Source organism: Cricetulus griseus, chromosome 2 (genome assembly GCF_003668045.3).
Source record: "Cricetulus griseus strain 17A/GY chromosome 2, alternate assembly CriGri-PICRH-1.0, whole genome shotgun sequence".
Taxonomy (NCBI): Eukaryota; Metazoa; Chordata; class Mammalia; order Rodentia; family Cricetidae; genus Cricetulus; species Cricetulus griseus.
This window is the reverse complement of record NC_048595.1, coordinates 283,903,668-284,040,539: the sequence shown is the minus strand read 5'-3', so window position 1 is coordinate 284,040,539 and position 136,872 is coordinate 283,903,668. Positions and strand designations below refer to the sequence as shown.

The following is a 136,872-nucleotide window of genomic DNA, read 5'->3' as shown; positions in this document are numbered from 1 at the left end:
CACTAGATTTTATTGTGGTCTCTGTGAAATGGGTGGAGGAGGGGATGTTCCATTCACAGAAATCCAAGTGATTCAGCCACACCATGCCACATTAAAATGGATTGTGCATTAAAAAAAGTTTCCCATATCTCCTGTTGTAAAGAAACTTAATTGCTTTGTACTGATGTCTCTTTAGCTTTAGTCCAAAGGGAAGCATACCCCATGGGGACATTTAACATCCTGTAATAAAAACCATGGTTTACGTCACCACATGTTGTGATATTTGCATGGTGGGGATGGGGTTAAACAGTGCATGGTATTGGGGAAAGATGTTAATGTGGGGTTGATATCTTAACTGTCATTGTGCTTTTGGTCTTTGTCATCTATCTGTCTTGACTAAACTGAAAACACGAGGCATGCCTCATTTCTCCTGTCCCCTGTTCCCTGGATAACATGTAAGATAACGATTAAAGCAAACTGTCTAGTAAAATGCTATGAAAAAAATAATCAAAATACACTACTGGTGTTCATTTTCTGCCTTGTATTATTTCTTCCTTTTTGAAGACTGAAATAAAAAAACTCAAATCAAGTAGACTAACAACAATGCAAAATATGCTACTCTGTAGCTAGATTTTGAGCTTCAACAAAGGTTATTGTGCCCTCTGGTGGCCAAAATAAAGATAACGGATTTCCAGAGTTGATGTGATTTAAAATGAAAATAATGTTATGTTGGGAACCTTATTTCTACACACACCTTTGCGGTCTTTGTCAATGTCTTTCATTTTACAGGTCTATGAGTACAATTATTTAAAAAGTTGTCATTGGTCCATGACATCTGACTTGTCTATTCGATCACATAACATTATTGACCATCTACATTGTCTAGAGAAAGTTTAAAATGCAGATCTAAAAGAGTTACAAGCTTATTAAAATATAAACAAAGAATATATCAAAAATAGAAGAATAGATTGCTTTCTACTTGACTCAACCGACAACAGGAAGCTGGCCTGCATTTAGACCTGTTTCACAATCCTGGGTTGTGGTGTCCACAGATGGTGTAGTTTCCTGTTTCCCTTCCACTCCTGCAGTTCTCTCCTTTTCAGTGCCATTCTCCTTCAGCTCCATCCTGTCTTCGAGTATTTCTAAGCACCCCCCCTCCCCGGCGCCCCCATTCAACCAGAAACAGTAACATTATTTTAGGTTGAAAGGATCGAGGCTGGGGATGGAGTTGAAAAGTAGATTGCTTGCCCGGCATGCACGAGGGCCTGGGTTTGATTCCTTGTGCTACATAAAGTCTGCATGGAGATGTACACACATGGTGATGGGAGGACCAGAAGTTCAATGTTACCCTCTGTGTTGGATCGCAGCCTGGACTACACAAGACCCTGTCACCACAAAAAGAAATAAAAAGGTATTAGCAAAAGGATTAGCAAATGGCATAAGTACACTGCTTCTTCTAGAACAACCTCTGGGTTTCCAAGTGCTGCTGTAGCAGATTATTAACATCAGCAAATTACACACATTTGTTACTTCACAGTTCTGAGGTTGGGAAGCTACATCGGGGGTTCCCTGTCTAAGGTCAGGCATGTTTTGTGGAGTTTGGGAGGAGTTATTCCCTACAGCCTTCAGAAGTCACCCATGTCTCTTGCCTCCTCGTCTGCTTTCCCTGTCTTCCTAGTCAACAGTGTCCTATTTCTTTGTGCCTTTTAAACGTTGTCTTCTTCCTCAGGCTGATTTTTCTCAGTAGCCTTGTGGTCCTAATGGATCTTTAGGAATAACCCAGGCCAACCTCTCTTAAGATCATTTGATCTACACTTTTAAGATTCATTTGTCTTCAGTTCTCCTGCACAGCCTGCTCACAGGTTCCAGATTTTGGTGTTTACCACAAATGTCCATTTCAAATATCCCGTGGAGTGCCCCCATAGACCATGAATACCTTCCAGAAAGTCTGAGCTTTCAAAGCCGTAGCAAGCTTGAAAGTCCATCAAAGTGTGTTCCTGGCTGGGAATATCCCTTCCTTTTTTACCATCACAGGTATACAGATACAAAGGCAACAGCAGATGCTGAGTAACCGCATCAGATGTTCAGTGTCTGCCTGCAAGGACAGGAAGGCTGGCATTGTTGGAGTTTGACACGTGAGTGGTGAGTAGTGGCTAAGTGCAGTTAGGTTGTTTGGCAGCCTTCAAAGAAACAGTTGGAGGGAAGAAAGAGTTGAAAGCCAGACTCAGGACTAAATTGGAAACATGACAGAACTTCAAAGAAGACAAAATCTTCTGAGAGAAAGAACAAGAGCCTACAACTTGAGGTAGGGATGCCTGAGGTTTTCAGAAGCAGCAGACTCTGTAAAATGTGCCTGCCCCCTTGGTGGTAGGTAGAACTCCCCAGCTCCTCAGATCTGAAGACTTTCTAGATTATATTTTTACATGAGGCAGGTGCTATGTAAGGCAATGCAGTCCTCTCCAGGGACAAGACAGCAAGGGAACTACTTACTACACCCTTAGAAAAGCTTCTTGGCTGTTGCTGGAGGTTGGAGCTGTCACCAGAGGTTGCCACAGAGCATATATATGCACTGTTTAGAAGCAATATGGATGATAGGATCTTAGAATAGTAAAGGAGGCCAGAAGCAATGAGTCAGAATTACTGTAATGGGAACTAGGTTGGAAACAATGGTCAGGGTCAAGGTTGTCATCAATTGTGGTCTTGGGAAATTGCCGGTACAATAGGGTATGGAAATATACAAGTAGCTCTAGCCATCAGCTTGATAATGTAGAGACTAAGATTAGATACCTAACTTTAGAGAATGAGAAGTGAGTGCTGTGAAGATTCAGGGGCCCATTAATTATGGGAAACATCTGGGTCCAGTGAGATGGGGTGAGTCAGGATCTATTACTCAAAGGGCAAATTACTGCACCTAGCATTTCCCCAGTAAAAATGAAGCACAATGCTTGGTGAAACCTGTCCAAGCTTTCAAGGGAGCATATTCTACACTGGAGAGCTTTCTGACTTCCTGAAGCGGAATGAAAAGATTCTACTTCTGAACAAGAACGAACTGTGTGGCAGGAACAAGCTGTGCATGTCTTAGAGCATCTAGTAGAAGAGACACGCATAGTATAGAAAGCCACAGTGCAGATTCCCTGGAAATCAGTCTTAAAAGGAGAGCCGCAACACAGATAGCAAAAGTTCTGGAGTGAGGTGACATCATCAAGAAAGTAAGGGCACCTACTAAAACATGTCCCTGGTGTGTTACTTAGCACTGGTAGAGTGTCCAGGAAGGGGTGTAGGTAAATTTGCAGCCAGAAATCTCAAGATCTAGGCACTATTGGACAGCAGTTTGAGGTAGGCCCAGATGCAATCCATTATAAAGTGGAAATGGTCCATTCAGTATTGGTTTAAAGTACCTAAGGGGGCACAAGAAAAATGGATGAACAGGTGGCCCAGGCACCTCTGTCACTTACCACTCCTGCACACTTACTTACAACCCAGTTTACATGTTTGACCTCATAGGGCATTTCTCTGTAGGAGTACGTTCTGGTCAGGACTGTCAGCCCACAAACAATGACATGGGGTCTTCTGATTAATTATGAAAGCTTGATATCTAGCTTAGACTTATTTCCAACTAGCTCTTATAACCCAATGAACCCATGTTTTTTAATTGGCTCAGTTTGCCATCACCCTATAGAAATCACTTAAGGATTTATGGTTTCTGTCCCCGAAAATTTAATCTCTGTGTACTCAGCTCCTGCTTCTACCAAAGGATACAGTGAGAATCTTGATTAATCTAGAGTGAAGTCTACTATCTGGGCATTTGGGTTCTTCAAACTAGGAAAACAGGAGGCACCAAAATTGTGTGCTGTATGGATGACACTGATGATAATGGTAGTAAGGAGAGAGGCTGGCTGCTTCCTCGCAGAAAAGTGGCGGATGTGACTGATTTGCTGGGGCATTTCTTGGTACTCCCTGGCCCCATTATAACTACCTATGTAGTTAAAGAGAAGCACAGCCACCAGGCTTGTAGGTTAATGATAACCAGGGGCTTAGTTGTCCCAGGGTGAAGGTCTGAGACCCGAAGGGAATCCAGCATGTGTAGAAGTAGAGGGGGACTATGTGTCTTAAACACCTTAAGAGAGGTGAAACACAAGGGCATACTGTTCACCACCCCTCACTTGCCTCTTGCTGTTATTCAGAGGTTGTGATTGCAGGCAAACAGTTTGCACTTATACAGCAAACTTGATATGAAAAGGTAAGAGGTTACCAACAGCACGTGAGGTAGTTCCACTGGACATGAGTGTCTTGTTTGGGTCTCTTTATTCAGGCAGATGGGCCAAATGGCCAGATAATGGTGCCTACAAACAGCCCACCCCTTTCTCTTTGTCTAAAGCTTTGGCAATGGCTGAGGAACAGTTGTCTCTCTGGAGATGGTGCCCTTCATCTCTTCTTGCCCATCCCACCCCCAGCAGTAAGAGATCAGAAACTGATTTCTGTAGGGGGTTTCCTTTGTCTTAGGGGTGGACCAGCTCTGAGGCTAAGTGCCCACTATGAACTCCAGATCTTCCTGGAGATTAATTTGAAGCTGTTTTCTATCTAGCTCACCTTGTCAGTCACTTTCTTCCTCTGCCACTTCCTCTGTCCCTTCCTCAAATCACCACGTCAACAGAGTTCTCTGTGATTGACTCTATTTTAGTGACACCTAACCTAGGGCAGTTAAGTGACTCTGAATGGCTCTTCCATGAAGGGAGTCCTTCTGTCCCACGTTTCATAAAGGTGCCTTGGGAGTCATAGCACAATGAAGATGACATTGTATCCTTTTTCGTTCTGTAGTTTTTCAGCCCTGAGAATGAAATCACAGTGCAGACTCTCCTTTTACACATCCTATCCTGTGAATGAGCTATGAGTGAATTTCAGAGTCTCTGGCCAGCAATTATATGCACACTACAATATTTATTTTAGATATTATGCACAAAATGCTTTATTATGCACTCAGAGGCTTTTGTTGGAATTGAAGACACTCAAGTGAAGCAAACACCTCTCCAAAGAGTCGCTGCCTTGCAGAAATGCTGATTGCATAGTTAACTCGTCGCAAGTGAGAGTTATCTGGGGAGAAGGAACCTTAATGGAGGGATTGCATCCATCTATTTGACCTGTAGGTAAGTCTGTGGAGGCATTAGTGATTGATGGGGGAGGTTCCAGCCCATGATGGGCGGTACCACTCCTCAGAAGGTGGTCCTGGGTGGTGTGAGAAGGCAGGCTGAGCAGGTCATGTGAAGCAAGCCAGTGAGTGGTGTTTCTCAGCAGTCTCTGCTTCAGTTCCTGCCTCCAGGTTCCTGGTTCTGGGTTCCTGCCTTGAGCTGCTCTCCTGACTCCCCTCAGTGATGGACTGGAATGTGTAAGTCAAATGAACGCTTCCTTCCACTAAGTTGGTTTTGGTCAGAGCTTATTCCAGCAACAGAGAAGCAAACTAGGACACCCAAGAAGAGGGGATTTCATTTGAGGAAAATAATTGAGCAAGCTGGAGGAAGTGAGCCAGTAAACAACATTTCTCCATGCCCTCTGCTTCAGTTCCTGTCTTGGCTTCCCTCCATGATTGACTATAACCAGGAAGATGAAAAAAAAGTATCCCCTCTCCTGCCTAAGTTGCTTCTGGTCAATGCTTTTTAATAGCGGCAGAGAAACAAGCTAGAGCAAGCACCTGTCCTATGAGTGCCTTGGAATAGGTGATTTTTCCAAGGAAAGTGCAATGGATTTAGGTAAGGGGCAATGCTCTTGGCCTTATGAGTCATGGTTCTTGTTCTTGTGTATATGAATGTCCAATTACTCCAACTCCATTTGTTGACAATGCTCACCTTTCTCACTGAGTCACCTTCGAGCCTTTGTCAGAAACGAGGCTGGCAAGCTAGTGAGTTTATTTCTGGTTTTTATTCTATTCATTTGATCTGCAACTCTATTTGTCACTACCAGAATCTTTGATGGTTGAAGCTATCTATATAAATAACTATCATAATAGGCCAATTGCTTCTTCTCACTTTCTTCTTCCTTTACAAAATGGCTTAGCTATTTTACTCCCTTCCGTTTAAATGTAAAGTTTAGAATAATCTCCTCTATATCTATTTATAAAGCAGACCTTGTGGAGAGTTTGATGGGAACTATATAATAACCATTTTAAGGAGATCTGACACCTTTAATATATTGGTTCTCTCAATCCATAAACAAATATGTCTTTCAAGTTATTTAGAGCTCTGATTTTTGTCATCAATGATTTATATTTTAAGCATAAATAGCCTATGTATTTTTGGCAGATTAATGCCCAAACATATTTTGAGCTGCTAAAATAGAATTGTATATTTAATTTTGGTATCTACATGTCTATTGCAAATATCTAGAAATATAGTCATCTGGGGAATATTTTATCTTGAGTCATTTGATTTTTTTAGAAGTCTCTTATCAATGATAGGACATAATTTTTTTTAATAGTTCTAAGAATTTTCTAGACAACTATGTAATTTACAAACAGGGGAATTTGTTTTTCCTTATCTAAACCATATGCCTTTTAGACCTATTCACTTATTTTGTCTTGCTGCATTGACTATTATTTCCAAAGTCATGTTTAGTCAGTGTGATTAAAGTGCATATCTCCTATTTCCAGTCTTAGGAATAAAACATTCAGCTTTTCATCAGCAAGTGAAATGGCAGAGATGGGCATTTGGTGGATATTTCTTATCAAGTTGAATAATTTTCTTCTTTCTACTTTTCTTCTTATGCATGTCCTAGTCATGAACAGATACTGAATTTGGTGAAATGAAATTTCAGCATCAAGAGATATAATCATGATTTTTTTTTGGCTACTGATATGATAGAACTTTTTTTAAAATTTGTTTTGGAATAACAGACTAACTTTGGTCTTGGTGTAATGATTGTTTTATGTATTGCTTATCTAATTGGCTGATATATTGGTAAGAATTTCACTTCTATATTCATGAGAGATGTTGTTCTTTATTTTTATTTTATACTATGCTTGCCCATTTTTTTCCAGTGGTATAATAGTCACTTTAGAAAATGAATTATAAAGGTCTCGCCTCTTTTCTTGGAAAGACTGTGTAGAATTGATTTAATTCCTTAACTATGTGGTAGAATTCCATAGCAAAAAATTTGGCATGATAAAACCTGTTTTTGAGAAAATTTAAGAAATCTTATTTATTTAGGATACTTGTATTATCTATTTCATGTTTCCTAATTTGTGTTACTTTGTGATTTTGAAGGAGTTACCCAACTCACTGAAGTTGCCACATTTAATTTTATTGTTTTATGTAATTATTATATTTTTATGTCTGTGGGGTCTGTACTGATAACCCTTGTTTTAATCACAGATTTCAGTAATCTGTGTCTTTACTCTCCTTTTCAGTCTTGCTAGAGACTTGCAAATTACTGTTCATACTATAATCCTTTTAAGTGATTTTATGTATTGTGTTTGTGCTCAACTTTTAGTAAATTTTTTAGGAGAAGTAGGGAAAAGTAGCGTATCTATGCCATCTTCCTGGAAATAGAGTTTTCTGAGACTTTATTTGGCTGAAATAACTTTATGGTGTTCAACTCTTCCTGCTTTCAAGGAGTCTAAATGGTGGCTGTAACTATCTAGAAAGGAAATGTTTAATTTATTATGCCAAGTGTCGTGATAAGAAAAAGTACAGGGTACTTTGGGGAACACCAAGCAGGATGTGGTATTGTAGAGTGCTATCTAGAGGTGGTAACACCATATACGAGAAAACAAAAGCAACTGATTCAATGAATGGAAAGGGAAGGAGGACACTAATGAGCAAATAGTCTGTGTTTTAGGTGGGATGATAAGGAGTGAGGCTATGGCTTTAATCAGGGACCAGACTATAAAAAACATCACAGGTCATGTGAAAGAGTCTGAATTCAAGGGCCAAACTGGGAGCCAGTGAGCTGAAGAACAACAGATTTGATTACCACAAGCCTTGAAGCAGGGAATGCAGGTTAGGCCCTTGGCAATTGTCTAGTGGACATAGTCATAGGCATGTGGTGGAGACGATGGCATAGACAGTATTGGGTAGATTTAAAGCACCTCAAAATCATGGAAGCTGTACTGGGTGGTTTTGTATGTCAACTTGACACAAGCTGTAGAGTCATCAGAGGAAGGAGCCTCAGCTGAGGAAATGCCTCCTTGAGATCCAGCTGGAAGGCATTTTCTCATTTAGCAATCAATGTAGGAGGACCCAGTCCATGGAGGGTGGTGCCATTCCTGGGATGCTGGTCCTGGGTTCTATAATAAAGCAGGCTGAACAAGCCATAAAAAGCAAGCCAGTAAGCAACTCCCCTCCATAGCCTCTGCATCAGCTCCTGCCTCCAGGATGCTGCACTGTTTCAAATCCTGTCCTGACTTTCCTCAGTGATGAACAGCAATGCTGAAGTGTAAGCCAAATAAACCCTTTCCTCCTCAAGTTGCTCTTTGGTTATGATGTTTTGTTGCAGCAATAGAAACCCTAACTAAGGCAGAAACCATAGAACCTGGAGACTACTATATAGAAAGGGGAGAAGTCAAGAGCTTTGTGGGTATTCTATGCAACAAGATGAGTGGAATTGTCAATTATGAAAACAAACAGAAGAGGAAGTTTTAAGTAGAGTTTGGTTTAGGAAAATACACACTGAAGAGGCAGTGTGTGTAATTATTTAGACCACAGGCTGTGAGTCAGCCTTTCTGAGTCAAATTCTACTCTTCCACTTTAATGCTAGATATTCTAAAAAAAATCATTTAACTTTGCTGTGTGTAAGATTCGACATAAAAATGGCTATTGACTTGTTGGGGAAAATAAGTTGGCATCTACTTCAGAGAGAAGGGGGAGGTAGATGATGGTTATTTTGACTGTTCTATAGGTGATCTAGGTTGTATTATCAGATAAATAAGATGGGGACTAAAGACTGTGAGACTTTAAATCCAATGTAAGATCTACTTGGTCTAACCTTTTTAGTTTAGAGATTGTAACAAGAATGTTTTCCTTAAAGTCACCCTGTAGTAGAGTAAAACCACGAATGCCTGACTTCTAATTATCATCTCATTTATTGGTTTTACACTCAGACTACGGACACTGTGGCTGTATGGTAGACTGAATCTGAGGCCCTAATCTTTTCTCTACCCCACTGCAATTGCTTCACTGTAAGAGGAATGTGTTCAGCACTTTGGTATAGGCATTGGCCATATGGCTTGCTTTGATGTATGACAGTGATACCATGCCTCATGTTCTTTCTTCCTCTGGAGGGTTGGTTTGCAGGCACAAGTTATTGCCATGGAGCAGAAGTGCTGCAGGAGATATGTAGACCTGAAGCAAAAAGCAGAACCAATCAGCTGAACAGAATCCCAGTCTACCTGCACCTCTGTGGATGCATGAATAGAACTACTCATGCTACTGAGATCCTTTGTATTTGTCACACAGCAGTATTTTGGAAATAACTGATACAAACATCTGATAGGGCATGCTTATTTTAATGAAAAGCTTGCCTCTCCAAGATGCTCAGAATCTACTGGTAGTCCTCTGGAAGATGGAAACCACTGTTACACACACACACACACACACACACACACACACACACACACACACAGAGAGAGAGAGAGAGAGAGAGAGAGAGAGAGAGAGAGAGAGAGAGAGAGCTCATTATGCTAGGTTCTCTCAGACTCAACTGTCAATCATCTATCTGTGGGGGTTCAGAGTGAGAGAAGTAACAGAGTGTGGGACTGTAAGACCCGAAGTCTCTAGTGAGGGCTACAGGTTGAAAGAGACAGATCAAAGGGCCAGAATGACAGCAGGTAGGGAGGAACGCTAGCATTTTTTCCCTGTGTTTTAAGTACCCAAACATGCAACAAAGAACAGAATTTTAGTATTTCAGATGCCACTGTTTGCATGGGATCCTTTATGGAAAAATAGGTCCTGGCAGGGGTGAGAGAAGTAGCAAGAGGATTTAGAAAACTGTGTGGTTCTCTGGAAGGACACCAGATCTCAGGGTTGCTGGAGTTCCACTTTCATGGAGGCCCACAGAAAGGCAATTATTCAGGTGTGAATGAATTGAAAGGACCGGGATTTTGTATACTAAGGGTTTGGGGACAGAGTACTAAGACTTGATGGTAAGGATATTTTACTCCTGGCTCACAAAGAGTAGGCTGAGCTCTTACCTTTAACACCTGTATGTGTTGCTTATGGGTCATCATGTGCATAGGAGCACATTTTCTGAACATGGTCTCGATTTCATGTGAGGTAGATTTGATGATTTTGTCAAATAAGAAAGCAGAACTGAGTCTCAGATTAAATGCTTTTTGCTGGTGGCCATGCCAGAGGAGCAGTGAGTTGCAATTGAAGTTTCACGTGTCAGCCCACCAGAAAGAAATCCTCTGAGAGGTCAATCTCATTTAGGCAAGGCCACAGGACTGCAGACCCTTGCAATGTCTTCTGCTTCTGCTGTGCCTTTACATGTTTGCCACAGCTCTCTTTCTCTGGTGTCTAGCATGGTGTGAGTCGACTTGGGGAGGTCTCCACACCTGTAATATAGTGTGCTTATCTCTTGGAAACATTCCATTCTATTGGGCATTTTTGCCTGTGGGTTGTCAAGAAGATGACACTTCCCTAATTTGCATTGTCTAATTTGACAATAATAATGATAGTTTATACAGAGTTTTGATGAAATAAATACAAGGATATGTTTCACAGCCAGGGTCTGTGAGTTTCACCTAAGGAGCTGCATGGATTGTAGCTCAAGTTAAAGATTAACAATTGAGTCCCAGTAGCCCAGCTAGTTTAAATTTTTTTAACCTTAATGTCAGGGGATGTGTTAACAGGTCTTGGAGAGCATCACAGCTGAAACAAAGCTTTGAAAATAGCAAAGTTAGAATAAGATGTTTTTTGTTAAATAACTTTGAGGTGAAAAAAAAAAAACCCAAGAAGACAATCTAAAGTTTTAGGAAGGCATATAGTTGAATGTGAAACTCTTTAGGGTCAGGGAACAAGAACAAAGCAACCCAATTATTACTGGCTGACATACTCTCCTTGCTAGGTTTGGTTGATGATTAATTCATTATACCCATTTTTGCCCTCAATCTCCTGATATAAAAAACTATTAATGAATGGATACGTACTCTAAAGATTTAAAGTAGAGCTGGTTGATTCTTTTTCATATATGAAAGTTTAGGTTTGTGATTCCTTTAAGATTCCTTATAAGATTACCTTTCAAGATAAGAAATAAAAGTAATTGGTCCTTTGAAGCTGCAAAATGCAGCCTGCCAGTAAAAGACCTGACAAGAACACCTTGCTTGCCTACACAGTTAATCTATAACAAGTCGCTTAGGTATGAATGTATGTAGGTTCTTGGGATAATTTGTTTTTCTCCTATAATACATAAAATGTTTAATCATGTGAGGGAGATGAAAAACATATTTTTATCTCTAATCGTCCACTTGAGAAATGAAATGCAACTGTTTTGACTCTTGTACTGCCTGGAAGATTCTATTGGGGTGTAAGAGCTGTGAAAAAACATGTGAGGAAAGAGAGAGAGAATAAAGGAAATCAAGAGAGTTTGTGAGTGCCTTTTTCCCTATACCCCTCCCCAACTGGTAGAAAAGTTTAGCCTTGCGACTCTGTGAATTGATTCCTGTCAAAGCCCTGTGCTGCTGGAGGCTGCCCCCCCAGACAGTGATAGCTTTTCTCTAAATTATGCTCCCACCGGCACTGGAGTTAGACCTGACTGTGGTCAGATGGTTCTGGATCTTAACCTAGTCAGGAGACTAACTGCCTTTGGCTGCCTTCCTCAGTTTCTGGTCAAACTGAAAATCTATGGCTGAAGAGAGCCAGGTCCATGGGTAGATGACCCATTCATTCTGGCTTCTCTGAGTATCTAGTACTGACTCATGACTGGCACATGATAAGCAATTCTCATGCTTGTTCTGATCACATAGAAACATAGGCATAGTGAGGGAAGGAAGCTTGCAGGCAGGGTGCCATGATGGTTAGCTTACATTGTCAACTTGACACAAATTAGAAGCATTTCTGAAGAGGATCTCAGTGGAGAATTGGGTGTGCCCATGAGCATATCTGTGGGTCATTATCTAATTAGGTTATTAATGTGTGATGACTCAGTCCACTGTGGGCAGCATTATTCCGTAGTCAGGGGACCTGAACTATATGGGTGGAGAACTCAGGCAGGACATGGCAAGCAAGGCAGCTTGCAAGCAAGTATGCCTGCGTGCATTAACTTTTCCCTCTTCTCTTGATTGTGGAAATAGTGTGAAATTGTGGAAAAAGTTCCTGCTTTGACTTTTCCTCAGTGATGGGCTGTCACCCTTCCTCTCTCTCTCTCTCTCTCTCTCTCTCTCTCTCTCTCTCTCTCTTTTGGTTTTTGAGACAGGGTTTCTCTGTGTAGCTTTAGAGCCTATCCTGGCACTCGCTCTGGAGACCAGGCTGGCCTTGAACTCACAGAGATCCACCTGCCTCTGACTCCCGAGTGCTGGGATTAAAGGCGCGTGCCACCAACGCCCGGCTTTAACCCTTCCTCTTCTAGGTTGCTTTTTCTCAGAGTATATTTTTAAACCTCAGCAATAGAAATGAAACTAGAAAGGGTGCCTTTCCTAGGAATGAGCCAGTGTGAGGGGTGTAGCCTGGCACCCTCTGTGGGTTGTTGACTTAGTGCCTCCATACTCCCCAGTCTCTGTGAGCTCCATGGGAACATTGGGAAGTGCACCTGCAAGCAGCTCCTCAAATAGAAATGGCTGAACTTTACATTATTTTTAAGGTTGGTGATGCAATAAATCATAGGTCTGGGGAGTGTTTGAGCCTGAAAGTTGAAGAGTTCTTAAAGTCTTCCTTCCTCAGAGAGGATAAAAGCTGCAGTTCTTTTGTGCAATAATGACAGACTGTCAGCATCTGTCTGTTTGCCTGACTCCCATTCACTGAATAAATGCTGGTAATTGCTAATTGCCTGGAGAAAACTGACTCACAACCCCAAAGTGCCTTGCATCTTGATGTTGCAGGCTCTCTGAGCTGGTTTCATGTCTAAATCAAGGGATGTCTTGTTGGAGTCTTGCCTTCTCAACTGTTCTGGGGTTCGATTAATTCAAGTGAGATTTCTCTCAATGACACCTCCCTGGGAACCTTGGGGAGGCCTATGCATTGTATCTTTCCTTACATACACAATAAAGAAGCAATATACATTTGATAAAATTTCTCAAAAGTTGGATGTTTGCTAGAGGTTGATTGAAGTGGTTACTCACACTTGCCAGAATCCCTAAGTGTTTTTCTCTCTGATTTCTTCTCTGAAAATATATTAGCTATCATGGATTTATGGTTGCATAAGCAGCAGCCACAGAAATTCCTTTTTTACTTAAAGATAATTGTGAACTTGATACAGAACCCTCAGGGCCCACACATGAGAGGGTTTTCTGGCATGTTGGTCACATGAGTGAAGATGGGAGTGTGACCAAGGCACCACTCAATAGGCCACTGATATTGATTATCTAGTTCCTGTGACATGGCACTAGGGGAGTTTTCTTTTGGTGGAGGTGGGTGGATACTTACTTTTTGCTTGGTTTCCTCTTCTACCCTTCCACCACAGACAACATGTTGGAATCCTTTCTAATCAACAACACCCCATCCACACTTTATGATGTAGTATAGAAGGCAGCCTCAGATGCTGCCTCTGTCCAGTATGTTTATATTCACTGCTCTAGAGAATATTTCATATCACATTCTTTTAATTTTCATTCTCTGTCTTGAAGTGTTAGCATACTTCCTTTGAGTTTTCTCTTATAAAACATGCACTTCTTTTCAACAAGAATAGCCATAAATTACAGGCTCTCTTGGGGAAATTTTGAATGGTGTCCCCAGCTACCGACTTCATTCTTTGGGGGCTCCAGGTCTCTGCAAGGTTTGGGAAAGGCCTATACTTCAGGACCTCTGTCTCAAGTAGACCAGAGAGGCCAGTATTGCAATTGTTCAGCTCTGGCCATGGATTCTGTCACTAGGGAGAAGACAGAAGTAATAGCAGCTAAAGTTGCTCTTATGTAGACAGAAATCAAATGTATCAGGCATGGGTACATAGCCTTACTAACAGGAGGGAAAATATGGCTCTCTTATACATCCTGTTATCATAACTTATTTTGTCTTCGCAAATGATATCTCCAATTAATTGTATGCAATGAAAAAGGAAACAGTAAAAAAAAAAAAAAACTTTTATCAAGACATGGGAAATGGTCCAAGATTTGCCTGTCCACAGGTCTGCCCCTGGGAGGCCTATGACCCCATTACAAATGCTGGATAAATAAAGGCCGAAGTTTTCTCTTCCCAACATGAACTCTTGTTTCAACAAGCCATTTCTATCACCTATTTTTGACAACTGGGTTAGCTCTTCTTCTCATTTTCACTTCTTGAATAGTGTTTCTCTTTGACTCTACCCTGAAAATGCACATGAATTTTTAAATAATCTCCTTTAGCTGGCCAGTTTCCGGAAAAATGTTTCTTCAGGGTGACCTGATTATTCCTGCTATCTGGGTCAGCAGTTTGGGGAGGGAGCTTCTGAGTCATGGCTAATATCTTTTAACATGTTGTTGTCTTGAATATGATTTGTAATTCTTGGTATGTCACTGGGTGTGTTACATCTCCAGCGTTTTCAATGCCTAGAATGCCACCTTTCTCAGCTATTCCTTGAGAGAGTAGGAATGTTCCAGCAGCTGAGGGTGGGTTATTCAGGGACGTTGTAACTGCTGCAATCATCAGGTATACCATGTAGGTTTGAGCTCTTTTGTTCTGGATAACACTCACACACAAAGACTTGGATTGAATGTTGGTACATTAGAAGGGACACCATGTTAACAAAGTCGACTATCCCATGAGGCTATTTCCCAATCCTTTGCATGAAACAACTCTGCTTCAGAATTTTGTAAAGGGTAGCTCATTCCTAGTCTTGGGGTAACAACATAACTCTGTTTTCAGTATGTATCTGAGCAGAATTAAGTGATGTATCTCTATTCTACATCTATACATGCACACAGTTATATATACACATGTGTATCTATGTATATCTCCAGTGAGAAAATATAAAGAACTATAAGCCAGTTGAGCATGATACACAACCTAGTAAAGATTAGATAAAATATTTATATAGGCATGTTATATAAAGGAAGTATTTAAATGTTTTTAAGGAAATGATAAGTATCTTATCATAATTTCTTTCAACCATGACTTTCCCAGATTGCAGGTGGAAAAGGAAATTAGCACAATGACTTTAAGGAACCATTGGGAATTATATACCAAATTGTTTTGTGCTGAAATACACACCTATGATCTCTGGGGAAAGTAGGGCATTCATTGCTATGTCCTTGAAATGCCCTTCTCCATACCCAAGATCCTTGTCAAGTAAAGGACTATGAGAACAGGTCAAGACCGGAATATGCAGATAAACTCAACCTACTCTCCATACATACCAGAAATCAAGGCATCAGTGTTGTCTGCAAGGGCAATATGCTTTTCGGCACCTATGCTAGGTCATTGGCTCTTTGGAAGCTGGTAGTGAAAGGGCGAAATGAGCTGATGATGGACTGTTTAGGCAGTTTAGCTTACAAAACTCCTTCCTCTATAGGAAACAGTCCAGGACTGAGCACTGTGGGGAGAATAGGTGCTGTTTGTTCAACTAGCCACCACTGGGGAACTTTCTGAGGTGTGCCATTGGCCACATACAGTTTCATGGACCTTCTGAATAGCAGTAGTGTTACTACATGCGTGTGCCTCATGGATTTTCCTTATTAGCTTTTCTTCTTTTAAACCGTGTCTCAGCATGTTGTTTTTAGTCTTCTACAACCTGTTTTAATGCCCTATTACGCTATGGACATACCAATACTCAGGGAAATGGTTGTCTCATGTGAACCAGATGTGTACATATGAGGGTTGCTTATGGTCTAAGACTGGGAGCAGCTTAGGTGTCTATTGTGATATATTTTCTATAAGTATGAAGGCTGCTGGAGGTAATGGGAAGAATGGGTCCCTAACTGTTAGGGAATGGACATCATTAAAGCTTTGTCTGGGCAGTAGAAGAGTAATGAAAGCCTGTGTCAGGAAGCTGCATCTGGTGGTGGTCTATAGAATTCACACAGGAACAGCTAACAGTCTCTGTAAATAAAAAAATGAAGTTATTCAGATATTAAAGTAGTTTATTTTCTCACTAAATGTACAGGCATGGCGAGATCCTTCCCACTCAAAATAACACCTAACCAGTAAATGTGCCCTCCGCTTCACCTATTGAAATCCTTATTTCTTACAAAGAACTTCATTGCTTAATGTCTATCAATAGCATGCTTATTTTTGGAAAGCATGTTAGAAATGACTTTAGTGATTCATATTTCCAACTCTGTAGTTTACAACAGAGAAATTTTGTTGCTGTTTTGCTATTTGACTTGATTGATAATTTCATCTAATAAAACTATACTTGTTGAGGTTTGGGGCTAGTCTGATTCTAAAATAAGAAGCTGTGACGATAACATCCTACTTCTGTCATTTCTTTGAGTACCAAAGTTAATATTGTTTAATTTTTTTGGTTATTTTATTAATTAATATACAATTAGTATAATCCTTTAGCTTAAGCCTACTTTACAACATTTATCTGGAGAATATACAATACATTATTTGTGTGTGTGTGTGTGTGTGTGTGTGTGTGTGTGTGTGTGTGTGCACATTTCTTGTATGTGGGAACCTGTGTGTACATAGACATGTATGCATGTGGAGGTCAGAAACCAACTTGGTTATAATTCCTCAGGTGATGTCTACCTTATTTTTCAAGACAAGGTCTTTTACTAGGACCTAGATCTCATGATTAGGGTAGGAAGACTGGTTAGTGTTCTGTGGGGATCTGCAAATCTTCACCTCCCTAACTCAGGAATTGCAAGTGCATGCCATCATACTTGGCTTTTATTTATTTATTTATTTATTTATTTATTTACATGGGTGCTGGAGATTGAACTCAGGTTATCATAAGACAAATAACTTCAAACATGCCTGTTATCATGTGAGAACAAAAAAAGACAAATTATATTAGCTTTACTAGTAGGTTTTCTTTATTAGTCATAGATAATCATACATTACATGCAAGAAAAGTCACAATACAGCCCAAAATGTTTATGGATTCTGGCACATCAAGAGTAACACTGTGCAAGAGTTTGCATGTTGTTTTGCACACAACTTCCATTAAACAGTCAAATAGGAATGCTGCAAAAAGAATTCGGCAATGTTCTTAATGCTTGATATACTAGTCAATACTTTGATCTGTATAGGAGTCACTGTGATGTCTCAGATAATTTTTGGAAAAGCTACATTTGATCATCTTTTCCTACCTGGAAATACACACGAAGTACGGAATGATAGCTTAGTCTTTTCTGCAGGTGAGGGTGTTTATTTTGTAATAACAACATTATTGTAGGTCCAGCATAACAATGTAAACAAATAAGCAAACATTAAAGGAAGGACTCTCAGGAAAGAATGCTGCATGCCTTTGACCATTCCTCTGTAAACCATCACAGCAAACCGTGTGTGTGTGGGGGTGGGTGGGGGGTGGGTGGGTGCACACATGTATGTGTGTGTGTGTGTTTGCAGGGAGGGAGATTGTTAAAAAGAACCCAGCTAGACAGCATGCTGTGTTCATTGCTGTGCCCATGGATTTCACACACAGTTTTGGAAGATATGATTGTGGTTTCATTTACATGGATATAAAAATCTGCAAAGCATGAACTCTATCACACTTCTGTTTGTGTGTGTGTGTGTGCTACTTGCTGGCGTTTCTCCATAAATTAAAATGTTCTATTATTATAGAATCTGACCTCATATGCTGGGATTCCAGATTCATTTCACCTCTGAATTTGAGGAAAGGAGTCAGTTCCAGTCTTCTTTCATACCCCAGAGAGCAAGGAAGAGATGAATGGGTGGGAGGCTCGATGCTCTAATTAGAGTAGACTCAATGCTATGGTCCAAAGAAGGGTACTCTGCCTCCATTTCTGCAGCTGGAGAGAAATGCAGCTCCCAGGTGATGATCTACTTAAAATATTTGAACTTAACTACATGAGAATCTAACCAGATTCATTACTATATTTTGATGCTTTTTTTTTTCTCCTCTGAAGCATTATGGGTTATCTTTAAACACTGCCATTGGTTACCAGAATTTCAAATGTAATTAAAACTAGGAAATACAACTTTTTTCTTTTTTCTAGCAGAAATTGTCTTTGAATATCAAGATTGCACTGTGGTTGTTATTAAAAATTTAATGACAAGCAACACACCTGGTGTTTAGACTTAAGCTTTTCCTCAAAAAAGAAAACTTGTTTATTTGTTGCATTTTATAGCTGTTGTTCAATGCATTTTTAGAAGATCCATTTGCAAACTTATTTACTTATATTCCATGTGACATAATGAGATGAAAACAAGACCATTGCACATTTCAAATTGTAACTACTAATTAGGTGAAAAGCTCAGGGAATGTGTTGCTGAGTGGAAATCGTCATTTCATCTTTTGACTCTAATTAAATTAAAATATTACTACCTGTTCATATATTTCTTTTATTTTAATAGATATGTTCCTAAAGACATGTAGAGTTCCTTATAATGGCATTGCTAGCATTATAATCCTTATATAATTGCCATGTAATAGGGATATATATGTATATACACATATATTAATATTTCTAACAGTTCTGGTTAGTTTTTGTGATTGATTTTCTCAGTGTGCAGTAAAATGCAAATTGTATTTCTCTGTGTGGGAATCTTCAGCATTACATGATGCTGACATGAAGTTGTTATGCTTTAAAATATTATAAAAGGCAGAACTAGGTCTAAGCTCCTCTGTTCTTTTAACATGACAGAGCCATGCTGACTTTTGTATAGAGAGCCGATCTAACATTATTTTCCTAACTTTCTCTACAGAGATGTCCAAATACCAAGCAAATGTGAGCCAGAAAGATCACTTCTGACTTAAAATTTATGTCAGAGATAGCCCAACCACTCCCTGGCAGTTGCCACTCACTGGCCTCTTTTCTCTTCTTTAGTTCTGCAAGTAGCTCTTCTCTTCATGGTGTCTGTGGTTGCTGGCTTCCGGCTGACTCTGAGAAGCCAGGCTAGTCAGAAAATAGCCAACAGGATATTTCCTCTGTCTTTAGAATCAATAAGAGAACAGTAACTTAATTGATCTCTCAATTGTTTACTTGAAGCTACAGTCTTGCCATTAGAACATCAGTGCTCCACAAGAGAGACACCCATTTCTATAAACACACCCATGCTGTCTTTTTGTACAGATTGGAATGATGTGTGGTCCCAGTGGCTAGATTTCACTGGGATTTGTTGTATTGAACATTGTAGGGATGGAACATCCACTACTGGGAATTATTTTGTATAATTTGGTTTACAGATTATTGAAAATATTTGATTGGGAGGAAGGCATTCATTATAAAGGTGACTAGGCATGTGTCATTGGGATTAATGCCATTTTCATTTGGTTCCTTCAATAAGTGGATAGATTTTATAAAACAAACAAACAAAAAAACAAAACAAAAAAGTCCCAACTAGAAACAACCTGGTAGCTCTTGCCAGTAACCCTGGAACTCAGGAGACTGCGGCAGAAAGATTGCCAAGAGTTCAAGGTTAGCTTAGGATATAGAGTGAGCATCAGAATGATGTGGAATATAGAGTGAGACCCTATCTCAAAAAAACAGACAGAATAAAATAACAACAACAACGACAAACAAAAGCTCTCCCTAACAAACAACAAACAAAACCCAACAAACAAAATCTAAAGCCACTGACAGTTCTTCAGGTTAATTCAGAATTTTCTTATTTTGCTCCAGTTCATGTCTAAGTTGAGTGATTGAGTCACAGACAAAGGGGACTCTGAGAACACTTGTCAGGTTACTATCAGCAGTGCTGAGATTATAAATCCCTAAAATAACCTGTCACTTGAATTTAATTTGTATAGATTCAGTAGCTTGCATGGAAAGAACCAGCTGGGTAGGAGGCATGTTGAGTTTCTCTATTCCCCTGAGAAATAAAGGCCCAGAATTTCCATAGACAAATGAGTTGTGAGTTAATACAGCCCAATCAGCAGCAGCTCCCCACCGAGTAAGAACAGGGGTGAGCCTGGGGGCAGCAGGGAACAAATTGTATCATAGCTCTAGAGAGTAACAAGAGGCCTTGTTATTTTCAGGTTTTCTGTATGGACCCCTGCAGAAGGAGGAGCCAGCAATGGGAATCAATTTTGCCACCTGCAGAGATTCAGGAGAACAAGAACCAGCTGATTGGGTTCTGGGTTGGGAGGATGGACATCGGACATTAAATGCTAAATGGTTCTATATTTAACATGATAGAGCCCAGCAAGCCATTAATAGACTCAGTGAAAGGGAGTGGCCAGCCAAGAAGTCAGGCTGGGAGCTCAAGACTGTCAGTAGGAAGTGCTGATAGGGGGCATTACAAAAGGAAACCCACCTAGGACGGAAGGCAGAGGGGGAGATGGTGGGTGATGTTCTATGGAGAATGCATCTGGGTAATAACATATGTTTCAGGCAGAAATGAAAGATGCTGAACACAACAAAAGATGAACTATAATGACAAGCAACATATCCCCCAGTCAGAAAATAAGCAATCAAATAACAACAACCTAAATGTCTTAGAAAGTGAGCCAAGGAGGACCCAGGTTTCACAAACACTTGTGGGACATTTTGGGCACATTTGTCCTCAACAGGACCTTCTGTCTTTTGAATGCGTCTGGTAGAATCCTAAGAGGATAAATCCACTCATTTTAAAGTATGAATGCATTTTATCCACAGCAAAGGAAAAGTCACAAGCTATTCTAAAAGAAAGAACAGAATCCAACACTCCATCTCAACACTGTACTCTAGAAAGAAAACCAATGCAAATGGCACATTCTTGTTCCAGGACCCTAAGAATTCCAGTGTCACTCAAGATCCAGCAGGATCTATGGGCTCACCTCTTCCTGGAAATCTTTGGTGGGTGTACTGAGGACTGGCCACCTGCACTGAGCTTTCCTGAGGATGCTGGCAGCCAAACTGAACCTATCTAGGCACCTGTAACCTAGAGGAGATAGGCACTGAATTTGAGACTTGGTTGTTTGGTGGGTGGTCACACCAAAGTGTCTCTGCAGACTAGGTGCTCATCTCCAGATGGAGCCCGGGCACAGAAAGCATCACACACTGGATTCAAGCATTGTGAGGTATCACAGTGTTTCTGCTCTCTTTGAAATGGAGAAAATCCCAGAGTCCTCTGCTTTGACATGTTTGAGAAATCATATCCTCAAAGTCAAGCAAACATAACCTCTGCCTTCTCTCTGGTATGCGTTTGTTAAAATGTGCTTAGATCACCCAGCTTACTGCTGCTGTTTTGTGTATGTGATTCTGTTCAGTTCCGAACAGATTCTTAGGGAAATCACTACGGCCTTCATTTCTTCCCTTTCTCTTTTTGCGGCTTCCTCAGCATACACTACTTCTCTCTGAGTTTCCATTTGGCATTTGGTAACTTTGTATTCATGGAAAATTTCCCGACATTAGTTGATAATGCCAATTAAATAAAACATGTTCATGTTTGAAGCCAAACAACAGAAGTTTCTTTCAAGAGGTTTGAAAGGAAATGGAATATCACAGCCTGCTTTGGAGACTAAGATTTTTTGTTTTTGTTTTTCTAAATCAAGTCGAGAGGTAGGAAGAAGGAACTCATAGACAGCCGTTAAGCACACTCTTCCTGAAAGATATTTTTGGCTGCTAAATACTCCTATTATGGAACATGTGACAATGTTGGGATAAAAATGTGCTCCCTCTCTCCAAAAGGGCTTCTGTTCTACCTCTGTGAAATCACAAAAGAGACATGCATTTTTGACATAAGAGATGCATGGACTGCTGAAAGCCTAATGTCATTAGGGGGATTTTGAGTCCATCTTAGATTTCATGAGTGTGCCATGAAAAACACTGTTCGCCACAGCTCTGGATGGCAGCTGCTCATTGAGAGAAGCAAACCACTTCCTGTGAGATAGAATCCATGTTGCTATTCTTTTAGAACCAAAAATGATAAAGTGTCATTTGATCATTAGAAATATATCTGTATTTATGTTGGAACAGATAGGAGCATTCTGGCTAACACTGGGTGGTTTAGATGAATGAAAGAGTGGCATTATGTTTGTAGTGTACCAACACAGTTTGTTTTTGGTTCTTCTTCTTCCATGTGTGTGTACCCATAGGCTGAAGCAGGAGGATCCTAAGTTGAAGGCCAGCTGGGGTTACACTGTGAGGTGGAGGACAACTTAGCCTATGAGCCTGTCTTGGGAAGAAGTGAGTAATAAGAAAGGAAAAGAAAGAGGGTGGGTGTGGGTGGGCTGACGCTGTATCCTGTCAGATAACATCCAATGAACACTGGGTAAGTCAGAAAACATTGAAAGGAAATATACCTATTATGTGTGAGATGCTTCTAGACGCTGGGTACATTTTCTGAGGAAGAGCCATTTTTTTTTCAGGATTCTTCTCATTGCACACTTAATATAGGTTTAATAACAGACTTTATGAGATCACTTTGTGCTTCCTCTAAGCTGGTACTGATAAGTTTAATAAGTCTGTACTTGTGGCTGCACTTCTATGTCACACAGAGGAAGGCAGGGGGTTACTGCTTTCTCCTGCTGTGTCCCACCAAGGGTCCAGCCACCACACCCACTTTTTATAGTTCCAGTTTTAAGATTCAGGCATCTGCTGTTTGCAATGTAGAGTGCCTAAGACACAGTCATGCTGGTTAGATGAAACAGGACTCCTGCTTCCACTACGAAATGCCATGACCATCTTCACACACTGTACACAAGAAGTTGTTGGCACCTGCACTTGCTCACTCCCTGAATGGTGGGCCATCCCATAATTTCTGGAACTTTTTATGACAGTGTGGAATATATGACTGTAGGATGAAACTATTTGAGTTTCATCTCCAGTATAGATATCGCAAACTTGGATCATCTTCATGTGCTCCTACCCTAAGTTTTAGTCCAGAGGCCTTAGATACAGTCTGTATACCTATTCTCCGAGTCATATCTAAGCAGGGAAAAAAGATGTGTTCGTGTTATCCCAAAGGTGGATATGTGCAGTGAAGCTCCTACACTTCCCACAGTCACTGTTTTGTTTGTTTCAATATTGATAGTTTTCATTTATAATAGAAAACATTTAATATAGGACAGGCCAATTTTTTTTAAAAAACATCGTATAATTTAATCCTGATATTTCTTTTTGTTTATCATTTTCTTAACTTTAGATCACAATAGAAAATTAACTCCGCCAGACTGAGGGTTCTCACTTCTCTGTGTGAGTTGCAAGTTAGTTCTAGCATACAGGCACTGAAAGTGGCTTTCCATAAAAACTCCTGGCTTTAGAATGCATTTTTAAAATGAACCTTTCATTGTGTGTTTTTTGGAGAATCTAAGAGATGACATGGAAGAGCCATGTGCACACATATATGATGTCTGTAGAAAAAAAAATCATGGATCAAGTCCAAATTGCTCTCAGCCACATGCCAGATAACTCACACCAAGAGTGACTCATTATACAGAAACAATGACAACTGAAAAGCCCTGTGAGCAGAGACAACACTGTGTCACCCCTTGAGAGAACTTGTGTCAACTAGCATACTGGAAGCAAGAATGTTCTTCCTCAGTACTTACACAGAGATGTTTCATTCTCCCTAATGAGTCTCACTTGCATTACCCATTTTAAAATTCCGAATCTTTTTAAGATTTTGGTTTTAATTACTTTTACCAGAAAATGTAAAAACTGCAGCACAGTACCCATGTAGCATCTGAGAAATGGATGTTACTAGAGGCATCATTGGAAGGAAACATTTTTTCCTCCTCTAATGGATAGATACATGGCTGGGTCCATGTAATTATAGCCAATCAGATCTGAGACAGTAAATCAGGTGTTCTGATCTCTGACAGTTGTCTTCCAGAAACTGTGGGGAATATTTGTGTCTTATTGGACAGATGAAGGGATGCATATTTTACAGTGTATCTGCCAGCTGCATGCACAGTCTGGAACCCTGTGGTGGGTGGGAGAACCAGGGCTCTTGTTTTCTACTTCTATCTCCATAGAAGATGACAAAAGACTCAATTTGTTTAACCAGTGCTGACAAGTTCAAAGTAGAGAACTCACTTGCATGGGCCATCTGACTTAGCCATTCTTCCAGATCTAAAAATAGGAGATTGCCAAATCTCAACTGCATGTCATGTCCATGAAAACTAGTCAGACAGGGCTTTTCTTAGAGATGCTACATCGAAGAGTGACATCTTATCAAGGAAATCTTGATATTTATCCAAGAGCAAAAAAGATGAATATAATGATTATGACATTGCAATAAATGCAAATCTTTAGGGAAAGTGGTTTGGGATATTGCTAACATTTCATGTTTGAGTAACTACATAGAATTGATAAACAGATCACATATTTTTCTATATGGTTGTTTGAGTCTGTCTTGTAATTATGTTTATTGGGTTCATATTTTTAAAAAATGCTTACACTTTCCTGGCACCCAGTGTTAACATCTGTTGTTTTATCATGCTGATTTAGAGGGCATCCAAGAAAATAACATAGAACAGAGCATGCAGTGGAGAAATTACAGAGAAATGAAGACAGCAAAACTCTTGGCTTCCTGCTTGGATGGCATGATTTCACTGGGTAACTTTGTGAACACTTGGAGGACAGCAAGGGAGTTAGGAAGGACCATCACCATATTATAACTCCCAGGAAGTCCTTTTAGTGTGAGATCAACCATTCTGCCATTCTGGGCTTCACATCCCTTCCATTTTCATTATGGAGCCAGGGGAGATGTCCTTTCAAACAACACAAAACCACGAAATGCAGGTGCCATCTATGTCTTAACCAGACAATGATTTCAAGGTGAACACTATAGGTCAAACATAATGTATTCCCTCACAGAAGACTAGAAAGACTGGGACTTTCCATAGAAGGTGACTGGGTCAGAGGTCAGAGGTAGCATTTACTTTATGGGTTACTGCAATGAATTTAACAACTGATGTTTTTTCTTCGATAAGGTCATAAGTATTTTCTTGAAAATAGAAATTCTACATATAGAAGGGTCATCTTTTATGATGACTCCAATAGAAATTCTACATATAGAAGAGTCATCTTCTATGGTGACCCCAATTCACATACCACAGAGTATTGTGGTTTACTGCATGTGTTTCTGGTGGTTCTGTACACGAGCTGGATTCAGTAGTATCATATAATCTCTTCTTCCGAGTGCTTGTTACAGTATGAGTGTCTCTCATGTGCAGAGTGAAGTAGCTAGAGAGGACAGACTTTGAATGATGCAGGATCAGGTGGTTTCCTAGGAAACCAGAGCCTCCTACACACCCCAACAGCAACCTGATTCCAAGAAGATGGTGGCTTCTAAGCTCAGCGAGATTCTGGATGGCCTGGGACCCAGTTAGGGCAATGGAGCTGTTTCTGCTTCCAGATTGTCTAGCTGAAAGAAGAGAAAGAACAAAGGCAGTGAGTACTTGGGGACTGGTCAGAGAACACATTTATGGTTATCTTCTGGTCAGAAGAACTGTGCTGAACACTGTCATGTGTATCTTCATCTGCAACCCATCTTTGTTAAGTGCTCAGACATTGATTAATATTTTAGTTATTATAAATGTCTCTTGGGTGATTATAAATGTTGGTATGTACATTGCTCATTATAAAGCTGTAACTGATGGTTTTTCTTGAAAATTTTTATTTATGTTTCTTTAGCTAGAATTTTACTCAGTACCCAGGCTGAGCTTAAATTCGAGATCCTCCTGCCTCAGCTTCTTGTGTGCTAGGATTGTAGAAATGTGCCATTAGGATAGACCTTAGAAAATGCATTTGAAATAAAACTTTCTTTTGCTACATTTACATTATCCTTTCCTATTGTGCCATTAATGACTGGACCAAAATATCAAAAAGAAATTGAATCACTTTCTTTTACAATTTATTTCTAGATGAAAACATTTTTCATTTTGGAACAGATTCTTAAAATATCTTTTTGTTTTCCTTTCAAGTAGTGGGTGTGGAGGACATCGCCATTCAACTCCCACCATGAAGCATGTCCATTGAGCAGCAACATGAATTCCTCTGGGTATGTGAGAATGTTGTGTGGCATTTTCAAATAAGCTAAGAGGATGATGAGACTGGAATGCCTTGCAATGAAGCAAGCTATTGTTTCTACTGTTGTAGCTGGTGAGGTATGAAGGTATCTGCATGGTAAGTATAAAGGGTTTCAAGGGATTTTACAAAAATTAGTGTGTTTGAGTAAGTTTCAAGCTTCAGGAAAGGTGCAGCAGTTGAATGGTACAAAAGATGTTTATTCACTGGTTTTACAGATGCATCTGCTAACAATCATCTCACAGGCTTTCTCCCCTTTTGTCTATGTGTGCACACGCATTCATACATAAGATTTTTTTAACCATTTAATGCCATGACAGTATGCATTTCCTAAGAATGAAGACCACTTCAGATTGATGTCATCATCAGGTGGCACAGCCCCTCATGGGCCAGAAGTCAATGAACACTGTTGCTGCATGTGTCAGAAGCCAGCCTTCCCTGTGATGACCATTTCTGTGACTTGTCACATAGGCAGCTGAGATGGTACAGGCATCTGACCACTGTGTTGGTGCTTCCTCTTGGTTATTGCTCCCTCATGTGCTGAGACTTCGGCTTTGGGTCTGCCAACTGTGACAGAGCCCACAGTGTGTGTAGTTGCCATCTGGCCTCTTTGCATTACTCTGTGGGATTCGTGGATACAGGAAGTGGTACCAACTTGCTCACGGTCTGTTGTTTGCTGCACTGTAATGAACTGAGTCGTATTATCTTCCTGCTGCAATCTGTAGAGAGACTGTGGCGAAGCCACCTGCTTGCTTAGTCATCTCCTTTGGAGTCTCGTTACTTTTTTGCCATCTTCTCAGAAGTTGGGATTCAGCCCCCAAAGTGATATAAGATTCAGGATGTCAAGGTAAGTAAAGAAAAGACAAAGGTTTGTGGTCTGTGTTCAGGCACATTTGGAAATTTTTTGTGGCTGGTAGAAATGTGGTACAGGAGGGAACAATGACTGGTACACCTCCGTCCTACTTCTAGATAAAAGCAAGTTGGGATAATAGATGGAGGCTGATGAGAGAGGGGTAAAATTTAACATGTGTTTATAGTTTCCACCTGGGGGTACATACTATGAATCCTATTGGGGATATGGAAACCTAAGTTGCAAGCAGAAACATCTGAAGGGCAGTATGTTTCCAGAGAGAGTGCTATGATACAAACCAGTATAGGGAAAGCCAGTATTGATAGGGAGACTAGGAATGCTTTGATTAATTGGATATGCACTGTGAGTTGTTGGCTTTCCATCATTGTGAAGACGAGTGGGCAAAGATTACACTTTAACAAGCCACAAGGAGCACACAGACTACCTCACACGAGACCCGATATTTAAGGAGTGTGACTATTATCAAGACAGATTCACTTCCTACAGTGAGGATGACTCTTGATGTCTACTCTGAATTTCTGTTTTAAACACTACCTATGACCAACATGAGATGACTTCTCCATATGATTCCATGGAGAAGATATTCAAAATGTCAAGTCTGGTAACACTCTCAACTCACTCAGTGCTGAATGGACAGACCCTCCCTTCCCAGGCATATAACTATTGAGTTTATAAAACTGCTCTTCCCTCTGAAAAGTCAAGTCCTCCACACAACTGTTCTTGCTAGATCTTACAATGATAATATGCTCCCTTAGGGCCATAAGCTGCCTAGGAGAAAGGTACCACTTTAAGTCATGGGACACCCCTGAAGTCCAAAAACAGCCCAGAATGGGAACATCCAATGCATCCACAAACACCCAAGGCCAGTTGGGTGTGCCCATGAAGACTGAGATAACTAAATAAGAGTCAATTTGGACAAGCACCAGAGAGAAGCACAGTCCAATCATCGCACCATGACCCCCATTCTCTGAAAAAAAAGGAAGATGGCTGTCACAGGTTAAAGCCTTGCTTCTATGGGACACGATTCCCTTGTGGAGATCATCAGAAGAGCTAGGGAAGCATTTGTGGCTGTTTTAGAGCAATTGCTTCTTTATAGCCCTTTTTTTGATGACCTCGGGACACCAGAGGACTCATTCAGTGAAATGTACAATGGAGACAGGCAAGAGGGGTTGGAGTGAGGATGAACCTCTATCTCTTTTTGAAATAAACCTGATCACTAAGCACTTGTGGGGCTAGTGTCATACATTTCATCAGACAGTCTTTAAATAGTGTGATAGGACATGGAGTAATTGTGAACATGAATGAGGCTGATTGGACCCCTTGCTTGGCACCACAATCTATTTCTACTGATAATGGACATGCTTGTCTCATGAATGCTTGCAATGTTCAAGCAGAGAGACTTTTCTCTTCTGTAAGAACCATTTGTAGAGAGCTGACCATGGGAGATGTGTGAGGAAGTCATAGCTCATCTTCTGGTTCTCTTCTATGTTCTAAAAGGAAACAATTTAGAATCTCTAGGAAGAGAATAGGAAACCACAGCCTTGATGAAAGAATGCTAACCCGACAAGACTAAGGAAAAATGCAAATCTCCATATAATCACTCTGTGTGGCCAGTGACAAAAGTTAATGGGATCTGGAGGTTTAGAGTGGATGGTCCCCAACTGAATTCAGTTAATGCGATAGCACTGGCTGCCATAGCCCTGGGCACTGTGATTGTAAATGAATCAACTGGCTGTGACAGCACATGCTATGCCACATTGGATGTCTGTCTTAGTTACTTTTCTAGTGCCACGAAGAGACCATGGCAACTTATAAAAGGAAGCATTTATTGGGAGTTTGGTTATAGTTTCAGAGGGTTAGTTCATGACCATCATGGCAGGAAGCATGGCAATAGGCAGTTAGGCATGCCACTGGAGCAGTATCCGAGAGCTTAATTTGGTCTACAAGCAGGAGGCAGAGAGAGACAGAGACATAGACACACAGAGAGACAGAGACAGAGAGAAACAGAGACAGAGAGAGACAGGGCTTTTGTAGCCTCAAAGTCCACATCAGGGAGATACCTCTTCCAAGGCAACATCTTATAATCCTTCCTCTAAAACAACTCTATCAACCAGGGACCAAGCATTCAAATATATGGGGGCTGTTCTTATTCAAACCAACACAACTTCCATCTTGTATTTTTCTCAATCCTATTAACCACCAAAGATGATTCTTTTCCTACCCAAGACTCCAAATCATGTTATTGTGCAGTCAAAGCACTAGAGTTACAGACAATTGTGAGTCACTCCATGTGCGTGCTTGGAACTGAGAGCAGTGAGTACCTGGTCTTAGTCATTCAGCCATCTCTCCAGCCCCTGAAGTACAGTTTGGATTCTCCTGCTATTTGCCACCTTATTGGAGAATCAAAACACAGGCCAATCCCATTTACCAAAACCTGAGCTGGAACCATTACATTGACGATTTTGTGTTCATAGGCTGCTGATAAATGGTCTTGGGAAGCTCATTAGCCTTGATAAGACACAACAATCAACCATTTATGTCAGAGACCTTAGAATAAATATGGTCCAATCCTAGAGACATCAATGAAATCATTCCTAACCTTGGCTTGCCACTATCAGAAGGGAAGCCTGGCACTGAAAGGGACTGTTCAGGTGTTATCTGTGTATCCATTCTGTTGAATTAAATGGGAGTTTGATCAAATTTGGCTGGAAACTTAAGTAGCAGCTGGCACTGGAAGCTATCCCAATAGATCAGCCAGAAGCCTCTTTTGAATTTCAGGTCTCTGGGAATGGAGTCAGCCTCTAGCCAACAATACCCCTTGGGATTGTAAACCAATATGCCCTGACTCCTGACTCTAACTACTTCATCTCTGGAAGGAACACCTTAGACCCTGGAGGTACAGGGAGGACATAATAACATTCCTGTTATCTCACAGCTTCAGGCCGGCCGAACAAACTCATGACTCACCAGAAATAAGCAGTGGCCTGCCAAGTGTGCTGTCACTGCTTTTACCACCTCTGTCCACCTGCTGTGGGAGCAGAAGAACTGCTGTTGGCAGACTTGGCCCTAAATGATCCTGCTGTGTCTGATGTTATTAGAGGCAGCTCTAGACAGTGAGTCCCTCTTGTATGTGAACTCACAGAGAGTTATATTTGTTATGCTCAGGACCATTCTTACGCCTCTCTTGACAACTGAGTATATATATGTATATATATTCCCTGGATATATAAATATATATATATATATATATATATATATATATATATTGTATAGTGCCTAGACTACAGCCACTGGGTGACTGTGGCCATCTGGCTCAACCAAACAAATACAATGACCATCAAAATCAAGTTTATCAGTGGAGCCTGAGAAGGGTAACCCCACCCCATTCTGTTGTATGTTTATACAAAAGGCAGAGAAATCCATATGGTTTCTCTCTCAGGGCAAGATTGCTCTTGGGCTCATTAATTTTTGTGTATATGTCCTTGCATGTAGAAGGCAAGTCAACATGTGTTAGCTTCCTCTGTTGTTCTCGGCCTTATTTTTGAGACATTGAATCCTCAAATTGAATCCTAAGTTCAATGATTTGATTAAACTGGCCGGCTGGCTGTTCCCTATCCCCAGTGCTAGGGTTGCAGATGTTCCCTGCTGGGCCTGGCTTTTATAGGGGTGCTGGGATCCAAACTCATGTCCTCATGTTTGTCTAGCAAGCACTTTATGTATTAAACTGTCTCCTCAGACCCAAGCTCATTTTTAATGATCAGTGGTGATGTTACACTCTGTGGATTTTTTTCTGAGACCCTAGGTAGAGAATACCTATCATTGTGAGGACTGTCCCATTCTAGAGACAACTCAGAAATCTATCTTTCATGCTACAGACTGTAGACAATGAGAAAGAAAGAACCACAGAAATGAATAGTTGCAGCCCAGTCAGCAGGCTCTGATGGTAGATGGGTCTCTTATTGGCCTTAACCCATAGTCTGGCTGAACAGGGTGGAGAGCTGATACGGCTTCCAAATGCTTTTTTGTTTGTTTGTTTGCTTTTTGGATTAGTACCCACAGCATGTTGGCACAATGTATACAAACTGTTATTCTTTTGCTTAAATTAGAAATGAAGAAGAGGCGAAAGATGAGACATGAGACTATTAACCAGTTTATTATAGGCCCGGCAGAGTAGAGAGAGTAAGAGAGAAGAGAAACAAAGTTAATGGCTGACTGCCATGTGCCACAGAGAGGAGTGAAGGGAGGAAGAAAGAAGAGGCAGAGAGAAGAGAGGAGCAAAGCAGGGAAGTTGGAACTTTTAAAGGGAAGGCTGTGCATGTGCACTGAGGTTCCACACATGTGTAGAGTCCTCATGCAGGTCGTAATGCATGACAGGTGACATAGCATGTCCCTGTGAGTGCCCCGACTGTTGTCAGAGGTCAGTGTCTGTCTCTTAAAGAGGTAGAGCGGATCAGCATTAAAGCCTGAACCTTTGACAAACTATGAGTAAGGAAGCTAAGTGACTATCTGAAATTAAGCCTATTCGTCTTCTCTGGGATGTAGCTCAATCTGCCTAGTGTGCTGTATAGTACACAGTTAAGTTCATTACCACCCATAAACCTCATCCTGTGGATGACATTCTGTTGGCAGTAATTCTGATCAAGTGTTGATTGAAATAAATGGGGACAGACCTGTCTGAGCATTTACAACTATCCAATCTCAGTTGTTGATGGAGTCATATGATCAAGTGAGCATGTCAGCCTTAGAAGATGGCAGATTGTCAGGTGGATTTGGGGGAGGTGCAGTGTTGGGAGCTGCAGAGTACCGCGCCTAAAAGATGGCGCCGGTTTCCGACGTCCGCCAGCCCGACAGCGAGTGCTCTCTGTGGTAAACTCCTTATTAGGAGAGAGGCCACGTATCCTTCTAAATATGCTTGGTGACAACCTATCCTAGCGTGCCACCTGGGCGTAGATGATTGGTAGTTGCTGGATATATTAAGCCCCACCTTCCTGGGTTTGGGGCCACTCCCTGTAAAGCAAGGTTCCCGAGTAAAACTGTGAGAAGAAGATTCCTCGGTGTTGCTTCATTCTTGCTGGTCAAGGGTGGTCGAGACAGTGCAGTACCCTAAGCATCTCTGGAAGTCTTTGCTTACTGTGTGAGGCTGCAAATCCTGGTGATTCTGAGTGGTGACAGCTAGTCACATAGTTTAGAACCATCACTGCCAAACAACACGAGGATTACAACAGGATAGATTTGTGATGCTTGTTCTCGGGGAAGGAAGATCAGGCTATTTTTTACTTGCTACAAAATATGTAGATCCTGATGCTCTGGGATCCCAAGCTGCGGTGCAGCTCACCATGTGTGCCAGTGGTCTGGTCTTACTGTGTTATATAGTGAGACACAGGGAAAGGGGACTGCTCTACCATGCTGGTGGCTCTGTTGTCTTCTCTGTATCTATTCTTATCCTTGGATCTGTGGAAAGCTCTTGCTGAGACATCACCATCAGAACTCTATAGCTGAGCTTCTTTCTGACAAGAAGGACCTTGCAGTCACACACGCCCATGGAACTGGCAGTTGGTGTAAAATACCATCCTTAGATCCACACATTAGTGGCATAGATATAATTCTCTCTAACTTTTCCAGGAAGTCAACTAGAAAATCCCATTCAGCTCTGTTTCACTCTATTTAAAAAATAAAATGTTTGAAAAGCTTTTAGGCTTCAAGGTGAAGCTTATCTAAGGAAGTTTAGTTCCTCTCTATATAAAGGTTGATGCATTTCCCATAGTTTTAGGGCTGGAGAAAATGTGAGAGATTGTTTCTCAGATTTGTCAATGTACACAAAGAAATACACTCTTGAGAAGGGAAAGGATGTACCCATATGCATTGGATAAAAACGTTGATCTGATATTTGATTTTGCAGCCGTCTTCTGCTCTTCACTTACTCTTCACTATTTGCAAAGCCGTCTAAAGTTGCAACCAAAGCCAGTAACCAAGTCAGTTACTTTGGAAGCTGATCAGTGTTTGCCCGTAATAGACTTCTAAAACTCCATTCATTAGAGAAATCATAAAAACAGAGTCACACAAAAACCATTTGGAGTGGATGACTCATAGGCAAAGATCTCAGTGTTCCTAAGTAACAGGAGCCCATCCTTTTTTCGAGGCTCATTGCCTGAGTCAGGCATAGTGGGATTTCAGCTTATTTCTGATTGTACAGTATAGGTTTCTATCAGATATGGGGACAAGAAGCTTCACATTGTATTTCAAAAGCACATTGATGCAGATAGGCTATGCACAGAACATTCCACTCCATGAAAAGTTTATATGTGATGCATCTTTCCTCTAAATTCCCTAGATTCACTTTCACTACCACTCATTCCCCGCTGGGTTTAATGCAGCATGGGGCAAGAAAATTGTTTAAGCACCTCTGTCTGTCTGTCTGTCTGTCTGTCTGTCTGTCTGTCTGTCTGTCTGTCTTTGTCTGTGTATGTGGAGCTCAGAGGACAACTTTCGGTGTCATTCCTCAGGTGCTGTCCATTGTTCCTTGAGGCAGAGTCTCCCAGGGAATCTCAAGTCTACCTATTAGGTCAGCATGGATGGCTAGCAATTCCCAGGGACCCATCTGGCCACTTTTCCAGAATGCACATCTTCATGTCCAGCCTTTTTGCCTGGGTTCTGGGGTCTGAACTTGGGTCTTCATGCTTGCAAGGTAAGCACATTGCCAACTGCATGGTTTTCCCAATATTTGTTATGAAATTTCTAATAGTCACTGATACAGAGGGGTAAAAAAATCCAGTAGCATTTTTAACCAAATGTGGTAAAGCAGTGGAGGAGAATCTAGGAGGTCAGTGGATCCACACATGATATTCTAGATGCTTCCTCCTGTTTTTAATGTGGAGTAAATTTTGTCCTGTACGGTGCACCTTTTCGGCGGTGGGAAAAAGCTTAAGTGATGGCTTTTGTTCACTGAGAGAAGCTGGCCCCAGACTCTGAATGATGACATCAACTAATGATGACATCAACTAGGGCAAATGAGGTCAGTGACATTCTGGTCACAAAGAGGTTCCTTCAACAGCCACCAGCACACAATGTACTCAGACTAGGGGTTGTCAGTGGGGTTGGCACTAGAAGCATGGCACCTGGTTTCCATGCTTGCCTTTGCCATAAGGAGACATAACATCTTTGGCATGCTTCTCCAAGCTCTGTGTACATGTCTTTTCAAAATAAACCTATTTTCCACAAAGATATTGTATCCAAAACAAAAGAATGTGTCACTTATAAGGGTTACTCTTAGCAACATGCAATTTAATTAGATAAAAACATATCCTAAAGCTACACAGACTGTTTCCCTCATAATTATAGCCAGAGAGTGGTAAACTTCAAAACAAAGCAAAACAAAAATGAAAACCCAAACAAAGCACAACCTGCCCCACTTTCAGAGAAATAAAGTTTTAGCATTTTGTTTGTATATGGATGGATTCAGGACATTTATTCAAATGCATGGGAATGAGAGTTTCAACAATCAATTTTAGAATTCTGGTGAATGTCTGGAATTCGGAGACACTGCTATTTATTTGCATGAAACTTTGAACTGTGAGTCGATTCACAGCTTCAGGCCTGAGGACCTATGGTGGGCTTGTCAAGCCTGACAGTGCAAAGTGCTTTCCTGACAATGGGTTGTGCACAAGTATTACTTCTACATAAAAAAATAAGTTATACACCCAGACATTTGTCTGTTGAGCTTTTATTTTCCTCTTATTTTTTTCTTAAAGATGGTACTAACAGTTTACCATAATAGTGTTCCACAAGAACCTGACACACCAGAAAAACACACTATCCTAATTAGATTGTCATTCCATTCCCTTTGCTGCTCTAATTCTCAAGTCTCAACATGAAGAGTCTACCAGTGTCTCTTGAATGCACACCTCTCACCATTTGAAACTTCCAGGAACGAGGACATAGCAAAGTCTCAAGGCTTGGAAATGTTTTGTTTTTTTTTTCTAAACTCAACAAATTGCACATATGAATTAGTTGCAGCTTTTTGTCTCTCAATAACATGGCAATAAAAGTCTTTTTTTTTGAAATTCTTTGTTTGGTTATGTTGAAATACCTCCCCTGTAGCTTTCTTCTTGGCTTTGTTAGTGGATAAGGCCAGTTCACTGCTCACATTGCTCTAAGTGTATGGTAATCACCAGGTCCTTTGCAGTCATATCTTTTCCTGGTGTGCGTATTCCAGGTGACAACATGAAGATATTTCAGGTAACTACCTGAAGATATTTTGGGTCCCTCCACCATTTTGCTTGCATATCTAATTTGCTGTTCCATTACTGAAGTGTGAGGTCTGTCTGTGTGAGGCTAACACTTCTTTACTATCAGATGCTAGAATTGTCTTTCTAGTCTAGTCACCATAGTTCAGGTGCCTTGGTTCATGTTGCTTATCATGAAACAAAACCTCTATGTGGTCTTAAACTCTCTACTCTCACACTCGTTTTGTTTCTGTAATTGAATTTTTGGATTACAAATTTTCTCTAGTAACCTCTATATTTCTTGTTTTGTATTCTAATATTCTTGGAACCTTGTCTAATCAGTTGTATTATTCACAGGATTTCTCTACTGATTGAGGCTCGTAAGAATACAATGAGATAAAATTTTATAAAGCTATGCCATGACATCATTAAATTCAGATCAGAAATAAACACAGTATAGGGCTTATAGAGATTTGTAGAGGTTTTCATATCGTAAAATACTGGATGTTGAGTTCACCCAACTTTGCCATCTGGTAGTTAATTTCATTTTCTTTAACTTTGTTATAGGCAATCTTGCTTCTCAGAGGCACCTGCTTCTCTCTCAGTGCTCTAGGTCTGGGACAAGCTTACAATGCTAGATATTTTGTGAGCATTTAGTTCTTTCCCACTAATCTTGGAACTCTAATTTCCTTGATATGTCAGAGATTATATTCTCATTCTTGGGTTATAATTTATATTTTATGAGTTGTATTTCATCAAGTCCTTCAAGGTTTTGCTATCACCAGGAAGTTTGGCCTCATTGAAACCTTGCCAACTTTAAAAACACACCTTGCTTGGCCCTTAATTCTTTCTGAATAGTGGTTAAAGCTGTCGGCCATTTTCTCTGAAAGAGAAACTCAAAGTAATATTACACCTATGGGACCTGAATGAGACTGTATTTAGTTATATATAGGATATTTTAAATATGACAGCATTCTAGCTGAAATCACAAGGCAGAAAATGCAGCAGTATATTCTTAGCTGTAAGCTGATTTATTGTCAAATTCATACGTCATATCCAGTTCCATATTTATTAATTCTGTAATTTATTAATTGGATTTTCTTGTCAAAAAATTTTAAAAAAGGCCTTTTCTTGATTAAGATATTTTTCTTCAAATTATCTCCTATAAATTCTGTTTGCCTGTCACCTATCTTTTATTTATTTTTTTTGAGACAGGGTTTCTCTGTGTAGCTTTGGAGCCTATCCTGGCAGTCGCTCTGAAGACCAGGCTAGCCTCGAACTCACAGAGATTCACCTGCCTCTGCCTCCTGAGTGCTGGGATTAAAGGCGTGGGCCACCGACACCCAGCCAACCGGTCACCTATCTTGAGGGCACCTATTTCAGCACAATGAGAAGTCATCTCCAGAAGGTCTGATGCCATCTTCTCGCCTTGGCATGCATAGCACTCACATACAATAACACACACACACACACACACACACACACACACACACACACACACACACACACACACACCACACACTTAAAAAATTTCAAAATAGTAAATTTCATAAATGAGATATTTCCATTAAAGATGATTACAAATTAAGAATTTACCATATAAGTTTAGCCAAGTATGATAACATCTAATTCAAGAATAGTTTTAAAAAGAGAAATAGTTGCTACATTTTAAGAGTTATGGGCAAAGTAAGCACAAGGAAATTAGATGTTATTAATATCAGTTCATCTAATCTTTAAAATTCTCTCCACCAAAAGAAAAAAACACATCAAAATCACCACAAAACAAAACCTAGAGAACCAGGAGGTTGATTGATTGACATTGATCTACATTGATTGACAGCCTGGGTCATAAAATTAGTTGTAATTTAGTTAATTTTCAGTCACTGCATTTTAATTATGACACTGGCTAAATTCTTCCATAAACATTGCTTTCCACAATTATAGAGGTCATAGTCTGTATTGCATATGATTAAATAATATATACTTACCTAGCTACAAATATATCTGTAAATGTTATTAAAGCCAAGTTTGTAAATAGGCCTATTTCTAATTAAACAATATTTTACCATTATTATAGTTAAATGATGGAACATACTAGCTGATTCTGTTATCTGTGTTATACCTTCATATAAGCCCAGATAATTCTAATTTCAGACATACATAAAGATGCTCATTCATCTCTCTCTCTCTCTCTTTCTCTCTCTCTCTCACACACATACACACAAGATGATTGAACCATTTTCCTTTTGAACCAAAGAACTAAAAGAAAAAAACATTTTGGTTTCATTCACAAAGAATGCATTAATGTGGTCCAGTACCATAATTTTGTGAGCTATTCTCATTTGGCACTTTTGTCATGGAATTGAAATCATTTCCTACCCAAATTAGCTCTCCATAGTTGTCTTACAAAAAAACACACGAATCTAGTTTTTGAGAGTGATGTAGTTCATTTTAAAGATCTGGCTTTTGTGTTTCCTTCTCTGGGAAGACTATAGTTTTATAGTTTATTCAAATGTAAGTAACTGCTGATACTTGGCCTGCTCTTTGGATTGAGATACTAAGAAAATGCTTTCAGAATGGTAATCAGAGGGTTTAGGAATGTCCTTAACATGCCAATGAGAAGAAATTCACGTTGTGTTAGCTTTTCTGCTGTTACAGGATTTAACCCTGTAAGGCTCATTGCTAAAAGTGACTGCTTGTTTTCAAAGGTAACTATATTATTTCCTAACTCTTATGCTTTCCTTTGGTGAGAAAAAATATAACAATGGCTCATCAAATATGGTAGTAATTGAGGGTAAAGGTACAATTTATTTACTGTGTGTGCATGTGTGTGTATGTTCTATGAGTGCGTGTGTGCGTGCGTGTGTGTGTGTGTGTGTGTGTGTGTGTGTGTGTGTGTTCTATGAATGCATGTGCATGCTATGTTGACACATATGTGTGTGTGTGTGTGGAGGCCAGTTGTTAAATTCAGGGGTCTTCCTCTTTTCCTCTGTTCCTCTTCATCTTTTGGGACAGGGCTTCCCATTGAACTGGGAGCATGCTATTTCAGCTCCACTCCAGGGATCTACCAGCCTCTCTAGCCCTAGTGCTGAGTTTATAGATTCATACCACATGACCTGGAGATTAATGATATGTGCTGCATGACCTGGAGTTTTATGTGGGTGCTAAAGATGCAGACTCAGATCTTTGTGCTCATGTAGCAAGCATCTTGCCTACTGTTAAAATCAGAAATTTTGGTATTGTCTTTTATTTAAAATGCAGATTCTTGGACCCACACAATGAGCTACAGTTCCTTCAAAGATATCTTATGACTCTGCATTGTCTGGAGGTCACCATGAAGACTGAGAATCTCTGGCTATGGTCACACTCACAGAAAGAGGCATAACATTGGAATTAGGGGTCAGAAGAGAACAGCTCTCACTTATTCTTAAAGCCAGTGGTGCTTGTTTGGAATGTGCCTGTTACTAATCATTGGAAGTTGTATAATCATTTAATCTCCATGAATATTTGTGCTCTCATGATTATCTGTCAGAGTTGTTACTGGAAAGAGATGTGCTGGACCACATGTAATCACGTTTTAATTTATATGATGGTATAGGAAAGTATCATAGCATTCTACTATGGTTATAGTTACTGTATTTAAGTAATAGCCAGGCTGACTTAACAGAGTCACCCCTTTTCTTTTATGATGTTAAACATTTTCAAAAGCATCCAGGTATCAATAGAAAGTGCTTTAAAGGGTAAGGTTGGGGTAAAAAAACCAGGCATTGAATTGACAGTGACATTTCAGGTCTAAATGAGACTCATGTTGCTTGGAGTCCATAGTGGGAAGTGTTCTGAAGCAAAGTCCAGTTCAACAGGACAGCAGGATGCTAAGTGGGTGGGGAAACTCAATTGTAACAGGAACAGATGGAACACAATGCTTTTGCTGGACTCCACCTAAGCAAGTTAAAAAAGCTGTGAAGAGGACACAATGAACATAAAGCCACCATGGGCATTGCAGAGGGGACGGAAACCTGAGCCTGGGAAGAACAAAATCCAGAGGAGAACGTTACCCTTGCCTCATTGTCAGTGATGATAAGACTTCTTCAGGGTAGTGAGTTCAGGTCTTGGTCTTTTTAAGCATCTTGTTAAAAATCAATTAGAGGACAAGTTGCAAAGTATAACTTCTGATCAGAATATCACAGTCTGGGGTGGAGAAAGCCAACTCTTCATTGTTTCTGAGTGGTGGGCTTCAAATTTCAGTGTTATGGGGACATTTGAGTTGTCAGTCAGTTACAAAAGAAAGAAAATATTAATGTTATGGGGTCATGAGTTGTCAGTCAGTTATACTAGAAAGAGGTCTTTTATATACATCTATATCTAAAATACCACAGCTCTTCCCTTAGTCAGCCATTCTGTAGATATCTGTGGAGTGCTTTCCAATGTGTCAGGGACTGGGCTAGGTAGATACTAGAGGCACAAGAAGAAGCAAGATGGATGTGTTCCTACTATCAGGAAGCAAATGGGGTAGCTGTTTACTGCAGCATGAGTGACTGTGACAATAGTGACTTTTGCATTCCTCTTGCTCCATCTCTTCACAAGGTGACCATAGCTACTGTCATCAGGAGGTAGAGTCTTTCTCTCCCACCATTCAAACCTAGGTTGATGGGTTGTTTGAGCCATAGTAAGCATTGATATAACTTTGTCATTTACTTTAAGAATTATGTATGAGTTGGTGGGTACATGTGCATGCAGAGACATGATAATGATATTGGGAGTTTTTCTTGATCACTTTCCACCTTATTAATTGAGGTAGGGTCTCTCAATTGAGCCCAGGGCTCACAAACATGGTTGGTTTATCTAGCCAGCTTTCTCTTATATTTTTGGTTGTGAGCCTAGCCTTTAACAGCTGAGCCATGCCTCCAGCCCGTCTAGCCAGCTTTCTCTAGGGATACCCTGTCTCATGTTTTCCTATTGTTTCAGTCACAGCAGACTGTCGCCCCTGCCCCTCAGCATCCATATGGGCTCTGGAGATCTGAACTCTGGTTCTCATGCCTGTGTAGTCACTGAGTCCTCTCCCCAGGACCCTTTGTCTATTTCTGTCACCAGGCCCGAAGAGGCCTGTTCTCTCTTCTCTTTCTCAGAACCTATGGCTAGGATAAAGACAAGCCTGAGATGATATTCTAGAGGATGGCTTGAGTGAAAACAGCCAAAACTCAAAGCACAGCAAGCCTGGCCCAAATTACTAATGCACTATGCAGTTGTAGTTTGTATAGATGGCTGCTTCAGGACTCTCGGCATTGGAATTTTGTTTCACATGGAAAGCTTAACTAGATGCCTGTAGCTAGAACATGTGACCCCAAAGTTATGCCAGGCATAGAACTTTCTTGTATGGCTTATCAAATTACCTTGGTAACTGCCACACCATCACTTCACTTTGCGCTGTGTGGACATGGCTTCAGTGCTCAGCTGTCACAATACAGACACCCTGGGGAGGTTTGACATTGGGTCTCTGGTCTGCAGAATAGGAAGTTGACTAATGTGCTTGACGTGTGACACGTGGCATATAATTTATATATATTTTGGAGAAAACACAAATAGACAGAACGTAAACATTGATCACCATGACAAACTTCTCATACTTCTAACCAAAAAGTTCCCGCCAATCCAATTAGCATTGTTTCCTAACAGGATGGCTATTTTAAACAAATAAACCAGCAAACAGGAAAACCCACAGTCACACCACACCTGCTCATCAATAATTTACATCGTCACAGCCACATGGTCAGACCTCCTTCAGATCTGGTTGGAATGTCTGCTTGGAAATAACCATCATAGGATTTCCCATCATTCCAGACATCTTCCCCTGACTGCCTTACTCCTAAGAAAGGCACCCCTATAGAGATGGGTGTTAATTTTTAAATGTGTCAGGGCATCTTTTCTGCTTTGTTCAGCTTCTCTTCTGGGTCCAGCTCTCCCAGCTGGGCCTCTGGGAAGCAGCCAGTTCCAGGCTAATGTGCTTCTATGTTATCTGATGCTGCTACACAGGGAGTGATAACGATAAGTGCTAATTGGATGTATTTTTAAAGCAAACCTTTTAGTTGCTTAGGACAGAACTTCTCCAATTAGCTCCCCATCTACTCTCTGGCTGTGCAGAAACCACACTGATGTGCAAACACTGGGTTTGAAGGGAGTCGAAGGCAGCCTTGGGGAAGCTGACTAGCAATCATGTTAAATCGGGGATGGACTGAACTGGAGAGGTGGGGGGCTGTGCTTAGAGGAGGGGACAGGGTGGGTCAGGCAGGGTCGAAGGGCTCAACAGTGTCCTCGAGTAAAGCTTCCAAGTAGCCACACCCCTGTGAGTCTGGGAGGGAAGACACAGCATGACACTTAGGGAGGGAAGGAAGAGCCCAAGTTTCCTTATTCCCATCCTTTTCTGTAATGAAAGTAAAATATATCAGTGCATAGAATTTGAAGTCCAGCTTGGGACAGGTAGTTTTAAATTGTGTTTTCTAATAGGTTACCTTGGGTTTGAGGGAAAAATATCAACTTTAAATCCTTACCCTTTTAAAGTGACCTGTAAGAGTTTGAAAGCCACTAAAAATGAAGGGCTTAGAAAAAGGGACAGGTTATCTGTCAATGTAGATAACAATGAGGGGGGGGTGCAAAGTAGAAATCCTTTTCTTTCTAGCTTTGATTTCTGAACTGGAAGCAGGGAGATACATTTGCTGATATTTGTCTTTGAGATGCCACCTGCATGCTCTCCAGGGGAACTGGCTCACATGTTTTGTGTTAGCTATGTGTCTCATTTAGGTATGAGGACTAATGTCTCCTGTGGTAGACTCATCATGGCTGTATTACATGACTATGAGGTCAGTTAGAAAGACTGAGCCCTGGCTGGGCTGGGTAGCCAAAGTTGGGGTAAAAATGGACAGCAAGAGATGGGTGGGTGATGGGGGAAGTCCTTCTGTGTATATGTTTGTCTTATTGGTTGATAAATAAAGCACTGTTTAGCCAATAGGGAAGCAAAATAAGTGGGGCCAAGAGTTGAGGAGGATTCTGGGTAATGCAGTAGAGAGAGGAGTTGCCATGTGATCACCAGGAAGAGAGGACGCATAAGGCTGGCATCCTCGATAAGATAAGTCCTTATAAAATATATAGATTAGTAGTTTATGGTTGATAATTAAGACTGAGATATCATAGAAGAAATCCTAGTCATTGTCCAGAAGCATTGTAACTAACATAAGACTCTGTATGTTGTTTGGGGGTCCTAAAGTTTCAGAGGAACTCAGGCAGTTGGTGGAAAGACTTATCCTTACAAAATGGTGCCCTCAACGTGTGGCACAGATTTCCATTAAAAATTGACAAAAGCTTAAAAAGGGATTTTAGAAGCAAAAGAACAGAGAAAAGCACAACTTCTTGGTAGCAGCATTTTCATAGGTGATCTCTGTTTTGCTAGAGACAAGTAGAGACTTGAGCAGCTCCCTTAAGGGAGGCTTCTTGACTTAGTATAAGCAGAAAAAACTGAAGGGTTCTTTTAAGAGGCCCTGCTAACAATTGAATGGTGTGTATGAGCAGATGGCAGTGGCAGTGACCACATCTCCAAGTCAGCAGCATGCTCCCTGATGGCAACATAGACTGAGGCAGTGAACACAGCCATGGCTTTAGTTTTAGCAATGTTTTTTTAGGAGATAAAAGGCTCATGGTCAGAAAAAGATAAAGATATACAGTAAAGACAGATTCAGAGGGAAAAAGTAAAACCTCTAAAGGTTTACAATGTGTTTAAAAATATATGTAGGCTTGTGAGAGAAAAGAAACAGGACAAAGTAATTTAAAGAAAGAGAGTAGCCGGGCAGTGGTGGCACATGCCTTTAATCCTAGCACTCCAGAAGCAGAGGCAGGCAGATTTCCACATAGAAACCCTTTCTCAGAAAAAAGAAAGTAAAAGAAATAGAATAATAAAAAGCCAGGTAAAGATGGAAAATACTCACAGAATCTGGATACTATATGCTATATTGTTGTCTTTAAATTGTTTCATTGCCAAAGAAAGAACCACAGCTGCCAAAAGACATTTGATTATAGGTGCTACTAAATTTATACAACTTATATATTTTAAATGTGCTTTGACTTCTAAATTTAAGTATAAGGACAGGTTACTTGGGAAAAGAGTTTTTGCTTATGTTCACAGAAAATGTAACACTATGGATTCCTTCCAGACTAATATGGTTTGATGAAGCAAGACCCCCCTGAAACAGTGTCCCAGGTGATCCAACAACTAAAACAGCCCTACAGACTACAAAAACAAGGATCTGGCCAGGTTTCTGTGTTTTATTATAATCCCATGGTATGGGCGTCACCCCCAAAAAGCAGGAAGAAATTTGGAATGAACAATGACCAAATTCCCAAATATTATTTATAAATGTTTGGTTTCATTTAAATGGGGTTGGTTATAAATGGTAATGATCACAGTCAATCTCTTTTTAAAGGGCAAAATGGGGAATAGGATATAGGAATGAATACTTTGCATTGGTATGGATTTTCATTTATTGATACAACTTTGAGGTCAATTTGTTGATAATTAAGACTGAGCTATCATACAAGAAATCCTAGTCATTGTCCAGAAGCATTGTAACTAAAATAAGACTCTGTGTGTTGTTTGGGGGCCCTAAAGTTGCAGAGGAACTCAGGCAGTTGGTGGAAAGACTTATTGTTACAGATGGGCATGATGCAGAGTCAGCAAGTGGGAGTGGCTACCACTGTGGTGGCTAAGACCTTCCTCTGGCTGCTGCTCTGCTGGCCTCTGTAGTCTTTGTGTGTGAAGCTGCTGTCCTCATAGCCCCGCTCCTTGAGAATAGGAACTTGACCCAAAGTTTGGACCCACGTGTTTACTTCACGTGTTTCTGTGTGAGACAAGGCTTGAATTCCAACTCTGTATTATAAAATTATATATGCCAATTTTTAGGTGTGGGAATACTTATTTATTTAAATTTTATTAATAATTAAGTCATATGTATACTGCTATTTTAGTTTAGATGTCAAATTATTGCAAAGTGGTGAATATTTAGGAAGTTTTGAGAGTATTGGAGATAGGATTAGGATTCCCCAACCCTCCTTGATTACTTCTTGTATGGTTACAATATCATCAATAAATCCTGGATATTCCTGTGTCTCTCCTGGACATAGGAACATAGGTCCAAACATCTAATCACTCTTAAGTCATTTCCAAATAGCACAGAGTGTTTAAAATTGATTTTAACATAGTAGTTAGGTAACATGCTGGCATTTGCTCTAGTGTTCAGACACCAGACTCTATAAACCAAAGCCTTAACAAACATAGAGATGGCTATACTTTATTGTTTTTGTCTTTTTTCTTTTGCCATGACACTGATTTTTTGGGAATCTTTTGTTCCTATGACCACAGCAGACCAGGCTCTTTAACCACAGAATTGGAGTTGAGTTCACTTTTAAGTGGCAGAGACATTAGGGTGATATTGTTGGGATGCAGAAAGTTTCTGTGTGAGACAAGGACTCCACAGTAGGATTATATCCACTATGTACTAAAACCATTAATTTTGGAAAGCAGCCAAGGCTATGAGGACAGTAACTTTTAGCAACTTGATATATTGTCAGTCATCCTATCTTTATACCTAAATGAACATATACAAATTTATCGAGCACGTTTATGTGACACATCTTTCAGACAACACGAGGAGAATTTGGTCCCCTCCTCCCTCTACTCGTTGGCGTGGCCTCACTTCCCCAGTAACTGATCTCCTAAAGGATTTAAATCTTGTACGGGTACCAGGTACATTATATTTTATGAACTACGCGTAGTTATAGAAAGCAAGTACCTGATGGTTAGTTCGGTCCACTGTATTAGCCGTGGAGGGGTGGTCTCTAGTGTTCTGACGGATTCGAGTGGAGTTCTGCTGTTCAATCGTGGAGGGGGTCGGGATGCAGAATTCTCTGAAGCATCGTTTGAAGTTTTCATCGAGGAACGCATACAGAACTGGGTTCAGGCAGCTGTTGGTGTAACCCAAGGCAATGCAGAAGTGCCAGGAAACCGTCTGAAAGGTGGTTTCTGGGATCGTGATCAGGGCTTTGATGATGACGTAGATGTGGATGGGGGTCCAGCAGACGATAAACACAGCCACGACCACCAGCACCATCCTTGTAATCCTGCGCAGGTTCCTGTCCTTTTCTTTGGAGCCCGACAGCATGCGGACACTCTTGAGTCGCAGGATCATCAGTCCATAACACACGGTGATGATGAGGACCGGCATGATGAAGGCGAAGATGAAGACACAGATTTTGAGCAGGTTCTCCCAGTACCAGGTGGGGTGTGAGAACGTGAGGGTGCAATCTATGGACCCTGGAAGAAAAAGAATTTTCAAGAAAAATTAGCAGTGACATTTTGTTATGCTACTAGGTACTGGAGTTGCCTTTGACCTGAGCTAAGTGAAGGTTGTTGCTTATACAGACCAGCAAGGAAAGAATGAAAGAAATTAAAGAAGAAACTCATCAACTGGTTACAGAGAATTTACTTCCTTTCCCCCCTTCCTACATTTCCCGTTTTTCGGCCCACTTGGATCACATTAAGATTTTATGAAGTGAGAAGTTATGTGCATTTCACAATGAATCAGACACTTGTGGGGTTTATGCTGTTATAAAAGCTATAACCATTATCCAAGATGCCCAGGAATTTACTGCTAATGGATGTTTCCCCTCCATGTCAGGATGGAAGCTGCTGTTAAGTCAGGATGGGTAAATTTGTTCAGTAGTCAACTACTTGAAAATTTAGAGCAAGCCTCAGTGATGCAGTCTTTGGGCTTCAGCTTTAGCTACTTTTAGAGAAGCTATATTCCGATTTATTCGGTATTTTGATGAAGTTCAGCAATGCGTAGACTTTGTTCTTATTAAAATACCCAGAAGGTTTGTAATTATAGAGAAATCTTCCTGTTTCAGTATATTTAAAGGCATTTTCTTATTTCTTAATTAACTAATTAATTTCCTAATTCAGTGTACAGTTTGACAAAGGTACTGTACCATGAATTCTGCTTGGCTCAGGACATGACCAATATATCAGACTATAAATACCCCCATCCCTGACTCAGGCCCATGTTCACCCTTACCATGTCTGTATTTTGTGGTTGCCATGAACATTACAGGCAGACCAATGGCAGAAGAGATGATCCAGTTGCAGACATTGACAATTTTGGCATTTCTGGGGGTACGGAAATCCAGGGCCTTGACTGGGTGGCAGACAGCAATGTAGCGGTCCACGCTCATGGTGCAGAGGGTAAAGATGCTGGTGAACATGTTGTAGTAATCTATTGAGATCACAATCTTGCAGAGGATGGTTCCGAAGGGCCACGTCCCCATCAGGTAGTTGACACTCTGAAAGGGCAGTGTACTGGTCGCTAAGGCATCTGCCAGGGCAAGATTGAAAATGTAGATGTTGGTGGCTGTCTTCATCTTGGTGTATCTAGGAAACAGGTGAATAGTGGAGGGATTATTAGAAACACTACCTGAAAGACGGGTGTCATCCCCTGAAGAAAACATCAGTGGTTAATGGAAGATCCTGAGAGTAGACCCAGGACTCTTTCAAAGTTAGTAGTCAATTGTTTACAACTGTTGCCCATGAGATAAATAGTAATTTCCATAATTAAATTTTTTCCTTCCTATAAAATAGTTATCACAATAGAAAACATGGCAATTTTTGCTATTGTTTATTTACTCGAGACAGTCCCATCTATCTCAGACTGGCCTTGAACCTGCTATAACAGAGTGGCTAGTCTTGAACTCATGATCTTCCTACTTATAACTCCCAAGTTCTGGGATCGTAAGTGTGCAGTGCCACAATTAGCTTGTTTCCTTGTTTTTTAAAATGTGGCAATCACTGTGACTGGTGCAATTGTCATGGGGAACTACCAGAGAGAGGGTTATGATTCTAAACATATAAGAGAATGTTTAGATGTATGAGTAGATTGTAAATTATTGAACGCTATTATAGTGTAAGGATATGTGTTTCTCTACATGCACATAGATGCACATCCATATACTGGCTGCTATGGAGCACTGAAATGATCATTGGTACTGAATGGAACAGGTGAGGGACTGGTAAGGTAGAAGGCATTCCAGAAGCACACATTTTCTCTTAATGCTCAGGTTAGAACATGATGGCATGAGTAGACCATTCTAGAAGAACTCCATTCTAGAAGAACTCCAGCCAAGGGGTAGAGTTGAAATGGTGCAGTGAACATATTTGGCATGCCAAAGCATGAAATTCTACCAGGAAATGGCAGTGAGGATGTGGGTGGGAGTAATACAGAGGCCAGGGAGTAGGGGGAAGTGTTATGTTGTAATGAATAAGCCCTCATGTAGTGGTGATAGAAATTTAAGATTTTTGCTTTATGTTTAAGATCTTTATTGAATTGTTATTGACATGGAAGACAGTGTACATAGTATGTGCAAATTTGGTAAGTTTTAACATACATATATCTGTGAAATCGCTGTCAGCAAAACCAGTGTTTGGTTGCATGCATAAAAACCCATGTCATATTGCTAAGGAGTCTTTCATTGCATGACTATACCCCAACTTCTTCAATCATTTATCAACAGGAAGTGATGGGCATAAACAGCTTTCAGCTATAGTATATTAATGTACTATGAACATCCAAGTAAAAACAACATGTGTTTTCCCCTCCTGACTAAATAGCTAGGAGTGTTGTTTGTCTTTCAAGCCTACAGACAGCTGAATGATGAGGTCGGAATGCTACACAGAAGCATTTATAATAATAAACTAGATTGATGGTAGAACACATCCTGTACATAGTTACCACCGATTGTTTTTCCCATTTAGTATTTATGTAGTCAGATTCATTAATATCATCCCAGCTTTACTCTGGAGAAAGACTCCTTCCCATTCTCTATCTGTGAGCTGTGTTGTTAGTTCAGGGCATGAAGACATTAAAAAATGGGGCTCATAGGAAATAGAGATGGCCTCAGGTTTCAGTGGAACCATGATGGTTAGATTTTTTTTTTTCACATGGTTCACATATTCAGTTTGGCCTCCATTGTGATGACATTTAATAGTGAGGAGTCTTTTAAGAGACAAGAGTAGCAGGAGATCTTTAGGCTGTTTGTTCAGGTTTTGTTCTCAAAATGAATTGACCTAGTAATTCTATCCCTGGTTGGTACTTAAGAGAGGAATGTTATAAAAGGGCAGGAATGACCCCTGCCCAGCATCTTTCTGGGCTTCCTCTGGCCATGCCATACCTTCCTCTAACATGAATGCCTGTCATGACATCGGCTGTGATATGATACAATGAAGGGCTCTCATCAGAGCTGGTGCCATGTTATTTAGAATTTTGGCTTCTAACGTTATGATCTGTATAAACCTCCTTCTTTTATATCTTATCCAGCCTAGGTTATTTTTCCTCAAATATGTGAAATGAGCTAATTCAATACCTAGAATTTTTCCTCCCACTAGGGGAGGCTTAAAAAATCAGGGAATCAAACCTGAGAGATTTTATAGTCAATAGTTGTTGGGAAAATTCATTTGAAAATGGTGTTCAAAGGCCCCATCTGAGGATTTTAATGAACACAAGAGAATGCAATCTTTGAAAAAGGGCTTCCTTGAACTTTTTTTTTTTTTTTTTTTTTTTTTTTTTTTTTACGGGAGATAGTAAGCTCCTTTTGAATTTCAGTTTGTGCTTAGGGGTTTTCTGTCAGGTGAGGTTAAAAATCTAACTCATTCAGCCCCAAACAGTTGATTTCTGTGGGATATGGTATTATAGAACCTGTGGTAGAGGGCCTTAATTCAATGTTCCAAGACTGTTTTAGTCTCCATGAACAGTAGGAAACTGAAACTTTAGATGATTTCACAGACATCACCAGGACCAAACAGCTGAGACCGTTTCCTGAGTTCTACTTCAGACACCTGGTTCATGCTGCAGAACTTGCAGAATAACTGGGGGATTTCAGATACAAGGCTACCCTGAGTTGTTTTAGAACCATCACTTCCTGAAAAGATTTTAATATGGGAGGGTAGAGACAGCTGGTTAACTTGAGATAAGTCAGTGTGATTCAGTAAAGACCACATACCTGACAAAGTAGATAATTTTAACGGAAGCAAATGTTATGGAAATCAAATTATAATAACTATTCTAAGCTTTTAAAACCACTCACTTTGATGTTCAAGAAATTGAAACAGTTTTGATGTTTTGATAAATGGAAAGATTTTTCCCAAGGCAGAAAATGATTTTTTTTAAGATAAGCTATTGATGATAGGCCTATGATTCAAAGGCATACCTTATGACATTAGTCACAATCTAGAGAGAGGACCTTAAGGCAGTTTCCTGACTCATTACACTCTTAGCATTTTCTTTAAACTTATTTTGCTCACCAGCTACTTAGAATGCATAGTTTATTTCAGTTAAAAAATCATTTCCTCCCTTGGAATGAGGTGTTTGCAAAACAAAATTTGATTAGCATTTATCATGAAAGGAGAAGCGACAGGAGGACATATTAATTTTTCCATTCTACAGTGCATATGCATATCAAAATATCAAATGATATGTGGTTAATACCTGCAATATGACCTGTCAATTAATTCAAACAAAGCAAATATTATAAAGATCTCTCCATTGGCATTTTATGGGGGCACTGATATTTAATTTTTTTATTACATCTGTAGATCCTTCCTCTGAAGTGACCTGAATTTTTGATGCCAGTTACTTGTGCTTAGAGTCCTGTCACTAGCTTTCTAAATGGATGAAAGAGGATGATGATAGAGCCTGGAGGTTTGGTGATGCCCTCAGCGTACTTCACAGTCTTTCATCTGAAGAGATGGTTTGTTTGGGGAAGGAAGGTATTGCTACTCAGCAAAGGAGTAGAATGAATGTCGTCCTAAGAAACTCAAAGGAACTATCAGAGACACACTAGATGGCATGAGGAGTAAACAAACCAGATTTAGCAAGTAGACAAAGAAGCAAGCTAAAGTAAGGACTGTCTTTGCCATTGCCTTTGCTTGAACGGGTCTTGGCAGAACCCATGGGTATTGGATACAATCCCTTCTCCAGCCTTTAATGTTTCTTCTTCCTACTGTGCAAAGTGAATGGGAGTGAAGTGAAGCAAATGAGCAGATATATACTCAAAGTGATCGAGCGAGGCATATTGCCTGGGAGACTGTCTTCTGGAGTCTCAGGCCCTTCCTGGTGTTGGCTGCACCCTTTTCTACTAAGCAGTGACCTAAATCTAGTTATCTCTCTAGTTATCTCATTAAACGTTTCATAATAAATATTTAAAACACGTATTATAAATGATTGATTGTCTATGTTCTGTAAACTTAAAGGCATTACTATGCAAAATTGCTTCAAATACTGTGTTCATCTTAGGACCATCAATGTTTGACTACCGGGGTATCCATCTGTACCAGCCAGGTACTAGGCTGTGATGAGGCATTTCAAAGTCTCTTTCATTGGTACCTCTCTATTCGCACATGACATATGTATATCTTCTGTTTATAAATGTGGTTATAAAGCAGCTACTATCTGTCGCTACACGTATTCTTTATGCCATTTCCCCAATTATTGCTGCTTTCTAAGACCTCACTGATTTCAGTTCAATAAGGGCAAAAGAAACTTCGGCAATTCAACTACTTGTGTGGTGATTTACCAAGTGGCCTTGGCCAATCTTCTGCTTTTGTTTTTGAGTTAATTCTTCAAATTGTGATGACTCTTAGTTCAGAACTAGAACTGACAGGGGAAATCTGAAAACAGGGAGAATATATTTTCCAGTTTGGTTTGATGGCTTTATGCCATTTTTCTTATATATCCTTCACATAGCTCACCCCTTCCCTCATCATACTTTAGGTATTTGCAGTAAAGCCCATGGGATTTGTAGAAGAAAAGTCTCCTTGCCTTGGGCTCCTTCTAACCTTTTGGATTTTACCAATTTGAGCAAGGAAGGAAGAGGTTTAATTCAACAAGGCTTGGTGAGTTTCTTTTATAAATTTGGCATGGAATTGGAAATGTCTTCTTGTTTTGTTGTGACCTTTGTGTCCACATCCCCACACAGAAATCCATATTTTTAATGGAGGAGGAAACACTCCTCTGAGTATTACCCTTTCGATCTCATAATGAATGAGGTAAACCAAATGAAATAAAAGTGCTTGTCCTACATTGTAGGTAATCATGCAAGTGGAGACATTGTCAAGTGAACACCTGCCTAAATTTCCCCATTATTATTCAGACTGGGGTGTGTATGAGTGGATGGGGCTGAGAAGAAGCAGGAAATGAGGTGGGGGAGAGGAATTCTATAACAAGTCACAAAGGAAAACTATAGTTTTCCATGACTATAGAAAGAGGTCATATGTTAGTTTGCTATTTTCTGTTATAGATTCTACTGCCTTGGTTAAGGAGGAAACAGAGATCTCTCTGTAAAATGCTTAAGCATTTAATTTGTGTGTCTTCTAAAGTCATGCTACATGGCCATTGATCCCGTTTCCCACAAGTCAGTATTAGCAGAGTATAGTTGAATGACCTTGGAAGTGGATCTTCCTCTATAGGTAAAAGGTGATTTATTTGTCACTTTGACCCCAAGAGAAGACAGATGGAAGTTTCCAGAAAATTAAACAAAGAAGCATAACCTTCAGCAGTGAATTAGCAGCTCTCCATGTGTCCCTAGAATAAGGGACCATAGGAGCCCTTGCCTGAGCTCACCCTCTGTTTACCCACGTGCTCTGTACCTGTTTTCTCTTTGTCTACTTTTTTCAACCTCCAATTCCCCCAGTGATGTCACGAGAAAAGAATCATCTGGACAGAGTTACATAAAGTTTTACTTTCTTGGAGCATTGGTGAGCTTTATGCATAGAAAATTTAGGATGAATAACTGATATTAATTTTACTTTTGCATCTGGGGCTAGTAAAAGTCAGAGTTAAGTGCATATCTCCCATTGCTTGAAGTCTAATGGGGATGCATTTTATTGTTCTAAGTTTCTTACTAATACTAGTCTTCATTTTATTTAATTTTACTTTTTGTTTGGTTGTTTGCAATTTTCTATTACTTTCCTGAGCACATTTTTATTAATTTTAAAATTACATGTGTATAGTGTAAACTGACTACATTCAGTGCCCTCACCCTTTTACCACTCTTGGGTAATCTCCTCTTCCCCACAATCTGTCTGTCTGTCTGTCTGTCTGTCTGTCTGTCTGTCTGTCTGTCTGCCTGTCTCATATTCATGTTTCTTTGTTTTATTTTGTGACATACCAAGATTAACCAGGGCCATTGGTGTGACTGTCATGTCCTAAATTTACAAGAAAAAAACCATGGTTTGCCTTAAAGAAGCTTTTGATTCTATGATAAATGTATATTTTTGAGAAACATTACTTTGTTGCATTGTATGATGTAAATAGGCAGCTAGAATTGAATAAAAATTTCTTATCTGTAACCTAGAACTTTTGTTTGCTAATAAACAGAACATACATTCAACACCCCATCACCCCCACCACACACACACCTTGAAAACATCATCAGAGCATCCTTTTCAGAGCTACAGCTTTTTGGTTCATGAATAGTAATGTTGTATGGCTTTCAAATTCAGAGATTCAGAGAGAAAGAAAATGTGTTTTATTCACCCACAATGCATAAAATCTAACAACTTCAAATAATGGTGTGTCTATATACATTTTCTTAATATTGAAGTTACTATGAAGAGCACTCTGAAATATGGTAAAACAGTGTCAACATTATGAATGAACTTTGGAAACAAATGTCAGTTTCACAATTAGATAACTACATTGTAGAAACATGTAAAGCCCTGTAGGTAAAGTTTTATGTAGGTAAAGTTTTACAGAAAACATAGGCTATTGGTAAATAATTTTCTTTTGAAATTAGCTAAATAGGTTTAATGTCTCATATGCACTTTGGGTGATGTTTACTGATCTTATTTTTGGTGGTAATTTGGTGATGTTGTAATCAACCAGTATGAGTAGGAGATGGAACAGTGACACAGAGAAGGAAAAATAGCAATAGAAACAGATACAAAAATTATCTACCCTTTAAAAAAACACAAGATGGGTACTGTCAGATGCTTGTTAAAAGGGGCTGAATAAAGGAACAGGAGTACAGCAGTTTAATTCATTGTGATATGAGCAAAGTTTTCTTAGCAATGCAGAAAGTTTGAAATAAAATGAATAGAGAGTATTTATTTTTGTCTGGCTAATTCATCATCAAAGTTTATAAAGACATCAACTGAATTTGTCACAGAAGCTTGTGGATAAGTCTGAGATAGAATATCTCAAGACCACAGTGTTGAATAGCCTATGTTATGGGAAATGACCCAAGGCACAGAGAGCTGTGAGTGTGAGAGTGTCCTCTCTGCTCCATTTCTCCAGACTGCATTGGGAACTGAAATGTCCTCACTATACTGCCTAGCAAGCCTTGCATATTTATGAGTGCTTTGCCAGCAAGGTTATAAAACACTTTGCCCCTGAATATCTCTGCTCATGGTCCAGTAAAATCAGGGTAACTGTGGAAAACATTTATTTTCTTTGCAAAGGTATATCTGCTTAGAGTATCATTGAAATCAGTTTTCTATGATTTTGTGTGTGTGTGTGTGTGTGTGTGTGTGTGTGTGTGTGTGTGTGTGTGTGTGTGTATGTGTATTCATGTGTGCATTCATGTTTGCATGTGTGTGAATTCATGTGCGCATTCGTAATTGCATGTGTGTGCATGCATGCATGTGCATCTGTGTATGTATGTGAGTACATGCATGTTATTCATACTTTCCTTATTCTGAGGTCATTAAAATGATCTAAATAGTAACATCAATAAATCATAGAATGGGATTTCACTGGGTCTGCTTGCAGTTCCCCTCTGCCCACCTCTAACAGAGAGGAAACCAAAGCAGGGTTGAGTCTTATAGTTCTTTAGTACATAGCAGACACTCAAAATCTTATGTCAGTGCTATAAAAATAAGATTGGGGCTGCAGGAATGGCTCAACAGTTGAGAGTTCTCATTGATCTTGCCAAGGCCCTATGCTCAGTTCCCAGCTAACCTGGTGGTTAGCACCAATCCATAATGCCAGTTCTAAGGGATCGGACACCCTCTTCTGATCTCTGGGGGCACCAAGCAAAACATTCATGAGCAGAAAATAAATAAAATAAAAATGAGAGCGTCCTTGTGACAAAACATCAGCGCCATTTTCTCCACTTCATTTTTGTATCTCAAAGACCATTTTGTACTGAAGGTGGTGGCGTTCACTTAATATGACTAATAAAACACCCAGCACATGTTGAGGATGCAGTCTCGAAGCTGTCCAGTTGACTTCGTACTCACTGTAGTTTTCATTTAGTTTGCCTGTAGTATTCTATTCACTGTTTTCTTTTTCTCCAATCATATTCAAATGAACTCATCTAATTATCCTAAGAAATACAGCTTTCATAGTTTCCTTTTTTATAGTATTTTAAATTTTCTTTTCTTTATGTAAAATGTATGTTTATTTGAAAAAACTGCATTGTATGTGGTGCCTGGTGGCCTGCCCGGTTCAGGATGTGTGGGCAGTTGTTTCAACAAATACTGCCTTTCCTCCAGCCTTTTGGTATCTACTCATGTCCAGTTTCATGTGACTCTTCCTGTTTCATGGAAACATTGATTTTATTCATTTGAAAGTATTGAGTGTAATATTTTAAAGTCACTGTATAATTGCTTTTTGTGGCTTTTTTTTTGGTTCTGTCCTCACTTGTCTCCTTCTTGGTATAACACTACCATGCATAAGCAGTACAATGACTACAGATTTGAGAGAGATCTTTGCAGTCAATATCATTGCAGCCTGTCTGGAGTCATGGCTGGAATTATCCAGGTTTTAGTAAGTATAGTGGATGGGGTGGGCTTTATTAATATCTGATATGCTCAGGACTACTAATCTGACTTTAAGTGCCTTCTAATCCTCCAGAGAATTGCTAATCTCCCAGATGCAGCCTAACATTTCTGCCCCAACCACTTCACTATTGCTTTTGTCCAGTTTGAAAACTAGAAGACACAGTGTCAACTGACACAGTTACTGCCACTATGTGGAACTCCTTTTTAATGTAATGACATTGGTTTTTCCTCTACAGCCTTGGGTCTTAGATGGTAACTCCTAGTCCTAACTATTCATACAAGCTATCTGTTTGTCTGGCTAGGAGAACGTTCTTTCTTCAAACTCCATGGCTCTGACAATTTCAGTTTTCTCAGTTCTCTTATTCGACCCTTTAAAAAGAAGGATAAAAACACCTATCTTATAGTATAAGGTAAAGAAAATTGTATGGGTGTAGCTTTCCTTTATCTTCCTTTCTGTGGGATTTGACTTCCTAATGGAAATTCACTTTTTATCCCAGAGCTTTGTTTTGTAAGATTTAAATGACTCTTCCTCTTGTAAAGAGGTCACCAGTTTAGGGTTGTGACAAGGCAGGCTGGTGTTTCAATCTGGATTGGAAACAGAAAGACAGCAGGATATAACTGAATCACATCCATCACAATTGTATTGATCAGTAGCAAGGACAATGATACTACCTCTTCACTTGCTAATTCATTTTATATTCCCACAATGGAAAAACAGTAACACTTAACTGGACTCCTCAAACGGATACATTATCCAATACAAATTTTATTGTTTTCATAAATTTATGTGTGGACATCCATTGATATGTTATTTACTTACATTCTTTCAGGTACAATTTCTAAGGTAGTCTGGATATAGGGGCAGAAAATAAATTTTTTGGTCATTCTTAGTGGACCATATTGAAAATAAAGATTGACTTTACCTCAAACAGTACAGAAAATCAAAGGCAAATCTTGTGTTATCCGTGGACTTGAGAATCCATTTCAAATTCCTTATGCTTACACATGAAACCACTGAAAATGAGTAATGTTCATCAGAATGTCGGCTGCTCTGTCTGTTGGTGTTTGCTATGCTCCAGAGCTGTCTGCAGTCTGCAGTGTCCTAACTATTGTGCTTTGCTTAACCTCAGTAGCCTGTGAGGTTTCCTGGCTCTGATGTTCACATATATAGCTATCATCAGTTATGACAGTTTTGGTCATCATATGGAGTCATAAAAGCTTTAAAAGACTTGACTCCTATGGGAACAAAATATATTTGCTACATCACCTTATCATTCCCACATCAGTACTCATGCTTAAGTTCCCTCATTGCTGCTGGAGGAGTGCGAGTGGCATACAATAGTGGTGAAGCTGAGGAATAGGGAAAGTGATAAAGGGCCTCAGACAGGGTTCAAAGAAGTAGTTTAGTTGTAATCACTGGGATTCTCTGTGTGGGACAGAGTTCCACTGGGTATCAACATCATAGGAAGATTCTCCATGATGCAACAAACAAACAAACCACCACCAATGAAAACCCCAACCATCAAAAATAAGTGACTTTATAAGCTTGTTTACAACAGAGATAAAGTAGAATCTACCCACAACCAGAAAAACACAAAACATCTCCAGATCAACATCAACACTGTTTCTCAAGCAGACAACCTCATCCTTACTTCTTAAATACACTTCCTACATACAAAGTTATCGATGCCTTTTTATCTAGTTGCCTTGGTGTGTGCTTTCAGATGAACTTCTCCTGATTCTTTGAATTCTCTTGCAATGACCAACCTCAAATTTTTGTGATGTTTTCTTTTTCTTGGTGTAGCAAGCTTATTAAATCTCTTATTTTTAAAATCACAGACATATCCCTGCTGTTTTGGGGCTCATGTACATTGATTATGGAGTGTACTTGTTCATAGTAACATAAATTAGGAGGTTGTACCATCACCAGGAGGCCAAAGAAAATCAGTCATGGAGAGAGGCATTAGAAATTCTCCAGTGATGCGAACAGATGAGAACAGGCCATTTGGGGGCAGGGGGCTCCTATAACTATGGCAGCTGCTGTACCACTAATGTTTTGGCATGTGCACTCAGCAGTGTCTGTAGAATAGGAAATATCTATTCCGGATGGAGCTAGGCAATTATGGAGGCAAGTGTTTTGTTCCATCTCACCATGTTGTCAGCACTGTCTCCCTTTTTCAGAACCTCTGGCCATGCACTGTGCCTGTAGCTAGACCTTTACCACACTTTAGGTTATCTTTACTTGAGGTCATGAGGAAGCAGAAAGGTTGAGTCAGGTGTAGATTAGAAGAACGGACATATGATAGGTAGGATTTTTGTTGGGGGGGTGGTAGGGGAGGAAGGGAGGGAGAAGGAAACTGGGATTGTCATGTAATTCAATCTTGTTTGTAATTCAAATATATAAAAACTAAAAAAGAGATACCTCTCACTTCTTTAAATCGTAGCCCAGACAAACATACACACAACCACCACCAACAAAACCCTGAACCAAACTTTAATTCTAGATGCCTTCAAAGCAGAGAGCTATTTACTTCCAATCAACTGATTTATATCTATAGTGGGTACTTTCATATCTCCTAGGTATAATTTATATTTTACAAAGAGTGTGTAGTATTCTCTGAGTTAAAATCTTAGGTGTAGCCACACCTTGAATGCCTGAACAACTGTCCTAAGAGCAAGCTTAACCCCGTTCAAGAGCTATGGACCTACAGACCAGTGAGTAAGAGAAACTGTCTTGATTCTGTTAATTTCCTTTAATTTTCATGCTTTATCAAGTAAGAAGTAAACATTCAGGCATAGCCTTATAGGGACATTGTGCTGAGAATTAGGACCCCATAGGTCTGAGAACCTTGTCTGTGGCCTTAATCGTGTGACTGAACCTTGATTGCCACATCATAAAGAATTGATTCTATTATGAATAAAGATGGCTGCTGAACCAAATAAAAAGAAGGCGGAGCTACACACTGCTTCTGCACATTGCAGTGACAGCCAGCAGGTATGACCTGCTCACCCTCTGCCCTATAGGAGTCATTATAAGAAGGTTCTTCTGATTTTTCTCAATCTTCATAACAAACTTACACAATACAAATCATTATTTCTTGGTAGATGGATAATCTAGGATTCATGGAGGCTGAATAACTCACTCAGGAATAACCGAGGCAAAGAATCAAAGCAGATGGCTGAGTAGGAAGCTCTAAGAGTCTCTCTCCCCACTGGGCTATGATTGCACTGGCAGAATTTGTCTGATGTAAATATTTTGGCACTTTGGAGTACATTGAACTCTTACAACTTCCATAGGAACATTTGGGCAGTTAACATCAGTTAATTTTGGTCAGTTCTCACTTGTTTACTGGCCATCCCCCATGCTCAGCTCAGTAGCAAGACATACACAAGCTGCAAGAGCAACTTGCACATAGTGTGCAAGGTAAGCAGCAAAAGCCCCACCTGGAAGTATCAATGTGTGTGTGTGTGTTCTGGTCATACTAATACAGATACAGGGGCATGGAACATTGGTGAAATCCCTTCAATTGTGCAAATCCCTCCTCCTATAGCTGAAGGGACTTCAGGGAAATATAAAGGTCCTGGGATTTTCCATCTCCCTTCATTTTTTAAAACCACCTTCCTTTTGGAAGACAGACATGAAAGATTAAGACAGCCAACAGAAAGTGCACATATAAAGAAAATGAGAAAGTGACTATTTATGGCCAGTGAAAAGTACAGACTCAGAAAAGGTAGGAAAGACCATAAATTTGGAACAGATGATGATCTAAGTGATTTAAATCCCAAAGCCAAACAAATACCTATGGACCTCAGAGAAAGGAGAGAATCTGGTTCCCAGATTCAAGATGTTATTGTATTTAAGCTAGATTTCTGCCAAAAATACCATAAGGCACAGACATAGGAAAATGTTGACTATTTAGAAGGAGGAGAAAAAGGCAGGTGGAAAAATTGAGCAAAAGCTGTCACTGAAAGAGGGAGGTTGTCAGACCAAGTAGGGAAAACAACAACCTTTAAAACAAGTCTTAATCATGATCCACAAAGTGATGGGCCATTGTGGAAAAGTCAGGAAAAGAATGAGTGAGCAAGATAGAAATATTGGGTAGAAGTGAAACCCATAAAGTAAACCAGAAATCCTAGAGCTGGAGATTATGGTAACTAAAATGGAAATTAGCAACAGGGATATCTGGGCAGATTTAAATGAGCAGAAGTTTCAGAGCTGAGGGCCATCCAAGTTGGAAGTGTTCAAGCTGAAGAACAGAAAAAATGAAGAACAAAGCCTAAGGGATAATGGGGAAATACAAAGAGGACTAAGACACACAATAGAAAGAGAAAAAGAAGAGATGGTGTTTGAAGCAATGCCAGGCACTCCTTACAGCTGGATGGATGATGTGAACAGTCAAGCATCCAGGAAGATGATGACCCTAGGTAGGATGGAATCAGAGGCTTATTTTGAGATGTACAGGGAACCTGCCCAAAGACAAAGCAAAGCTTAAAAGCATCAAGCTTTAATCACATGTAAAGATTTGCTGTAACAGATTTCTCATCAGAAACACTGGAAGCTAGAAGACAGTCATAGGGTTAGCAGATTTAAACTGTCAAATGAAAAACATTATCAAGAACACATTGACCAAATTTCTCCAAATGTGAGGGAGAAATTAAGACATTTCTAGGTAAATACAACTTGGTGAAATTTGTTAACCTTGCATTTCAAGACATTCTAAAGGCGGTCTTGTAGGCTAAAATGAAAACATAGTTGACAAATAACTTGAGGCCATATGAAGATAAGCTCTCACTAGCAGAAAACTAACAGGCAATTATAAAAGCTAGCATGATTACACTAGCGGTTTGTAGCTGCACACTTCTGTTTTCTTCATGAGTTACATACTAAGATGGTGAAAATGTTATTCTAAAAGCTAGTATTTCTCCAACCTTGTTTCAGAAGCCCACTTTTTTTTCTACACAAGATACTAAAACCTTAAAAAAACACCAACAGGAAGCAGGAATTATGAGTAGATTGATAAACAATAAGAGAACAAGCCAATAACCATCAAAGTCTTCCAATAAATAAAACCTTTGAATTTCAGACATCTAGACAGACCTGCTACCAATCATCAAAAAATGTGTTTAAAGTCTTGAAGAAGGGAAAGTAAACACTTCATCCTTTTCGGAGGCTAGGACTAATTTGACATTATTTGAAAAATCACTACCAGCAAAGAAATTACAATCCATGTACAAATAAACTCATGAAAAACTGATGCAAAAGTTCTAAACAGAATGTTGTCAAACAGGATTTGCAGCATATTTATACATTTTGCTAGTCCAGGGGACCTGATGCCCTCTTCTGGCATCTGTGGGCACCTGCACACAAGTGCACATACATGCACACAACGACTAATAAAATAAATCTATAAAAACAATTAAAATAGGCTTGGCTATGGATGCATGGATCAAGATTCACAGGACTAGGCTCAATATAGGTTAATATAATTTTAATTGGGGAGAAGGCACTTACACAAGAAACAGATGACCACTGCAAGTTCCCAACTCCAAGGATCCAACCAGGCTACTCTCTGTGACCCGACCTGAAGGTTGGGACCCCAGACCTAGTCCTACCTTCTGTCACATTTGCACCTATGACCATATATAAATGGGCGTGGTCAGTGCTACAGGTGCAAGTGGGGTGGGTGGGATGGGGAGTGGGGTAGGGGTGGATATCTCACTACACTGGGAAAAAATGACTCAGTAGGTAAAGCACTTGCTGTTCAAGTTCAAGGACATGAGTTTGATTCTCATGATGTTTGGCAGAGGGAGGGAGAGAGTTAACTCCAGAAAATTGTATTCAAGTGCTGTGACACACAATTAGAAAATAATAAAAATGATAAATTTCTATACTGTGTCAGTATTACTTCAAAGAAAAAATGAATCAGAGTAAAAGGAATAATCAAGGCAGAAATTATAGCTGTTATCATCTGTTTGTTGTGAAGTCTGGCCTTCTTAGCACTACACGTCACTAATACAATATACACACCCAAAACATGAACTATCTGCATGACAATCGGTTTCACCAAGGTTATAAAGGCTCAAAAACATCTCAACCCATGTTTGTGCAAATAGTTGCTCACAAAATCCCTGGTAGCCCATATCTTAAATACCACTGAGATTCCTGACACATTTCAGACAGGAAACTATTTAAGACTGTAGTTAGAAATATGTTGATGTTCCTTGTTATGCCAGTAGAAGATGTGGATAATTAGGATTTATTTTATTTGTTGTCTGGACTTTATATTGTGAAATCTGACATTTTTTGGAATTATAACAACACATAGTGTTAAATAGAATAAAACATTAGAACTATATAGCAGGCTTCAGAATGAGAGGAATTAAATGTGGAAAAAGAAAGCTTTTCTGACAGTTGATAAATTTTTAAAAGTAATTTGATTAACGCTCATGGCAATTTAATTTGAACACCCATTTGTCAAAACTGCAGCTAGGCATTCCTTTCTTACCCTTTCAGTGTGCCCAGATACCTGCTGCTACCTAAGTAGCCGAGCATTTCATCAGTACCCGCAATAGTAGCTTTCAGGGCCAATTGAAAGAAAAATAAAGGTAATGCAATTTAGCTCCCTGGGATCCTGATTTACATAAAATTGCATATTTATGACCACTGTTTTCCATCCAATAATTACATAATTTTCTCGAATTTAAATATCATGCCGACCTCGACTTTTTCTAGGAAAAGCAGAAAGCAGCTTATTGAGCTTGTTTTTCTTCTAAGTATTTTCAGGCAGAGATTTTTTGGAAGGTATTTTCCTTCTCCTGTGGAGAATTCAATAGCATTTGTTAGGGGAAAATATGATTCATGAATAAACCAGTAATTTGGCAAAGCAAGGAAGTCCCATTAGTTTTTAGAGGCTGGAAGTTTAGTCTTACAGTGTGACAGGGTTATTAAACCAATGCAGGGTTGGCTTCCAACTTGGAATGGACTCCCTTGGCACTAACAATGTTTCAGTCACAAATAAGGAATGCAAGTGTGGTTTTAATAGGAAAACACCAAGCACAAAGATGATTTACTCCTTCCCATGAAAACTCTCTATGCAGTATTGTATTGCTTTTGGGGTCATCTACTATTTTTGAAATTTCTCCTTTTAGTTTTGTATTAGTAACTGTTTTTGTCCCAACCATATGATTTATTTAAAAAATAAATATGCATTTATTTAAAAATTTATTTAAAAAATAAACTCTGATGAGTTTGGAAATATGTATGTATATGTATATGTATATGTTATAATATAAATCACTATCAGTGTAGATATGCACCTCTGAGAACAGTTTGGTGTATTTAATATCCTTACTTTGTGATTAAAATGACATATTTCACAACTTCTCCTAGCTAAAAAGAAAAATCTCATTAGGCTTTATGTACAGATAATGTGGGACTTTGCTTTATAGCATCTTGACACCCAAATTTGTATTTTAAATTTTCAAAAAATATACATTTCCATGATTACTTTGTTCCCTCAGCAGTATCTCCTGAGTGGTCGACACTGTAGCATGCAATCACACAAGGCATTCTCACATTCCTTTTTGGTAAATATGGAGTCCCATGAGATCCATCTGCCTTGGAGTGACCTTCAAGAACCACATTGTTTAAAATGGAAAGGTAGATACGATGTCAGTGTGTGTGTGTGTGTGTGTGTGTGTGTGTGTGTGTGTGTGTGTGTGAGCTGTGTCAATGTTGAGAAGATAATGATTTAGCATTTAAGTGGCTAGGATATGGCAGTTATTAAAAATGTCTTTGAGTAGATGAGAACACCCAAGAAAATGATAGCTGTGTATCTGGGTTTATCTTCTTAGCTTCAGCTTGCCAAGTGTTTTGTCTCTGATGGTAACAGAAAGCCATTAGTTTAGGGTGAGACTAAATGTTAGTCTAGTTTCTATAGCAGACTGCTTTTACACTTTCTGAAGTCAAACATAAACTTCTGTTAAAAGCATTGGGATTCACAAATTTTATTACTCAACTTTACAGATAGGGAAATTTTAGTAATTTTGTGGCCTTTGCGTTTTCTGCTCTATGAAGTAGCACTTCCTTTACTGCCCTAAGCGTCTCCCATCAGATATTTGTGAAGTGCTGGTTATACAGTAGAAATGGGACATCTGACATCACCTCCCAGAAACTCCTGTGTGAGGCATCTCTCATCCCAGTGCACATGCCTCATTCATGCATTTCCTTGTAATATCTTCCTACTTCCCGAGGAAGAGGTTCTCTCCTGTTCACCTTTGCCTCTTCAACTTCTTTGTTCCATTGAGGCAAATCTGCATTTCGTTTTATAGGTGAAAAACTCACAGCTAAGAACTCTTCTTTCAATGTTAGCTTGTAGTCTACCACCAACAAAGCAGAATCTCACTTACTGAAGATTTCTTTCGATACCTTGTTTTTCCAATCTGCTTCTAAGTAATGGAATGTGGGATGAAAAGGAATCTGTATAGGATATGAGGAAATTCTGTTTTCATACTATTCTTGAATAACTCCACCAGTCAAAGAAGAAGTAGAAGGAGGATGAGGATGAGGAGGAGGAGGAGGAGGAGGAGGAGGAGGAGGAGGAGGATGAGGAGAGGGGGAGAGTCCTAGATAGAGCAAGAGTGAATGGGGGATCTTATTAGTCTTGCCATCTGCTTACTGACTCGGGATCTCTGGACCCACACAGGCAATGTCTGTGACCTGGAATTAGTGGTGATGGCAGATAACCTGCCCAGAGTCTCTCCATTGGTGTTTCAGTAGGGAGACACAGACATAGAATAGAAAGGTTTGTCTTTTTATTTAATTGGGTGGATGCTTTAGCAAAATCCTTGAGTGTTCCTCTTCATCCTGATGGTTTTCTTTTAAAATGTACTTTCAGATTTGATTCTTCCAGATTCAACTTCTGTTAGTCACTATTAGCTTTTACAGACTCTCTTCATGGGTCTTTGAACAATGAAGTGGAGCATCAAAAAGGCAAATAGATACTCCATAGGTCAGCATCCTCATTTCAATCTAAATGTGGAAAATACCTTTCCAAACCAAGCCGTGGCAACTCCTTTTGTAAGAACTTTACCTTTAAAATATTGATTTTATTAGTTTTGATTATGTGTATGCATGTATGCCTGTGAGTGTGGGAGGAGGCCCAAAGACGCCAAATACATCAGATATTCGAGAAATGGAGTTACAGGTAGTTATAAGCTGACCAACATGGATGCCGGGATCCCAATTTGGGTCCTCAGAATGTACTCTTAACCCCTGAGCCCCTTCTCCAGCCCCAAGAATTTACCTTAGCGGATTCTAAGTTTCTTTTAGTAATTTAGCTGTTTAGAAGCATCCGTCTAAACACTGTTCTGATTCTTTCTTTCTTTCTTTCTTTCTTTCTTTCTTTCTTTCTTTCTTGATAGTGCTGTGAATTGAACCCAGGGCCTCATAGTTGCCTGCCAGGCTTCCTATCATTGAACTGTATCCTCAACCCAGCACTGTTGTTTTCACAAAACAGGACACTGAAAAGCAAAGGGTTAAAAAATTATTGCAACATTAACATAATATAATCTGGCCTATATATATACATATATATATGTATAAATGTAGTGAATATACATACATGTGGGTATACTATGACATGAATAAAAAGAATGGCTAAATATTAAATATAAAGGGATGAGGAAGGAGTTAATGCAGGTAATGGACCTGAGTTATTAAAGAGGAGATGAAGTTAATTGGTCCTCTAGTTCTAGTTCTTTTTTGGAGGCAGGAGGTGATAGATAAGTGAATAAAATACATTTGACAGTAAAATGTAAAATCCAACATGAAGCTATACAGCTTCCATTTAAAATGCCAATTCTAACTGTATAGAAGTTATTTAATTGTGTAGACTTCAGATCTGGTTGATATTGGTATGTGATTTTTTTGTTATTGTTTTTGTTTTTTGAGACAGGGTTTCTCTGTGTAGCTTTGGAGCCCTATCCAGGCTGGCCTCGAACTCACAGAGTTCTGCCTGCCTCTGCCTCCGGAGTGCTGGGATTAAAGGTGTGCGCGACCAACGCCTGGCGGTATGTGATGTTTTTGTTTACAAGTTTTTTATTTTAAAATAATAAATGTTATAAAATTAACTAAAATATTGTAATAGATTAGTGTACTGAAACAGTTCAGCTGCTTTACATCCCATGACCTGCTGGGTTTTAAATATAAGAGAAGAAAGCTAAGAAAGGAGTCTTTGTCTTTCAGAAACTTGTTTTCACCAAGTGTGTGTATGTGTGTGTGTGTGTGTGTGTGTGTGTGTGTGTTAGCTAGTGGCAGGATCCACCCTCCTATCTTCAGACACACTTTGTACAAACAAGATGTTATCATGTGTGTTTGTGTGTGTATTACATTGGAATAATGGAAAAATCCATGGCTCTTGCTGAATATTATATCTATTCAGCACAGTGACTGTCTCCTGATCATTTATTGACATGAGTATCAGCTTTGCTGGTCACAGATATGAAATACTGGCAGTGATAATGCATGGAAATATCTTCAGATCATATTGGGCTTTTGCAAGTAAAAGTCCACAAATTATTAATGGAGTCTTTTTTTCCCAAGCTGAAAGAAAACAGACTCAGAAAACTAGGCTAGACCCACTTGGCCTGAGAAAAAAGGCTAAGTGAAAATGTCATAGGATGATATAAAGAAAACCCTGCAGATCCAGACTTGTAAGGGGCCAGATCACCTACTTTCTTGGTTTCTTACTTCTGTGAGGCTGGGTCTACCAGAAACAGAATAGTCACCAACAGGTTATTACTTAGGGAATATTCTGGGAAGACAGAAATGAGGAGACTATACCAGGCAGGCATCCAAAGGAGCCCTCAATGGCTGGTTCGCACATCCATCTTCAATGCAGTCGAATGCAGCAGCTTTAAAGACTGAAAAGTTAAGTGTCATATAGAATTTCACTCAAATATTAGGTCTAATTTTTTAGCCAGATAGATTTGGACTTAATAAGTTTATCACCTGTGAAGGTTGGAAAGTGTTACTACTTTCCTTGATCTGTTTATATAAGTCTGGGATTGTTTAAAATAGTACTGTAGTTTAGGACAGCTAGTAGGGAATCAAGGACATTGTAACATCCAGAAAATGCTAATAATGGAGACAATGCTAATGATGATGGTACCCATGGCATTCAGTTTTAATAATATGGATACTATTCTGTAGGACAGATTTCTAGGGACCACATGTTCTGTTTTGTTTATGCTTATTATTCTGGGCTTATGTTTATGATTTACTAAAGGACTACTTTTGCTTGTCCTTACATGGGTTCTAGATGCTACTCATATATAATAAAGATAATATGCATCCTGATTCATAATTTTTCTAAAAACACGACCATTTCAAAGGGTTTGTTTGAGCAACTATTGTTCCAAAATGTTTTAGTTCTTCAATTCTATGACTTTGTCTATTCCAAGTAGAATGCTAATCAATACATTGTATTTTGTGTATCAACTTAGAATAAAAAAAATCTATGTGGGGGAAAATTTAACAAGCGCACTGGAACATATTGGTTTTGTTCTTGCTCCATAGTCAGAGTGATTTTAATACCTTAGGAGACATGTCTTTATGTCAAATGCAAATTGAAGGTCTTCAAAAACAAAGGCATGTAGAGGGTATGTTCATTCTTTGCTTCATCTGCTATTATTCGTAACTTTTAAGTTGCTGAGAAAGCAGTGCTGGTAAAATGGTTCTTCTGTGGATTGCACTTTTGGCAAGAAGGATGCCATATAAGGGCCACCCTGAGCTAAATCTGGTAAATAAAAGATAATGCTTGTTCATAATTAGTGCTCAATAAACATACCAACTATGTTTAATCTTCTTTACATCACTCTGTGTCTTAGTTTCTTTTTTGTGATAAAACACTATAACCAAGGCAACTTATAGAAGGAAAAGTTTATTGGAGGCTTACGGTTCCAGAGAGACCATTGTGGGGAAGTAGCAGGCATAGAAGCCGGTGCAGGATGCTGAGAGCTCACATATCAAGCCACAAGGATACAGCAAAGAGAGAGAGAGAGAGAGAGAGAGAGAGAGAGAGAGAGAGAGAGAGAGAGAGAGAGAGAGACACAGACACAGACACAGACACAGACACAGACACAGACACAGACACAGACACAGACACAGACACAGACACAGACACAGACACAGACACAGACACAGACCACAGAGAGAATGGAATGGTTCAAGGCAACCCTCAGTAACATGGTTCCTTCAGCAAAACTGAACCTTTTGAACATGCATGAAGATTTCCATCAACCAGGGGCAAAGTATTCAAACATCTGAGTCTGTGGGAGAGAGTCTTATTTAAACCACTATGGTCTGGTAAAAAATTTCTACCTGGTGTGGCCACACAAATTCGTAATACCAGTATGTGGGGAAGGAGGGGGAGAGGAGCAGGAGGATGAGGAGTTCAAGGTCATCCTTGAATTACAAAGAAAATTTGATGCTAGCCTGGGCTACATGAGAGCCCGTCTCAAGCAACTCCTCCTGATTATAATTACATTGTGGGAGAATTCCATTATTCAATATAATGAGGACTTTAAAATCCACACAATTTAAAGGTACCAACTTTAATCCTTAGATATATGTTTTATAGTACAAAGGAGTTAATCTTTTTTCATCAGAAGGAAAAAATATCTTAGAAGGCTCTTTAAAAGTGCCATCTGCTTTTAATACAGTCACTTATTTTAGCAACCTTAGCCCATCATAGGAAAAAAAAAACCCTTGCATTTAATTTCACTCAATCCATGTGCTTTTCTTTCCACAGATGATGGGGGATGAATAAAAATGAAATACTGCCAGTAATAATTTCCTTTATTCTTCTTGGCAAGCACAATTAGGTGCTGATGTTCAGGTTGTACTGCTGGCAACATTTTTCAATTAACATTTAATCTTCCCACAGAAAGTTCAGCCTTACACTGGCATGGAACCCAGCGTTTCAATGGAGGAATGTCGAGAAACAAAGAAAGCTGTCCCTTCCATCTTTCTGCTGTTCCTCACAGTCTTCAATCTGAGAGGGCACCGTGTGCTTCAAGAGTATTATTCCATACCACATTCAGTGCTTTCTTTATTTGTAGGGGTTTCTGCCTTGATTTTGGCAGGTGATAGACACTGTTTTCAAGTCTTGGAAAAATCCATTATCAGGCATTTGGAATAAAAAGACAGGTAGAGTCACAGAGCCTCCTCTACCTCATGGAAGCACTTCATCTTTTGACCTATTTCACTTTGATTATACAAAAGTCAGGGTGACTCTTCACTGGGATGAAGCTGTAAGTGCCTAAACTTCCACAGCTTACATGTGGACGGAACTGTGGGTATAAGTAATTTCTTCTGACTCAGATGAACAAGTCTTAGGTAAATGAGAGTCAGGACTCACCTTTCATTACCATACAAATCTAAAAGTAAAATATTTAACTATCAAATTATCTAATCTTGGCTTGATATTTTTGGAGACAGTTTCTCCATCTGGCCTGGAACTCATCATGCATCCCAAGCTGTCTTTGAATTCATGGACATATTTTGTTCAAAGATTTTGTTTTTATTACCCCCTTCTAAATGTATTAGGCAATATGAAAAGATTCATCAACAGGGAACCAAATGAAGAACTTCTTCACTCCAACAAGGTGGGTTTGAAGTCACCCAATGCCTTGAGGAAGAGTTAGTGTGAAGGACAAGAAGATTGACCACAATGACACCCATGTGACACTTCGCTTTGTTTCTATAGGCTAAAAAGGTAATCAACAGCTAAACACATTTTAACGGATAAAACTTGTGATCTAGTGCAAGTAAAGGCTCTGGGTGTACATCACTGTACTGGTAATGATGGCCTGTGTCATGTGGGGGTGAAGACATTTGGAAGCAATCAACAAATCTGGTAGTCATCTGACTAAGCTAAAGAACTGTGGTACCCACAAGGAGGTGTTGACTGGGCAAGACTGATTAGAAGATCAATCATTTAGATGTAGGTGGATGAAACTTTATCAAGGTACAGAATGAGGTAGGAAGGGGATTTCAAACAATGTACACAAAGCCATTGAAAAAGCTGTGGACAGAAGTCAGGGATCTCCCATAGCTTCAGGACCCCTGGGATTCCTCTAACGGTCCCTCTCAGTCAGCTGGAAAGATGGAAGTGACAGTATTCAAAACAACTTTTGAGAACTATAGTAATCAAACTTTAAAATGCAACTGTGTTACATAAGCCAGAAAGAAAAAAATAGTTTTTGTATTTCAAATGTCATAAAGATGTTGATAGGCTCATGGGGCCCCACCCTTCCTAGAGGAACTAAAAGCAGTTATTGGTTGATGAGGGAGGGGGAAACATTTTCTTCAGTGGGGTAGCCACTAAAATATTGTCAATTCTGTGAGCAACACAAATGACACCAAATGGTTCACTATAAAACAAACATGAAAATGGTAGCAGGCAGGAAGAAGGTGATCAGTGGGTGGGGAAAGGAACAGAAGAGGGTAAGGGGCATACGATTGACATGCATTATAAAAAGTGTCATAATGAACCCATCTTATGTATGAACAATATATATAAAAAATCTTGGGGGAGCAGGGCTTAAATATTTATTAATAATGAAATAAATCAATTTTTAGAAACCAGGGTGACACCCAGAAGCTGTCAATCACCATTAGGCTGTGCAAGGTGGGTTTAGCATGGCTGGTATGCAGGCATACATGGCTTTGAGGATAGATTTCATCTGCGCTAAGAAATGAATATGAATTCACCCATGGCAATTTCAGTTAGTCCCAAAGTCCTCCAAGTGTTTGAAGGTGAAAATGCTGTGCAAAAGCCTAGAAAATTGCCTGGAATCAAGATGAGCACAAAGAATTTTTAAGAGATAGTATCTTTCAGAAATATCTTTTCTTAGCACTCACCCTTAATCACTGGTGAAGGGTGGTCAGGAATGTTGGTAATCATTTGGAACAATGGAGAGATGGAAGTCTGGGGAGAAATAGAGGCAATCCTGTGTGTCTACTACTAGAACCCAACATTAGCATCAATTTGGGAAAGGCAATGCCACCACCATCTGTGCCAGTTTTGCTGTGGGTATTGACTTCTTACTTCTACTATATTCTGAGCTTAAAATATGTTATTTTGGCAAAATTCTTTATATCTATTATGAATATGGTCATTGCCTGAATATAAAATTTTGTACCTTCTCAACAGCCTTTGACTAATGAGATCTTGTGGACCAAATCTAACTTACCACTTCTTTCTGTGATTTGTTAACAAAGAGTGATTTTGTTGATTTCTAAGTGGTTGAAAAATAAATCAAAAGAAAAAATTAAATACATGAATCCAATACAGAAGTTCAAACTTCAGTGTGCATATGAAGTTTTATTCAGACAGAATTGTTTCCACTTATTTGCAAAACGATGTCTATGGCTTTTTCTAAGCTATGATCACAGAGCTCAGTCATTAGAACAGGGATCATTTGGTTGGACAAAGCATTTACTTCCTAGCCTTTTATAAGAAATGCTCAAAAAAAAAGGTGGCTATCCACTCTTCATACCATGGGCAGAAGTCCTGTGTGCATCTGAGTGCTCCGAAGTGAGGTGGACCATGCTTGGAGTAGTTTAAACTCAAATTTTACTTTAGCTAATGAAAACATTCAGGGTATCAAAATATGTCTTAACGTTCCAGATTGAATCTGTAGCTGATTGTACATTCCTACCATCTTCAGTATTGGAGAGAACAGACAGATTTACAGATCTGGAGTTATTAAGTTGTAGGCAGAGCCCTGATAAGTGGACCATTAAAAACTAGAATAAAGATTTTGTTGCTTAAAATGGCTTCTGAAATTTTCTAAATGTAGGTATCAAATCATTGTGATGGTGTAGCTATAGACCAGTTACTATTTATTAGGTAATTGCCCCCTTTATTTTAGAACTGCTTTGGAAATGAAAGGTGAGAATTTAGACAATGGAACTGAATCCTAAATTATGTTCTCTAGACATTCTATGTTTCCACCACCCAATCCTAATTTTACTTAACCCACTGTCTTTAGAAATATATGGAAATCAATTTAAGTTTGACAGTTTAACTCCAATATAAAATAAAATATGCCATGTCTGTTTTTGAGTGTGTGTGGTGCACCTAGATATCTGGTACTGAAGTGATGAGGGAACTATGGGTATTCACCTTGCTGTCATGCTGTTCCATTTGATGGTAGTGTATGCTCAGAGTGTGGAACTCATCTTTATGTGGTGAGCTTGCCTCTTCTTATTTGAGTCACTTCCGAATACCAGAGAATCCAGCATCTGTAGACTTAAGCAACTGCAGTTCAAAAGTGTTTGGGAGATTTTGTGCTCAACAGGCACAGATTTCTTTTCTTGTTGTTATTCCCTGAAAAGTGCAGCATGCTATCAATTTGCACAGCATTTCCATTATGTTAAGATGATAAGCAATCAAGATATGATTTCAGAAATCAAAGTTGAAGGCAAATAATGGACCATTTAACACAAAGACTTGGAGCTTCTGCACTTGGTATTTACGGGAGTCCTAGGGCCAAATCCCCTTTGGATACCAAGAGTTGGCACTATTTCTTTGAAGATTGCTGTTTGTCATCAATCCTTATTCCAGGAGGAAACTGTAGAGGAGATGTAACTGAAATTATTTGGCCTTACAAAACGTACTTGTGGGCTTTTGCATCCACTCACTCTAGGGCTTGTGTGGGTTTGTATAGAACTGTGCATTACTTGAAGGGCCCTGTTTATAAATTCCCATGTGACTCTAAAGAAGGTGATGCTCTGCCTCTGGGTTCTCATACTGTGAGCCAGTGTCCCTTCTGAAGGGCAGGCTTTGCCTCATTTGTTTCTTAGGAGGTTTTGTTTATGAGTCTGAAGTAAGCTAGCTAGGTAGAGGGAACAGAGAGGCATACTGCATGGTGGCTGGAGGCAAAGCAACCACAGAGCTGCGTGATAGAGCTGGGTGTGATGGGCTTGCTCAAACAGTAAAAACAGACTATCCAAACTGGCTGCGACCAACACAACTGGCCAAGTCGCCCACTAACTGGGCTACGCTTCAGTATGGTACTTTATTGGTAGCCTTCCAGAATTGGATGTTCCAATTATGCATCTGATGCTATAATGACACACCCCCAAACTCCATATAAGGATAGAAAAGTGTTCCAGGAAAATCCCACCCCTTTTCTGGAATCCCTCACCTTATTTCATGAATAATTCTCTCCTCTATAAATGTTTTCTATAAGACTGAGTGGTGCTGCTACAGTCTCCCAAGAAGCTCTTCCTTCCTCTTGGGGGTTTACTTTTGCTCTGTAAGGAAATTTCCTCCTTACTCTAAGTCTTTGCTTTTTTTCCTCTGTGAATTATTTCTCTGATCATGACAGGAAGTGGGAGGCACTAGATAGAGGCACCGGTTTGTTCTCTGAGACCTTCCTAGTCTTCACCAGCCATCACAACGTTGCTGTTTGAAATGTCCTCCTGTATAGGTACAAAATGCTGTCTAGGATTCAAACACAGGGAAAGTATTAAGTGCCTTCTATAGAAAGCATGCATGTTAGACTTCATGTAAACATGACTTCATACATGCACAATGGACTGTGAGTTCAGTGGAAACTGATTGGTAATGTATATTAAACAGGACACCCTTAAATAGAAACACACATGAAACAGGTTTATGTATTGATTTGTTGATGAACTTTCTCAACTAGAGCTCACAACAATACTATGGTAGTCATGGAAATTTTGCAGAATACACCATGATGAAAGATGAAAACCTCTGTACTCATTTCCTCTTTACTTTTTTATTCCCATAGTGACAGTAGCAATCTAGCCTCAATTCAAAGATGATGGAGTTGTATGTATATATTTATGTGTATGTGTATATTTATGCACATATATGCACATCTCTGTGTGTATGTGAACTGTGAATTGCTGGTATCAATCCACAATACTGATTCCTCTTTGGAGAAAATTATATATATGAACAAAGCAGTTTTGCCCATCTTAAAGCCAAAAGTCTTCTTAGGTGATGGTTACCTATGATATTTCTACGGAGTCATGCTTGTGTTTCACATCTTTGATCTAGGACAGAATTCTTATTTATTTCTTACAATCCTTAGAACAGAACCTTATCAGAATCCTACTTAAGGTTTGCTCATTTATGCTGTTGTGGAAGGGATAATGGGGCTGGTCCTGAGAAAAGAGACGTTAATCATATCATTGGGATTACAGTTATTTTTTCTTGCTGTTTTTGTTATAGCTATCAATGGTTCCCTCAACATACTATGCTATTCTCGAAGATACTACCTTCATCCCTCTAGCAGCTGTAGTTATTTGACTACTTAATTGTGTTTGTTGTTTCAAACAGGTGGATATTAGTGAGGCCCTCTCACTACTTCAAGGACTCATCATTGTACTTTTGTAACAGAGTGACAAAGTCCCTGAGATTATCTGGGACACTACAACCTCCAGACAGCCAGTTAAATATGCTCAGCCAACTAGGCACAGTTTCTTCAACTCACAGATGCTTCACCAGCACTTCATCTGTCAATGAACTGCCTATTTTTCTGTTTCACATTCTTATTCCCAGAGGCTATCTGCCCTTGGAATTAAGCACCTGTTCTGCCACAGGTGGGTGTTTGGGTTGACCTTTCAAATTGAACTGCTTTTGTCAGAACTTTCAGTACAAAGAATAAAGCATAATGCCATGTTCTCAGTGAAAGACAGAGTCACCATGTGTCTCCAAGTGAACAAGTGAGAGGTAATGCCTTTGAAATGAATCTACCCAGCCAGCAGCCTCCTCAGTCCTGGGAAAAGACCAAACTGTCTGCCTTGGCTGGCTCCTGTGCTACTGGATCTCTTTATAGAAAATAGAAATCAGAGGGGATAAAAAAGAGGAAGATGATGTGGACTAATAAGGAGAAAAGATTCTTGGATGCTTTGGCAATTGTTTCACTCATTTTAAACCCAGGAACCCACCCATAAATTTGGGGTATTTTGTTATTTCAGTATTACTACTGTAAACCATGATTTCTCTGATGATCTAGCAACAGAATTAACTCAAGTAATCAATTTCTATCCTAATAAGCAGAAAATTATGTGAGCTAGGTGACATGCAGGGGTGTTGAACTAATGAATATCTTTTCTTGGATAAACAATTGATTTTGTTTGTATTGCTTCACTTGTCCTAGCATAGATAACCCCCAGTCCATTCTTGTTCTTCCATTTTATGATTCTGTGATTCTTTTTTTCTCCAGGAACAATGAACAACGTATCTTCCTTATTGAAAGCCATATTTAAATTTCAGCCTTACCTGTGGAACGAGTCTGATTTTACTCTTTCATTTGAGTCTATCTCTGTGCTGAAATACAGCAATTAAATGCTTTAAAGCATATATTTCCTATTGATCTCCTTCCTGTATTTTTCCTTCTGCTGTTAGCCTTTCTCTCAATAGATGGTGCTCTTTTCTCAGAGACATATTCCTCACCCAAAGAACAGAGAAATCAGTTTTATTTTAAACAATCATTAATTAAAGAAATCAGACAAGCAATTTGCAGTACCTTGGGAACAAAGGCATAATGAGGGAAATGATCTTTCAATGACTTGGAAGCTGTGACATGTGTGCTGAATAGGTGAAGCAAATATTGTAACTAAACCTGAACAGTGCCATGCTCATGATGCCACATAACCCCACTGAGAAGAAGGACTCAAATCAGGAGCCATCTTTAACATGCTGAGGTGTCTATCTACTTTACCAAAAGTGCATTAATGAGTATTCCACACTAACAGGCAGAATCTGAACATGTGACTCAATGACACCACACTCAACATCACTCTCAGTACTGAGACCCTGCTCAGTCTTTGCCAAATTCATCCAGAACACCCCAACCAACAGAAAGTCGACCTCAAACTCTTTTGGAAGTAAGGTAGAGACACTTTCCCCTCCAGACCATCCTGAACAACTCCCAATAATACACAATGTTGCTGATATTATAATCCCTAATTGACTCTCACGTTTGCAAGCACTGAAAAATGGTTATGCCTTGTAGATGCCCTGAGCTACCCAGATGCCACCTGGGATCCCTGAGCAGATCTGCAGGAAGAAAGTGCAAACTGGGTTAAACATCACAACAGTAGACATGCTACATCCAAGCCACCCTGCCCTGGAAAGATGCCATGAAAGCTCCTTCATGGGGCAGCCTCAGGATGGAAGAAGAGTAAGTTAAGGACTCCCCAAGCACAGAGAATGGTTGGGGCTGTGGTCCAGCCTAAACCTGCTAAGAAAGTTAGTGAGTTCATTTCTTTAACCTACTAAGAAGCCTCTGCCCTTCAGTTATGGAAAGCTAACCAGATTTTTCCTCTCGCTTTTCACAGCTCACTCTTCTTATAGCTCATGCAGAGGGATGACTGACTGTTAAGACATGCTTCAAAGACCCTCTTAGCTTAGAATAAGAAGGGAATCTAAAATGCAGCCCCCCTCACCCACACCCATATCTTAAAAGCTCTGCCCAAAGAAACTTCTTCGTTTTGGGATTTTGAACACTGCTTTATCAAGGGAGGGAGAAAAACCCAGAACAGTAAAATTTCACACACAAACAGAAAGTGCTCTATCCAAGTCACCCCCTCTTTGTATCCTGCTTTCTTTTCTGTAACAGACTTTGTCTACTTCTCACCCCCTCCCCTTTGCGGAGCTTGGGCGCTCAGGGCATTCCTTACCTGACAATCACATACATGACCAGGAAGTTTCCGAAGAGGCCCACTACGCACACGATAGAATAAAGGGCCATGATGGTTATTGCAGTGATCATGGAAGGACTGCCAGCCGAAGAGCACAGGCTGTCGCTCCCGCCAAGCCCGGTGCGGTTCAGACCGCATAGGTCGGACTGGTTGCCATCTACATGGGACAAGTTGAGCCAGGAGGCAGGTGCTGGGGAGCAACTTGCGGGAGCCAAGGGGTCAGAACAGTCGCTGGTGTTTCCAGGACCGCTGCGGCTGTCCATGGTGCTGAAGGCCTGTGGCGGGCTCGATGTGGGTAGTAACTGAGAGCTCCAAGACTTTTTGGGTTTCAGGATCCCCAGCCTCTTCCTCTCCCGGCTGCCTCAGCTCCGTCAGTTTCTTACACAGACAAGCCCTGGCGGAACCAGAGAAGAGCGTCAGCCAGAAGGGAACGCCTGAGCGTCTGATATTCTCCTCTGCTTGTAGCCCCCTCCCACCTCAGAAGTAGAAGAAGCAGTCTTTAGCATCCCAAAGCACTGCTCACTGGGTGGAAGGGAGGGAGCACACTGTGAGGGATCCAGAGGCTGGAGAGGAGGGAGGAGAGAGAAAGGGTGGATTTTGCGCAAAGCAACTCAGAGTCAGTCTCCTTGTCTCCACGCACTTCCAAGCAAAACGAGTGTAAAGTGGGGTAGGAGGGGTAAAAACGGACGTGGCAGAGAAGGGTGGGAAGAGAGACGGTTAAGTTTTTTTGCAACAAGAATACATAAGGTAGAGGGTTTCAATGACTATTTTTTCAGCGCTGTTTTTCTTCTCTAATCAGTCAGGAAAGTCATTGATCAGTTATGATCTCAGTGACTCTTAAACCCCAATATTCTCCCCCACTCAACTCCCCAGAGCAATAATTTGGGGCTGAAGACCCAAATTATTTGTTGTTGTTGTTCTTCTTTACTTAGATCCCCATATCTGAAGCAAAAAAATATAACTTCAACTTTTCAACCAGACAAATTCATTCAAATCAACAATGGTTTTCCTCTGAAAAAGAAAAAAAAATTGTAAAGGAAGCCTATTTCTTGTTCTCCCATTCTCTAAATGTATCTTGGACTAGATGGTCCATTTGCATCTGAATTTGTCCCAGTAAAGAGGAAGCACAAGAAAACATTACAGAAATGAGAGAGGAGGGGCACTATCCAGTAAAATACACTAAAGATCACACTGCCTCTCCTAGTTCCACTCTCATGGACCTGCTTAGAAAGAGTAATCCTTTAGCTTTTACACTTAATTCCTGGTCACGAACTTCTGGGGTGCAGGCTATTGAGTCAGGCAGAAATTGCACAATTTTATTCTTCTTACTGTAGAGATTCCAAAAAGATCCATACGGCTCCTTTGAGAGTGACATAGCCCAAACAAGACTCTTGAGGAACAAGAATGCATTAAAACAAAATTCAATCTTATGTCTAAGTTCACAAGTGCTTCCAAACCAATACAATTTTAAAGTTAACAGTAGTGTGCTTTCTTCTTCTTTTTATCTCTGTGCATGCATATGCTTGTGCATACCCACAGTTTTAACTTATAAACTTTGATTAATTGTGGAAAGTTTAACAGTATTCTCACAGACTGTGGAAAGCAAGCTTAGAAGGAACACGTAATTCCAATTTTACTTTTAGACATTCATCTTGAAAACAGATAACTCACAGCTCAAGTATTAATCATAGACTTTTGGCCAATGTTCAGTATTATTTTTACCCTTTTCCATTAAAGGGTGTAATTTCAGCAATAATGTAGATAAGGGTTCCCAGTGGCTGCTAAAATGCCTTTAAATACATTCTCCTAGGAATAAATGTGTCAGTTCACTTGGCTGAGCTGAAATCTGTGTGCTGCTCATTCATCAGTCTCCCGAGGATGCACAGAATCAACCTCACTCCCTTCATGGGAAAGACGAGTCAGCACATGGCAGTTATTGCTGCCTTTGCTGTCAGATTGTTTTGTGATATAGTCCTGTCATCTCTAGCAGTATGAATTTGAATATGTTTCTTTACCTAATTGAGTCATAGTTTTCTTTTCAGTGTAAGAGCCTGAACTTTATTTCTAGGGCTGGAGAGATGGCTCAGAGGTTAAGAGTACTGGCTGTTCTTCCAGAGGTCCTGAGTTCAATTACCAGCAATCATACAGTTCCTCACAACCACCTATAATAAGATCTGGTACCCTCTTATGGCCTGCAGGCATACCTGGAGGCAGAATGATATATATATATATATATATATATATATATATATATATATCAAGTAAATCTAAATATATTATATATATATATATATATATATATATATATATATATATATCAAGTAAATCTAGGAAAAATGAACCTGAACTTTATTCAACCATATGTTCTCATCTGAGATCAAAATTTTCCTTCTAGTTTTGTTTCTCATGCTTCACAGAGAGTAATTATCATCTTTAGATTACTCCAAATGCAACATTTCCTGAACACTATTTCATATCTTCATCTATCTATCTATCTATCTATCTATCTATCTATCTATCTATCTATCTATCTTCCTATCCATTTCCTGTATGTCCTATTCATTCAACACAAACTTTGAGAAAACACAGACAAATGAAATTTATGTCAAAATACAAGCATTAAATTAGCCTTGAAAGGTCTATTGAAAAGTTATACAGAATTAATAATTTCATACCACTCAATAGACTATGGAAGGACCCCAAGCTCAATTCCCACTATTTCTTTGTTATTTCTTAGTTATTGCTCATTTTCTTACTGAGTGATTTGAAGGTCTTCATGGAAGCTTAAATCTCCCATAAACAGAGGCAGATAATTCAAAATGACTCAGCAAACTGAAATCCTCATTATTTTATAAAAGCCAGATTACCCATGAGTCCTTTAATTTCCTAGAGCTGTAGTATATTGTCTGTGGGAATATCTGCCTTTTCACTGATGTTTCTTGCTGAATCTTGATTTTCCATTTGAATCAAGGATAATTTAATACCTACTGGTCTAGATTTAATTTACATAATAAAACTCATATAAAAATACTACTTTTCATGAAATTGTTTGCTTCAAAGAACTGCATTTAATCACCATATGGATGGATCTGGCAATGAGCTAAGAGTTGTTTCTCTTTCTTTGATTTCAGTGTCTATTGGCTTTAGGCATTCATATGATGGCCATCAATGTACACTCATTTTAACAGTTTAGTCATGATTGTTTTTGAGAGTGGTTGTTAATGGAACACATGATTAAGAGCTGTTAATGAAAGCCAAAATCATAAATTCTACATATAGACTAATTACAGTGGTTAGAAGCTCAGAAAAGGAAGCTCATATAGGGCTTCATCAGGAGAACCGTAATGTGCTTTGTAGCTGTTTCTTACAACTAACATTTAAATGTGTGCACTTAATAAGAAGGCAGTTGAGTTTTGTTACAATATTATTTTAGACTACTGGAATACTGTATGACCCTTCAATCAAACAGAGTAAGATGCCTTGGTTTAGAGTTTAAAAAATAAAAAGGTAAATTAAAAATAAAAACTCCTCACCAATTTCCATGTGATAAATCTAAGAGGATACTTGAAGCAGAATTAGTAAAATCCCTGAACTCTAAAATTTAAAAAGTAGCCCCAAATGCAGACTCTACTGTCCATTTTCTTGAGACTTACATTCTTTATGCTTCCTGTTAATTGGTTCCTCTTGTGTAAGATGAAAGAGTGAGAATCAACTACAAAGCAGTTTTCCAAGATTCCATGTATTTAAAAGGGCATGCCCTTTGTCTTCAAGTTCATTGTCAAGAAGAATTCTTGGAGATATCACAGGATACTTAATGGCACAAATTTATCCTTAAGAGTTTTTATCTTTTAAGGGGCCTGGATGTTCTAATAACAGTTTAGCTGACAGCCTTTCAAATCATTATTGTAAACAACTAGCTTAAGTAATTAATTCACAGGTCTATGTGCCTTTTTTCAAGTCTGGAAGCTCATTTTTTTTTTTTAAATTAGGTTTTAGTTTTCAGTTTCTGCCTATGGGGGGTTATAGTATCTTATTTTATTCTGAAACTGTAGTTATTCTTTTTTACAGATATTTATTTTATTATAAACATATTAGGTACAAAGTCAATGTAAAATATAAATTTATATAGACTACACTTTAAAATTGTGCTTCATTCCTATTAGCAAATTGAAGAAGCTAACCTATTTTAAAACCAATAAACAAACTAGTGAAGTTCACTGTATTGTACATAGGTGCAGGGACAATGTCAGACCTACATAAAGTTGTACATGACAAACCACCACAGGAATAATATAACACCCCTCCTTTCTCAGCAGCACTATTTCTCTTCCACTGTGTCAGTCTCATCGAACAGAGGGCACAGTGCTGCATTAGGACGGCAAACAAAAGCATCCTCTCCCAACTCAGACAACTGTCCCAGTGAAGATACACAAGGGTCCTGGTCTTTTAACATATCCAGCAGTTGTAAAGTCTTTTCTTGAATGCGCCGAGAAGGCCTCACTGGTGTGAGAAACTTTAGCTCTTTAACTGTAGAATTATTACCATGTTGCATCTTCTTTTTCATACTTTGAAAGCATGGAGTAGAAGATACATTATATCTAATTAGGCAACCTGCTTCAGTTTTTGAATCAGGGGTTATAAAATCTCCGGCTGGATCTTTTGTTTCTTTGTCTTGGTTGTTTTCATAAACTTTACCATTCCTCTGATCCTCATGCTCCTCTCCTGAATTTACTGGTTCTAGATTGACACTTGTTTCTTCAATTTTGACTTCCTGGGTATGTCCCTTGGTTGCATGACCCTCCTCAATATTTTCTCCCAAATTAACTTTTTCTTGACTCTTCATTGTTAGAATATCTATGATTATATGTTGCATCTCTTCAATAGGCTGAGCCCCTGCCAGAATGGCCTTCTCATAGACTGAGATAATATTTTCATTAGGACTTGTGACTGGTTCAGTACGAACAAGACATATCCAATACTTAACAAATTTTTGGCATCTGGAATATTACGAATCAGGTCATTCAATGTGTCTACAATTTCTTCTTTTGGGCATCCCTTCTTATTGATCAGGTTCAGGCATTCAGAAATTGTCTTGTTTACTTTTTCAGTAAATAATCTCTGTTCGTCTTCTTCTGCCATGGTAGTCCAAAAGGACCCAACTGGGTTTTACTTTTGTCCCCTTGTCTCAGACTGATTAGCTATTAAGTTAGGAGGCCTTTTTAGTCCTTTTCCTTTGCCAGTTCTCCGCTCAGTCACTGGAGCTTTTTTCTCTTCTGTGGTTTTGTTGGGCTGAACTATCTAGGAATAGTTGCTCCTGCTACTGTGTATCTGCATCGGTCCATATTTTCTGACTTTTCTATCAGCCTGGTATTAGACAAATGAGTCCTGGATGCACTTTCAGATGTTATACTTCTTGATGGTGCCTTATCTCTTTTTGTGTTCGGAGAAGGTCGGGTATTGACAAAAGTTCTGACCCTTGTAATTCTTTTCCAAGAGGTGCTTTTCTGATGGTATTATTGTGGAGGCTTCTAATAGGTGGTCGCACAAGTGTGTTCTTGGACGCAGTGCTCACAGACTTAGTGTTTACAAACTTGGTGGTAGCAGTCACACTTGAGGCTCTTATACCGATGGTGTTTACAGGTGCAGACTTAGCCTTTGTGGCTTTAGACACAGTAGGGGGAAGTTTCTTGGTTGCTGAAGGACTCTCACCTTTGATATTCGGAACCTTTCTAAATGAATTAATCTTAGACTGAACAACCTGGCCACAATAATAACCAAGCACTCATTTTTTAGGTATGTTGTCATCCTGTTTGGGCTTTTCTGCAGTTGCTTGCATCTTTTTATTGTCTTTAAGGTGACATGCCTGGTCTGATGTCATAGTCTGACCTTGGAAATCATCTCTAGTTGATAATAACTGCACAGCTTGAATATTATCCTTCAAGTAGTGTATTTTTGAACTGGTTGCTTCATCAGCTTTTAATGGAATGCCGTTTTTTTTCAATCATGTTTCCAATATTTTCTTTATCAGGCATTTCTGTTTTGAGTTTCAGAACTTTCTTCTGTTCTTGGGCCTGATCTTCAGATATCATCACTTTCTGTTCTCTATTAGTTTAAAAAATTAATTAGTCTGGATATCTGATTTTCTTGTTTGTATAAAAACATTGTTTTTCGTATTAACAGATATTCCTTGAGTTTTTGTTTTCTTTGTTCTCTGAAGGCCGGCTGGTCTCTCTTGGTCGGGGGCAGCTGCAGGTCCGGTGGCACCGGCAAAGTGTTCCTCCCAGCCTGGCCTGCAGAGCATTTCCCGGACTCTGCCATCTCGTAATGTGCGCGCCTAGGCGCCGTTGTGAATTGAATGCCGTAGTTATTCTTATCAGTCTCACTTAAAAATTATTGAGCACTCAAGAAACTTCTGTTTGCAGGGAGGTGGTGGCGCACGCCTTTAATCCTAGCACTCGGGAGGCAGAGGCGGGCAGATCCCTGTGAGTTCGAGTCTAGCCTGATCTACAAGAGCTAGTTCCAGGACAGCCTCCTCAGTCATAGAGAAACCCTGTCTCGAAAAAACCAAACCAAACCCAACCCAACCCAACCCAACCCAACCCAACCCAACCAAACCAAACCGAACATAACAAAACAAAAACAAACAAACAAAAACACTTCTGTTTATGCAGGTGTTATGGCTTGAATGTTAAATATATCATATCAGCCCAGGTGTTAGAACCCCGGGTTGCTGATATTGTAGACCCTGTATCAGGTGGAGTTTCGCTGAAGGAAATGGGTCACTGGGGAGTGGTCCCTGAGGTTTTATAGCCCAGCCTGACTTCCTGTTCACTCACTGCTGTTTCATTGCAATTGCAATGTGACTAACTGCCTTACTCTTTATTACCACACCTTCCCTGTCATGTAGAACTGTATCCCCTCATACTGCAAGTCAAAATAAACACTTCCTTTTAAAATTGACATCTTACCAGGTACTTGGTTGCAACAATGAGAAAAGTGCTTAATGCAGTAGATTGTCTTTATCAGAATTCATCCCGTTAGAAGTTACAACTGAAAAATTTAGAACACCACATTTCTTTATTAATTTAGTAAAATTAACAATACAAATATTATACAGAAACAGAAGTAATTTTATTTTAAGGAATATCTTCCCCAATTCTTCTCCAGGATCAGCCAAAAAAATATTTAGTAGCAAGAGTGGCTCTATGGCTGGGCCATTCTTTTAAATGTATGGCTTAGAAATAGATAGTTAGGTTCTTATTCCTGATTCTGTCTCAATAATGGGTGGTTGAAGTTTATAAAAAAAACTGAAGAATGTTTGCTTTTACTGTGGTATGTGAGAGGAAAGAGGAGAAAATGTTAGTAGTCTTTATAAATAATTGTGGCTATTTTACTTTGACACTGAATTCCATTAGTACTATGTCTTCATGTTTTAAAGGGAAGTTGGGTTATGGGATTTGAAGCAACATTAATGATTCCTAGATCCTGTAGTACTTGCAGATTCATTAGCTGCTCTCCTATTTTGAGTGAATATTCTACTTGATCATGACTTTGTAATATTGCCCACAGGGTCATTTAGTTCATGGCATCCTATCATGTTCCAAATGTCAAAGGACTCCATTCTGCTAACAGCTATGCATGCTTGTTAATACCTCTGGCTGTATAGGAAGAATTCTCAAAATTGTGATGCTATCAATCTCTTTTTATTTTATTTTATTTTATGTATTTTTTTTAGTTTCTAGTTTTGTTGGGAAGCCAGAATTTTCTCATGGATAATCAATGCTTTCAATCGTACCAGAGGTGATAGACTCACTGTCTTCATTTAAAATAAAATATTGGCCAAACATATGATTCTGAATCAGTGTGGAAATCTGTGTTTCAGTCATTCTTCAAATAAAAATACTGTCCTGTGGAAAAAAGTCACATAGTTCCCACTACAACTGTGACAACCACACAAGGGCTTTTCCTTGTGAGAGGCAACCCTCTGTGGCTTGTGGCCTGCAACATGTTCTATGTGTATTCCCTATTTCCTCACACAGGACATCAAAGGTCAGGATCTCTGTGTGTTTGTGTATCTGCAATGTATATACATGTAGTCCATATGTACATGGTGTATGTGTAAGTGTGAATATGCAGAGATCAGAGGAGGATGTTGAGTGTCCTCTTCTATAACTCTCTGCTTTATTGTCTTGAGACAGAGTCTTTCACTGAATCCGGAGCTATGCTGGAGGCCAGAATGTTCCAGCAATCCTTCTATATCTGCTCTCCACAGTGCTTGGGTTACAGTACTGGACTGGCCACACCCAGCTTTTTAGGTGGGTTCTAAGGATTTGAACTCAGGTCCTCATGCTTGCATGGCAAGCGTTTCTACTTGCTGAGCCTCCCATGGTTGAAATTTTATAAACTTAACTTTTATTCATGCTGCACTGGTACTATGTTTCCCTTGCAGGTGATGGTGCAGAGATGGTAAGAGACTCCTCAAACAATACACACTATTGTCATCACTGTTGGTTGCCCACCACGACTCAATGACAAGACCCCATTTGCTGAAGATACTGCATCATAGGACTTCTTGGTCATAGGACTCACAAAAAATCAAGCTGATACTGTTCTGGAAGCTTCTTTTCTGCTGGCTAACTTTTACAACACCAGAAGGTGCTATTAGGTCACTATGGGGAGAAGAGTGATCACCAGGTTTCCCCAGCTATGACTCCTGCCAACTACAATAATGACCACCCTATCAAGATATGTATCACAAATGTTATGGAAATAAAAAGCACTCTCTGATTAGATTTAAGGCCATATTCATAGGAAGAAACTCATTCCTGGTCTTGTAAATCTGGCCAAGAACTCGCAGGTTCAAGGAGTGAACCTACTACTGTTATTTTGTTAGTAGAAATAGTGTCAACTGCTTTCTAAAAATGTAACTCTATACAGGACAGCTTTCAGACCTCATCAGAGAAACATCTTTGTGCATTGGAGTGCAGTTCATATATAGGCCCACAACTTGTCAAAGTGCTGAGATGTATCTGTGGAGTGATCAGCCAGGGGGTGGGGCTTCTTTCTTTTTTATTGCCCTGTGAATGTGTGTCTGTGAGGAATACAGTGTTGAGTAGAAGCACAGAGTAGATTCACAGGTCTGGCTGTTTCATCAACCACTCTTTCCATGTTATCTCCAACTTAATCTAGTAAAAGCCACGTGATTTTATAGAATTTTTAAAACAAATTTTTACCTTGTTGCTTTCATGACTCTTAGAGATCTCCAGGGTCTGTAAACCATACCTTCATGCTTATTGATTTACGCCATCGTGAAAATGCTCTGACTTCTCTGCTTTTGTTTCCCAACAATCCCCAGAGCAGAGATGCATGGATGCGCATGCTAGGCAGAATCCAGTACTCTCTCCTTGAGCACCAGCTTCTGCAATCCACAGCCTTCCATGGCTTTCTTCCATTTCCACTAAAACCTCATTAACTACATTATTATTGTTTGTTTGTTTGTTTTGAGACAGGGTTTCTCTGTATAAAAGCCCTAGACGTCCTAGAACTCTATAGACAAGGCTGGCCTGTAACTCACAGAGATCTTCCTGCCTTGGGCGGAGGGCTGAGGTTAAAGCCATGTGCCACTACCACCCACCTTTAACCTGCATTCTTATGTGTCCATTTCATAGGACTCCCCTCTTGTCTATTCTTCCCCCCTCTCTCTTCGCTCTGAACTTTCAGGCTCCACAGATCACAAGGAAATCAATAGGGACAGCATTTCTTCTAGCATTCAACTCTGCTTTCAAGGCATCCTGCAAGCTCCTATGCACGGAAGAGCTTGTAACTTTGCCTTGGATACCGCAAGGCTGCCCAGATTTTGAAGACTGGCTATTTTATTTAGGTTTCTGTTTCTAAGTCAAGTTCTGCCTACTGTCTCTCTGTTTTCTCACAACCCTACTTACTCTTCCATACCTTAATATCAAGGCCTTTTGTTTCAGAGGCTGTCACAGACTTTAATAAGGCTAAACTTACAGGCATTTCAATCTTCATTTCTTTTCTTGTTTTCTCTTCCTCTCCCTCTTCATTTATTATATTTCTCATTTTCCAATTCTGTTTTTGTTTATACTAAGGTTTATTTTTTCCTTTGCTTGTATCTCATATTCTTTGCACTCATCTTCTCAGCATGCCCTTCATAGTGATCTCAAATCATGCTCATCTATACTTTCGGGTATGTGGCGATGAATTCAGTCTACATCTCCAGCTCAGTCTTTGCCCTAGAGAGTAAGGCTTTTAAGTGTGTCAGTTTGGTGAACATGTTCACTGAAGATACAATGTGTCAACTACTCTCATGTTCCTGGCTCAGCATAGTTCTCTTAATCCTTGTATCCTCTCTTCATCCTTGGTATCTTGCAGTTATTTAAGAATCGGCTATTGACCGTCCAGTACTTTTTCTACTGACAGTGTGGGCTAGCAGCAGAGCCTCCATCATCTCTGCAGCTGCCACAGGAAGGGAGGCAGTCTTAATGGGAGATCACTAGCATTATAGAAACGCAAGAAGGAGGATCTCAGAGTTCAACGCTCTTGTTCCATTTTTTCCCTTTATAGTAAAATCAGAAATTTCCTGACTGCCAATAATTTTTGACATTAAGAGACTCTATTAGAAATAATATTTAAAGAAATAAAAATCCTACTTAGAACTTTTGATAGGATTAAAGTATCATTGAAGTTTCTATCATCTTTTTTCTTGTGGTTTGTGGTACAAAGATAGAATAAATTTGATGACCCTAGAATTAATGGGCATTTTCTCAGTGGCTGAGAGACCTGCTTCTTACTGAGGGGGTGTCACATATTGTAGCTTTGTCTGTAGCTGTCTGCAAGTAGACCACTATTCCAAATGTGCCCCTACTGTCAATCTAAAGCCTGTTCTTCTAGAAGCAATGAGAGCAGTAAATCTATTTTAATGCTATATTTTTATTCTGAACCATTCTTAGCTCTATAAAATCTTTCTTCTTCAGTGAAGACATTATGCAAACCAAACCCCTCTCACCCAAATCTCTATATTTTATAAATTCAGGAAATAGAATATCCATAAACTACTTTTTGCTTGTTTGTTTTTTTTAAATAAATTTGTTGAGGCAGAGACTGACATATATTTAGATAATATGGGTTCACCCTTTTAAAAGCATATGGCTACACAATCTCCTCCTTTCTAGCAAATAATAGGACTTTGGATTAAAGGAACCAAACCAAGCTTGTCCCAAACAATACTCGAATATTCACAATTTAAATTCTTGGAAAGACAGACACGTGTCTTTTAAGAATCTTTTATATATTTTTTTCTGAGCTGAACAAAAGTGTTCTAAAACTCCTTTATCCCCAGACAGCTTGCCTTTTTTTTTTTTACTTCCTTAATCAACTTAAGTACCTTAAGAGCAAAGACTATGCTTTACAATTCTTTGAAGTACATTAAGATGTCTTTTTCTTGGATGAAATTTATACAAAGAGGAGAGCATCGGGAATGGGCAAGTATGGGCTAAATGCAATCTATCAGATATTTCCTAAATGGAGGCCACAGAAATACAGGAATACCCTACATCTCTTTGGGCAGCTTTGAGGTGGGGACTTTTCTACTTGGCACTATTGACATGTCATTAACTAAGCTACAGCTGGTTAAATCTTCATTTTTTTTTGACAGCAGAGAGTTGATTTTCTGAAATTATAAAGAACTACTTTAGGCCAAGTTTGTATGTTATGCTCAGATAAGTTTTGTCTTGAAGTTTAAAAACTACATTCAGCTTTAAAGTGTAGGGATTGATCTATTTCTAATTGGCATATATTTTTTAAAAGATTTTATTTTATTTATTATGCATACAACATTCTGCTTCCATGTATATCTGCACATCAGAATAGGGCACCAGATCTCATAGAGAATAGTTGTGAGCCATCATGTGGTTGCTGGGACTTGAACTCAGCACCTTTGGAAGAGCAGTCAATGCTCTTAACCTCTGAGCCATCTCTCCAGCCCCTAATTGGCATATATTTTTAAAGGCAATTTTAAGATTAGCTTTTGAAGAAGCAAGTATTTCTAGAAATATAGAATGGTACAAAATGATTGATTTGATAGACTATCCATATATTAGAATAAGTAGCCCTCATAAAAAGAAAGATTAATTTGTTGTGTCAGTATGCATGCAATACATGAGAAAGTACTTCCTTATACTCACTCAAATATTTTAAGGGCAGATCAATGCTTGTTCTTTCTTCTTTCCTTCCTCCCCCTCTCCCTCTTTCCTTGTCCCCTTGCCCCTCCTTCCATTTCTCTCTCTCTCTCTCTCTCTCTCTCTCTCTCCATATATATATATATATAATATATATATATATATATATATGGAAAGATTTGCCTTAAATCCCAGGCTGTTCTTACACTCCCAATAGAATCCTCCTTCACCTAACCTCCCTGATTCTATGAATACAGGCATGGACCACCAAAGGGCTTTAGAGTCATTATTAAACAGGCAAATCAATATTTGAGCTCAGAGTTCCCTGCAATGCAGAGGATCACAGAAAATGGAGATGCTGTCAGGTTGAGTTGTAGTAAAGAAAAGTTGTAAGAGAGAAATTTTGTGTTCAGAAAGAGAAGAATAATGGATGGGGGAGGGGGGCTGAGGTATTTGGGAAAACAGCCCCATTATAGGAGTGTAGAATAAGCCTTGTCTTTACAGGAATATATAAACAGGAAGAGAAGGGTGTCTGTCTTTCATCTACACATACAGTCATTTAGGCAGCTGAGCCTTCATTCGGAGCCACAGTCTGGATGAGAAAATGACATTCTGCTGAAAGAGAATGTCCAGTGATCTCTCCTGGGTCACTCTGTGTGTATTTAGTGTATTTTTATTATTTACCAGAAGTAGAATAAGGTTTGTATTTCCACATTTTTTTTAAACCAGAAAATAGACAGAAGGAAGTAGGAGGAAGGACTTTGAATATAGGGATACTTTCTTCATAGGAAAAATCTCTATATTTATACTAGTGTGTCAGTACTGAAATGTCAAACAAAAATCAGAAGACTTGGTGACTCTTTTGTCAGGTGAACTGTCAAGAACAAGTTTGTTACATTGCATACTAGATGGTTTGATGCTTTTCACTGTGTATGTGGTAGAAGTGAAGATGCATCAATTATAAAATAACACAACCTCTTCATCTAAAAGGTCTGATTTAGTAAGTTTTATTTAGTATATGTCATTTCATTACTATCTTTGGTAATTCAAAAACTGAGTTATAAATTAATTCGACAAGTCGCCTGTGTGGATTTCAGTAAGACGTGGAAGTGAATAAGACAGACATGGGAAATCATTATGATTCCTTCCTTTCTTAGTCCCTTCTAGCAATTTACACATAGGAATGCCATGTTTTCTTGGGACTAACTATATATCAGACACTGCATGTGCATTTCTATGGAGAAATGTGACTGGACTACTGGTCTACCCAGGTGAATGACAAGGAGCTATGAGATGTCACAAAGGACTTCATAGCATACTACTTTAGCCACTGTCTATCACCGTGTAGACACTCTTGGATTCAGTGCCATCAAAAGTCTAGACCATATGCTGTTTGTCCTGATACCTGGGTTATAGACTTGGCCCAATGTGCTCTGAACACATTACTTCTCAGGGAAAGTTATCGCTATGAGAAACAGATAACCTTCATATTTTCATTTATTTTAAATACTTAGTTGGTATCAACCATATACTAGGTATTAGTACTGGGTACTTGGTGAAAATAGTAAACAAGAAAAGTGCTCTGATTTATTGTGGCTTCTCTTAAAGGGACAATGGAAGATGGATAGAGAGGGTAGGAGAGAAGAGGAGGGGGGAGAGAGAAAGGGAGACAGACAGAGAGAGAGAGAGAGAGAGAGAGAGAGAGAGAGAGAGAGAGAGAGAGAGAGAGAATATCAGTTAGTAAAAGGGTGAAATACTAGCAAGGGAAATAAATCAATTTTGTGTCAAAAACCAAATTGACAGCTGAGTAAGAAACCAAATTAGGTGACATTCTGGTGTATTTGTATTTGATGATATAAATGACATCAAAGCCATTAAAGGAATGATTATTTTTTATTTCTGGACATGATTATTAACTGCTGACATTTTGTACTTATAAATAACCTTATTGTTTGCTTGTTTGGCTGGCAACCTGATTTTCAGTTCCAGGCTCCACCAAACTCAGTCTCTCTCTGCTAAGCACCAAAACACTTGGCACAGTGCAAACAGTCTCCATGCATTGCAATTTCACACATTCCGAAATTTTTGTGTATTGCTAGCTTCAGGAAATATCTTAATGCTTTACTACCAAACAAGAGTTCATGGATTTAAAAATACGTTCAGTAGAAATTCTTCAGCTGCAGTTTTAAAAGTTGCAGAATTACGTTGCATCAACAGTGTAAATCATTGTCAGAATCAAGTATAACCACAATAAAGTACAATCTAAAGGTGGCTAGTGCCTCTCCACCCATCACCTTTCCCCTGCACTTTCAATTTAAGGCAACTGTTTTTAAAAATTTGTTTTTGTTCTGTATGTTTCAAAAGTCCCAAAGAGATATGTATAATGTCCCTTCCACTCTTAGTTTTTTTTTAAATGCAGTATACACCTTTAGTTCCTCTTTTCTTATTTTATGCTTTTTCTGTGTTTGTGTACTCTGTCAGTCATTTAGATACTTATGAGTATATATGATGGTACATGGGGATGCCACTGATGCTTTCCAATAGATGCAACCACCCACTCTGTGTGGATGCACTCTACTTTTTTCATGGAGTTTGAACTGTTCTCTGGCTTTTGTTATTGTAGCCAAGAGCGAAATGTGCAGCCTTGTGAGCCCTGTGTGTTGGGCAGTGTGTCTTTCACAGGGATTCCTAGAGTTACTTCTGGATATATATATATATATATATATATATATATATATATATATACACACACACACTCTGGAAGAGATGTATCTGAGCACTGATATCTCCTTAATTTGACAGTATGGTTTCAGCCTTTCAGAGGGTTTGCCCATTAAGTAGGAAATGGTATTTGTGAGGGGGGATTTTGCTTTTGTATTTCTATCAAAGTTGCCTAAGAAACTATTGGCCCATAATTTTCTGGGCTAAGAACTACTGCCTTTAATTTTCTACTCAATTTCTTCTGGTTAATATTCTATCACACTTAAAAATATAGATATTTTTATTTTATGCACTCTTTATATTTTAAGGATATTACCACTTTAATGTTTCCTCAATTTGCCATACAAAATCATTTTATGTTATATGTTTATGCTCATCATTTTCCACATTCTTACTTCCAAACATGATTATAGGAGGCAGATTTTCCTACCTTCAAATTATATTAGCTTTCCATTACTATAACACAATACTTGATGTTATCAGCAGTCCCAGTCTGATGAGAGAACACATTGTGGTGGGAGGGAATCCAACTCCCCTCATGTAGTTATTAACACTGCTTGTCAACTCATTAGGGTCTAGAATCACCTAGAAGACCAGCCACTGGACATGGTTGCTGGGGATTATCTTGATAATGTTACTTGAGATGGGAAGACCCACCCTGAACATATGTGGCACGATTCCCTGGTTTAGGTCCTGGACTGCATACAGGAAAACCTGAGCTGTTCACCAGAAATCACCACTTTCCCTTTCATGACAGCAGGTGTCATGTGGCCTCATGCTTCATTTGCCCAGATTTCCCCAACATGATCGTCCATGCCCAGGACTGTAAGCAAAAGAAATCCTTTCTCCCTCAAGTTGTTGCATTTGTTTGTTGGTTTTCCCACACAGGGTTTCCCTGTGTAGCCCGTGTTATTGTGAGCCTTTTCTCTTATTTAAGAACTGCTGAGGCTGTGAGGCATTTTCCCTGCCTTTTTCAATATTTTCAATATTCAGTGTTCCCTCAAGTGAACCAGTTAACTTTTCTACTCTTCAAAAAGAGTTCTTAAATCATTTTAATGTTATCTTATTAAATTTGTACACTACCTCAGGGAGGATCATCTGCTTATAATACTGATTTTACTAAGTACCTGATATATATTTCCATCCATTTCACTGTAGTAAAGATGATTTTTCTTAAAGTTGAGACATTCTTACTTACTGTTCTTACTATATTAATAATATTAATAATTATATTTACTACTTGCCCAATTGACTTTTTTATGCTGTTTTATTTAGTTATGTATATATACAAGGGTGACATTGATTTTATATTAACTTTATATAATTTGTTACTTTATTAATTCCTTACTTATTACATTTTAAATGATTATATAGATTTTAAGATTATATTTTTGTAATTTAAAACAATTTTTAAATTTAAGTATGTTTTGATCAGATTTTTCCTTTCCTCCAACTCCTTCCAGATCCTCTCCCCCTCCCTACCCACACAACTTTAAGTTCTTTCTCAAAAAAATAAAAAAATCCAGTACAATTAATTATGGCCACCCAAACCAAGAAAGCAAAACAAAACCACACCCAAAAAGAAACATAATGAAAAACCCACTAAAGTTTAACCAAATAAAATTATACAATACAACACAACACACACACACAACTATGGTGTCTATTCCTGAACATAAGATAAAACAAATTTTTGGTTTTTTTTTTTTGGGAGAATTTTAATTTGATGTTTTTTGTTTGGGGTTGCTTATATTAATTTATAGACAATAGATCATTATAACACTTTAAAATTCTAAATGCCAGACCATGCTCTAAAAATGCATAAAAACAAAGTTAAATGCAAGGTGGACTTGGCACTCACACATGTGACAACAGCATACAGTGAAATCTTGGCTTAGGCTTTTTTTTTTTTTTCCAGTCAAGACTAAGCAGATTATATACGTCTCTACCTTGAAAAGTCATTGGTTTTATCATAAGGAAAAACAAATATAGTTTATATGTTGTGGGTATGTAATTGTGCATGTACAGCTTTTTAGTTCCTCCCATTGACTGTGTATTTTCTGCATATCTCACTTCTCATTTTTTTTTTGTGGCATCCACTAAGCTACCAGAATTTTGTTCATGGTGAAAAGCCCCTTAAACACCTAGTAGTTATGTTTCTCCCCATAACTCGTAAGTGACTTCTCAAAGTAAAATAGAAGTACTTCTAATCACTTACAAAACCCTATATATGACTTTCACCCTTCTTCTTGTCCCATCCATAGAGCTCTGGGATCTCATTTTCTACTATTTCCTCTTCTTATCACTATATTGCCTTATGGACTTTGCACTTGGGGTAATTCTATCAGATATTTTCCCTCCTTAGACATGAACCAATTGCATCAAGTTGCTCAGTTGATCAGCACTTATAAAGTAGCATCCATACGAAGGGTAGATGCATCTTGCCCCTAATTCTTCTTACATGATTCTTCAGGTCTCTCCCCCAGTGGATAGTATCACCTGCGGGCTCTTTTGCTTCTAGCATCAATAATATCATTGTTATTGGTGAACATGTTCCCTCACAGGCGCATATGCTGGTCCGCAGCTGGTGCTAATCTTTTGGAAGTTTCTGGAGAGTTAGGAGTTAGGCTTAGTTGAAGAAAGCAGATCATCAGGGCCATGTATTACACCTAGCACTCTGTGACTCTTCAGCTTTCTCTTGATTCCTGCATTCTTGGAGGTAAGAAGCAAAGCGCCTTCCCCATATACCCCTGTTGTCTTGATGTCTTGCCCATATCCCAGAGCCAGACAACTATCATATGAAACCATGAGCCCAGATACACCTTTCCTTCGAGTTGATTAGGGTGCAAGTTTTGTCCCATTGATGCTGAAGTCAACATACATTCACGTTCTTTGGACAGCAGAATGAATGTAAAGCAACAATGTTGCAGATACAATCAAAGGGCTCAAGAGGCCTTGGCTATTTCCACATCTTCTCCTAATCTTATGTAAGGCCCTGAAGTTCACATTAGGCTACATGAGATTGAGACAGATGTCATTCAAGTACAGGTACCCTGTTACCTTAGCTGAGGTCAGTTTTATTGGGCCAACCTTAGACAAGGTCACCATGGGACTGATTACAGACACATACTATCAGCACCTATTGCTGAATGCAGCAATTTTGTGTCAACAATGAAGGACTCATCATTAGCACCTATTCTACACTTTATTTAATATGTATCACCACCTAACAACACCTACTTTTACCAGGAGTTGGTGGCCCACGCCTTTAATCCCAGCACTGGGGAGGCAGAGGCAGGCAGATTTCTGTGAGTTCGAGGCCAGCTTGGTCTACAGATCGCATTTCAGGACAGGTTCTAAAACAATACAGAGAAAAACAAAACAAAACAACGCCCCCCAAATAAAACCAAAACAAACAAACAAACAAACAAACAAAATGCTTACTTTTGTGTCCACTCCTTTCTACCTCTTCATTGTCGCTTCATGGAGGAAGGGAATTTTATCTAGTATGAAATTGGTTTTCAGTAAACAGCTTTTTTTTTTTTTTTGGATGAATGAAGCCACAAATTATTTCTCTAAGTTCTGCCAACATGAGTTAATCATTTGAGACACCTAACTGACATTGCTTTGGAAACCTCACAAACTCTTCTCTCTCCTACAGAGATCAACATACCAATGATTTAAATGAAAGTCTTCTAGAATCTTATATGTTATATTTTTAAAGTTTCATGGCCACATCTTGTGGGTCCTGTTATACATCACTTCTTTACTATTGTTATCTCTTAATTGCTGTCTGAATTTTTTTTTTTAAAAAAAGCATTTCTGAGGCTCTCTGCTAACCTCCCTTTGAAAACTGTCTTTTGTGTTCAGGGTCTGTATCATCAAGGTCAGGGAGAGCTAGCTCACAATCACGCATATGCTACTGAGGTAAATTCTCCACTCATGTGCTCTTTTATTAAGAAACTTTGTTCTTTCACAATTTCATAAAATATAAACTGTGTATTCTGGTCCTTCTCCACCCCATTACCTCTCTCACCCCTGTTAGACCCAACCTCTTTCTCCTATTTCCTGGTTTTATTTCTGTTTACTATCTCATACAGTTTAGAGTCATCCGTGTGACCTTGAGTTTGGAACTAACCAGGAAATTCTAGTCAGCTCATTATAGCTTTACAAGTGAATATTATGCCTAACCCTCTCCCAGAATCTGTTCATTGTTGATAGATTTTTAGTAAGTGGTAGGGCCCCTGTGAGTCCTATTCATATGTGAAACCTTCTACTTCACTGGGATATTATTATGAAGTGGGGCCTTTGGGATGTAATTAGGCTCTGAGCTTGGAGCCTTCCTGATTGGATTATTACACCTGTATGCAGAGAAGAGAGATCTTTCTCTCTCTCTTTTGTCTCCTCTGTGAAGACTTGGGAAGAAGAAAAACCACCTACGGAGGACACTCACAGACTCTGGCCTTGCTAACATCCAACAAACAGGCCTACAGTGAGAAACAAGCCACCACTGTGTAAGCAACTCAATCCCAAGGTCCTACAGTATTCTGTCATAGTAGCCCAAACTGCCTGAGATGCGCACCTTTGTTCATTTTTAGAGCACTTTCACTTATATTTCTAAGTGTATAAATAAATACCAGAGAGGTGCTGTTCCACGAAAACATGTCCTTAGCCTAGGTGTATTTTTAATTGACTGAAATATAATTGGTAACTGAGAAATTATACCAAAAATTCTACCTTAGCTTCCGAGGCTCCAGGCTGGACTCCAGGGTGCTGGAACATTGGCCAGTTCGCCACTAACCTTTTGGAGAGGTGATATCCATGACAGCTCTAAAAAATGTGGCACATGCTTCTTTTCCATCTGGTGCTTGTCTCACAAGCAAGAAGACTGAGGTACAGGACAACTAGGAGTGAGAAAGATGGAGGACTTTATGAAAGCACAGTGAGGCTTTCAGTATCTGAAAGGTCCTGGAAGGGGTTTGCTGAAGGCAGGTGAAATCATGAGCTTCTCATATCTTTGTCTAAATAGAGAAAAAGAAAGTAATTCCAATTGGCTCTTAAATCATGATTAAAAAATAGTAGGGAGAGAAGGCTAGGGGTGAAGAAACCCTGGGCAGATTCTCTTGGTTCTCTATGTCAGCCTTGGTGAAAAACAGTCTGGTTTTGGAAGCCTCGTCAGGAAGTGGTCATAGCCAATGGAATGTTTCTGATCCTGTGCCCAGATCATGGTGACCCAATGAGCTTTCCCAGCTGGGGATTGTTTGTCCCCGTGTGACCCATTTTGGGGTCTGCCTCTCTTGTGTCATTATCGTCATGAAGGCCAGTATTCTGCCCAAAATGGGAACTGAAAATGTGCCTTTTTACTTTAAAATTTCCCAACAGCTGTTTGTGCAAGAACACTCATATCCATTCATTACCCAGAATAAAGCCAACCAATATAATGGCTGCTTTTTCCTGAGAAGTGATATTTTTAAATTACTTATATTACACAAGTTTGTAGCTTAAAAGCAGTTAGAAAGAAATTATTTCTATGACTACTTATTTTAGAATATTTTACATTTGTCAGCTCAACTCTTTCATTAAAATCTGAGATTACACAGGCTACTGCCATTGCTCTGGATTACCCACCAGATCTAGATGATGGAATCCAGTTGCTGAGGGTACTACACACTTGGAACTGAGCTGGAAGCACCTTCAAGGCTGGCTAGCTTTCATATTGTTAAAGTTGCTGGGAGGCTGCTGGGGAGAAAGGCCATCTACAGTCCCATCCAACTATAAACCCTGCTAACCACAATATCAATGTGATACCCATAGTATGCCTACTCGCACAATGGTGGTGTCATTGTTTTGGGGTCACCAACCACTTTCTGACTGGATTTTAAGCATATTCCATACAGAAACTTATATGGGGTACTTTAAACCTGGCCAAAGCCCATGCCCTAGAGGGTACCTATTATTGTTTTAGTAAGTGGACATGATAATTAAATTGCCCTCTAAATATTTATATTCACACCCATGGATTAGTGCTGCTCTCGGCTTTCCTCAGAGATGAGTCTGTTTGCAGTAGCCAATGGTTAATGCAAAGACTCATAACTGGTCAGGGTGCTGAGAACAAGTCCAGGGCTCAGCCCTAAGAGTGACATCCATAATACTCCCCCCCCTGCCCCAGGGCTCAAAGAATATTGCAGAAAAGGGGGTCAGAATGAATATCAGAGCCAGAGGATGGGAAAGAGTGCCTCGAAACACTGTCTTCTAAGTGTAGGGGTGTTGTAGCCATGAATCATAGCAGCAGTGCTGCCTTCAGGAGTCCAGCATAAGACTGGACCCCTCAATTAGGGGTAGGACAGCTCCCCAGGAGCTGCAGGGAGTTAATGGTTGCCGAGTGAGGGGGGGTCACATTACTCAGTGGTGTGAGCCACTGGTGAGTTGCCCTTGCTGAAGTCAATAGCTTCCCACCCATACTCATGGAGACAGACAACCCTAAATAAGTGCGGCGGGACACACACAAACACACATATACACAAAGGTGAGGAGTGGGGAGAAGACATGAAAATAGGAAGGGGAAAGAGGGTTCCTTTTGGAGGTAGAGGAGGATGAAAGAGATAAAAGATGCGTGTGGGGTATGATTCAAATGCATCACATATGAAATTATGAGAGAATAACAAAAGCCAGGCCAAAAATATCCTAGATTGTTACATATTTATCAATTAGCCCATTCTAGGTCTTTGTTGAAGAAGCTATTGTAAATACTGAATTCTGAAGTAATTGAATTGGTCTCAAACCGTAAGTGCTAAAAATCCAATAATTCTCTCCTCATTTGCGTCCTTGAGACAAAGATTCCTTAGCTTGTGCAATAGCAACGAACAAGGTATTGAAGATTTTAGATTTATAATTTGCAGTCCAAGAATAAGTGATTCAGTTGATAGTTGCAGTATTGCTTCAGTGATTCTGAAGGCTGAGTCATCTTGACCCTCCAGTATCACTCGTTTCCATGAAATGAACATTTCATTTATAGACAAATTTAAATCTAATTTCCAAACCTCTCTGCCCACATTTCTATAACATGATTTTAATAGTCCCATCTGTATCAGTAGTCCACCTATGAAATAAATCTGTGGGTCTTCTTCATCCCCGAATCCAGTGGCTGACAAGATGTTTACCTTTAAATAGAAGAAAATGTCCCAGTAAGTAAAATGGAAAGCCCCAAAGCTATTTTAAAATTGTTATGGTGATTTTTTTCCTAAGTCCTTGCTTAATACATCTATACAATTGAGACACATGTATTATTTCACCTGAAATTACTTAGGCTTAATTTTTTTTGGCATGTGACCATTTTGGCATGTAAATGAAAATGAAAATCCATGTGCACACTGGGAAGCAGACAGTGGTGAGATGGTTTGTATTCATAGTGAGACCAACATTTTCATCAAAATCTTCACATGTTAAATCCTTTTATCTGTTTCCTTCTGTCCCTGGCTGCTCTTTCTAAATATCCAATTTCTAAGAACCAGGAGACCTAGATTCCTCTATGAGCTATCCAAGTTCCTAAATGTATGATAAAATTAAAAAGTATCCAGTCAGGCTATGAAATGATTTATATAAAAGTTTGGCTTAACTATCCCTTATCCCAAGGCCACTTAAGGGAAACAGACAGACAGACAGACAGACAGATTGATGCATGAGCACACACACACACACACACACACACACACACACACACACGCACACACATCACCACCACCAGCAGTAGCAGCACCATTTAACCCTTCCAACAGTTAATTACCATTTCTGTGTTTTCTGCTCATCTTTTGTCTGCTGTCACATCACAGAGACCAGGGAGACTTACAACATTAAAGAAATGAGCATCCAGTAGCCCTTTGAGCAAACTAGGCAGAAAAGATTCCTACAACAAAATATTTTTTTTGCCCCATTTCATTCATTCACCCTTCACCTCTCTTTCTGCTACCATCTGAGAGGGTTTCAGAGTTCCATACTCCACATAATAGCAAAGACTTTAATGGGATGTGAAGCCTGGTCCTTCTTATACAATGACATTTATTGCATGCTACAGCCACAAGAACAAGAGGCTAGGATTACATAAAAGGAGGACCTTTCCTCATCATCTTAGCAACCCAGCTCAGCTGAATTCAATTGACTAAATTTTCTTGTTAGCAGCAAAGAGAGGCAATTAGTTCAGACAAAGCCATTGCCACGTTGTGAAGAGAAGCCCACCTGAGGCAACTGCTCTCCTCTCCTTTTCTCTTCCAAATGAGTTTGTGGAATGCAGATTTAGAGGATTTACAGCAATGGACCAGATCCTACGCCTTCAAGCACTGTGGAATAGTCTCTCTGCAACGAATGTGGAGGGCTTCCCAGCTTTTGTGTTCCTCTTCCTTCTCTTTTCAAGGATGACAACAGGAGTTATTGTTTAGGGAGGGGCATGAGGATGATCACCAGTGCCTGGCACTGATGAGCCAGAGAAAACCTTGCCAGGACATATTCTTAAGATTCCAGTTTTCTCTGTTCAGATATAAGATTAAAAATGTCATATGGCGATTTGATTGAAACATCTCTGCCCACCAGAGTTACAAGGGACAACATGTGACATGAGTAGCCTATCCCTTAAGAGAAAATATCTGAACAGGCATTACTGTAGTTAGTTTTGTTGTCAACTTAACCCACTGGTGAAGAGGGGCTCTCTGTTGAGGAATTAACCTCCATCAGGTTCTCCTGTGGGTATGTCAGAGGAATATGGCAGGTGGCACCATCCCTGGGAAGTTGGGCCTGGGTTGTATAAGAAAGCAAGCAAAGTAAGCCATGGTGAGTGATTCTCCAGTACACAACATCCTCTCAGTTTCAGAACCTGTCTTGAGTTCCTCTGATGATGGATGGTAAGCTATAAGTCAAGAAGGCCCTTTCTCCCATAAGTTGCTTTGACCAGTGTCTTACCACAGTAATAGAGAGGAAAGGTAGGACAGTTGTCATTTACTGAAGTCTATAGTCCTCGTACTGTTGAAATATTTAACCCCTAAAAACTGCTGTGAGTAATCCATATATCCATAAACAAACCCCCTATTCCAAACACCCTGGGTGCTTTGTCTCCATCCTTATTGGTCCCCCTGCTTTAGCCTCCAGGTTAGTAGATAAATTCTTGTTTAATTTTGCTTTGATTTTTGCATCTTTAGATACATTTTTATTTCTGGAGCATGTTTATATTTGAGGAAGACTACAAAGAAAATTTCCCATTTCCATATACAAGGTCCCTCGTTGTTTAAATATAGCAACTTAGATACAAAGGGGGTTCAGTTATTTGACTTATTTATTTAACTCTACTGTAGTGGCATCTTGGGCTACCCTAGTAATGTTTTCCTTTTGAGGTCTCTGATGAGGTTGAAGACTAGACAGTCATAGCTAATATTCTCTCTTATCTTAGAAAATACCAGGTACTAGACTTAGACTTTGCAGATAAGTACAGCTACCAGAGTAATCTCTGCTATATGCCATTACCCTGGGACTGGACATGTAGAATGTGTATATTGCTCAATGTTGCTCTTGCTGGTTGCCTATCTTAATTTGTGTATGTTTTTACCTTTCCTTTTCCTGGAATATATTGTATGTAGATTTTGTATCAGGCTTAAAACCTTCTTTTTTTAGACAAAAAGGGGAATTGTAGTGGCATCTTGCCCTGTCAGTGAACTTGTAGTAGTGGCTGCACCCTTTGGTCATGGTTTCAGGTACAGATGTAACCCTAAGGTAGAGGAGCTGTGGGCTCGAGCTCTCTTGGGTCAAGGAGAGCATCGGAAGGGCAGAGATTACATCTTTGGGAGCAGGAAGGCTGTGGCGGTTATTTACTCTTATCTGTGTAAGTTCTTCCCTAATAAACACCTATTTATCATTTATCTTAGGTCTAGTGAATTCATTTAAACCCTGCCTTCCATTGTACAGAAATTAACAGCCATATTGGTCTAGAAATGTTGAACTTATTTTTTCCATTTGTACAGGGGTAACACACTGTATTAAATATGTAAGGTCTTATCTATATGGGTTTGATTACAAAAACTAATAAAGTATTCTCTAAATAAAATAAATAAATAAACCCTGCCTTCACTCTGCTTGGAACTAAAAATATTCAGTCCAGCCCCCTCTATTCCTACAAAAGGTCTTTAATCTTCCCATTGTGTAGTACAAAACACACTTCTTGTTAACCTCTATTCAAATAAACTTTTATCTACAGAAAACTTATATAGCAGTTTTGAAATTGTGATGTATTATACAATACAAAGTCACTAAAAGAATATTTTAAAATTTCTTCCTAGATAAAAATAACAATTGTGGATCTTTATTGACTAAGACACAATATTTGAAACAATGTATATGCTGTGGAATGATTCCATCCACCGGATCGACTTAGACTTGACCCTCCATGCTTATTCAAGTGTCGTGTACCTGTGAAAGCTAGTGAGATCTTTGTGTGGTAGGTGAGCGTGGAGACAGTGGGCATTTGGGTGGGTGGTTGCAGCTATCCTGTGCAAGGTGTATTATGGAGATCAGAAGGCAATTTTGGGTGTCATTCCTCAGGTATTTTTCATGTTTTCTTTGACACAGGCTCTGTGGAATGTAGCTTTGCCATGTAGGTCAGGCTAGCTAGTCTGTGAGCACTCAGGGATCTGACTCCCTCAATCCTGTCACTGCTGGAGTTACAGGTACTGTTGGAACACCCAGATTTTTTTTTAGAGGGGTGCTGGGGACCCGAACTCATTCTTGCAAGGCAAGTAAGTACTTTACTGGCTGAGGCATCTCTGCAGCCCCTGAGTATCTTTAGAACACAAGGCTATTCTGTTGTCCTTGTGATTTAAATGCCTCTTGGCCACTGAGCAGAGTGCTGGATGCTGTGGATTTCCTGGAGCTTCCAAATTCATCCAGGTCTCACCTCTCCCTACCCAAATGCCAGCTATGGTGGCTTTACTTTATTTCTCGAACTTACCAAGTTCTCCCTTTTCTCAATATCACATCAACAAACATGTCCCCAGATCTGATTTCCATTGTGCTATTCCTGTGACTAGTTTTCTTCATTCAGTGGGTTTCCCTATATGATAGTAGTAGATAGGGTTCACCTACAGTAACCAAACCCACTGTTTTTTATTGTGTAGCACAGCTCCTTGCTAATTTCCTTGACAGTACCTATCACAATTTATATTAAACATACTCATTTTGTCACCAGAGTGTAAATTTAATTAGTGAAGAAACTGTCCATATTTCATGCACTATGTACTTAGTATCTCAGATGGTGACAGGACATAGTAAATACTCAATAAATATTTATTAAGTGAATGCATAAATGAAATAGGGTGAAAAATTGTTTCTGGATATGCTCCATGCCAGCATTCCTTAGGGCAGAGAAAAATAAAGAACAATTACAGTTATAGAGCTTAGGGTATGGTTTATGAGCTCCTGGGGTTTACATTTATTAAAACCGCTATGAACTTTAATCCAAGTGCAATTTGAAGTCCATGAAGAAGCAGGAAAGGGCAGCAACAATAAACACAGTTCTTAGCCTGAGAATTCCCAAGTGATTCTGCTGTTCTCAAGGCAGAAAAAGACATCCACGACATGCCAGTGTTATCCAGGCACTGCATTTGGGGAAACAGTCTCCCTTCTCGGCAGCTGATGGGAAAGTCAGAGACCACAGTACTAAAAAAGCACAAGTTGGAGACTAAGATGTCTTTAGTGAGAGAACTATTTCTCTTCTCTTTCATGAAGAAGTGAGAAAATATTGAAGAGCTATAAACTCTCTTCCGTTCTTATTAATCATGCTTTCCTTCCTACAGCAATAAATAAGTAGTTGGACAGAAACAGAGCAATTTATGTCACATTAAAATTATTATCTTACTCAGGACCAGCCATGTGTGAATTTAGACTTCATCCAGGGACTTCTGCCTACAGGCTAGATGGGGTGCCAAGGGTAGTTGTTGCCCCTTGCTTGAGAGAAGTAAAAGAATAAGAAAACACTTTTCAAGAGTTCTCAAGTCAGGCAACAAAAGGCAATGCTGGCTAGGAGACCAGACATGTGTAAGGAGAGCCTGAGCAGTGTGCCTACTTCCTGTCTGGAATTTCGAGGCTATAATAAAGGAAGCAAACCCCAGCTGGAACCTCCAAACCTTGTTGAACTGAAGAGAATTCTAGAGATCAAACTGGCTCAAGTAGTCGAGAGAACATGCCAGCATCCAAGTAGGTCTTGAATGTAGAAAATGTTGGTGGTCTCCCTCAGATCTCTCGGAGTACTTTAGTAAACACCTACCTGAGAGTCCAGGGAAGGTGCCAGAGAATGAAGCCAATAGTTCTTGAATGAAGGCTGAGAATATGTCATGATCCTTGTGGTGACATATTATTTAGGATTTCATAAAGATTGCTTGAAGTATCAGAAAGCAAAGCCAGTCACACTGATTAGCTATAGAAGCTAGGCTTTGGTGGCACACGCCTTTAATCCCAGGAATCAGGAGACAGGCAAATGGATCTCTGTGATTTCAAGGCCATACATGAAATTGTTCCAGTCCTAAAGAGAAACAGCTCAGGAAAAGGTGATTTCAGCACTTGGGATCACATGCTCTTAAGCCCAGGATTTGAGAGGCATAAAAGGAAGAAGCAAAGGGTCTCATTGGAGATTTAGTCTCTAGCCACGCTGAAGAGAGCACAGCCCTCTCAATCTGAGGTAGAGGTAAGAACTAGTGGCCAGCTGCTTTGCTTATCTGACCATCGGCTTGAACACCAATATCTGTTTCTGGGTCTTCTATTAATTGTGTTATAGTTCCTCAAAACTGAAAAGCTAGCAACTCACAGGATGGCAAAGGAAGGACTGAGGGGAAGAAAAATGAAGTTTAGAAGAAATGCATTTTCTAGTCCTGCCTGATAAATCTTAAAAGCAAAACCCAAGGGGATTATATTGTTTCCAAGTAAATTATGTCTGCCCCAGAAAAGAGTGGGGAATATTAATAAAAAAGAAACTCCCATATCTAAAATGGTAAAATTAATAATACTAGTGTACCACAGTGTTATCAGATGTTCCCAAGAAGCAGTAAAATAGAATTAATGATGAGGAATGAGACCCTTATCAAGCCAAACAATGCAGAGTAGCATACATGATATAAGGAGGAGGTGTTTTACGAGGGTGCTGAAATACCTTGGTTCAGACCAGAGGCAACTGTGTGGAATTACAATCCATGTGTTCAAGAAACTATGTAGAAAACTTGAGAATGGCCAGTGCAGCATGAAATATAATTCCTTTGTAAGGCTTTTTGAGAATAAAGACCTTGAGGATTGAGGGCACACACTGGGGTGGTCAGTAGCATATAGCACCAGAGAAGAAAAGGCTGGTAAACACATTGACATAAAAAATCATTTTAAAAATTAAATACAGAGGGGAATGGAATGGGCATGATGACAATGACATGATAGGGAAACTTCAGGAAGCTTTTTTATACACACACACACACACACACACACACACACACACACACACACACACACAAATGCACACACACACACTAGACCAATATATATCCCCAAAGATAAAGAGAAGAAAAAAACAAAGATAAAAGATATACATGTACAAAATTGTCAAAGAATAACAAATATTATAAATGAACCCATAATTAAGAGGCAGAAAATATTTCATGTTAACTGTTATCAAAAGAAATATGGATTGGCTGTTTTAATAGTATTGGAAATAGAGTTCATAATAATACTACCACCTGTACTAAAGAAAGCCTTTTGTGATTGTAAATAAGTCAATTATTTGAAAGATTATTTCTAAATATTTATTCATTTAAAATAGTGCTTAAGAATACATCAAAGAGAAGCTGAGAACCGAAATAACAACCAAAAGAAATAGACGAATTCAGAATCACAGTTCTCAGTACCGATCGATCACTATACAGAGCACAAGGATGGATGCAGAGCCTTGAGAAGCCTCATCTGATTTGAACAAATGCATGGGAACACTACTCCACACCAGACCAAAGCATTCAGTCTCCTACGTGTACATGAATGGTTGAACAAGATCGGTCATGACCCCACATGTGGTCGTACAAAATGAATGTGTGGTGATAAAAATTGGCAGTACTAGAAAGTTCCTGAACATGGAGTGAGCATAACTAATTCACAATCAAACAGGAAGTGAACTTGAGGTGTTTGGGCAACACCTCCTGCCGGCACATAGCACAACTTCACTTCAGTCTTCGTTCTGAGCATACAACACCCATGCTTCTCACTGCACATGCTACTGTTCCACACAACAGCAACAAATATTGCCTGAAAAGTCTCCACTGAGGTTTGAGATCTGTAGGCTACGGATTGCAGTATTTTTACATTACACTTGGAGTTCTGCTCTTAGAGAAACATTGTGGTTTGACTATGGTGAGCAAAGATTTACAGTTTTCCTATCACCACTCCTTGCTGTGTAAGCACCAGATTGGTTTGCCACTGGGTTGCACTGTTTGAATGTCTGATTTTCAAAGTTGCCGTTTGAATTGCTGATTTGGGTTTAATACAAATTTTGTTTAATTAATTTTGAATGCAGATTAAAACAGGATTTTGAACAATTTCTAAAATGCCCTCTAATTACACATCTGTCATTTTATACTATGTATTTATGTAAAGCAGTGTTCTCAGTGTTTATAATTATAAAATCAACTTATTGATCAACTTGAAAAACATTGAAAATGCTTTGCATCCTGCAGAATCAAATATTCAGCCAAGGCTTAATGACTTAATTGAAAATATGCCCATCCATCTTATTTACATGCAAATGTATTTTTATGTTTAGCGAATGGTAAATAATTATTTTAAAATTGTGTGTGTGTATGTTTATATGTGGTGTATGAGTGTGTGTATGTGTGTGCGCAAGTATGTGTATGTTGTGCATGTGTGTATGTGCCTGTGTGCATTGTGTGGATGTGTGTGTGTGTGGATGTGTGTGTGCATGTCTCTCTCTCTCTCTCTCTCTATGTGTGTGTGTGTGTGTGTGTGTGTGTGTGTGTGTGTGTGTGTGTCCACAGAACCAGAGGATCCCCTGGAGACAGTTACAAGGAGTTCTGGGCTGCCTGACGTGGGTGTTAGGAACTGAACTTGTGTCCTCTGCAAGAACAGTATGTGCTCTTAACAGCTCAGCAATTTCTCTAGCTCCTTAAATAATTATTTTAGAATAAAATTCCTGATGATTCATTATTAGTAAATCACATCCATTTTTACATTCCTGTGTATCTGAGCTGTATAAAGTTTCTTTGTACAAAAACAAAATTAATAAAAATGAAAACATGGCATTTAAAATTTTTTAATGTGGCTTTATGTGGTACTTGGAAATTTACATACTGATCACTGCACAGTAAACAAAGGAAAGGAAACAAAAGAGACCAGAGACGAAATCAATGGCATCTTCAACAGAAAAAAATAGAGAAACCCATGAGCAGAAGACTTCAAGAAGTTTAAATCCTGGAGACTTCCTTCCTGTCCTGGCCATGTATGTGCTTTGTGCAGTTCTGAATGCTAGAAATCCTTCTCAGTCTCTCCTCCTCCAGTTACACCATGCTTCTCCCCATCCCCACCCCTGAGCCCATACCGCCCACCTCCTCACTCCCCCCCACAACCTAGAAGGCATGGAAATGACCCATGGAAAGTGCTAAGTGTCATTGTACTGTACCCTTGCCTCCTCTGACTGTTTTCTCTCCAGCCTGCTGCAGAGTTCCTGCGTAGGAACTGTCAGCACTCAGGAGCAGCTGCAGGCTCAGGACTCCTCTCTCCAGCCCTTTTTTTCTAGGGTCTGTTCAGTGTGGCTGCCCTGCTTTGTTGAGCCCCATTAACATTTTTTTTTCTTATTTTTAAGTCGATTGAGCTTTTAATATATTTGATTAAATTTTAATCATTTTCACATGCCTTAGCCACCGCTCTTATCCCCACCCCCACCCCCGGGGGTGCTTTCTTTTCAGTAAGTCTGTCTCCTGCTTTCATATCTTCTTTCTGTGCTTTGTCCCCTGAGCTGCTCTAGTTTCTTGCCCTGGTGTGGGTGGGGAGTTGTTCAGTGGAGCAAAGGCAACCTGTCTGTGGCCAGGCCTCTGAAGAAATGACACTCCTTTGCAAACAAGCTTTACTTACCCATGGTCCCTTTGAGAAAAAGGGAGTCCCGTATCTACCTCCTTTATCAGTGATGGGATGTGGATGGTCCAGTCCTGTGCAGATATGTTTGCAGTGAGTTGACAGGCACAATGATTATTCCTTCCCTCTCTTATGTGTCTGCATTTCTCTGTCTGGATTTCCCCTCCCTGGGAAATTCTCTCCCAGGACTAAGCTGGGGTAATTTCCCATCCATATGTTTCCCACTTTGCACTCATTGCTGTCCCTTTTAAAACTAACCATCTAGTATCTTCAAGACTTCACAAAATATGTCCATTTAAATTTCGTTTGATTACTTCAGACGGGATCACTTACTCTTTGTTATTCTATTTTAGTTAGATAAAAGAACCTTAAGCTTATTTTATGTCGAGTGCATTTCAATTTAGATGGCATATAATTCTGGCTTCTTTCTTTGCACTTCTTTCTGCTTAATTTTCAAATTCACAGAAATTTATTTCACTCATTTTTTTTGGTGTATTTTGAGAATTTCATGCACAAGTATTGTATTTACATTATCTCTGCCCCCACTCTTTCCCCCTCCAACTTCTAAGTCCATCTCCTTACTCTCTTTCAAATTTATAAGCCATTCTTCTTTAATATTGTTACACACACACACACACACACACACACACACACACACACACACACACACAGAGGAGTCCATTTAGTGCTGCTTGTATATATGTATGTATTTAAAGCTGACCACTTGGGTTGGATGATAAGGAAACTCATACCTGGAGAAAACTTAATCTTCTCCCAGCAGTCATTGATTGCATTCAGCTTTTCTTATAGGGAGGGACCACATGAAATTCCCCCATTCACCCTGGCATGCCAACTGGTATTATCATTATGCAGGTCTTGTTTAGGCAACTGTTTTGCTGAGATTTTATGGGACATTAATTTGAGTTCTTAATTACATTGCTTTCTGTATCAAATTGGACTTTAAATATGTATTTTTTCTTATTATGCTTCACAAACAATGGCAGCAAAAACGTTTGATGACTGGAGTATAGACTGTAGATTTACAATGATAGAAACCCATGGTTTTCCTCAATGAAAAAAATACCATGTAGAAATTAGAATACTCTGAGGGAGCAATATACTGAGTATTTCTGACATTCAGTGATGAATTATAGCCATGACATATCAAAATACATTTTGTAAATGTATTTAAAAGACTTAGGAACTTCATATTTTTTGCTACTATTCAAATGCTGCCTGCCCCCAGATTTGACTCAAACCATTCACAGAAGCTCATAAATACATACAGAAATTTTGTCAGTGTGTTCCTGCCCTCATGATACACTCAGAAACATTGCCAGTGTGTTACTGCCCTCATGATACATACAGAAACATTGCAGCATGCTCCTGTCGGAGCCCAGCAGAAATGCACCCATCGTAGAAGTTAGCAAGGGGAAATGCCCAGTGTGGGGACTGTGGATCATCTCAGACAGGAGAGACAGGCTTTGCTCTTATGATTTGGGTTTGTGGTCAGTGGCTCTTGAGCAGGTTAAAAAAAGTGGGTTCTGTTCTTGTTTGGGGGCTTTCAGAAAGCAGGGACCTCTCCACCTCAGGCAGTTGTCCAGAGGAAGGCTGACTCACCCGGGGCTGAAATGACCCATTCCCATTGTCTAGCACAGAAAACTGTCTGAGCATTTGTGTGCTTTGGACAATATTTTTAAGTGATTGAACATGATTTTGTGTTTGTCTACGTGTACATATGCAGGTTTGTGCATACACAACTGGAGGCCAGAGGTTAGCATCAAGTGACATCAGTCACTTCTGCACTGATTTTCTTCAGAGTCTTTTACTGAGCATGGAGCTCATGGATTTGGTTTGACTGGTTTGCCAGTAACCCCCAGAGATCCTCCTGTTTTTATCTTCCCAGCCCTGGGGTTCTGGGCAGCATTGCTCTGCCTGTGTTTGTTACATGGTATTGAGAAGCAAACTCAGGCTTATGCAGAAAGAACTATCCTGACGGAGCCCTCTTCCCAGGCCCCTGTCTTTATCTTGATCCACCACAATTATAAATTGTCCTTGTTTGGTATTAGATATTTCTGAAGTTGTGTTATGGAATGAATGCTGAGGTTTAACTACAAGCTCCTGACTATCTTCTGGTTTTTAGGGTCACATTTTGTTCTCTCTAAGATAGATTTAAAGATTTAAGAATGGACTAATTTCTTAATACAAAAAAGAATGATTACTATACAAAATAAATACAATCCAAGGTAGAGTTCTCTAGAGAAATAACTGCACATCTTATTGGTTCTCTTTTCTGTCTGTCTGTATAATCTTGATATATATATATATATATTATATATATATATATATATTATATATATATAATGTGTTATGTATTTTCTAGGAAAGTCACATAAACAGTTTGGCATTTCAACAGGGTTGATGTATACAGATAGAAACCCTGCTACTGAACAGACACGGTTTTTCTTATTGGCCATCATAAAATAGACATGTCCATGGGTCCAAGCACAAGTCCTAGCATGCTGTTTGTAAAAGGACATCACTGTATCTATGTATTCTAGTCACATTCAGACACATTACAACACAGCCCAAGGTTCAGCCTCTTAAAGGAGAGGCTACTTCAGTTGTTTGCAAAGGATCTGGGATTACCAGACTTTAGGCCTCATGGCAAAAGGCCTCTTTTGTTTTCTTTGACCTTTTTGCATTCAGCATGTGAGCATGTCCATTTAAAAGATGTCATATGCCTTGAAGTTTATTTAATTACTAGGGCTTATTAGTGTGAGTTACTTTGATAGAAACCATACACCAAAAATGGCTCAGAAATCCACTGAAGAATACATCTTACAGCCTCTTGTTTATTTGTAGACAATAATTGCTTTAATAACAATTGAGAGGTAGCTGTGCTTGGCTGAGATGTGTGGGCAGTCTCTTCCTGGACTCATTAGTAATCCTGGACTTCCAGACAAGAAGTGGTAAGCACTGGTTTTACAAAGTCACCTGTACTTTTTAATTTTGCAATTGTGGACGAGTTTTTCCTTCACTCTTACATTACTATGTATATATTTCTTGTTCCTTCAACAATTCTTCCAACTTCTTGTAGTTTGAAGTTTTCTGTTTATTTCTAAATAGTGATTATCAGCCATGTGTGTTGCATAGAACTGAGGTATAAAGCATGGAAAGAATTAATAAAAGGACAAATGAAGGGAGGAAAGTATAATATATATGATAAGTGAATAAATACCATGTCAAAGAGAACCACAATTCATACTAGCCTGCATTAAAATGGACAGCTCTAAAATCAGGAATCCTTATGCTTACCATAGATCCAACCACTCAAGAGGCTGAGGCAGGAAGATGACCATTTTGAGCCAAGCCTGGTCTATATCCCTGTACCATGTCACAAACCATACCAAACTAAATTAAACCAAACCAAAAAAAAAAAAAAAAAACCTCCCCAAAGGCCCATGAGTAGCTGGTAACATATAATTTTTTCCAAAAGCTCAGTTGAGAGGATAAGGCAGCCAACTTAAGATATAAAGAATGCATCTTATTTATTGTTTGTTCAATAGTCAGATAATCTTAGGTTTTTTTCCTATTTCCTATTTTCTTCTGAGGAGCAGCAAGAACACTGGGAGAGTAATTAGACAAACTTGTGTTACTGATGACAGCTTATGCTGGAGAGGATATGGAGTCAGGAGAACATTCCTCCATTGCTGGTGGGAGTGCAAACTTGTACAGCAACTTTGGAAATCAGTATGGCTGTTTCTCAGAACATTGGGAATCAATCTACCTCAAGACCCAGCAATATCACTCTTGGGCAAATACCCAAAGGATACACAATCATATCATAAGGACATTTGCTCAACTATGTTCATAGCAGCATTATTGTAATAGCCAGAATCTGGGAACAACCTAGATGCCCATCAACCAAAGAATGGATGAAAAAAAATGAGGTACATTTACACAATGGAGTATTACTCAGCAGTAAAAATACAATGACATCTTGAAATTTGCAGACAAATGGATGGAACTAAAAAAAAAAACCACCCTGAGCAAGGTGACCCAGACCCAGAAAGACTAACATGGTATGTATTCACTAGTAAGTGGATAATAGATGTAAAGCAGAGGATAATCAGACTACAATCCACAACCCCAGAGAATCTAGGTAAAAAGGGGGACCCTAAGAGGGACACACATGGAGGGCCCTAGGAAGTAAAAATAGATAAATAAATAGTAAAAATAGTTCTCCTGGGTAAACTGGGAGAGGGAGTAGAAGGTAAGGATAGGGGACGGGAACACAAGGGATCAGGAAGACCGAATTGAGGGAGGGGTGGAGAGGGAGAGCAGTGAAAGAGATACTTTGATAGAGGGGGCCATTGTGGGGTTAGGGAGAAACCTGGCGCTAGAGAAATTCTCAGGAATCCACAAGGGTAACCCCAGCTAGGACTCCTTGCAATAATAGAAAGGGTGTCTGAATGGGCCTTCCGCTTTTACCAGATTAGTGACCACCCTAATTGTCGTCTTAGAATCTACATCCAGTAACTGATGGAAGCAGATACAGTGAGCTACAGTCACACGCTGGGCTGAGCTCCTGGAGTTCAGTTGAAGAGAGGGAGGAAGGATCATATGACCAAGGGAGGTCAAGATCATGATGGGGTTAACCACAGAAACAGCTGACCTGAGCTAGTGGGAGCTCACAGACTATGAACTGACAGCTGGGGAACCTGCATGGGACTGAACTAGATCCTCTGAATGTGGGTGACAGTATGTAACTTGATCTTTTTGGCAGGGGGGCTGGCAGCGGCACCAGGACCTATCTCAGGTGCATGAACTGGCTTTTGGGAGCCCAAAGGGATACCTTTCTCAGCCTTGAAACGGGGGTGGGGGGGTGGGTTGGGAGGGGCTTGGTCCTGCCTCAACTTGGTATCCCAGACTTTCTGGACTCCCCAAGGAAGGCCTTACCCCCTCTGAGGAGTGGATGGAGGTAGGAAGGCGGATGCATGGGAGGCAGGAGGAGAGGGAGGGGGAACTGGGGTTGATGTATAAAATGAAAAAAAAATTTAAATAAAAAATAAAAATATAAAAAGAAGTGCTGATTTTATGATGGCACCACTAATTTTTTTTTTCTTCTTTGGCATTAAACTACTCACTGTGATTCAAAAATTTGGTTTTTAATCTGGAGAGAAGAAAGTGATTCCTAATCTGCCTGTTAATAGGTCTACAGATATGATGGACATTTGCAGATAATAAGTCTATGTAAGGTGATGGATATTGTGTTGTGAATGTCTCAGGCCTGGAGGAACAATTATACTTCTTTAACCACTTATCTCCGACTTTATGTAAATTTGCATCCCCTGAAGTCTACTTGAGACTGTAAAAACCAGGAGAGCCAATCATGGAAGTAATTACCCAGATAGTTTAGAGTTCTAACAAGCCGTTGTGTGAAATCCTGGTTAGACACTTCCAATATATGATGGCATGGAAAGAACATTCCAGTTGGAGAGTTCTGTCGATGGACTGGATGTATTTTGCACTATGAGATGAAAACCAGAGTTTAAAGTTCACAGGTTTTATGGTGTGATGTAGGTGTCAAGTTGACAAGGATGGGTTTTTGATGGTTAATTTTCATTGTCACTTTGACTGGATTTAGAATTACCTTGGAGATGTATCTGTAGGCATGTCTACGAGGCTGTTTCCAGTGAGGATTAACTGAGGAGTGGGATCTGTCCTGTGTGTGGATGATATCCTCCCCTTGGCTGGAGTCCCAGACTAAATGAGAAGGGAAAAAAAGGTGAAAGCCAGCTAAGCACTGGCATTGCCTTTTGCTTCCAAATCCATTGAGATATACACAAAAGCTAACTAGATGCTGCCATTATCCTCCACGCCTACTATCATGCTACCCATATGAACTGTGTCCCCTGATCCATCAATGCAAACAAACCTTCTTTTATTAAAAATAATTTACAGAAGTTATGCTGTCCTTTTTGGAGGTCTAACTTCCATGAATCTCCCAAAAGACTTCCTATTTCTTTAATCCACTGTTTCTGGATATGTTTAGAACTATGTAAAAAGCCTTGTTATTCTGCCTAGGAGAGATAGAGATGTCCTACCTTCTCATCATCCCCAGTCATGATCTAAATGCTAACTCACCACAACTGTGCGAAGCCACCAAGTATACCTTCTGAATAATCAGTGAGTTGAGCTCAGTCAATCATAGAAACACACACACACACACACACACACACACACACACACACACACACACACCATCTTCACGTTTGTTACCTAGCAACATAAAACTGAAGCACAAATGCAAAAAGAAGCTGAGGAACCAGTAAGAAGCTTATTTGGTTGCTTATGAGATCTGGGTTGAGAATTCAGGAGATGAGAAGTTGAAGTCATTGACAGTAGGCTATGTAAGTAGACTTGCAGGTTCTGAGGAGAAGGGAATCAAGGGTTAACCAACATTCATTGACCAGAGTATCTGAAATGACAAAAATGCCACTTAGACTTGAGAAAAATTAGGGAAAATCACCCCGAAGAAGATAAAGAGTTTAGCTATATTACTGTTCGTATATGTAATACTGACATCTATATGTATGCATATTAAGATATTAGTATTTATATAGTTGTTACAGAGATTGGATACATATCAAGAGTCAGGTTGTAGATAAATTGTGACTATGGGAGTCACTCATGAATGAGGGATATTAGCATGACAACAGATGTGATCAGCTAGAGGTGAAGAATAGTTAGGGAATAAATATGGTCCAAAGAGGTGACTTGGTGAATGCCAATAGCAAAAAGTAAGGAAGATGCACTGAGCGTAAAAATAGGAGATCAGGAAGAAATGATCAAGATAGAAGGGTGGGAGGAATGTCTCCATTTGAATGAAGAGAGTGTGAACTGTTGAGTCAATGCTCTTGAAATGATAGGTCACATGAGAAGAGGGTGTGACAACACAAATATCATTATTAAACAAGAACAAGTTTGTTTGCTTCGATGGACTGGTATATATAAAAAGAGAATGGGTGATAAAAATGAAGTCAACGAAGTTAAAATGGTTTTACTTTCTTTTTCTACTTAGGAGAAATGTATTCAAAGTTGAAGGTGTAAGGTGTTACAATAAGCTAGGAATACATTCAGTTGGAGGATTGACCTATCTGTGGCTGCTCATCGTAACACAGGAAGGATGCAGAGCCCACGAACTGGGTGCTTGATCTTTGCTGAGTTAGGAAGAATTCCTTTGGATTGTGTTCATGTTTGCAGCTGGAATGTTTGCAGGGAGGGTTTTCAATGGGCACTTAAAGAGAAATCCTCGGAGTCAGGAACGGACTAGACATTTGGAGACACATCTGAAATTCCCTGTTTCTGTTTCATCTTCAGAAAAGTGATCTGGTCCAGACCCTCTCTACTACCATGTCACAGTCTTCCTGTTTGTTGTTCAAAAGTCATTGCTATGGTTCAGATGTGGTTTTAGTGTATTCTGCGCACACTGCGTAGTCTAGAGTGCAGCATGTTCACTATGATCTAGTCAGAGATGACTCTGTGCTTTTGGGCACTTCCCTGGAAAGAATTAAATTGGTTCTCATAGGGACTTAGTTAGGACTCTAGGAGGTTTGTTAGAAACCCTTACGACTTGCTTTCTACACTCTGTCTTCCTGCCTTAACATCTGATATCCCCCTCTCACAGGTGTACATAGGAGCCTTCTGACATGATTGACACCGCTAGCAGGTTCCTTAGAAGAGCCCAACAGACATTAGCATCATGCTATATAGATCTCCAAAACTGTGAGTATATATTATTCCCTGTATAGGGTATGTGGCCTCAGGTATTCTGTTATAGCAATGGAAAATAGACTACTGTAATCATGAAATTGTTCAGAATTACTGTTGCAGTAGAATTGATGGAGGTAGGCTATGTGCAGCACCTCCAAGCCAATACCCTTTGAGCACAGATTTAGGAAGTGCAACTGACTGAGATATTGTCCAGGACACTTTATTAGACTCTATTGAGGCAGGCTACTGAAATACCTTTGCCTGTCATTGTGAAAGCTTTAATAGTGACGTATAGCAGAGTTATTGCAGAGAAAGCAGTTCTATGCTGGAAAGGGAAATGAAACTGGGCTGTACCTGCCAAGCTGTTTGTGCTATTCAACAGTGTCAGGGTAGCTTCATGTTCTTTGGGGGAATTTAAATTATTTTTGTATTAACATGCTGTCTTGCTTCTTCTGCATTCTTGCTAACACATTTTCATCTGTCAAAATGAAAACAGGAGACTGTTTTTCTTTCTAGTTAGTTCTTTATTTATAAATGAATTATAAAAAAGATAGGAAGGTTTTATTTCATGAATAGTTAAGGTTTTTAAGTAGTGTCCAGAAAACCTTGAAGCATTACCTCAATATATTTCTTAGAAACAAGTTAAAAATTACTTAACATCTATCTATCTATCTATCTATCTATCTATCTATCTATCTATCTATCTATCCATCCATCTGTCTCTACTGTCTATCATCTTTCAAACATCTCTCTATCCCTTTCTGTCATCTATCTATCCACCTATCTATTATCTATTTGTCTGTCTGTCCATCTATCATCTATCTTCTGTCTGTCTATTATCTATCTTCCCATTTATCTATCTGTCTATTATCTACTTTCCATCTATCTTCCTACTATTTTAATTATTTTTGTGTTAGAGTTACCAAAATATCTGATATAAACAACTTAAAGCAAGGATTACCTTGGTTCATGGTTTCAGAGAGTCTTGGAAAACATGGTTGCAGGTATATGTGGTGGAGGTTCCTTCCCTTTAGGAAATCTAGGAATCAAAGAACATATGTTAGAACTATGTATGGGCACAGCCCTCAAAGGTCTGTCTCTAGTGTCCTACCACCACCTGTGGGTCCCACAGCATTCAAAACAGTGGTCTAACCTGGAGACCTAGTGATAAGAACACAAGTTTTGGGGGCATTTCAGATCCAAATAATAACTGCATTTTATGCCCTCAAAAGTTAATTTTGACTTTAAGATTACACAGCTTTAATAGCTTCCGATATTGGTCAAAAGTCCTAAGTCACAGTCTCATCTGAGACTCAAGACTGTCTCTTAACTTTGAGCCCCTGTGAAATGAAAGAGAAAGCTTACAGTGTGCAAGGACACAAAGTAAACATTCTATTACAAAGGGAACAATGGAGGTATGACATGGAACCACTGGCTGAAAGCAAGACCAAAGCTCCGGGTCTAGCACTGGGGGCATGTGGTCGTATGATGTGAGTTTCAATGGTCTTGGCTAATCCCATCTCCATGGACCTGTGTCCTGTGGCACTTGAGATCTCTCTTGAGCCAGCTTCGCATTTCTCCTGCAAGCTTACTTGGCAGATGTTCCACATCCCTGACATCTCCAACATCCTGGAGCCTCCATGGCAATCTAGACTTTGCTTCAAAAGCTCCATACATTATTTGGAGTCATACAAAAAGACAGAAATACACAACCATAGTATATATGCAGAGGGACTAAGTCAGACCAGTGCATGCTCCCTGCTTGTGGGTTCAATCTCTGTGAGCCCCTATGAGTACATGTTAGTTAATTCTGTGTTTCCTTTGTCTCCTTGATCACTCTGGCTCTTACAATCCCTCCTCCCCCTCTTCAGTGGGATTCCCTGAGATCTGATTAATGTTTTTCTGTGGGTCTCTGCATCTGTTTCCATCAGTCTCTGGATGAAACCTCCCAGATGATGATTATGCTAGGGTCCTGTGTAGAGTATAGCAGAATATCATTAGAAATTGTTTCATTGTCTTTATGTTTGGTTCTATCCTAAGTCTCTGGGCTATCCTGTCTCTGGTCTCTAGCCCTCCAGGCAATGTCGAGAGTGGGCTCCCTCTTGGGAGCTAAGACACCATCTATCTATCTTTTAATCTCTCTATCCATATGTCCCATGAGACTTTGTAGACTCACTGCCTTTTAGGAGATAAGCATGCAGTTATTCGAGTAGTAAGCTAAAAAAGCTAGCTGAAGCTCAAGAACTGGACTGTTTATTGTCTTTTTATGAAAAAATAGAAGTATTTGGTGTAGATCATATATGTAGGGATGAGCAGTTATAAGACCCTGGGTAAATAGAGGCACCTGCAGCTCATCTTTCTCCATGGTGAAAAGAAAAATTACAATTTTAAAGTCATAGATAAAACCATAGCTATATCAACATAGTCTTAATAGTTGGGACAGCAATTTCTAAGGCATCATGAAACATACTGATCTAGAGAATGTATTTATAAGAGATATTTTTTTTTGGTGGTAGTTCAGAAATACTGGGAATGTTCTGGTGTTAAACTGGCCAGTTTCAGAATGTTGTTTTCTGCTCTCACATGTATTTGTAATTTTAGAACAAATGTAAGTTGTTTCTCTTGTGGATAAAAATGTCTGGCTTTGAGTCACTGAGTTGTCTAATGGAATAAGCAGCAGAAGCATTCCAGAGTGATAATGGACAGGCAATTTGAGCACACTATTTAGCTTACTTAGGCCCTCCAGGGAGCAGATATTTCATCGTGTGGAATAAGAATTAGCTCTAGAAGGGGCAGTGATAACACCAGAATTTCCCAGCTCTTTGCCTCTAGAGACACTAGCTAATCAAAGTATTGAACCTTTGGAAATGGGGCTGGTGAGTACCCACAGGCTAAAATTTAAATTCATATCAAAGCAAAGGATTTAATAAATTACTATGGCCAGGCATAACTGAACATCAACTATCCTGTGGATACTGCCAGGATAGCTAAGACAATGGGTTCTACATATTACCCACGAATCCCGAATGGATCTTAAGGATGCTGACCATGGCAATGCTTCAATTAGAATATAAAAGAGATATAATTTGGGCTTGCAATGTAAATTTAGGAGGGAGTAATTATAATTACAACATATTTAACAATATTAAAAACCTCTGATTTTCATCTCATTAGCTATGAATTGGAGCTTATGCCATGAACTTATATTTTAAGTGTCTTGGAGTATTTTACCATCCCCCTAGCTTACATATAGTACTGAGGTAGTTTGGAATATTTCTTTCAGGTTCATTGGTGCTAGACAGACATTTACGATGAGTTTGGGTAATATGAAAAATCAATAGGAAATCTTTCACTGTTTGGAGAAAGCAATTCTAGGTGTCTCGAGATCAGACCAGAGAATGGAAAGAAAGTTGTTCAGATCAGTAACAGTGAAGGTAAGTCATGGCGATGCTTGTCATGAGGGAAGCATGGCATTTCTCTTTTGCGTATGTGTGCTTTATTGGGAGGACTTGGGGATCTGGTTTTAATTTCCTTCTGTCTGCAGGGTCAATAAAGTCCTCCTAGTAAATAACTGACTAAAACAACTTTCTTCAAAAACAGTCATAAGCATCACAGTTTTTAAGTTGCAGTCTTGGCAATTCTAGTGACCTTGAACTGGGGACCGCAGAGAAGTGAAATCTGAGAGGAAATAGCTAATGGCATCATTCTAACCCCGAGGAAAACCAAGCAAACAAGATCCAATAGAAATCAACTTGCTTCTAGAAAACAAGATGTTTGGATAAGGCCAGCTCTCCAGATGTCCCACTTTCCTCCATAAATAATGACTAAATGCTTCAAAAGAATGAGAAACAAAGTAGCACTGGACTCATAAGTAGTTTGGGGGGTTTTGTCAGAAGGGACTGTGTGGCCCTTTGGATGGTTTGCTTGTGATTCTGGAATGAGTTTTGGAAAGCAGCTGAGAGAGTGTCTTTCCTCCATTGAGTGTGTGGTGCCCCACCCCCTTTGACCACATGGAAAGGAAGAAGCAAGTGAAATTGACCAACTTCCCTTCTGTACTGGAGGGGTAGAGCTGATAGTTTTGAGAAGATGTGAAGTTTATATCATTGAGAAGCATGTTTGCTTCTTGGTGCTGCTATGGACATGTCAACAAAGTTGAGATGATGGAGTAAATGATGGTGGTACATCAAGGAAGAGGATACAGCACCAATGAGGATGGTTGGCAGTATGAGCAGACATTGGAAATGACAGAATTGATCTTGTAAGCAGATTAAATGTTCTATGAGAAACAATCTAGCTTTTAAGGGAAAATATAAATACCATGCTTGAAAGATTCATCTGGACTCAAAAGTGCAGTTCCTCCAGTGAGAATGCTCAGTGGATAAATCCTGGGAATATATTGCCATGAGACTGACAACCATGGAAGTCAAAGAACATAAGCAATCTCTAAGTCTACAATAAAAGCACAGAGGTATTCATTACCCAATGGCGAGGGATTTGGCTTACAGAACCAGGAAATAAATATGTGAATAATTCAAAAGGGAAAAGAGCAAATAACAAATACAGATTTCTTCCACATCAGTTGGTAGTAAATCCTGACTAGTGGCAGGGAAGATGACTCTTGTACATTGTAGAAAGCCAAGGTATTATGGAAGTATTAGAAAAGATGAAGTCAGACAGCCTTATTTGGAAAATACGGTGGAGACAATTACAACAACAAAAAGATAAAATAAGCACGGCCAGTTTATTTTATTAAGTGATGTAATTGAAACACACAACCATAAAGACTGTGCAAGTTAACAGGGTATCATGGGATGCTTTGATGCGTGGATGTACTATGCCTTGACTAAATCAGGTTAACTCTGCTAGTTCCCTCCATAAGCTGCCACTTCTTTATGGTCAAAACATTCCCTTTTATTTTACTAGCTTGTTGAAAACCATGTAGCATTGCTCCTGTTAAATCCATGTGGAGCTTCTTTCTTCCTCTGGTGTAACTATCCTTGATGAAACGTTATCCCTTATCCATTGTTAAATAAACGAGCAATGAGCAGGTCAGAGTGCTTCCTGCACAAAGGTGAGCTGAGCTTAAGTCCTCGGTACCAAGGTGAGAAACTCAAAGATGACTGCAACCCCAGAACTGTCAGGGGCTGGGGGCAGAGATGGTGGGATTTCTGGAGCTTGTTGGTTCCATCTTAGCCCCATGTTCAGTGAGAGAAGTCAGTGTCAAGAGGATGAGTGGAAATGAGGGAGCAGGATACCCAGTGTCTTCCACCGGCCTCTTCCCACCCACACAGCCACTCATATCCTCACATGTATGTATGTATGTATGTATGTATGCAAACATTATACATACATTATACACAAACATATTTTCAAAGACTGTGCAAGTTGGCATAGTATCATGGGATGCAATAAATATGATGCAATGAAAATGAATAGACACTTGAAGCTTAGAGATATTTTTATGGAACAAAATACATTTTAAAAATAGAAAATTCAGAAATAGAAACTTGAAATTGATTTTTTAAGATAGATGTTTTGTGCTACTTGGTTTTGTCAAATTGACATAAACCTAGATGTATCTGGGAAGAGGGGATCTTAATTCCTTCACAGGATTGTTCTGTAGGCTAGTCTGTTGGGCATTGTCTTGATTAGTGTGGAAGGCACTGCCCACTGTGGGTGGCGCCACCCTTGGACAGGTGGTCCTGGGGTGTGTAAGGAAGCAGACTAAGCAAGCCATGAGGACCTAGTCAGCAATCGGCATTCATCCATGGCCTTTTCATGAGGTTCTGGCCTTGAGTTCCCTGACTTTCCGTCATGATGGACTGTAAACTATAAATTGAAATAAACCCTTTTCTCCCCAAGTTGTTTTTAGTCATTTATTTTATCACAGCAATCATTGTAATTTAAAAAAGCAACTGGAGAGAGAAAGACCTCATGAGACAGAGTTCAAGTGTGTGTGTGGGTTTATTAGAGGAAAAGAATCGTAAAAGGAGTGAGGGTCAGGAGCAGCAGGAGAGAGGAAAAAGAGGCAGAGAAAGAGAGAGGGGGAGGGAGGAAGGGAGGAGTGGGAGGTGGGCAGGCCTCTTTTTTTGAGACAGGGTTGGGCAGGGCCCTTTTAAAAGGGATCATAGTGAGTAGGCACAGTGTGCTCTTAGTGGCTGCAACTGTGGACTTATCCTGTGAGAACTCCAAAGGCAGGCCACTAAAATTCCCAAATACTAACAGCAATAGAAACTCTAATGAAGTTTAAATTTAGTGAAAGGATATTGGGTAAAATAAAATATTTAGAAGACAAAATATAAATTGCATATTTAATTTAAGAAGAAATGGAAAGCTGACAAAGCCCATAACCATTTACAAAATTTAATCTAGTTAAAATTTTTCTCTTGAGATCAACATTTGAGTCAGATAACTGTACAGGCTGACTAAGAAATTTTTTAGGAAATGTCATATTGTGAAGTTATATAAACTATTCCTAATAATAGAAAGGATAAAAAGACCCAAATGTAGGAAAGACAAATTGACAGATCTAGGCAAACAAAAGAAGAGATATGAGAGATAGAATTGTTGAAGAGGAAAAGCTTAATGGAAACGCTGTGAAATGGGGTTGGAAATGACAAAATATTGATTTTGGATTTTGATCACACATTAATACATAAATTACCTCTAGGGAGCTTAAAGCTTTAAGTCCAAAATGGAAGAAAATTAGATACAGACATAAGCTTCATCTCTGTGACTTTAGAAGTGATAGTGATACTTAAAAACTTAACGGGATTCTAGGAATTTGGAGTCCTTCTCTAATGAGAAATGCTACCAGAAAAAAAGTGAGAAAGCAAAATAGAGAAGAAGATGTTTATAGCACATACCTGACAAGTGTTCAGAACATGCAAAGAAAACTTTCAAGCAACACAAATATCCTCAGGAGTCGAGGGACATTTTATTGTCATAGTGCATATATATTCTACGCATATCAGGCTTGCATAAGAATGTAAGAAGGGGTTAGGAAAGATGGATACAAGTAAAAATAAATTAATAAAAATTATTTATATGATTAAAGTTACAAATAAATGACAGAGGATAAGGACAAAAATATAGACAAGGAAATACAGTCCAATTCAAATCCTACTCATGCTCTCTCTCTTCCTCTCTCCCTCCCAATTCCCCCTTTATCTCCCCTCAACTATAATAGGGCAGACAAAGGAAGTATGAGGACACACTACAGTGAAATGAGAGGCATAATCAGATATGTGACACATGTCACAATAATTATAAAAGAATAAACATTATTTGCAGTACATGGCGAAGGTTTTTTAAAGATTTTAATGGAGTTGGGTGCTGATAAATCAACAAATGTTGAATACACAGTTGCCTAAGAAAAAGGACTTGACATTTAATATAATAAAAATAGGGCTTGTGTGTGTGTGTGTGTGTGTGTGTGTGTGTGTGTGTGTGTGTGTGTGTGTGTTTATAAGTATTGTGCTCTCTGTCTTAGTTATTTTGCAATTACACATTTGTATTTAATTTGACCTTTATTTTTTCTTCAGTGTAACCTGACATTGATATTGGCGGTTAAAGATGACAGGAAGGAGAGGTGCAAGGTAGGGCTGCAGCAGGATAAACAGATTTAAACTGTAATTTAAGTAGCATATTATGCACTATAAATATGCTGATATTATATACTCATATTAATGTAATGCATTATACTTAACACAATATGATGAGTCATCTATAATTTTACATAATCCAAATGGCAGGATGATTTGAGGCTACTTAAAAAAATATCCTTATTTTTTACCACAGGGGTGGTGATAAATAAGTCACCCCACTCAAAGTTTTCTCTTTTCCTTTCCACCTTCAATATCTTTATGTCCCACAGAAGCACAGCACAGTGTCTGAGTTAGAGTGCAAGAATGGGTACAATTTAACACCCCCCATAGTTGTACCCACAACTTCTGCATCTCAGAGAACATCATGGAAGAGGGGTTGGAGAGATTGTAAGAGCCAGAATACCAAGAACCATACTGTGAAACAGTTTCTTATAGGTTTTTGCATCAATAATACCTGAACAATGGCAATATCAACAGGTGAGCTAATGTGAAAGGGGAAAAGTAAAATGGGGTCACCTCCCCTAGACAGGGAACCATGGGTAGTGACTGATAACTGCTACGAGAGGGAGAATTAGCTTTTCCCAGGGATAGATCCCTAGTGGGTTGTCCAATACCCTAAGATCATGTACTCACAGACAACAAAACCAGACTCAACAGTCTGTATTTATGTATTTGGGGCACTTCTAATACACATATGTAACAATAACTGGGGAAGAAGAGGCTATCAATTAGAGAATGGAAGAACATTGGACGAATTGGAGGTAGGAGACTTGGAAGGGACTTGTGAGAGAAAACGCAAGAAGGAAGTGATGGAATTAATCTTAGTTAAAAATCTACTAAATAATAAATAGGTGTGAACATGAAAATACTCCCCGAAGTCTGGGGTGGAGGCTGGTCTGGATGTGTAGCCTTTAATGATGGTCTATTCTCCCCATTTGCTGTTCTTTTCTTCTTATGGTGGAATAGAAATGATTGTAGGAAAGAGTCAACAGAAGCGTGAGGTACAGATGGCCAGCTCTAACCAGAACTCTACTACTCTTGAACAAGTGCCAGACCCTGAGGTTCACTGCACTACTGCCCATACCCAGGCATGAAGGTTGAACCCTGGAATTTGGAGAAGTGACAGAAAAAAACTTCTACTCATAATAACTTCAACTGGCATCATCTTTTCTAATATTTCTTGTACTAAAGCCATTGAATATTCCATGCTCTATCTATAAGTCACACATAAAAAAATATTGTGAGAATCCACAAAAATCACTATGAGAACCTACAAAAATACACTCAGGCTCTACAGAAGCTGGAAAAAAAGAAAAGAACAAAATTTTCACAGAGGAGGTTTTGGCCAGTGCTCTACAATCACACATGAGTCAGCTGTCCTGTGTACTCTGCACTCTGTAGTAACGAGCAGAGTTGGAAGAAGGAAGAGGAGGAAAGACAGGTAGAGAAGAAAAGTACACACAAAACACACAAACCTCTTCAAAGTAGTTACCTTTACCCACAAGATGCTGTGTTCTCATGGAAACTCAGAAGAGAGAAAATGTGGACCACTGTGAGCAAGACTCCAAGGATGACGTGACTGTATCTGGTAATAGAATGGGCAATACATACAAAGAAAGTCGGGCTTCTTGATTTAACATGGACAGCTGCCTTTTCTATGTTTTAAATCATCATCATGCAAGCAGTCAATTAAACAAGCAACACATTAAACAAAAACCAAGAGACAGGAAGGACATCTTCAACACAATCTAGAGACATTTGTGAGCCAAGTTGAGGAGCCCTGAAGAACAACTGTCAGGGCCTGGGAGAATGCTCAGTGATGAAGTGCTTGCCTAGCATTCACAAGCCCCTAGGTTCTGCATACATCACCAAGCAACCAACCAAGCCAGATCAAAAAAGCTTAAATCAGGACTGACCATTTAGGAGTAGGTTAGTATTAGAAGACCTTCTCAAACAGCACAGATATATTCATACACTCAGCCATGTTTGATACAAATGAAAAGAAAGCAGAAAAACAAGAATTCAGACAGACAGGAATGTAGATAATGTGATTCTGCTGAACTTCCTTTGAAGACAAGATTTTAAAAATCTTGAGCCCGTCAATAGATAAAAGGAGAACCAGGGGAAGGATTTGTAGTGACCCATGACTTAACAATGGGAAAGAGACAGAAACACAGGAGAGAATGGGGTATAGAGGTGATAGATAGATAGATAGAAATGCTGAAATGTAAATATGAAGCAGAAAATCCAGAGGAGTGGAGAGTAATAAAACTACACCATTTTCATCATCTTTGTTGCTAAAATCTTATTGTTAAAACCTATGTTTTTAAAACTGATAAATCAAATAATAAGTCACATTTTTTGAGAGATATGTTCCCAATACATGGTTAATAGACAACAAAACAGGGATAAGTATGAGAAGGAAAATACCAGTTCTAATGATCATACAAGGAACCAGTTGTATCATATATATAAAATGTGGTGTTATCTGTATGCCTATATATAAAGACCAACATCCAACATGAAATAAAATGAGTCAAGTTGGTCATACAGCACTAAAAGAAAGTAATGAGATTAAATTAACCAGAATGCATGGCACAGAAATCAATTGGTAAATGTACAATTGATAAATGCATGGTACAGTAATCAGTTTATAAATGTAAATAGGTTAAATGAACTCATAAGAGAAAAGCTGGTTCGGTTACAAAGAAAAATCAGGGTCTAGAGAGAAAGGTGAGCAGTTAACAGGTTTAGCTCTCAGAGGAGCCAGCATTCACCTGTAGCAACTCACAAACACCTACAGCCCCAGCAGGTTCAATGCCATCTTCTGGCCTCTATAGGTACTGCACTCAACAAGTACATACCTGTACACAGACATAACCATCCACATCATTAAAAATAAAATGAAATCTTAAATAACAAAACAGTAGCACTTATTGAGTGAAATTCATGTTAAAAGAATTTAGAAAGTTTAAAACAATAGAAAAATATGTAGTGAGAAAACACAGAAATGAATCATTCTCTTCAGAATAAAATAAAAGATGTAAAACAGGCTAAATGGTCTAAATGTGGACAGTATGTAAATATTAAGACACTAAACAACATAGCATCACTATTCATTGGACAAAACTACTACAAAGTCAGAAGAAAAACATTAATGGTTATCTTTAACATGGTGCTTTCAACCATCACAAATCAAGCAAACAATGTAACCAAGACCCCAAGAGGCACAATTAAGTGGATCAAGTCCATATATTCTGGAAATATATCTGTAGATTTTAAGGGATGAGTGGAGAAGTAGGGAAAGATTTTTGCAGTGAGTTAGGAATCAGTTTGATGGTAGGACAGAAGCCAAGACAAATGATATCATGCATGTCACAAGATAGAAATGTGTGAACCAGAAGAGCAGAGTATTGGAGAATAATAAAAGCACATTATTTTTCATAGTCTTTTTGTAAATGTATGATACTACAAATAAAAAACTATCCATTAGTAAAACCCCAAATAAGGCCATGAATTAAAAATATACATTTTTGATAAAAATTCAATAAAATAAGATATTGTAGAATCAAACCATATCTACTAGAAGATTGAAACTATAGAGAAACAAAACTATGAGATTAAAAAGCTTTTGTAAAGAATTATTTAATGAAAATGAAACCTGCACTGAATGATTAAAAAGCAAACAATAAAATAGATCCCCAACATGAGTATTTAGAAAAGTCATAGAAAATCTAAAGAAAACAAAAGAGATAAAAATCAAGGAGACAATAATATATTAAGAACTAAAATTATTAAAAAATAATGATTAAACCTCAAGTGAATTCTTTGGGGGGTGAAATTAGACCATAAAATTTTAAATTGTTAAAGAGAAAGAAGCAGAATGCTACTAAATAAAACATAAAAAAATGTTAATGGGAAACAACAAAGACATGAAGGGAATTTAAAAATGCAAATGAGACAACTCCTCTCATATTGTGCAATTTAATTTGATGAAATACATTTTCTGAAAGAATGTAAATTACTAAAATTGCCCCCTGAAGAGAGCAAATAATAGCACTAAGTGCAGTTTAGTCAATGTTGGGCAGTATTCCAGGGGCCTCACATACCTCAACTCTTATTATTCACAACAAACTCCTGAGGTGAGTATTGTTTTATTTTATTATCCTAAGTTTCAGATGAAGAAATGGAGGCACTAAGAAGCATGTCTTTATCCAAAGTCCACAGCTAGCCAGGTTCAGATCATGGATGTAGTCTTGGCTGTCTTACCAGGGTCTGTGACTTCAGCCTGTTTCATGCCTTACCTTCGAGAGAGGCTAAGTAAACTAAGGACTGCAAAAGTAGGCATGGCTGAAAAGGAGTTATTATTATTTTTTTTGTAAGTGGTATCAGTCTAGAGAGAGAAAAAGAAAATTCTTACCCAGCTTTGTGAGAGCTAATCACTGCTTTCTGACTAGCTCTAGAGAGAAGCAGAGACTCTCTCAAGGTTTCATTTTATATAAAGGAAACCCACCTTTGATTTTGATTATCCCAAGATATACAACACAAAACATCAAAGACCTGGAAGCAGGGAAGTCATTGCATTCAGTGTACTCCTACTTGTGAGTACACTGGGAGTCAAGGCATATTTTCAAATCTGTAGGTACCCAGGTGGCTCTGATTCAACTGGTTGGGTTACAAAAAAACAAGAGCTAGAATAAGATCAGGAACAACAACAAAAATAAAAACAAAGAAACTCCAAGCACAAAAAGGCATGGGTGTAATAAAGGGATTTTTAAGGAGGAAGAGCAAATAGAGGATAGAAATGAGATAAAATAGGGTGAGAGGGTAATCAGAATCCATTTTATACAGGTATGAACTTGCCAGAGAAGAAATTTAATTGATAAAAACGTCAACAATTGAAGCTTGTATATGAATAGTGCTAAAGTTTCTAAGTAAACAATTCTAGCAAACAGAATTGATCAGCACATTAACAACACAAGGAGGTACATTTTATTCTAGTTAATACAACAAGAATGTTTACAAGTAAATCTGGTTTAATATTCATCAATGAAATGTCTGCTGGGGGATTGAGAGTCAGTTTTCTTTTGCAGAGCATGGTAGGTTGTCCAAGCCCCAGTGGATGGTGCCCTGCACTCATTCCATTATAGGCATCAGTAAATGGACTCAGTAGGTTTTAAAGTGAGAAGAGGAAGAGGAAGAACAGGAGGAGGAAGAGGAGGAGTGGCAGGAGGAGGAGCAGGAAGAGGAGGAGCAGGAAGAGGAGGAGGAGCAGAGGGAGAAGGAGGAAATGAAGTTGGGAGGGGGATGGTGAAGGGTTGTACAAAACCGGCAGGGATTAAGGGCCTCAGAAAATAGTGAAGTGTTGAGTGGGAGGACAGGGGATGAGAAATAGAGTTGAGAAATCAAGAATATAAAAGCAATACCTGGGATCAGGAGGTCTTGCATAAGCTGATAATCTATGGCATGTAAGTTTATTTAAAAATACATACTATTTGCAGGGAGAAAAACAGTCTAGGTCAGTAGAGAGCTAAGTCAGACAGTGTTGGCAAAGAGAACACAGGGAGACACAGACACAGCTGCCTAAGGACTGCGAACAGCCAGGTCCCCAGAAGCTGCAATCTTGATTCTTCTTGGAGGCACTGGCTCCAGCACCAGACCAGCCCTGCCAAGTTTGCTCCCAGACAAGGACACAGACCTAAAGTTCCCTTTGTCCTTTTGTCAGGGATCCTGAGAAAGTCTAAGGTCAGTCCTGCTCCTCACAGAAGGGTGTCTAGGAAGAACGTGAGGTGGGGGGCATGTAGACATGATCTAAACACATGCATGCATGAAATTGACAATGAAAAAATGAAAATAAAAACCAAAAAGATGAAACAATTTTGTATCTGCAGCAATATGATATGGAAACTAAAGTTAATTAAAGTTAATTTCTATGTTAAAAGTTAATTTCTCTGTTAATTAATGTTGGACAGTAGTTTCTTGTCTCAGAACAGGAAATTGCTCTGTGTGTGATGACTGTGATGATTGCAGCTATGTGCTTCATATTATGTTTCTCAGACTAGTTACCTAATAACTAGCAGAGAAATAAGCTTAAATATTGATAAAAAATAGTCACAAAGTGCTTCTGCCCTACATGTAAAAGTGGCTGTAATTAAAATGGCTAAACAGTAGTGTCTTGGCAAAGACATCATATAACCAGCTTCTATGAAGATCTTAGGGCATTTATTGGAAGAGACTATGAGTTCTGTGAGTTCTGGTCAGCCTGGTCTACATAGCAGGTGTCTGACAGTAGATAAGTAATGGTGGTATTGCAAATGAAGAAGCAGCAATACAAAGGGGAAAATGATCATATGCAGAAGTTTTAAAAAGAGATGGATAAATAACAGTGGTCATGTAAATTGCATTGACAAATCGTATAGTGATAGAATAGACTGGAGTGAAGATGATGCACAATTAAGGTGTAACCCAATGCAGGAGTAAAGCAAAAACAGATCAAAACTAATTTTCAGAGAACATCATATGCAGATATTATGTTGCCCCACGATGTGATTGACTTTGTTGGTTCTGTGTGCTTACACTCTGAAAGAATACAATGATTATCAGAAAACAACAAAATGTTTCAAATTATCATTTTGTATTTTGTTGAATTTGGTGATATATGGCTAAATTAAGTGAATTAGAAAATATAGGACTTATATCAGAATCACGTCACTTATAACATACTTCTTCCTGTTGGAGTTTGTTGAAGCTCGATCCATGTTTTTCTCATGTGATATTTTTTAGTTTCTTCATGTGAATTTTCTAATTTCTATAAATCTAGGTGTAAAAGCATGAACTTATTTACTTTACACAGAGGCACACATGTGTGCACACACAAATGTGCACACATAAACAAACATGTATAAGACTGTTATTAAAGTTAAGATAATTACCTAGTTTTGTAAGTCTTCAGCAATGCTCTTTTTATCCTAATGTGTATTTGCTGTGTACATATATGTGTATGCATGTTTGTGTGTGAAGGTGCATGCGTTTGCTCATGCATGTGAAGGCCTGAGGTTGATGTTGGGAGTATTCTTCAACTGCTCTTCAACATGTTCATTGAGGGATAGTCTCTCATTTGAATCCAGGGCTTGTCAATAAAGCTTGCCTGGGTAGCCAGCTTGCACTGGGGAATCCCCAGTCTTTGCCTTCAGAGTGCTGCAGCCAAAGGTTGGATTTGATTTGACCCCTGACCCACCTCACCAGACCCAATAATACTCTATAATTTGTAGAGTTTTGTATAATCAAACCTGCTAGTCATAACTTGCAAGAAGCACACTAAGCTGGTATGTGTTTGACTTATCCTAAATGGTACGATTTAAGAGATACAATTTCCTTATTAGAAAAGTGATTTGTTTTATTATTGGTAGAAAAAATTTCTCTAGTTCTAATGTAATGAATGCCTAATTCTGGTAACTGAAATTCTACTTTCATGCTGAAAGATAAAAGTCTGCAACAAAATTCTAACACTATTAACACCATGCCAGCAATACTTGACAATAATTGAAGTACAGTAAAGTGGCCACGCATCTGTCATCTATTCCCTGATGTTCTAATACACTGTCAGGAAAGCTCCATTTCCTCCATTCATTTCGTCAAGGAAGAGGGTTAGGATGACTTTCAAGTGGTAATGACTATTTTACTTTATTGCACATATTCAGATCTTTGTTTTGTTTTGACACTGGGGTCTCATGTAGTCCAGGTTGACCTTAGTCTCACTATGGAGTTGAGAATGGCCTTGAACTCTTCATCCTTCTACCTCTACAGGTGTTCATTGTTTATGGAACAAAATTTCACACCCTGAACACAGTGCTGACACAAAAATCAAATTGTGTCATTGATTTTTTCCATCTTGAAAGGAGTACAGAATAACTATAAAACTTTCCAGAGACAGGCACTATCTATGACATAAAGTTGAAACTCTCACTCTCTACTGAAGCTCTGTCATTGCGCATATGGCATTCTTGGCTCCAGCTTCTTCGGGTGTTACATAAGAATACCTTTATGATCCCCTTCAGTTCAGCTGGCTGGTACTTAAAACATCATGGTACTTAAAGCATCATGGAGCAACATTTCCCCACCAGTTGTTGCTGCCTAGGGGAAACCTCCGTGGAGCATTGCATAACAAGCTTTCACAGAACAGGGAATGGCTAACATATGCCCCTAATTGTCTTTCTGACACAGTGGTCAGCTGCCAAAGCCCTTGATTACTTCTTTAGTAGCTAAGGTCAGTGTATGTTGGTGTCTATTGGGATCAAGAGGACTATGTATGATAGGAAGAGGAAATGCTTGTCACCTAAGGGTTAACTCACATAAGTCTAGGTATAGTTCATCAGGGTGAGTGAGGCAACCTGTATCTATGAATTTCTGTTCTCTTGTCTATCAGTTTATTTCTTTGGAGCAGGCTACTCCTTACAGTGTCTGTGCTAATTTAAGTAATTCATGCAAATTAGGTCTTTATCAGTAATTAGAGACTATTGAGTTGACAACATTGTTTTAGATTCTGCCCTCATTTTCATAGGCAATTCAACATTAAGTTGTCAATAAAAGAAAGAGATGTTGGAATTCTCAACTGTGATTTCAGTTGTGATTTTGTGTTTTCCTTTTCTGAAAATGAATTGTGAGTCAGGTCTTGTTGATAACCACACCAAGAGCTTCCACACACCATCGTTTAAACAGCCTGTCCAGGAACTGGGTCCTACCATGTCAAGCACAAGATCTGATTTTGAAAAGGTGTTCATAAACCATGGGTGTTGTTGAAATTCCTTCACCTGGGGAGATATGAATAATGTTTGCTCTTTTCTCTTCAGCTCCCAACACAAAACCATAATACAATCCACCAGAATTCATCCTGGGCTACCATTGTGTTTGTTGGTCTAACATACAAAGCACTGGTGATAGGACTGTGTGTGTCACCCCAAAGCAGTCACACTGAATAGTCTCCCCTCAGCCTGAATGATGGTTTACTTACAACCCCCTCCCTAATCTTCCTCAGTCTCTGCAACCTAATCTCTCTCTGAGACTCCAAGACTACACACAGTTGACGCAGACTTATATACAAGTTCAATGACCCTCCCCATCCCTAACCCTGTCTGGGAGGAGATATCAATAGCCAACAAGCCAAGCTGTGATGATCTTTTGCAAGCAGACACAGCTGTACTTATGAAGACGGTAGTTATTTTGCTCATGGGAGGACACCAAATTCTGTTATAGCTCAATATGTAGCCAGCACCCCAAAACCCCTAAATTGTACCCAAGGAAGCATTCCAATAGGCATTCGTTTTAGAACATGGTACCCACCTATTCTTAGAGAAGACTTTTTGCCTGTACATGGAAGAGTTATATTACCTTAGACAGAATTATACCTTCCTATTGTCTTTGTTTGAAAATGAAGCATAACATAAGGAGATATGACTGGGTATTTTGACAGAAAAGTGGGCTTTGCTGGTTAGTCTTGGCTTTTAACCTGCCTGGTTTAAGAGAATTCTTAAGATCTGGGAGTAACACCTCTGCATGTCTGTGTGATTCTTTCATGAGAGGGTCACCATGAAGGGCAGTGACTGCAGGTAAAGACCTGGCACAAATGTCAGCAGAAACATTTGACAGGCTCTCATTGAGTGAGAGCCAGAGGGAAGGAGGCAGAGTGCACACGCATGCAGGTATGCAAATCTTCCCTTCAGTATGAGTGTGTCTGTGGCTTCCACTACCATATTCTGATGCTAGATGCTAATTTCTTCAGGCGTTTGGTGCAGACTCCAACATTGGTGATTTCTAGGAAACTTTTATGCCTTCAGTTTTTGGATCCGGACTTTAGGAGCAATCAGCTTCTTGGAATGAGCATCTACCATGTTCTTTAGCTCCTCAGAGTGCAGTTGGCCATTGTTGGATGCAAGTCAATCCAATAAATGCCCCTTTTTTATAGGACATACTTTCTATTGGTTTTGTTTCCTAGACAACTCCAGTACTACTATGTAGGGGATACCCTAACCATGCCTGCTTGCGCTGGTTACAGGTAATGCTAGCCATGCCTGCTTGGGCGTTGTCATAGTGAAGTGAGGAAGGTTTAAGAGTGAGGGGCACACATGTGGGGTCCCTTCTACTTACCTTGCTCCCTGCCGACTGGCTAAACTGATCTGAGTGAATAGCATTTCCTAAATAAACTACCTTTATATCTAGACCTGACTCTGTATTTCGATTCTGCTTTACTACTACAATAGCCTGCAATCAGTGGACTGGAATGCATAGGCATACCACAGATATGGATAAGGGGAAATGCTCATGCATAATATACATTTTTAGTTCTGACAAATAATGGCTTCTCCTTTGCTTGCTAGGCATTTAGGAAATAGCATGTCCCATTTTTCTCATAGTGAAGCATGGAAATTATCTAATTCTGAATACTATTATGAAAGTAGGTATTATGTATAGCATACCTGCTTGTGGTTTTCTAATTTTCATTTTTTTCTGCTATAGACACTATTAGCATTCCAGATGGTTAGGCACTGTCCATTCTGGGTCCTTGAGTGACTATGTAGGCAAAGAAAGGAGCCCAGTGAAGCACATCTAAATGAGGGTGTGAGGATGGCCTGGTGGAGGTCATCGAGATTTCCAGCTTTCAGTCATGTCTTAACAAAGCCATCAGAAAACGACACAACAAAAGAGGTTGAAAGTGGAGTCAGAATTGCATCTACACTATGAGCTGTTGACAGTCAAAAGATAGATAGATATTCATCTGATATTTTAAAAAGCGCTTAACCTGAAAAAATGTAAACATGAATTAGGGAATAAATGAAAACATGTGTACTATTATGTCTAAATGAAAGAAACTGGCAATGCAAAGCATTAGCAAGGCTGTGAAGGAACAAATCACTGGCAGAAAATGTAAATTAAATTAGTTTGCCAAGTCATTAGCATTGCTTACTGAGTGTGAATGAATCTGTCTTTATGATGAATCCATCAGCTACAAATCAATGAACCCATAGGTGAGTGGATACTTCCCCCTCCCCTTTTTCTATATGATCCAATCTTTAGGCAAATTCTCTCTACCATTATTGAGTACAGAAAAATAAAAAAGATAAAAATCATTGAAAAGAAAATTAATTCCTATAATTTTGATGAGCATTCTAATAATAAAAATGGGAGATGATGCTATTGAAGTTTCCTTAGGGAGTTCATGCCTTCATTTTGTCACTGCAGTCAATGCTCTGAGTATTGCCTATGTTATGGAGAGGACTGTCTTAATTACCTACTTCTAATATGACAGGTGCTCTGATAGTAATGGCAATGTTATTTTGAACAATGCTGATCTTGCATGAGCCTGCCTGTTAGGAAAGGTAGCTTTAGCTTTGATAAGTGAGAGGGTAGGAAAATTGTGGTTGGGATGTAAAATAAACAGATAGATAGATGAATAAGTAAATTTAATTAATAAAAAAATAGTCACAACTTCCAAGTTGAAATGAACCTGAGTGAATTTCTCCAAGTTTACAAATTGGAGCTCAGTGAAGGCCTGCTTCCCACTCTCCCTGTGGAGCATTTAGACATGGAAGTCATTTACCTGCCCCATGTGTACAGGATGCTTTAAGAACTGGAATGTGGAGAGGATTCCATGTTTCCAGTCATTGTTAAAACCACCTCTTCATTTTCCTGTCCTTTGTATATTCGTTTAAGTTAGAAGCTCCCCTCTAGTTGAAGCAGGTTTATATCACTTGCAGCACAGAGTTCTGTCTGGTACCAAATCCATAGGACGTCAGCCATCCTAATAGGACCAATGGAACATGAGTTATAAAAGAAAAAAAATCCTCATCCTACAGAAGAATATGGAAGAGTGTCTTCCAGCATCATGTAAGGAGAGTGGCTACTTGAGAAGTGGTACTGATGAGAGCAGCAACTGCAAACTGCTCAGGACACTCAAAGCAACATGTCCAAAAAATCTGTCCTTTGTCTTATGTCTGTAATTTGAAACTTTGGTCTTTATGTAGTACTACATAGTTCCTGCATGCCTTTTGTGTCTTCAAAAAATTCATATTCTTTGTTTGCTTGGCATACTTCCTCTCCTTTATCTTCAAGTTCTGATATTCTCTCCTCTACCTGTTCCATTCATTTGTAAGGCTTTTCCTTGAGTCCTCTAGTCATCTTACTAAGTTTATCAATTCCTTTTTCATTTCAGCTTGTATTTTCTTTACTACCTGGGTTTCTTGGGCCTCACTCAGGTTTTTGTTCTAAGTTCATCATCTTTGAGTTCATTGACCTGTTTCCTTATATCTTTTTAAAACTCTTTGGATTCCTTGATGACGTTTATGACTGTTTTTGCTTTTTCAGTTCTGTGTCCTTGTGTTCATCTAGGTAATTCTCACTGGGGAATATTTTTATGGGACTGGTGGTTTTGGGGTGGGGCATAGTGCCTTTGTTTTTTGTATTGTTTGCGTTTGATAGCAAGACCCATGCACATAGCCTTCTTTGGTTAACTGTGCCTGATGTTTAGGCTGCCTCTGTTGAGTGAAAGTGTTTGGTTTTGCTTGCGTTGCCTCCCAAGCTTGACTGACCTCAGATAAGGGCAGAGGACTTGTCGATCCTCCAGATGCTGAATGTCAATTATGAATTTGAGGAATTGGAGGTGACTCAGTTTCTGTAGTAAGCATGAAAAATGGGAACAAGACAAACAGCTGGCTATGCTTGGGCTACTGTGCAAGCAATGCTACCTGAGCTTTGCTTAGGAGTATGAGGATAACATGAGTAGGTCGAGGTCTTGTGTGCTTACCTGGCGAGGCCAGTGTAAGAGCTGAGAAACTGGAGCGAGGCCTGAGGATCTGGGATGGCACAGCCAGCAAAAGTTTGAGTAATTTAGGTTTGGTCCAGCCCACAGATGTCCTGGGTTAGGCGTGGGTTTGGATATGGTACAGGTGGGTCAAACAGACTCACAAGACTATGATGTGTAACCAGGGCCAAGCTTATGGTGAGCCACAAAATTTCCTTCATAATTTACTTAAACACATGCATTCTTTCATTAATTTTTATTTCTCAGGAATATTAAATCTTTTCTTACATCTCAAAAATGTGCCTCTGCAGCAGTTTTATATAATTACTAATTGTTCTAACAAGTATTTGTTTCCTAACTTGTTTTATTATCATCATTTCATCTCAACTTTATTAAGAAAATTATGAAGACTTGCAGTATCTAGCATGCCCGAGGCTCTGAGCTCTCTTCCTAGCCTGGTGACTGGTACTGTTTTATTGAATTATTTTATAAGAAGGCTATAACTAAAGCAAGTGTCCCAGAGTTATCAATACCCATTGTTGTGTCTATCTATGCACTTTGTCCATGGACCCAGCCCATATTTTTCAAAATACATTTTATGGAAATTACTGAGAGAACACACACACACACACACACACACACACACACACACACACACACACACACACACCTTGTTTTCAGATTTTTTGGGGGAAGTAGTTACATGATAACTCCCTGTGGAGGCTAACACATATTATTAGAATATTTAGGTCTTCAGATGCCCCCAAAGAAAGAGAACCTCCATCAAATTTTAAACATTCTTCTTTAAATTTATTTAAAACAATAATTTGTTTCTCATTTACTCCAGCATTTGACACAAATCCAGTTCATGTGTGAGGCATGGTCTCTACATTCTACCTTTTTTTAAAAAAAAAAAAAAAACAAACAAAAAAAAACCAAGAATGCTGATGCAGTTTGCTTTCTGCCCAAACGACAGAGAAATGCTTTGCCAAAAATCTGAAGACAAATGGAAATGACTCATGCCTTCCTAATCTCCTTCCCTCAAATGACTTTGTTTAACTGGGCTTTAATTTCAGTGGTAAAACCAGGATGCATTCCGGGGCCAATTCAGCAGACTTTGTTTGACATTGTCTGCCCTCATGAGCCTGTTCCATTCCATTTTCCATTCTCCTTCCTTTGACTTACATCTCTATCTCTCTCTCTCTCTCTCTCTCTCTCTCTCTCTCTCTCTCTCTCTCTCTCTCTCTCTCTCTCTCTCCTCACTCCCCCTACCATGTTCTTCACCACCTTCTGACCCTTGGCTGAATAGCCTATGCAGGCTTTCTGTATAGGATCTATTATCTAAAAGGGGACTTTCATCCTCTTGTTTGCCCCATTAAAACTCCCATTTTCTGGGCACAGTTGTTAGGAGAAAATCATTTTCACAATTTCACATACTGAGAGATAGCACAGCCTAATGTGTTTCCCCCCCATCCCTTTAGAATTTTAGCAGGTTTTTTTTTCCAGTAGAGAATGAGATTTCTAAGCATAGAATTAGAGCTGGCAAATAGTCAAGTCCATTGCATCCAAAAAGCTCATGGGGAGATAGTATTTTTGAGATAGGAACATCAGCCCACAAAAGACTGGCAACTCCAACTTTTCCTGAATTCTATACTGGAATTGTTGAAGTTCCTGATCTTAGTCATTAACTTGGATAATTGGAAATAACTCTCTCTGGTCTGTTGTTTTCATTGTTTAGATC

At 39.3% G+C, this 136,872-nt stretch overlaps 1 protein-coding gene and 1 pseudogene across 1 annotated transcript; both read right to left on the bottom strand.

Moving 5' to 3' along the window:
* Positions 1–24,537: 24,537 nt before the first annotated feature.
* Oprm1 (opioid receptor mu 1) lies at positions 24,538–76,243 on the bottom strand. Its single transcript, XM_035440418.1, has 4 exons — positions 75,868–76,243; positions 46,384–46,736; positions 45,103–45,623; positions 24,538–25,514 (listed from the first exon to the last, which is right to left on the bottom strand). Exons 1-4 carry the CDS (start codon positions 76,149–76,151, stop codon positions 25,476–25,478), a joined length of 1,197 nt encoding a protein of 398 aa, XP_035296309.1. The 5' UTR covers positions 76,152–76,243; the 3' UTR covers positions 24,538–25,475.
* A 3,963-nt stretch (positions 76,244–80,206) lies between these two features.
* LOC100774054 lies at positions 80,207–82,223 on the bottom strand (annotated as a pseudogene).
* Between the last annotated feature and the right edge of the window lie 54,649 nt (positions 82,224–136,872).

What these genes read in the sequence shown, in the direction of transcription:
- Oprm1 (XM_035440418.1), bottom strand. Translation starts at nt 76,151, where the DNA reads ATGGACAGCCGCAGCGGTCCTGGAAACACCAGCGACTGTTCTGACCCC. An exon ending in GTCATGTATGTGATTGTCAG is followed by an intron (nt 46,737 to 75,867) that starts GTAAGGAATGCC and finishes CCTGTTTCCTAG; the next exon opens with ATACACCAAGATGAAGACAG. An exon ending in TGGACCGAACTAACCATCAG is followed by an intron (nt 25,515 to 45,102) that starts GTACTTGCTTTC and finishes CTCTTCTTTCAG; the next exon opens with CTAGACAATCTGGAAGCAGA.